The sequence below is a fragment of the Coregonus clupeaformis genome, chromosome 14 (assembly GCF_020615455.1).
Source record: "Coregonus clupeaformis isolate EN_2021a chromosome 14, ASM2061545v1, whole genome shotgun sequence".
Taxonomy (NCBI): Eukaryota; Metazoa; Chordata; class Actinopteri; order Salmoniformes; family Salmonidae; genus Coregonus; species Coregonus clupeaformis.
Window position 1 is genome coordinate 37227243 of NC_059205.1, and position 131050 is coordinate 37358292.

At 45.2% G+C, this 131050-nt stretch overlaps 1 protein-coding gene across 1 annotated transcript; it reads right to left on the reverse strand.

Moving 5' to 3' along the window:
* Positions 1–3327: 3327 nt before the first annotated feature.
* On the reverse strand, positions 3328–121287 carry LOC121580942 (cadherin-18). Its single transcript, XM_041896161.2, has 12 exons — positions 120979–121287; positions 62309–62834; positions 45463–45757; positions 44895–45014; positions 31540–31707; positions 30858–31045; positions 30063–30316; positions 29728–29864; positions 20155–20276; positions 9927–10041; positions 7853–8122; positions 3328–5445 (listed from the first exon to the last, which is right to left on the reverse strand). The coding sequence occupies exons 2-12, from the start codon at positions 62540–62542 to the stop codon at positions 4928–4930; spliced, it is 2421 nt and encodes an 806-aa protein (XP_041752095.2). The 5' UTR covers positions 62543–62834; positions 120979–121287; the 3' UTR covers positions 3328–4927.
* Between the last annotated feature and the right edge of the window lie 9763 nt (positions 121288–131050).

Below are 131050 nucleotides of genomic sequence, written 5' to 3' on the forward strand. Positions count from 1 at the left end.
ACAGTGGGGAAAAAAAGTATTTAGTCAGCCACCAATTGTGCATGTTCTCCCACTTAAAAAGATGAGAGAGGCCTGTAATTTTCATCATAGGTACACGTCAACTATGACAGACAAATTTAGAAAAAAAATCCAGAAAATCACATAGTAGGATTTTTTATGAATTTATTTGCAAATTATGGTGGAAAATAAGTATTTGGTCACCTACAAACAAGCAAGATTTCTGGCTCTCACAGACCTGTAACTTCTTCTTTAAGAGGCTCCTCTGTCCTCCACTCGTTACCTGTATTAATGGCACCTGTTTGAACTTGTTATCAGTATAAAAGACACCTGTCCACAACCTCAAACAGTCACACTCCAAACTCCACTATGGCCAAGACCAAAGAGCTGTCAAAGGACACCAGAAACAAAATTGTAGACCTGCACCAGGCTGGGAAGACTGAATCTGCAATAGGTAAGCAGCTTGGTTTGAAGAAATCAACTGTGGGAGCAATTATTAGGAAATGGAAGACATACAAGACCACTGATAATCTCCCTCGATCTGGGGCTCCACGCAAGATCTCACCCCGTGGGGTCAAAATGATCACAAGAACGGTGAGCAAAAATCCCAGAACCACACGGGGGGACCTAGTGAATGACCTGCAGAGAGCTGGGACCAAAGTAACAAAGCCTACCATCAGTAACACACTACGCCGCCAGGGACTCAAATCCTGCAGTGCTAGACGTGTCCCCCTGCTTAAGCCAGTACATGTCCAGGCCCGTCTGAAGTTTGCTAGAGTGCATTTGGATGATCCAGAAGAGGATTGGGAGAATGTCATATGGTCAGATAAAACCAAAATATAACTTTTTGGTAAAAACTCAACTCGTCGTGTTTGGAGGACAAAGAATGCTGAGTTGCATCCAAAGAACACCATACCTACTGTGAAGCATGGGGGTGGAAACATCATGCTTTGGGGCTGTTTTTCTGCAAAGGGACCAGGACGACTGATCCGTGTAAAGGAAAGAATGAATGGGGCCATGTATCGTGAGATTTTGAGTGAAAACCTCCTTCCATCAACAAGGGTATTGAAGATGAAACGTGGCTGGGTCTTTCAGCATGACAATGATCCCAAACACACCGCCCGGGCAACGAAGGAGTGGCTTCGTAAGAAGCATTTCAAGGTCCTGGAGTGGCCTAGCCAGTCTCCAGATCTCAACCCCATAGAAAATCTTTGGAGGGAGTTGAAAGTCTGTGTTGCCCAGCGACAGCCCCAAAACATCACTGCTCTAGAGGAGATCTGCATGGAGGAATGGGTCAAAATACCAGCAACAGTGTGTGAAAACCTTGTGAAGACTTACAGAAAACGTTTGACCTGTGTCATTGCCAACAAAGGGTATATAACAAAGTATTGAGAAACTTTTGTTATTGACCAAATACTTATTTTCCACCATAATTTGCAAATAAATTCATAAAAAATCCTACAATGTGATTTTCTGGAATTTTTTTTCTCATTTTGTCTGTCATAGTTGACGTGTACCTATGATGAAAATTACAGGCCTCTCTCATCTTTTTAAGTGGGAGAACTTGCACAATTGGTGGCTGACTAAATACTTTTTTCCCCCACTGTACGTATTTCCCTCATTAAACTGAAAATCAATTTACAACATTTTGACATGCGTTTTTCTGGATTTCTTTGTTGTTATTCTGTCTCTCACTGTTCAAATAAACCTACCATTAAAAATATAGACTGATCATGTTTTTGTCAGTGGGCAAACGTACAAAATCAGCAGGGGATCAAATATTTTTTTCCCTCACTGTATATGGGTATGGTACAGTGCGCAGCAGAGGGCTGGTGTGGGTGCTCAATACCTGGGGTGATGCGAGAGTGCCCTGCCGGCCGCCTCCTGACTCAAAAGACCGCTGACGACAACGTGTGGTGGAATGTCCCTTCGTGCCATCCGATTGGCACTGTCGCTGTCGTCTTCTGTTCTCTCAGTGCGCGGTACCACCCAGCTCCATGAGCTCTGGATCCGCATTGGTTGGGGGCGGGAATGGGCAGACCTCCTCCAGGACGTCCACTGGTTGCCAGCAGGTTATCCAGACGAATGGCCATGTCCACCAGTTCGGTAAAAGACAAACTGGTGTCACGGCAGGCTAGCTCCCGTCGGACGTTCTCCTGTAGATGGCACCAGAACTGGTTGATCAGGGCCCGCTCGTTCCACCCGGATCCTGTTGCCAGAATCTGGAAATCTAGCGCGAACTCCTGTACTGTCCCCGTCCCCTGCCTCAAGTGGACCAGCTCTCACCTGCCTCTCGACCCTCGGGTGGGTGATCGAAAACCGCCCAAAATAGGCGGGCAAACTCCCTGTAGTCCTCCAACGCGGCTCCTCCTTCTCTCCAAACCGCGTTGGCTCACTCCAGGGCTTTCCCCTAGAGGCAGGAAATGAGGACGGACACCTGCTCTCGATCTGATGGTGCAGGACTGACACTGGAGCAGTACAGCTCCAGTTGGAGAAGGAATCCCTGACATAGAGCCGGCATCCCATCGAACGCCCGTGGTCGAGAAATCTGGATCCCTCCGGGTGCTGTGATGTAGGTGGCTGGATCCGGTTGGCGAGCTGGTCTCGACGGATCGGTTCCTCTTCTCTCCAGGCGTTGGACGACCTGAAGAACCCGATCCATCGCTTCCCCCAAGCTGACCAGCATAGTGGAATGTTCCTGGACCCTTGCCACGATTCCAGGCATGCGCTCCTCTCCTGCTGACTCCATAAAGGTGAGTGATTCTGTGATGAGGTGTGAATGACGGAGTCAGACGCAGGGGGTAAAACACCGAAATCCAGAGTTTATTCAGTGTACATGAATAAAGCGCAGCAAGCGTCAAAACGAAACTAGCACAAGGGAAAATTCCACCTTAGCTACATACAAGGAAAGCGTAGCTCAACCAAGCTACTCACTCTCACAATGAACAATCACTCACAAAGGACAAGGGGCAGAGGGAACACATATACACAGACTAATGAGGGAATGAGTACCAGGTGTGTGTGATTGACAAGACAAGACAAGACATCTGTAGCTCAATTGGTAGAGCATGGCGCTTGTAACGCCAGGGTAGTGGGTTCGATCCCCGGGACCACCCATACGTAAAAATTTATGCACACATGACTGTAAGACGCTTTGGATAAAAGCGTCTGTTAAATGGCATATTATATTATTATTATAAGACAAATGGAGTGATGATAAATGGATCAGTAGTGGCTAGTAAGCCGATGACGATGAACGCCGAAACCTGCCCGAGCAAGGAGGAGGGGCAGCATCGGCTGAATTCGTGACATTATGAGCAGGTGTCCACATACTTTTGTTCATGTAGTGTATATTCTTCAAGAATCAATGGGTACATATCTTTAATTTATAAGTCCAAAAATCGATGTAGCAACTCATGATAGCCCCTTTAATTCATGAGGAAGTACAGTATATAGCATCATCTAACACTGAGATACAGGAATCTATACCGTATTAGAATTTATTCCCTGGGATTCACCAGGATTTTCCTTTTATCAGCAGCTCTTTGTTGATCCGACAACTTTAAAGCAAAATTGTCATAACCGTTCACCTGGTGGGTTTCCTTTTTCCTTTATGGGTAAAAGGAACTGGACAAGTAATCACATTGGTGGAGGCCGCAGAGATGCTATTTACCCTCCATAGCCTTTAAACATCCTTCTCAGATAGAATGCAATTATATAGTAATGCATTATTCTTAATCTAACCACCATTACAACAACAGAATGATTATCTTTGTTGGGGTCACAGTTATTATCAAAGGAGTAAGTACACACAATGTTTGCAATGCAGCATATTGTGTAATATTGTAGGTAGTTGTGGAATGGTCTTATGGGCTGTTTAGCTGTATTATCATATTCAAAGAAGTGATAGTAGTGGGAGTCATGATACATTATCATTTCAATATGATATATAAGACATGGTGTGAGTAAATGGATAAGCTCTTACTTGATTATCATTATTCCTGTTTTATGTGTATTATAAGAAAATGAAACCATTATTAATATTGTATTGTAAAAATAGCCCAATAATTCAAATAAGAGTCCCCTCATCGCCTGTTATTATTAAAGACATTAAGGAACGGTTTATTGTTGCTTTATTGACGGAGCTGGCTCTCATGGGAATTGATCAAGACTGAGCAGGAAACAAGACCTTTTCACAGCTGATTTATAAATCCCTGGGAAGTAATAAAAAGCTGCACACCAAAGCATTTGGATCCAATTATCATTCGTAGAATGGTGTTGTTTCCCAATTAAAAGTTGCTCTGCTCCTCTGATGTAGTTTTGGGTAACTGTACACAAATGTATATTGGTTAACTAAAGAAAGAGTTGAAAGACCTTGGAAGGTTACAGTTGTACTCCAGACTGTGGGGTCAGCAATCATATTGAGAAGAACAGGGCCCGTATTCATAAAGCGTCTCATAGTAGGAGTGTTGATTTAAGATCAGTTTTGCCTTTTAGACCATAATGACCACGATAATATGGACAGAGGGGACATACCTGATCATATATCAGTACTCATACTCTGAGACACTTTATGAATACTGACACAGATACTTACCACAACGGTACTAAGTAGGCAACTCCTACAAAACTGGACACATTATACATCATGACACATGACTTGCATATAAATTCACCTATCTGGAATAATTGAACTTTATTTATCAATAAAAATATACACTAGGGAAAATAGTTACCTTTTTTTTATACCAACTTCATGATTTTGGGGGTTTGTTTTTCTCCAAAAATTGTAATACTTTCCTCCACTTCAGTTGTCAGAGCCCAGTGTAAAATGACAGTCAATTCCACAACGAAACGGAACAAGTTGTATAACTCAAATAGCTCTGTATTGTTAGGTTAACCTTTAATGGGATAGAAGAGGAGATACGTTTTAGGGGGCTATGGTCTGTTCTGTCTCAGAGAGTTCTGTCCCAAACAGTGTGTGACCCTCCGGCTCCCAGTCCTTCAGGTCACTGTAGCTGAGTTCAGGGGGCAGGACCTGGGCCAGCCCCAGAGAGCTGACCGACCCCGTGGGGGAGCCACGGCCCTCGTACGAGTACGTCTGGAGGGAGTCATAGGGCGGCCCGCTGGTGTCCCTGTCAGCTTCCACCACTTTCTGTCTAATGACATGGTGCATGTCCTCTGTATCCATCAGCACCAGGGACGGGCTCTGGGGCCCGCAGGCCACCAGCCACCCCTCTGTCCCCGGCCTTTCCTCCCGTCGCAGCCTCCTCCATTCCGCCCCGGCGGGGTTCCGCAGTGCTGCGATGTCAAACGCCTCTGTGTCCTCCTCGCCCCCGCCCTCGTCGTCGTAGGTGACCACGTTCTCCCGGACGTCCTCCTCAGAGATGATTAACGGCTCCTTCTTGCCCTTTTTGCTCCGCAGGATGACAAATAGCACCACGATGGCTACAGTACAGGCCAGAGGAGAGGGGACAAGACCACAGCGATTAATATGTCATTACAGGCTCAAAATGCACAGCCTATTCTCCAATGCATCGATTTAAAAGTAGAATTGTGGCCTTAGCTGCTGGAAAGAAATCAGACAGAGTTACTCCTCCAGCTGGTGTGAAGCCTTTCATTATTTCTACCCCATTGGCAAGAAGGTCACTCCCCCAACTCTGGAGTGTGGCTCTAAGTGGCTGACTTAACACACACACAGGCAAGAAGAGTCTCTCTCCCTCCCCATCTCTCTCTCTCCCTCCATCCCTCCCTCCCTCTCTCAATTCAATTTAAGGGCTTTATTGGCATGGGAAACATATGTTAACATTGCCAAAGCAAGTGAAGTAGATAGTAAACAAAAGTGAAATACAGTGAGGGTATACAGTGGATACAGTGAAGTATTTGATCCCCTGCTGATTTTGTACGTTTGCCCACTGACAAAGAAATGATCAGCCTATAATTTTAATGGTAGGTTTATTTGAACAGTGAGAGACAGAATAACAACAAACAAATCCAGAAAAACGCATGTCAAAAATGTTATACATTGATTTGCATTTTAATGAGGGAAATAAGTATTTGACCCCCTATCAATCAGAAAGATTTCTGGCTGCCAGGTGTCTTTTATACAGGTAACGAGCTGAGATTAGGAGCACACTCTTAAAGGGAGTGCTCCTAATCTCAGCTTGTTACCTGTATAAAAGAACACCTGTCCACAGAAGCAATCAATCAATCAGATTCCAAACTCTCCACGATGGCCAAGACCAAAGAGCTCTCCAAGGATGTCAGGGACAAGATTGTAGACCTACACAAGGCTGGAATGGGCTACAAGACCATCGCCAAGCAGCTTGGTGAGAAGGTGACAACAGTTGGGGCGATTATTCGCAAAAGGAAGAAACACAAAAGAACTGTCTATCTCCCTCGGCCTGGGGCTCCATGCAAGATCTCACCTCGTGGAGTTGCAATGATCATGAGAACGGTGAGGAATCAGCCCAGAACTACACAGGAGGATCTTGTCAATGATCTCAAGGCAGCTGGGACCATTGTCACCAAGAAAACAATTGGTAACACACTACGCTGTGAAGGACTGAAATCCTGCAGCGCCCGCAAGGTCCTCCTGCTCAAGAAAGCACATATACAGGGCCGTCTGAAGTTTGCCAATGAACATCTGAATGATTCAGAGGAGAACTGGGTGAAAGTGTTGTGGTCAGATGATACCAAAATCTTTGGCATTAAATTTTTTACATTTTAGTAGACTCTCTTATCCAGAGCGACTTACAGTTAGTGAGTGCATACATTATTTTTTTTATTTTTCATACTGGCCCCCCGTGGGAATCGAACCCACAACCCTGACGTTGCAAACACCATGCTCTACCAACTGAGCTACATCCCTGCCGGCCATTCCCTCCCCTACCCTGGGCCAATTGTGCGCCGCCCCATGGGTCTCCCGGTCACGGCCGGCTACGACGGGGCCTGGATTCAGACCAGGACCTCTAGTGGCAATAGACCACTACGCCACTGCATCAACTCAACTCGCCGTGTTTGGAGGAGGAGGAATGCTGCCTATGACCCCAAGAACACCATCCCCACTGTCAAACATGGAGGTGGAAATATTATGCTTTGGGGGTGCTTTTCTGCTAAGGGGACAGGACAACTTCACCGCATCAAAGGGACGATGGACGGGGCCATGTACCGTCAAATCTTGGGTGAGAACCTCCTTCCCTCAGCCAGGGCATTGAAAATGGGTCGTGGATGGGTATTCCAGCATGACAATGACCCAATACACACGGCCAAGGCAACAAAGGAGTGGCTCAAGAAGAAGCACATTAAGGTCCTGGAGTGGCCTAGCCAGTCTCCAGACCTTAATCCCATAGGAAATCTGTGGAGGGAGCTGAAGGTTCGAGTTGCCAAATGTCAGGCTCGAAACCTTAATGACTTGGAGAAGATCTGCAAAGAGGAGTGGGACAAAATCCCTCCTGAGATGTGTGCAAACCTGGTGGCCAACTACAAGAAACGTCTGACCTCTGTGATTGCCAACAAGGGTTTTGCCACCAAGTACTAAGTAATGTTTTGCAGAGGGGTCAAATACTTATTTCCCTCATTATAATGCAAATCAATTTACAACATTTTGGACATGCGTTTTTCTGGATTTCTTTGTTGTTATTCTGTCTCTCACTGTTCAAATAAACCTACCATTAAAATTATAGACTGATCATGTCTTTGTCAGTGGGCAAACGTACAAAATCAGCAGGGGATCAAATACTTTTTTCCCTCACTGTAAACAATAAAAATGAACAGTTCTCTCTCTCTCCCAACTTCTCTTCCCCACCATGCCACCTTCCTCCCTGCCCCCTCCACACCCTCTCTTGTCTCTTACCCAGCAGGATGATGATGCAGAGCAGAATGGCGACGAAGGCCCCGGTGCTCAGGCCTGCTGTGGAGAGGAAGGCCGGGACTCGGCAGGCCTTCACCCTGCTGCTGCTGCTGCTACCTCCTCCTCTCTGGCAGACACACACCCGGAGGCTCAGGGTGGAGGTGCTGCTCAGGACAGGCTCTCCTCCGTCCCTCACAACCACAGGGAGCTGGTAGAGATCCTGCTCCGATTGGCTGAACTGACGCCTCCGCGCCACGATGCTGGCAGTATTGTCTGGAGTGGAATGACAAGGTTTAAAATACACTGGATGTATAATTGTATTGACAAAAAGTCACTATAAGACTTGATACAGACATTACTCCAAAATGCAGTGTATTTTCATCATTTGATCTACTTTTCCAAAATATACCATCTAAAGGAACGTTGCCCTGACCTGATTTCCCCCTGAAATAACATAGGCAACCACAGAGAACAGAAGAGTAGTACAACAAATAACTTTCCCTGAAATATGAGGAGTGTTCGCCAACATTGCAGAGGAAGCCCATAGTTCCCCACTCATTCCCGCTGCTATCTCTTAGAAAAGACTGGGGTCAGATAGCGACTGCCTCTTCAGGCTTTATTAAAACTAGCCAACAGTATTCTATCCAGCCCAGCACCGCTGTTGCCATAGCTTTTCTCATTCAGGAGAGGCTCCAGCAGATTTTCATTTTCACGTCCCAGAGCGACGCTTTTGTATGCACAATCACGGCCCTCCTCTTCACAATACAGATTCATTTTCCCCCAGGAGCACAGAGCCATGATAAAGCATGTCACTTGGGATGGTAAGAGACAGGGGAAGAGGGGTGGGGGGAGGAGGAGGGGTCAACCCTTGCATCCTTCTTGATATCAACAAATGTTTTCCAACAGAGCGAGCCCATGGGAAGGTGCATAGGAGGAAGCATTAATTTACATAGGATTCCTATTGGCATGCAGGAGCGCTGGCCCACAAGCTTCAAGTCCAAATTCATCACTGTACCTCCTCGCCCACTTAGAGGAAACAAATAGACAAGAAAGACCCAATATATCTCTCATTCATCCTCCACTTGGGAGACAATAGAATATAAAGCCACCTCCCAGCTTCTTTCTTCCTCCAAATTATTCTGATTACAGCAGAGGAAATCAAAGATTATTATCTTTCTCTCTAACACATCCTAGAGAGTAAGCTGCTGTAGGTCTGTAAAATTCTACCGCATTCACAAGGCATTTCTGGCAATATCAATCATGACTATCAGTTGGTGAACGATAGGAAATCATCCAGATTGTACCACAGGACACTGATTATATATTAAATAATTAATATAAATTCAATCAAAACCTTTCAAAAGCAAAACATAATAACCACATCTACTAGATTCCACAGCCTGAGGGAGCTAGCGTATCCTACTTCCACCCAATCACTGCACTGATGCAGCAGTGTTCCTTTTAGCTCTATCTGAGGAGTACTACCTGGTCCTCCTGTATGTGTAAACATAGGCCTAATGCACATCAGTGGAAATGTGGTTTCACTGAAAAAGCGCCTGAGGGAAAACAGGGCCAGTTGGGGAGGGGATAAAAGCCAAGTGCTAGGCTACACCACCACCGAGAGCACAGAGCGCTGATCAAAAACTCAGTGGAAGCTCACTGCCTCTGTCTTGCATCGTACTGATTGCTGTCATCCGTCTTGGAAGTCTACCTTAATCTCGAGGTTCTCCCTGATCTGCCAAAGGAGCAATTGGGTTTTCAGACAAGGAAAAAAAAAAAAGAACATAACAGTGTTCTCTCTGAATTCAGCCAAGCAGCCTTAAGCTAAAATAAGGACAAGGAAAAAATATTGTGTTACCAAGGAAACACCCCTCCAAGGAAACATCCCTGCCCTTTTATTATACATTTGTCTCCAGGGAGGAGAAAGTGTAAACGGGGAAAACTGTTTGACAACAAACGCCACTAGATATATTTGTGTTAGTAATGCTGCTCCAGAGTATCTGCCACAAATATCTGTCCACACCCAGAATCCCTGGTGGCGGTTGAACAACATGTTGTGCAAATGTAGCCAGCCTACCTTCGTTATCCTTCAGGGTGAAGTTAGGATTGACTGGAAGGTCAATAGGCAGGGCAAACGAGAATCGTCCATTTGCAAAGTTGTCCATGTCTGATGGCCTCACTGTCTGGATCACCTGTCAAAGAAGACGGAGAGGAGTGAGGGGAAGAGAGGGAGAGGGAAATGGGGATGTATATATACAGTGGGGGAAAAAAGTATTTAGTCAGCCACCAATTGTGCAAGTTCTCCCACTTAAAAAGATCAGAGAGGCCTGTAATTTTCATCATAGGTACACGTCAAATATGACAGACAAAATGAGAAAAAAAATGCCAGATAATCACATTGTAGGATTTTTAATGAATTTATTTGCAGATTATGGTGGAAAATAAGTATTTGGTCAATAACAAAAGTTTCTCAATACTTTGTTATATACCCTTTGTTGGCAATGACACAGCTCAAACGTTTTCTGTAAGTCTTCACAAGGTTTTCACACACTGTTGCTGGTATTTTGGCCCATTACTCCATGCAGATCTCCTCTAGAGCAGTGTCGCTGGGCAACACAGACTTTCAACTCCCTCCAAAGATTTTCTATGGGGTTGAGATCTGGAGACTGGCTAGGCCACTCCAGGACCTTGAAATGCTTCTTACAAAGCCACTCCTTCGTTGCCCGGGCGGTGTGTTTGGGATCATTGTCATGCTGAAAGACCCAGCCACGTTTCATCTTCAATGCCCTTGCTTATGGAAGGAGGTTTTCACTCAAAATCTCACGATACATGGCCCCATTCATTCTTTCCTTTACACGGATCAGTCGTCCTGGTCCCTTTGCAGAAAAACAGCCCCAAAGCATGATGTTTCCACCCCCATGCTTCACAGTAGGTATGGTGTTCTTTGGATGCAACTCAGCATTCTCTGTCCTCCAAACACGACGAGTTGAGTTTTTACCAAAAAGTTATATTTTGGTTTCATCTGACCATATGACATTCTCCCAATCCTCTTCTGGATCATCCAAATGCACTCTAGCAAACTTCAGACGGGCCTGGACATGTACTGGCTTAAGCAGGGGGACACGTCTGGCACTACGTCTGGCGGCATAGTGTGTTACTGATGGTAGGCTTTGTTACTTTGGTCCCAGCTCTCTGCAGGTCATTCACTAGGTCCCCCCGTGTGGTTCTGGGATTTTTGCTCACCGTTCTTGTGATCATTTTGACCCCACAGGGTGAGATCTTGCGTGGAGCCCCAGATCGAGGGAGATTATCAGTGGTCTTGTATGTCTTCCATTTCCTAATAATTGCTCCCACAGTTGATTTCTTCAAACCAAGCTACTTACCTATTGCAGATTCAGTCTTCCCAGCCTGGTGCAGGTCTACAATTTTGTTTCTGGTGTCCTTTGACAGCTCTTTGGTCTTGGCCATAGTGGAGTTTGGAGTGTGACTGTTTGAGGTTGTGGACAGGTGTCTTTTATACTGATAACAAGTTCAAACAGGTGCCATTAATACAGGTAACGAGTGGAGGACAGAGGAGCCTCTTAAAGAAGAAGTTACAGGTCTGTGAGAGACAGAAATCTTGCTTGTTTGTAGGTGACCAAATACTTATTTTCCACCATAATTTGCAAATAAATTCATAAAAAATCCTACAATGTGATTTTCTGGATTTTTTCCCCTCAATTTGTCTGTCATAGTTGACGTGTACCTATGATGAAAATTACAGGCCTCTCTCATCTTTTTAAGTGGGAGAACTTGCACAATTGGTGGCTGACTAAATACTTTTTCCCCCCACTATATATATATATATATATATATATATACAGTGGGGAGAACAAGTATTTGATACACTGCCGATTTTGCAGGTTTTCCTACTTACAAAGCATGTAGAGGTCTGTAATTTTTATCATAGGTACACTTCAACTGTGAGAGACGGAATCAAAAAATTCAGAAAATCACATTGTATGATTTTTAAGTAATTAATTTGCATTTTATTGCATGACATAAGTATTTGATCACCTACCAACCAGTAAGAATTCCGGCTCTCACAGACCTGTTAGTTTTTCTTTAAGAAGCCCTCCTGTTCTCCACTCATTACCTGTATTAACTGCACCTGTTTGAACTCTGTATAAAAGTATAAAAGACACCTGTCCACACACTCAATCAAACAGACTCCAACCTCTCCACAATGGCTAAGACCAGAGAGCTGTGTAAGGACATCAGGGATAAAATTGTTGACCTGCACAAGGCTGGGATGGGCTACAGGACAATAGGCAAGCAGCTTGGTGAGAAGGCAACAACTGTTGGCGCAATTATTAGAAAATGGAAGAAGTTCAAGATGACGGCCAATCACCTTCGGTCTGGGGCTCCATGCAAGATCTCACCTCGTGGGGCATCAATGATCATGAGGAAGGTGAGGGATCAGCCCAGAACTACATGGCAGGACCTGGTCAATGACCTGAAGAGAGCAGGGACCACAGTCTCAAAGAAAACCATTAGTAACACACTACGCCGTCATGGATTAAAATCCTGCAGCGCACGCAAGGTCCCCCTGCTCAAGCCAGCGCATGTCCAGGCCCATCTGAAGTTTGCCAATGACCATCTGGATGATCCAGAGGAGGAATGGGAGAAGGTCATGTGGTCTGATGAGACAAAAATAGAGCTTTTTGGTCTAAACTCCACTCGCCGTGTTTGGAGGAAGAATAAGGATGAGTACAACCCCAAGAACACCATCCCAACCGTGAAGCATGGAGGTGGAAACATTTCTTTGGGGATGCTGTTCTGCAAAGGGGACAGGACGACTGCACCGTATTGAGGGGAGGATGGATGGGGCCATGTATCGCGAGATCTTGGCCAACAACCTCCTTCCCTCAGTAAGAGCAGTGAAGATGGGTCGTGGCTGGGTCTTCCAGCATGACAACGACCCGAAACACACAGCCAGGGCAACTAAGGAGTGGCTCCGTAAGAAGCATCTCAAGGTCCTAGAGTGGCCTAGCCAGTCTCCAGACCTGAACCCAATATAAAATCTTTGGAGGGAGCTGAAAGTCCGTATTGCCCAGCGACAGCCCCGAAACCTGAAGGATCTGTATGGAGGAGTGGGCCAAAATCCCTGCTGCAGTGTGTGCAAACCTGGTCAAGACCTTCAGGAAACGTATGATCTCTGTAATTGCAAACAAAGGTTTCTGTACCAAATATTAAGTTCTGATTTTCTGATGTATCAAATACTTATGTCATGCAATAAAATGAAAATGAATTACTTAAAAATCATACAATGTGATTTTCTGGATTTTTGTTTTATATTCCGTCTCTCACAGTTGAAGTGTACCTCTGATAAAAATGTAATACATTTAATATATATCACCACCCAAAAGGGCACTTGGCGAGTGGGAGGGCAAAGGAGCATGTGCTCGGCAGTGGCAGACTTCTATCTGTGCACGTCCTCATGGAATGGCCAACAAAGGGAGGGAGGGAAAACACATCTTCCGATAGTCAGATTGTCATTACTATGATACAAAACTATACTGTGCAATGACTTACTTGACTTATTCCTATTATATTTACCTGCTAGTGGAGCAGTACATAATGTACTGTATATATACAGTACCAGTCAAAAGTTCGGACAAACCTACACATTCAAGGGTTTTTCTTTATTTTTACTATTTTCTACATCGTAGAATAATAGTGAAGACATCAAAACTATGAATATAACACATATGGAATCATGTAGTAACCAGAAAAGTGTATATATTTTATATTTGAGGTTCTTCAAATAGCCACCCCTTGTCTTGATGACAGCTTTGCACACTCTTGGCATTCTCTCAACCAGCTTCACCTGGAATGCTTTTCCAACCGTCTTGAAGGAGTTCCCACATATGCTGAGCACTTGTTGGCTGCTTTAACTTCACTCTGCTGTCCGACTCAGAGGCAGTTGGTACACTACATGACCAAAAGTATGTGGACACCTGCTCGTCGAACTTCTCATTACAAAATCATGGGCATTTATATGGAGGTGGTCTCCCCTTTGCTGCTATAACAGCCTCCACTCTTCTGGGAAGGCTTTCTACTAGATGTTCGAACATTGCTGTGTGGACTTGCTTCCATTCAGACATAAGAGCATTAGTGAGGTCGGGCACTGATGTTGGATGATTAGGCCTGGCTCGTAGTCGGCGTTCCAATTCATCCCAAAGGTGTTCGATGGGGTTGAGGTTAGGGCTCTGTGCAGGCCAGTCAAGTTATTTTTATTATTATTATTTGTTTTATTATTATTTACACACATACACATACACATATACACATACATACACACACATACACACACATACACATATCCTTTTAAAAAGTATATTTCCCTTCATTACTTTCCAACCCCACCACCCCTTCCCCAACTGGAGTAAACTAGTGAACAACAACGCTTAGGCCTCTAATTCCAGCCCATACATACTATATACATTTTATGGACAATAATTCTATTTTGTTTGTTTTTACTCCTGAACTTCCTCTGATCATTTTCATGATGTCCATCTGGTTTGCTTCTATATGCCATATTTTTCTAACTGTGCTCTTTCACAAAAGCTCTCAACCTATAACCTATATACTTATTATGGACACAGTATGCTTTACATTAGTTATCTTGTTGTTATTAGTTGTTGATATTAGTCCCATCGTTCAGCTCCATTCAACACCTCCCATCTATCTCTTAACACCATCCATATTGGATTTCTATTTGCCATATATTTTTCAACTGTACTGTGATGTTTTACAAAAGTTCTGAACCTTTCTATTCTCATTGTTTCTACAGATCGTAAATTGAAAATAAACATTTTTGCTAAAAGTATTATTATATTATTGATCGATTGACTATGACTTTTCAGATCACCCAGTAGTGCTATCTGCAGGGTTAGCTCCAGGTAAATATTGCAATCCTTTAGCCATTCCTGGACCTGTGTCCAAAAACAAGCTACAAATGGACAGTACCAAAACAAATTATATAATGATTCTGTCTCTTCGCAGCAAAATCTGCAGAGCTGGGAAGATTGTATCCCCCATATAAATAACATTCTGTTGGTAGCAAGAATTTTATATAATAATTTAAATTGAAAAATTCTAAGTTTTTAATCCGGCGTCGTTTTGCGTATCAATTCATAAACACTATGCCATGGAATCGGTACGTCAAAAATCTCTTCCCAACTATTTTGCAATCTATATGGGACAGCTGTCAATCATTTGGTCCTTAAGTGAAACTGGTATACTTTTTTTATTTATCACCATTTTCTTTAACCAATTATACTCTTTAATGCAAGGTCGACAGACAAGTTCCTTACTTTTTCCCCCTTCCACTTTCCTTTTCCATTTTTGCGGTAATGCTGCAATTATTTGGTTGTCATTTTGGGTAGAGCAGACATTTCCATATGTTTTTGTTAGCTGCATGTGCGACATAACTCCACCAGTCCTACCGATAATATCATTTACGAAGATTATACATTTTTTAAACATTTTGTCAAACCAAAAGTATTTTATCAATTAGTATATTTGAGTTTAACCACAATATTTGTTGCATTATTTGTTCTGTCACTTCTGGAGGATTACATTGAAATTGCAACCAACTTTCTATGGCTTGTTTTAGAAATAGTGATATTTGGGAGATTATTTCCTTTTCAAATAACTTAAAGTGAGAGGTTGTAATCTGAATAAAGGGAAAAAGGCCATTCTTGAACATTGGGTGAGACAATCTTACTAATTTGCTAGAGAACCAGTTCGGATTTAAGTATAACTTTTGTATGCCTGAAGCTTTTAGTGATAGGTCTAATGCTTTCATATTTAATCATTTCTGTCCTCCGAATTCATATTCATTATATAAATAGGCCCGTTTAATTTTGTCTGGCTTGCCGTTCCAAATAAAATGGAATTTCTTTTTCTCATATAATTTAAAAAACTGTTTGCTAGGCGTAGGCAAGACCATAAGAAAATAGATAAACTGGTATAATACTAAAGAGTTAATCAGGGTGATTTTTCCACAAATTGACAGGTATTTACCTTTCCATGGTAGCAAGATCTTATCTATTTTTGCTAACTTTCTATTAAAATGTATTGGAGTGAGATCATGTATTTCATTTGGGATATGTATTCAGAGTATATCCACATGGTGATCTTAGGCTTGTGTGCGGCTGCTCGGCCATGGAAACTCATTTCATGAAGCTCCTGACAAACAATTATTGTGCTGACGTTGCTTCCAGAGGCTGTTTGGAACTTGGTAGTGAGTGTTGCAACCGAGGACAAACAATTTTTATGCACTTCAGCACTCGGCGGTCCAGTTCTGTGAGCTTGTGTGGCCTACCACTTCGCGGCTGAGCCGTTGTTGCTCCTAGACATTTCCACTTCACAATAACAGCACTTAACAGTTGCCGGGGCAGCTCTAGCAGGGCTGAAATTTGATGAACTGATTTGTTGGAAAGGTGGCATTCTATGATGGTGCCATGTTTAAAGTCATTGAGCTCTTCATTAAGGCCAATATACTGCTAATGTTTGTTTATGGAGATTGCATGGCTGTGTGCTCGATTTTATAAACCTGCTAGCAACCGGTATGGCTGAAATAGCTGAATCCACTAATTTGAAAGGGTGTCCACATACTTTTGTATAGATGTTATGTATGTTATGAATTGTACCCTTTTTTTCATTTTGAGCATCTGCCCCCTGAATGGTATGTGCACGGCCCTGGTGGTTACTCACCTGGCTACCTACACACTCCACTGTGCTATAGCATTGTCAGTCTATAAGAAACATTCAAATCAAATCAAATGTATTGGTCACATACACATGGTTAGCAGATATTATTGCGAGTGTAGCGAAATGCTTGTGCTTCTAGTTCCGACAGTGCAGTAATATCTAGCAAGTAATATCTAACAGTTCCAAAAACAAATATCTAATACACACAAATCTAAGTAAAGGCATGGAATATATAAATATATGGATGAGCAATGTCATTGTCAGAGCGGCATAGGCTAAGATGCAATAAATAGTATAGAATACAGTATATACATATGAGATGGGTAATGCAAGTTATGTAAACATTATTACAATAGTATATAATACAGTATATACATATGAGATGAGTAATGCAAGATATATAAACATTATTAAAGTGGCATTATTAAAGTGGCCAGTGATTTTCAAGTCTGTATGTAGGTAGCAGCCTCTAATGTGCTAGTGATGGCTGTTTAACTGTCTGATGGCCTTGAGATAGGAGCTGTTTTTCAGTCTCTCGGTCCCAGCTTTGATGCACCTGTACTGACCTCGCCTTCTGGATGATAGCGAGGTGAACAGGCAGTGGCTCGGGTGGTAGTTGTCCTTGATTATCTTTTTGGCCTTCCTGTGACATCGGGTTCTGTAGGTGTCCTGGAGGGCAGGTAGTTTGCCCCCGGTGATGCGTTGTGCAGACCGCACCACCCTCTGGAGAGCTCTGCGGTTGTGGGCGGTGCAGTTGCCATACCAGGCGGTGATACAGCCCGACAGGATTCTCTCAATTGTGCATCTGTAAAAGTTTGTGAGGGTTTTAGGTGACATGCCAAATTTCTTCAGCCTCCTGAGGTTGAAGAGATACTGTTGCGCTTTCTTCACCACACTGTCTGTGTGGGTGGACCATTTCAGTTTGTCAGTGAAATGGACGCACAGGAACTTAAAACTTTCCACCTTCTTCACTGCTGTCCCGTCGATGTGGATAGGGGGGGTACTCCCTCTGCTGTTTCCTGAAGTCCCACGATCATCTCCTTTGTTTTGTTTACGTTGAGTGAGAGGTTATTTTCCTGACACCACACTCCGAGAGCCCTCACCTCCTCCCTGTAGGCTGTCTCATCGTTGTTGGTAATCAAGCCTACTACTGTTGTGTCGTCTGCAAACTTGATGATTGAGTTGGAGGCGTGCATGGCTACGCAGTCATGGGTGAACAGGGAGTACAGGAGGGGGCTGAGCACACACCCTTGTGGGGCCCCAGTGTTGAGGATCAGTGAAGTGGAGATGTTGTTTCCTACCTTCACCTCCTGGGGGCGGCCCGTCAGGAAGTCCAGGACCCAATTGCACAGGGCGGGGTTGAAACCCAGGGCCTTAAGCTTAATGATGAGTTTTGAGGTCACTATGGGGTTGAATGCTGAGCTATAGTCAATGAACAGCATTCTAACATAGGTATTCCTCTTGTCCTGATGGGATAGGGCAGTGTGCAGTGTGATGTTGATTGCATCGTCTGTGGACCTATTGGGGCGGTAAGCAATTTGCGGTGGGTCAAGGGTGACAGGAAAGGTGGAGGTGATATGATCCTTGACTAGTCTCTCAAAGCATTTCATGATGACAGAAGTGAGTGCTACGGGGCGGTAGTCATTTAGTTCAGCTACCTTTGCATTCTTGGGTACAGGTACAATGGTGGCCATCTTGAAGCATGTGGGGACAGCATACTGGGATAGGTAGAGATTGAATATGTCCGTAAACACACCAGCCAGCTGGTCTGCGCATGCTGAGGACGCGGCTAGGAATGCCGTCTGGGCCGACAGCCTTGCGAGGGTTAACACTTTTAAATGTCTTACTCACGTCGGCCACGTAGAAGGAGATCCCACAGTTCTTGGTAGCTGGCCGCGTCGGTGGCACTGTGTTATCCTCAAAGTGGGCAAAGAACTGGTTTAGCTTGTCTGGCAGCAAGCCGTCGGTGTCCGCGACGTGGCTGGTTTTGCTATTGTAGTCCGTGATTGTCTGTAAACCCTGCCACATACGTCTCATGTCTGAGCCGTTGAATTGCGACTCCACTTTGTCTCAATATTGACATTTTGCCTGTTTGATTGCCTTGCGGAGGGAACGACCACTCTGTTTGTATTCTGCCATATTCCCTGTCACCTTGCCATGGTTAAATTCGGTGGTTCGTGCTTTCAGTTTTTCGCAAATGCTGCCATCAATCCACGGTTTCTGGTTAGGGTAGGTTTTAATAGTTACAGTGGGTACGACATCTTCTATACACTTCCTTATAAACCCGCTCACTGAATCAGCATATACGTATAGATTATTCTTAGAGGCTACCCGGAACATTTCCCAGTCTGCGTGATCAAAACAATCTTGAAGCGTGGATTCCGATTGGTCAGACCAGCGTTGAATAGTCCTTAGCGCGGGTGCTTCCTGTTTGAGTTTCTGCCTATAGGAAGGGAGGAGCAAAATGGAGTCGTGGTCAGATTTGCCGAAAGGAGGTCGGGGGAGGGCCTTGTATGCTTAGCAGAAATTAGTGTAGCAGTGATCCAGTGTTTTTCCAGCGCGAGTGCTACAGTCAATATGCTGATAGAATTTAGGTAGCCTTTCCTGAACTTTTGGTAGCATACAGTAATACACTAAGCTTTTGAAATACAGAATTAGCTGTCAAGAGGCAACGAATATGAATCATTTTGTGTGTCCCTAAAAAAAGTACAATTAGGTCTAAACTAAATTATTATTTATTTCCTTTCGATGAATATAACAGCATAATTTACCATACATCAAGCCAAATTTCCTGAAAGTTACTTTAAGTAACTGTAATTTGTTCAATGTTGGAAAAAGACCCACGACATCTTAGTATGCATAATCTGTTGCCTTCAGCCAACTAACTGATTATATGCTGCAGCCTATTTAGTAATCTTCATTCAAGGGGAAAAATATGAAGAGAGAATGCTATTACGATGTGAATCTGAGCAGTCGTGCTTTGCTGCACACGGGCCAAATTTGAATGAGAGATGATAAAAAAATTCTGCAATCCGGCTCTGTTGCGCTTAATGAAAATGTATGCACTCACTAACTGTAAGTCGCTCTGGATAAGAGCGTCTGCTAAAATGATTAAAATGTAAAAATGTAAATGTTAATGCAGCTCCAATCTGCTTGTGGAGACCTTGGTACATGCTGAATAATTTATGGGTTCAAGAGGCTGCAAAAGTCTGCAGGACCACAGATAAATCCATTCCTGATGTTGTCAAACACACAACAGAGGTAGAGAGGGTATGTGTGTGTGTACTGTGTGTGTGTGTGTGTGTGTGTGTGTGTGTGTGTGTGTGTGTGTGTGTGTGTGTGTGTGTGTGTGTGTGTGTGTGTGCGTGCATGTCTGTGGGAGAATGTGTGTGACTACATGCATTTGCATTCGTGATAAGAGGTTTTAAAAGACAACAGTTGAAGAAGGGAGAATATTAACTCATGGGAGAGAAGGTGGGAGAGAGAGTAAAGTGGAAAAGAGCTGGAAAGCGGGAGGGAGGTGTGTGAAAATGAAGGCTACTCACCTGTCCTGCCCTGGAGGTTTCACACACAATGATCTCATCATCTCTTGCTATGTAGGGAGCATTGTCATTTACATCCAACACCTGGATTGTTACAGGAACATGGCTGATGAGACTCGGATTGTCTGAAAATCACAAACAAACAAAAAAACTGAATTAAATAGAACACTTTTATATTGCATAGCTACTGCATGTATAAAACACTAAACACATGTTATAACCACCTATGTAAAAAAATATGAAAATCTAAAAAGCACGTCACAAGCCATAGCATGGGTTTTTCAAGACATCGTTATATACAGCGCCTTGCAAAAGTATTCATCCCACTTGGCGTTTTTTCCTATTTTGGGGGGTGAATAGTTATGCACACTCAAGTTTTTTGTTTTTTTGTCTTATTTCTTGTTTGTTTCACAAGAAAAAAAAAATGTATCTTCAAAGTGGTAGGCATGTTGTGTAAATCAAATGATACAAACCACCCAAAAATCAATTTTAATTCCAGGTTGTAAGGCAACAAAATAGGAAAAATGCCAAGGGGGGTGAATACTTTCGCAAGCCAGTGCATGCGGAAAGTATTCAGACCACTTGAGATTTTCGACATTTTGTTACCTTACAGCCATATTCTAAAATAGATAAAATTGTTTTTCCCCCCTCATCAATCTACACACAATACCCCTTAATGACAAAGCAAAAACAGGTTTGACATTTTTTTTTGCAAATATATTACAAATAGAAAACGTAAATTTGACATTTACATAAGTATTCAGACCGTTTACTCAGTACCTTTGGCAGCGATTACAGCCTTGAGTCTTCTTGGGTATGACGCTACAAACTTGGCACACCTGTATTTGGGGAGTTTCTCCCATTCTTCTCTGCAGATCCTCTCAAGCTTTGTCAGGTTGGATGGGGAGCGTCGCTGCACAGTTATTTTCAGGTCTCTACAGAGAGGTTCAATTGGATTCAAGTCTGGGCTTTGGCTGGGCCACTCAGGGACATTCAGAGACTTGTCCCGAAGCCACTCCTGCGTTGTCTTGGCTGTGTGCTTAGGGTCGTTGTCCTGTTGGAAGGTGAACCTTCACCCCAGTCTGAGTTCCTGAGCGCTCTGGAGCAGGTTTCCATCAAGGATCTCTCTGTACTTTGCTCCGTTCATCTTTCCCTCGATACTGACTAGTCTCCTAGGCCCTGCCACTTAAAAACATCCCCACAGCATGATGCTGCCACCCCCATGCTTCCACGTAGGGATGGTTTTTGCCAGGTGATGAGAGGTGCCTGGTTTCCTCCAGACGTGACACCTGGCATTCAGGCCAAAGAGTTCAACCTTGGTTTCATTAGACGAGAGAATCTTGTTTCTCATGGTCTGAGAGTCTTCAGGTGCCTTTTGGCAAAGTCCAAGCGGGCTGTCATGTGCCTTTTTACTGAGGAGTGGCTTCCGTCTGGCCGCTCTACCATATAGGCCTGATTGGTGGAGTGCTGCAGAGATTGTTGTCCTTCTGGAAGGTTCTCCCATCTCCACAGAGGAACTCTAGAGCTCTGTCAGAGTGACCATCGCGTTCTTGGTCACCTCCCTGACCAAGGCCCTTTTCCCCCAAGTTTGGCTGGGCAGCCTGCTCTAGGAAGAGTCTTGGTGGTTCCAAACTTCTTCCATTTAAGAATGAAGGATGCCACTGTGTTCTTGGGGACCTTCAATGCTGCAGACATTTTTTGGTATCCTTCCCCAGAACTGTGCCTCGACACAATCCTGTGTTGGAGCTCTATGGACAATTCCTTCGCCCTCATGGCTTGTTTGTTGCTCTGACATGCACTGTCAACTGTGGGACCTTATATAGACAGGTGTGTGCCTTTCCAAATCATGTCCAATCAATTGAATTTACCACAGGTGGACTCCAATCAAGTTGTAGAAGCATCTCAAGGATGATCAATGGAAACAGGATGCATCTGAGCTCAATTTCGAGTCTCATAGCAAATGGTCTGAATACTTATGTTAGTAAGGTATTTCCATAGTTTATTTTTAATAACTTTACAAAAAAATTGTGCGTAGATTGCTGAGGATTTTTATTTATTTAATACATTTTAGAAGAAGGCTGTAACGTAACAAAATGCTGAAATAGTCAAGGGGTCTGAATACTTTCCGAAGGCAGTGTATGTATTTCTGTCCAGTGTTCATGGCAGGCACTTTTAGCGCATGTGATGTACATCCTTCTTTTGTCAGAGCATCTCTCCATCAATTAAGGTCACATCCCCACTGAGCCTCCATCCATTTGTATATCTCGTGTTTATCTGTATTCTGAGGTTCACCATGTTGCCGGGCGGCACTTAAATAAACTGCACTCCCTTTCATCATTGGATAAGAACTGCCGGCTGCCGCTTCACATCCTACCACTTGTGGATTATAAATACACATCTAATCCAATACCACACGGATTTAAGGGATTCTTGAGGATCAAATAAAATCAAATGTTTTTTGTCACATGCGCCGTGAAATGCTTACTTACAAGCCATTAACCAACAATGCAGTTTTAGGAAAATAGAGTTAAGAAAATATTTACTAAATAAACTAAAGTAAAAGAAAAAAAGAAAAAAAAGGAACACAATAAAATAACAATAATGAGGCAATATAGAGGTTCTACCGGTACCGAGTCAATGTGTGGGGGTACAGGTTAGTCGAGGTAATTTGTACATGTAGTAGGGGTAAAGTGACTATGCATACATAATAAACAGCGAGTAGCATCGGTGTAAAAACAAAAGGGGGGAGGTAGGGGGGTCAATTCAAATAGTCCGGGTGGCCATGATGAATTGTTCAGCAGTCTTATGGCTTGGGGGTAGAAGCTGTTAAGGAGCCTTTTGGACCTAGACTTGGCGCTCCGGTAGCAGAGAGCTGTCTATGACTTTGGTGACTGGAGACTTTGACAATTTTTTGGGCCTTCCTCTGACACCGCCTGGTATATAGGTCCTGGATGGCAGGAAGCTTGGACCCAGTGATGTACTGGGCTGTATGCACTACCGTCTGTAGCGCCTTACAGTCGGATGCTGAGCAGTTGCCATACCAGGTGGTGATAGAACCGGTCAGGATGCTCTCAATGGTGCAGCTGTACAACTTTATTTTGTTGTTGTACTTTTTACCCCTTTTTCTCCACTTAACACGGAAGCCAGTCGCACCAATTTGTCGGAGGAAACACCATCCAACTGGCGACACGAGTCAGCGTGCATGCGCCCGTCCCACCACAAGGAGTTGCTAGAGCGCGATGGAAAAAGGACATCTCAGCCAGCCAAACCCTCTCCTAACCCAGACGATGCTGGGCCAATTGTGCGCCACCTCATGGGACTCCCGGTCGCGGCTGGCTGCGACAAAGCCCGGGTCTGTAGTGACACCTCTAGCACTGCGATACAGTGCCTTAGACCGCTTCGCCACTCAGGAGTCCCAGCTGTAGAACTTTTTGAGAATCTGGGGACCCATGTCAAATATTTTCTGAGGGGGAAAAGGCTTTGTCGTGTTCACTTCACAATTGTCTTGGTGTGTTTGGACCATGAAAGTTTGTTGGTGATGTTGACACCAAGGAACTTGAGACTCTCAACCCGCTCCACTACACACCCGTCGATGTGATTGGGGAAGTGTTCAGCCCTCCTTTTCCTGTAGTACACGATCATCTCCTTTGTCTTGCTCACGTTGAGGGAGAGGTTGTTGTCCTGGCACCACACTGCCAGGTCTCTGACCTCCTCCCTATAGGTTGTCTCATCATTGTCGGTGATCAGGCCTACCACCATTGTGTCGTCAGAAAACGTAATGATGGTGTTGGAGTCATGCTTGGCCACGCAGTCATGGGTGAACAGGGAGTACAGGAGGGGACTAAGCACGCACCCCTGAGGGACCACCATGTTGAGGATCAGCGTGGCAGATGTGTTGTTGCCTACCCTTACCACCTGGGGGTGGCCCGTCAGGAAGTCCAGGATCCAGTTGCAGAGGGAGGTGTTTAGTCCCAGGGTCCTTAGCTTAGTGATGAGCTTTGTGGTTACTGTGGTGTTGAATGCTGAGCTGTAGTCAATGAACAGCATTCTCACATAGGTGTTACTTTTGTCCAGGTGGGTAACGGCAGTGTGGAGTGCATTTGAGATTGCATCATCTGTTGATCTGTTGGGGCAGTGTGCGAATTGGAGTGGGTCTAGGTTTTCCGGGATGATGGTGTTGATGTGAGCCATGACCAGCCTTTTAAAGCATTTCATGCCTACCGACCTGAGTGCTACAGGGCGGTAGTCATTTAGGCAGGTTAGGTTCACTTTCTTGGGCACAGGGACTATGGTGGTCTGCTTGAAACATGTAGGTTTTACAGACTCGGCCAGTGATAGGTTAAAAATGTCAGTGAAGACACTTGCCAGTTGGTCCGTATAAGCTCTGGTAATCCGTCTGGCCACGCGGCCTTGTGAATGTTGACCTGTTTAAAGGTCTTGCTCACATCAGCTACGGAGAGCGTGATCACACTGTCGTCCAGAACAGCTGGTGCTCTTATGCATGCTTCAGTGTTGCTTGCCTTGAAGCGAGCATAAAAGGCATTTAGCCCATCTGGTATGCTCGCGTCACTGGGCAGCTCATGGCTGGGTTTCCCTTTGTAGTAGTTTGCAAGCACTGCCACATCCGACAAGCGTCAGAGCCGGTGTATTAGGATTCATTCTTAGTCCTGTATTGACGCTTTGCCCGTTTGATGGTTCGTCTGAGGGCATAGCGGGATATCTTATAAGCGTCCGGATTAGTGTCCCACTCCTTGAAAGCGGCAGCTCTAGCCTTTAGCTCGGTGTGGATGTTGCCTGTAATCCATGGCTTCTGGTTGGGATATGTACGTACAGTCACTGTGAGGATGACATCGTCAATGCACTTATTGATGAAGCTGTTGACTGAGGTGGTATCTCCTCAATGCCATTGAATGAATCCTGGAACATTTTCCAGTATGTGCTAGCAAAACAGTCCTGTAGCGTAGCATCCGTGTCATCTGACCACTTCCGTATTGACTAAATTGACTAAAATGTAAATGTATTGAGCGAGTCACTTGTAATTCCTGCTTTAGTTTTTGCTTGTAAGCAGGAATCAGGAGGATAGTATTATGGTCAGATTTGCCAAATGGAGGGTGAGGGAGAGCTTTGTACGCGTCTCCGTGTGAGGAGTAAAGGTGGTCTAGAGTTTTTTTTCCCTCTGGTAGCACATTTGACATGCTGGTAGAAATTTGGTAAAACTGATTTAAGTTTCCCTGCATTAAAGTCCCCGGTCACTAGGAGCGCCGCTTCTGGTTGAGCATTTTCTTGTTTGCTTTGGCCTTATACAGCTCGCTGAGTGCAGTCTTAGTGCCAGCGTCAGTTTGTGGTGGTAAATATACGGCTTTGAAAAATATAGATAAACTCTCTTGGTAGATAGTGTGGTCTACAGCTATCATGAGGTACTCTACCTCAGGCAAGCAATACCTCGAGACTTCCTTAATATTAGACATCGCGCACCAGCTGTTATTGACAAATAGACACACACCCCCGCACCTCGTCTTACTGGACGTAGCTGTTCTGTCCTGCCGACGCACGGAAAACCCAGCCAACTGTATATTATCTGTGTCGTCATTCAGCCACGACTCAGTGAAACTTAAGATATTACAGTTTTTAAGGTCCCATGGTCCGATAGTCTCGAACAGAGCTCATCCAATTTATTCTCCAGTGATTGCACGTTGGCTAATAGAACGGATGGTAGAGGTGGGTTACCCACTCGCTGACGAATTCTCACAAGGCACCCTGATCTCCGCCCCCTATTTTTCCTTATTTACTTCATGCGAATGATGGGGATTTGGGCATTGTCTGGGAGAAACATTATATCCTTCACGTCAGACTCATTAAAGAAAAATGATTAGTCCAGTTCGAGGTTAGTAATCGCTGTTCTGATATCCAGAAGCTCTTTTCGGTCATAAGAGACAGTAGCATCAACATTACGTACAAAATAGGTTACAAACAATGACATAAAAAAAAAGAAAAAAATAGCACAATTCGTTAGGAGCCCGTGAAACGGCAGCCATCCCCTCCGGCGCCAATCTTTTCAGGATCTAGCTAGTTTACCTTTGGTGCGGGTTTAGTCAGTACCTCTCACGGAGTTGAGACCGCATGGAGAGAAATCATGTTCCTATTTCACGCATCCATAAATTACAGCCACAACGACCACCAACAACTAGAGTCGTGACAGGAGAGGTGCTAACCCAAAGCTACAGCAGTAGGCAGAATGGAACAGAGACATGCTGTGTGGTTGCACAGTCGTTTGTCTCACTTAACATATAGCTAGCACACAGGACATTTCAAGAGACAGTTTGCTAATATACAGTGCCTTCAGAAACAATGTTCCCTCAAAATGTTTTGGGGCACTGAGCAGATTTCAGGTCTGCTGAGCACAAACTTGAACGTTGTGAAAATCCTGTGCAACTTCTAGCGCGTGTTTACTGTGAACACTGAGGCTGTACCTGCTTTAAGTTACAGTTTAACAGTGGTCATGTAGGCTACTGTGGCTATTTGATCATAATGTAGGGCTACCAGAGTGGCCTACCATAAAAAACTATGGAGAAAATGCATCCAATAACATTTTAACATAGAAATAGCTGTTCTATCATTCAGCTTACAGTAGAAGCCAATGTGTGGTATTCAATGTAGGCCTACATTCCATGAGCCTTAAAAAAACAAAAACATAGATGGCTTGACACCAACCTGTTTATCCACTTGTCCTTCAGACAAGGAGGTGACTGAAAATGTTGTTGTGTTTGATGCAAGAAACCACTTTACAAAATAAAATGCATTATTATTCCCATACCATTATTACAGAGAATCAGACAAATTATGCTACCCTCTGCCTATTGGCTATTTAGCTTATTCAAGCCTGTCTCAAAATAGAACACTGCCCCTTTAAGACAAAAAAAAGCTCTTTACCTGACTCGCTTTTCAAAAATATCTAGAAATGTACACATTTGCTGACTAGAAATAATCTATAACTGGGCTAATAAATCACTAACTAGCACAGGATATGAACAAAATGTGCACACGTGGCTACATGCAGCTCTCGCTTTGATCTCAAAACAACTGCATCTACTCATGACCGCTCATGCGGTAAACACAGTCCAGTTCAAAGTAAATGGCACAGATCCATATATGGCAATGGTCTATTTGCATATAGGCCTACTGCAGCTCTGATTGTTTATGCCGCACCGGTCTGTGTAAAGTACGGACTGAGTAGTGCATCTCAATGCAATAGAATCCTACTCTATGTGTTCTGCCTACAACAAAATATGTTGCATAGTTTGTTTTGTTTTGGTATGTTGCATTGAAAGTGGGTAATATTGCGTTGATTAGATCACAAAAGCCACAATAAAGGGAAACGTTGATAGTGTTAACAGGAAAACCTCTAGAACACTGGTCACCAACCTTTTTTGAGTCAAGATCACTTTGAGTCAGATTTCTTTTTTTACATTGCTTTAAAAAAGTAAGCCTATGCAACATTAACCACTTAAAAACAGTACTGTAGCAATGAGGTTTGTGCAGTAAGCTATATGCCCAATGCATTATCACTGCATGTTGGCTTTGCTTGAATTGCCCTGCCAATGAATGCATTGTTGTTTGGGCCATTTTTTCAAATAATTTTTCAAATAATACATCTCTTTGCTGTATTCGTTGACAGTCTCTCTGTAGTCATGGTTTTAAACGTTTTGAAATCTCACAATATCAACTTTGCTGTAGCTTTCTTTTATGCCTGCTACGTTACTGCAGACACGTTTTACAGAAATGTTTGCCGATCGACTAGGAATGCCTTGGAGATCGACTAGTCGGTGACCACTGCTCTAGAAAGTTGAGTGAAGTTCAATCCCCTGATTCTCTTTGTGGGCTGATATTTCTGCGGGGCAGTCCCGGGGCTAGTGCGTCCGAGCGCACGCCCGCAGTTTAGAGGGAACATTGTTCCAAAAGTATTCGCACCCCTTGACTTTTTCCACATTTTGTTGTGTTACAGCCTGAATTGAAAATGGATTACAATTCGATTTTATGTCACTATGGCCTACACACAATACCTAATAATGTCAAAGTGGAAATATGATTTTAAAAAAGTTTACAAGTTCATTAAAAATAAAAAGCTGAAATGTCTTGAGTCAATAAGTATTCAACCCCTTTGTTATGGCAAACCTAAATAAGTTCAGGAGTAAAAAATTGTTTAACAAGTCACATAATAAGTTGCATGGCCTCACTCCGTGAGCAATAATACTGTTTAACATGAGTTTTGAATGACTTCCTTATCTCTGTACCCCACATATACAATTATCTGTAAGGTCCCTCAGTCGAGCACTGAATTTCAAACACAGATTCAACCACAAAGACCAGGGAGGTTTTCCAATGCCTTGCATAGAAGGGCACCTATTGGTATATGGGTAAAAAAAAAAAAAGCAGACATTGTAATTTATATCCCTTTGAGCGTGGTGAAGTTATTAATTACACTTTGGATGGTGTATCAGTTTCTGGAGAAGAAGGAAACCGCTCAGGGATTTCACCATGAACCCCAATGGTGACTTTAAAACAGTTACAGATTTTAATGGCTGTCATAGGAGAAAACTGAAGATGGTTCAACAACATTGTAGTTACTCCACAATACTAACCTAAATGACAGAGTGAAAAGAAGGAAGCTTGTACAGAATAAACATATTTCAAAACATGCATCCTGTTTACAATAAGGCACTAAAGTAAAACTGCAAAGAAAGTGGCAATGAAATTAACTTTATGTCCTGAACACAAAGCGTTATGTTTGGGGTAAATCCAACACAACACATCACTGAGAAAAACTCACAGCTGTAATTGCTGCCACAGGTCATTTTAACATGTATTGACTCAGGGGTGTGAATACTTATGTACATTACATATTTCTGTATTTAATTTTTATACATTTGCAAACATGTCAAAAAAACATGTTTTCACTTTGTCATTATGGGTGTAGATGGGTGAGAGAAAAAATATATTTAATCCATTTTGATTTCAGGGTGTAACACAACAAAGTGTGGAATAAGTCAAGGGGTATGAATACTTTCTGAAGGCACTGTACTCTGCACTATATGTATAGTGTTTATGTAAGTCATGAATCCCTCATTAACAAACACCAGTCTCCAGAAAGGTGCGGACTGGTTTTCCCATTAATGATGGTGACTTAATATCATCAGCGCAGTGTCAGCTGACATTTATCAATGGCTAGTTCAGTCCATTAGCTGAACAACATTGTACAGAAAAGGGTAAAGGAAAGGGTAATTGCTTAGATAAGCATCAGTGGAAAAAGAGAGGGAAAATAAAAATTGATTGACCCGACCACCTTCAGCATCACACTATGATGTTACATGCAGCCCCGGCATCAATCCCAAAAGCCACTGCTGGCTGTTCATTTTAGTGAGCCATGTGTTTAATACTGATACATATTATTAAAGTGACATGATGTCTTCATGCAGGGTCGTGAGCATATTTTATCCTCCATTTTGAAAGCCATGATAAAGTTGTAATTATTTAAAATAAAATAATGGAAGATGATCTTCTGTGTATTATGGTACTTACCAACCTCTGATGCCATCACAGTGATGTTGTGCCAGGCCACATCCTCTCTGTCCAGACTCCGGGTGGTTTTGATCACCCCGTTATTCAAACCAATGGTGAAATACACCTGCTCCTCTTCACTGTGGTCTATAAAATACCTACATGTAGGAGAGGGAACAATTAAAATAGAATGAATTAAATAAAGTTATTTGAATTTGATTGAATTGAAAATCAAATGATGCTGTTGAATTTCTCGTTCAAAACATATTACTTTCAATGTGCAAAGGTAGAAGCTTTCATTCTTGTGATGGTGTTTTAGATGCCCACAAAATGTTCGCCCCATGCATGTAATTTACCTTACAGGGCTTTTGGTACTGTCAGGGTCCTGAGCCGTCACTGTGCCGACCTCTGTTCCCACGGGGGAGTTCTCGTATACATCCATGATGTAATAGTCTATGGAAAAGACAGGCGGCTCATCCACATCTCCGATGATGATCTGGAGGGTGGTGGTGTCTTTGAAGGCACCCAGGTGGGAGAAGCGTGGATCCAGGTGTGTGTTCACTCCCTCTATGTGAAGCGTGTGGACTTTCCTCTTCTCATAGTTCAAAGGCTGCGGAGGAAACCAGCAATCAATCCTCTTTTCAAAGCAGTGCTTTTTGTTTTACAGTCCTGTCTCTGCTAGTATTTGAGAAAGTATGTGGTAACGATGGGTACTTAATAATAGTATTTAACAATTGGTAACTACCTGGCATATTTATTAAGCAATTATTATGTAATTACCATATTATCTGTGGATTTCCTCAACTAACCTGTACCCCCGCACATTGACTCGGTACCGGTACCCCCTTTATATAGCCTCGTTATTGTTATTTTATTGTGTTACTTTTTATTAATTTTTTACTTTAGTTTATTACTTAACTGCATTGTTGGTTAAGGGCTTGTAAGTAAGCATTTCACAGTAAGGTCTACACCTGTTGTATTCGGCGCATGTGACAAATAAAAATAGATTTGAAAAAAAAATAGATTTTATATCGATCTTTAAAAAAGTGGACTATTACATGAACCATAACCATAGGTGTTGTTGTTGTTGTTGTTGTTGTTGTTGTTGTTGTTGTTATAGAATGAAGGTGAGCATCAGAACTGTACTGTACCAGTCTTAGTGATATGATGCCTTCCTTCTGGTCAGTGTCTGTAGTGATGGAGAACATGGCTGTCCCCTCTGCATTGGTTATGCTGTACCTCATCTCTGCATTAACGCCCAAATCTTTATCATTGGCTTTAATTTTACCCACAGCTTTTCCAATCTGAGCAGACTCTGGAACGTACAGCTGGTAGTTTTCTTTAATGGGATGAGCACATGAATAAGCAAGAAGTTATTATCTTGGCATGTATGATAAAGCATTTATGACTAGATGGAGGAATAATTAACCTACTGTTTATGCATACCAGCTAGCTGTAAATGTGAATAAATGGGTAAATTAATCACATTTCCTGCCTGCTTGCGATTCAACGATCATCTACACACCACATCATGTTTGTATCACTTATAGCCACTCCCACATTAGCGAAACATCTACTATAGGCTACAACTTTTGAAATTGTTTTTAAAATAACATTTGGCTGTGCATTACACATCAACAGAATAACAGATTATTTGATTCTATTTCTATCGTGCATTACTTACAGTACAAGCATCTTTGTGTTTTAAAATCCTATATAGCGTTCGATATAGCGCTATATAAATATTGTGTTTTATTACAGCAGAGAATCAATATATAAGGACAAACAGTGAGGTAGAAAAACAAACAAACAATAAGACGTATGTCTACATACTCTGGGGGAATTTGGGAGGATTGTCATTGACGTCTGTCAGTGTGACATTGACAGTGGTGGAGCCTGACAACCCACCCACCGAGCCGGCCATGTCTTTGGCTTGGACCACCACAGAGTAGCGCTCCCTGGCCTCTCTGTCCATGTTGGATAGGGCTGTCCTGATGACACCTGGGTAATGGCAAGACGAGAATGCTAATTTATATCACACAAATATCCATAAATAAACATTGTCTGTTAGAGTAGATCCTGTATGTATTGATAATAATAATAATAATAATAATAATAATAATAATAATAATAATAATAATAATAATTTGGTGGGTGCTTATTATATTTGTCCTATTTCACACATGTACACGTGTGTATGAATACGCATGTATGAATTGGAAATGTGTTTTTTGCATATCCCATCTCTCCCTGAGACACCCTCAGACAGTATTCTTCCTCAACAGCATCAATCCAATCTTGGATGGATAAGATGCCGGTCACTTTCATTCAGGTTGAAGGCAGGAAAAGACAGTCTGACTTGTTGTACAGGATAAGGAACATTGATTTCTTCAAAATGAGTATCACTTCATGTTAATAAATCATTTATAAAGAGTTTCAGCCAGAATTACAATCAGCTTTAATACAATGTTTGCCAAACCCCCCTAATGTCTTCATCCACATGTTTCACCCCTGTGCTGGTTCATTACCCCATTTGATATGCTAACACATAAGCAAGCTTGCCTTGCCCCTCTCTGAACTATCAGCATGCCACCCCCTCCTTCTCTCCTACCTCCTCTACTTTCAGCTAGACCCGCACCTAAACACCGTGCTCTGGCCAGAGGCGCTGCTATGGCGCATTACTCGCTTCACAGCATTACAAAGGAGAATGCCATCTGCCCTAATCTTACCCTGAAGACTGAACAAGGGCTAGAAGGAAAAGAGAACAGATTGACCATACTGTACATTGTGCACCTGTACAAGAGGAAGGCCAAGGGGAAAATAGCCAGAGCATAGCTCACTCAGTACTGAAAGCAAAGTGTCCTCGGTGGAACATTGGCTGGAACAACCACCGCTAAACGGAAGGACACAGGGTCTGACATGCCATAGTTAACTGTGCATGGTGTCACACGGTTGGGGGTTAACTAGTTATTCTGGAACACTCAGGCATTTGTCAGTTATTGGGATCACATGGATTACAGTAAGACGACTCGTCTCAAAGAAGGTTATTTCCCAAGATTTTTGAGATGTGATAACCTTAGGTGAAAATACGAGTCAACCCATCCCCCACACATTGAATCAATGAATGTGTGGATTAACCAGTCAGGACATATTGGTTCTGTGCCTTAAAGGTTTATTCGAGATTATTAGTACAGTATGTCTTGTTAACGAGTACAGTGACATTCAATAAACAGACAAACAGCAGGATACGTTTACTCAGAACATATAGTTGAAAAGAGAGAACATTTTAGAGCACCTGTGTGAAATGGCTTCACTCCAATGTATGAAGTGTCCTTATAACTTACTTGACAGTCCTACACATACTGTAGCGGTTACATCAGTCTGCTTTCTACCCTATGTATCCACACTTCAAAAGACCAAGGTTAGCCTACTTTTTTTCATGATATGTCAAGTACATACTTATAGACAAGCTCCCAGTAATGTATTGGGTAAACCACCAATGTTTCGGCATCACTGTGCCTTCTTCAGAGTAATGTCCTGAATGCTTGAACCAGGTTATGTAGACAGTAGTGAGGGGTGTGTCATAGTTATTAGGGTGATGAGAATGAAAAAATTTAACTGTTAAAAGACAATAGTTTACAGCATGTTGAATATATTAGGCTATTGTTATTATATTGCAACATAATTAGATATTGTACATAGTAATAGCATCAACATACATTATTATTTAATTTCATATACATGTTTTATTGTTTACAATTAATTGAATCTTTGTTACATGTAATCAGTTGGTTCAACCGTAATGCATAATAATTGTTGATGATGCTTATTATGCATTACGGTTTAATCAAAAGATGACATGTTACAAAGATAAAATGAAATGGAAACAATGTTGCAGTATGATAACAATAGCCTAATATATTCAACATGCTGTAAACTATTGTCTTTTAACAGTTAAATGTTTTCATTCTCATCACCCTAATAACTATGACACACCCCTCACTATTGTCATTGGTTGCACTAATTGCACTGTTTGTCTACATAACCTTGTTCAAGCATTAACCTCCTTTAGCTCAGTTGGTAGAGTATGGCGCTTGCAATGCCAGGGTTGTGGGTTCGATTCCCACGGGGGGCCAGTATGAAAAATGTATGCACTCACTAACAGTAAGTCGCTCTGGATAAGAGCGTCTGCTAAATGACAAAAATGTAAATTACATTACCCTGAAGAAGGCACAGTGATGCCGAAAAATTGGTGGTTTACCCAATAAATTACTGGGAGCTTGTATATAGAGTGTGCGACTCTTTATTTATTTTAATAGCATACCGTTTTCTCGCCGTTAGTCAGCACCTCTACCATGCTTTTTATCAGTATACTTATACAACCATGAAGGCACTGAAATACAGCCTCCCAAGGCCACAGTTAAATTACTGTATAATGTAACAAAAAATATATAAAAGGTTTTTAGAAAACCTTGCCAATGCTATGGTGTATCTTATGGGCAACAATTCACAAGGTTGCTTTCCTTTCAGAAACTAAAATACTCTGTCGCTGAATGCTCAACAAATGTCTTCCTGTCCTTTATTGAATTAATGAATGAATGGTGAGAAAATGAGAGAAAGAAAAACATGCTAACAGATAGCTCAACCTGCCAGAACAAATGAATACAGAGAAGTGTTCCGCCCCAGAGAATGTCATAGAGATTGCACCAAACACATTGTGGCCACAAACCACCTGCCTGGACAAGTAAGTTCAGCTGTCAACACACCAAAAGCACAATAATGCTTAAAAGCCTCTCAGTATTCAGCCGGTGGAAGAAGAAAAATATAGGCTGAACACGAATACACTGAATTTAGCCTGACCAAATTACAGAACACAGCAAATGGAGTATACTTCGGTCTTTCTCCGTTCTCATTCTGTCGAGGTTAAGGCATTACCATAGAACCAATTTGTTCAGCTTCCATTCTCATTACACGGGAACAATTAGTGCTAGGAATTGCCAGGGACCTCATGATACGATATTAACAATGCTTAGGTGCCAAATTATATGTATTGTGATTCTCACGATTCTATATGTATTGCGATTCGATACTAGGATTTGATATGCGATTCCATGGTCCAAACATATTGCTCACCATATGTCTGCTGCAGAGGGACAAGAGAGATGATTTTTGATCAGTCATGGGAATAAAATTGCTGAAAACAAATTGGCTCCCTATTTAAAAAGAAGATGGAGAACGAGCTTTGAAGGAAAAACACTGAAGTTTTGGTGAATGTACAGCCAACTAGCACAAAAATAATATTGCGATATTGTCAAAACGATATGATACGATATATCATAACAAATTATATTACGATATGGAAATGTATCTATTTTTTCCCCCCATCACTAGGAATAATGTAGTGCCACTGTGACAAGGGATAAAAGGCTGTTAGGGCCATGTTGTTGTGCCGTTTGCTTTCCAGTTGACCTTGGCATTCCCCAGTCATTTTCCCTCAGCTCTCAGGACCAGCCAGAGTGGGTGATGTGATGCCTTTGACTTTGCTCTTGACCCAGGGACTCTCCGAGGCACAGCCAAACTACTGTAGTACAAGTCCCTTCTCTGGATCATCTGAAGAGTAGACAATGCCTACTCTGCTCACTTAGCCAAAGCAATTCAGAGTTCAGGCAGGTTGTTCATTATACAGTAAGAACAATACCAATGATTGGCCAGTCTGCACTGTCTGCACAGCGCGTTATCGACCCATAGCATATCGGTTTTTCTGCCGGAATCACTGATTCACTGGACCTTTAACACCGGATCATCGTAGCTAGATAGCTGCAATGAAATGGACGTTGTTGTTGGTTAATCAGCCTTGAGCTAGCCGCGAGCCAGGCCCTTCTCCCGGCTATCTACCTCTCTGTCAACCGGACGGGACCTCCTAGTGTTGACACAGAGCCCCGCCGATCCAATACGACTGGTCTGCCGACAAAATCCTCTGATGTGATTACAACAGGTTTCCCGTTACGACGTCGACCATGAAGATCCATCTGCTAGCCCCGGCCAGCTAGCACACGCTAGCCATGGCCTCTTGCTCGCTAGTGCTATAGCAGCCCCCGAACTACCTCCGAACTCTCCTATTGCTGTTCACCGGACCTTATGATAACTCAGCTATACAGCTGATGCCTGCTGGACTGTTCCTTTATAAGGTACCGCATCCTGTTTATGTTTAGCCTCAGCCCAAACTTTGTCGCTATTACCAGCTGTTGTCTTAGCTCTCTCGAATAACACCTGTGATTGCTTTATGCCTCTCTCCCATGTCAATATGCCTTGCTTATTGCTGTTTCGGTTATTTCTTATTGTACTATTTCACTGTAGATCAGCCAGCCCAGCTCAACCTGCCATAGATAGCTCCTTTGTCCCACCCAATCGGTGCCTCCAGTGATGCTATCTCTTTCATCGTTACCCAACGCTTAGGTTTACCTCCACTGTACTCATATCCTTCCATATCCTTTTTTGTACATAATGCCCTGAATCTATTCTACAACGCCCGGAAACCTGCCCCTTTTTTTCTCTGTACCCAACGCACTAGAAGACCAGTACTTAAACCCTTTAGCCATATCCTTATTCTACTCCTCCTCTGTTCCTCTGGTGATTTAGAGGTTAACCCAGGCCCTGTAGCCCCCAGTATCACTCCTACTCCCCAGGCGTTGACTTCTGTAACCGTAAAAGCATTGGTTTCTTGCACGTTAACATCCGAAGCCTCCTCCCTAAGTTTTAGTTATTCACTGCGTTAGCACACTCCGCCAACCCTGATGTTCTAGCAGTGTCTGAATCCTGGCTTAGGAAGGCCACCAAAAATTCAGAAATGTCCATCCCCAACTACAACATTTTCTGTCTCGATAGAACTGCCAAAGGGGGTGGGGTTGCAATCTACTGTAGAGATAGCCTGCAGAGCTCTATCGTACTATCCAGGTCTGTGCCCAAACAGTTTGAGCTTCTACTTCTAAAAATCCACCTTTCCAGAAATAAGTCTCTCACTGTTGCCGCTTGCTACAGACCCCCCTCAGCCCTGAGCTGTGCCCTGGACACCATATGTGAACTGATTGCCCCCCATCTATCCTCAGAGTTCGTACTGCTTGGTGACCTAAACTGGGATATGCTTAACACCCCGGCCAACCTACAATCTAAACTAGATGCCCTCAATCTCACACAAATTATCAACGAACCTACCAGGTACAACCCTAAATCTGTAAACATGGGCACCCTCATAGATATCATCCTGACAAATGTACCCTCTAAATACACATCCACTGTCTTCAACCAGGATCTCAGCGATCACTGCCTTATTGCCTGCGTCCGTAATGGGTCCGCGGTCAAACGACCACCCCTCATCACTGTCAAACGCTCCCTAAAACACTTTAGCGAGCAGGCCTTTCTAATTGACCTGGCCCGGGTATCCTGGATGGATATTAACCTCATTCCGTCAGTAGAGGATGCCTGGATGTTCTTTAAAAGTGCTTTCCTCTCAATCTTAAATAAGCATGTCCCATTCAAAAAATTCAGAACTAAGAACAGATATAGCCCCTGGTTCTCCTCAGACTTGACTGCCCTTGACCAGCACAAAAACATCCTGTGGCGTACTGCATTAGCATCGAACAGCCCCCGCGATATGCAACTTTTCAGGGAAGTCAGGAACCAATATACACAATCAGTTAGGAAAGCAAAGGCTAGCTTTTTCAAACAGAAATTTGCATCATGTAGTACTAACTCCAAAAAGTTTTGGGACACTGTAAAGTCCATGGAAAATAAGAGCACCTCCTCCCAACTGCCCACTGCACTGAGGCTAGGAAACACTGTCACCACTGATAAATCTACAATAATCGAGAATTTCAACAAGCATTTTGCTACGGCTGGCCATGCTTTCCACCTGGCTACCACTACCCCGGCCACCAGCTCTGCACCCTCCGCTGCAACTTGCCCGTGCCCCCCCCGCTTCTCCTTCACACAAATTCAGAAAGCTGATGTTCTGAAAGAGCTGAAAAATCTGGACCCCTACAAATCAGCTGGGCTAGACAATCTGGACCCTTTCTTTCTAAAATTAGCCGCCGAAATTGTCGCAACCCCTATTTCTAGCCTGTTCAACCTCTCTTTCGTAACGTCTGAGATCCCCAGAGATTGGAAACCTGCCACGGTCATCCCCCTTTTCAAAGGGGGTGACACTCTAGATCCAAACTGTTACAGACCTATATCCATCCTGCCCTGCCTTTCAAAACTATTTGAAAGCCAAGTTAACAAACAGATCACCGACCATTTCGAATCCCACCGTATCTTCTCCGCTATGCAATCCGGTTTCCGAGCTGGTCATGGGTGCACCTCATCCACGCTCAAGGTCCTAAACAATATTATAACCGCGATCGATAAAAGACAGTACTGCGCAGCCGTCTTCATCGACCTGGCCAAGGCTTTCGACTCTGTCAACCACCGCATTCTTATTGGCAGACTAAATAGCCTTGGTTTCTCTAATGACTGTCTCGCCTGGTTCACCAACTACTTCTCAGATAGAGTTCAATGTTTCAAATCGGAGGGCCTGTTGTCTGGACCTCTGGCCGCCTCTATGGGGGTGCCACAGGGTTCAATTCTCGGGCTGACTCTATTCTCTGTGGATATCAATGATGTTGCTCTTGCTGCTGGTGAAGCTCAGATCCACCTCTATGCAGACGACACCATTTTGTATACATCTGGCCCTTCATTGGACACTGTGTTAACAAACCTCCAAACGAGTTTCAACGCCATACAACACTCCTTCCGTAGCCTCCAACTGCTCTTAAACACTAGTAAAACTAAATGCATGCTCTTCAACCGAACGCTGCTTGCACCTGCCCACCCGACTAGAATCACTACTCTCAGCGGGTCTGACCTAGAGTATGTGGACAACTACAAATACCTAGGTGTCTGGTTAGACTGTAAACTCTCCTTCCAGACTCACATTAAGCATCTCCAATCAAAAGTTAGATCTAGAATCGGCTTCCTATTTCGCAACAAAGCCTCCTTCACTCATGCTGCTAAACATGCCCTCGTAAAACTGACAATCCTACTGATCCTTGACTTCGGCGATGTCATTTACAAAATAGCCTCCAACACTCTACTCAGCAAATTGGATGTAGTCTATCACAGTGCCATCTGTTTTGTCACCAAAGCCCCATATACTACCCACCATTGTGACCTGTACGCTCTTGTTGGCTTGCCCTCACTACATATTCGTTGCCAAACCCACTGGCTCCAGGTCATCTATAAATCACTGCTAGGCAAATCCCCGTCTTACCTTAACTCACTGGTCACCATAGCAACACCCAACCGTAGTCTGTGCTCCAGCAGGTATATCTCACTGGTCATCCCCAAAGCCAACACCTCCTTTGGCCGCCATTCCTTCCAGTTCTCTGCTGCCAATGACTGGAACGAACTGCAAAAATCTCTGAAGCTGGAGACTCTTATCTCCCTCACTAACTTTAAGCGTCGGTTGTCAGAGCAGCTTACCGATCACTGCACCTGTACAAAGCCATTCTGAAATTAGCCCACCCAACTACCTCATCCCCATATTGTAATTTATTTTGCTAATTTGCACCCCAGTATCTCTATTTGAACATCATCTTTTGCACATCTATCATTCCAGTGTTAATACGAAATTGTAACTATTTTGCACTATGGCCTATTTATTGCCTTACCTCCATAACTTACTGCATTTGCACACACTGTATATATATATTTCTGTTTTTATTTTTGACTTTATGTTTTGTTTACCCCATATGTAACTCTGTGTTGTTGTTTTTATCGCACTGCTTTGCGTTATCTTGGTCAGGTTGCAGTTGTAAATGAGAACTTGTTCTCAACTGGCTTACCTGGTTAAATAAAGGTGAAATAAAAAAAATAAAAAATGACTGATGCAAAGCTGACATTTGCTCATGCGTATTCTAGTGTAATCTGACAAAATAACTTCATATTACATACAAACTGTCAGGTATTCGCCCATTGTTCCTTACAGCATCTTATGGAGATATTTCTTTAAAGATTAAAATAGCTCAGTGTTGCGCTATAATGCTTTGTCAGATGGCTAGCTTCATTGGAGGGGGTGGGTGGTGAATGAACTACATCATTTTAGAGAAGACTGACTGTGAGAATGTAAATATCAATGAAATCCAAAAGGACAGCAGGCACTTCCTTCAATTGATCAAAAGTGAAATGTTTTATAATCCCTGCTCACATTAAAATGTATGTACGTGTCAGCCTTTCAGTCAATGGAATGGACTGTATCGCCTAACTGCAAGAAAACAAACAAAAAACCTATCCTACTTAAACGGTAAATGGGAAACATGGTGTCCTCCTTACTGTCTATGTATCTCCTAACAGGAGTATATGGAGGAAACACCGGTATCTTACTGTAATTCTGTTAGTCAGATCAGGGATGGGTAATCAATGCCATTAAATGCAGGTCTTATTATGAAATATTCCTCTGGGTCCTTTATTTACTCCAGTCAATATTACCTGCCTTACTTTTGTTGTCTATTGGAAGATACAGGTAGACTGTTCACGCTGTTTAAGTATCATATCCTCTCAGGCCTTTTATTCAACCTCCTAATCAATGTCAGATTGATTATGCTAACAATGTAGCTTTTTACAGCTGTATCAGGGTTGATTATACAGTGGGGAAAAAAAGTATTTAGTCAGCCACCAATTGTGCAAGTTCTCCCACTTAAAAAGATGAGAGAGGCCTGTAATTTTCATCATAGGTACACGTCAACTATGACAGACAAATTGAGTTTTTTTTTCTCCAGAAAATCACATTTTAGGATTTTTTATGAATTTATTTGCAAATTATGGTGGAAAATAATTATTTGGTCACCTACAAACAAGCAAGATTTCTGGCTCTCACAGACCTGTAACTTCTTCTTTAAGAGGCTCCTCTGTCCTCCACTCGTTACCTGTATTAATGGCACCTGTTTGAACTTGTTATCAGTATAAAAGACACCTGTCCACAACCTCAAACAGTCACACTCCAAACTCCACTATGGCCAAGACCAAAGAGCTGTCAAAGGACACCAGAAACACAATTGTAGACCTGCACCAAGCTGGGAAGACTGAATCTGCAATAGGTAAGTAGCTTGGTTTGAAGAAATCAACTGTGGGAGCAATTATTAGGAAATGGAAGACATACAAGACCACTGATAATCTCCCTCGATCTGGGGCTCCACGCAAGATCTCACCCCGTGGGGTCAAAATGATCACAAGAACGGTGAGCAAAAATCCCAGAACCACACGGGGGGACCTAGTGAATGACCTGCAGAGAGCTGGGACCAAAGTAACAAAGCCTACCATCAGTAACACACTACGCCGCCAGGGATTCAAATCCTGCAGGGCCAGACGTGTCCCCCTGCTTAAGCCAGTACATGTCCAGGCCCGTCTGAAGTTTGCTAGAGTGCATTTGGATGATCCAGAAGAGGATTGGGAGAATGTCATATGGTCAGATGAAACCAAAATATAACTTTTTGGTAAAAACTCAACTCGTCGTGTTTGGAGGACAAAGAATGCTGAGTTGCATCCAAAGAACACCATACCTACTGTGAAGCATGGGGGTGGAAGCATCATGCTTTGGGGCTGTTTTTCTGCAAAGGGACCAGGACGACTGATCCGTGTAAAGGAAAGAATGAATGGGGCCATGTATCGTGAGATTTTGAGTGAAAACCTCCTTCCATCAGCAAGGGCATTGAAGATGAAACGTGGCTGGGTCTTTCAGCATGACAATGATCCCAACACACCGCCCGGGCAACGAAGGAGTGGCTTCGTAAGAAGCATTTCAAGGTCCTGGAGTGGCCTAGCCAGTCTCCAGATCTCAACCCCATAGAAAATCTTTGGAGGGAGTTGAAAGTCCGTGTTGCCCAGCGACAGCCCCAAAACATCACTGCTCTAGAGGAGATCTGCATGGAGGAATGGGCCAATATACCAGCAACAGTGTGTGAAAACCTTGTGAAGACTTACAGAAAACGTTTGACCTGTGTCATTGCCAACAAAGTGTATATAACAAAGTATTGAGACATTTTTGTTATTGACCAAATACTTATTTTCCACCATAATTTGCAAATATATTCATTAAAAATCCTACAATGTGATTTTCTGGACGTTTTTTTCTCATTGTGTCTGTCATAGTTGACGTGTACCTATGATGAAAATTACAGGCCTCTCTCATCTTTTTAAGTGGGAGAACTTGCACAATTGGTGGCTGACTAAATACTTTTTTACCCCACTGTACATAAAAAAGGATTCATATTTAATTTGCATGCTCACTATGTCCAAATATTGCTTTTCGTATGGGTTGTGATTAGCTATGTCTGAAGAAGAAGCATTTTTGTAAATGTTTGTGTGTGTGTCTAAGTGATGATCATTGGTCAGGAGCTGAACACCTCACTCCCTGATCACAGACAGGTGACTGTAGTGAAGAGGAAGCTCTGATTATGCTCTGACTGTGAGCTGAGTGACTGGGTCTCCTGGGCCAGCCTGCTGATGGGGCCCCAATGAGCTGCTGGAGAGAGGCAAGAACAGCTGGCACTGCCATGGCCCAGGATGCAATGCAGCTGGCATGGCCACAATCCAGCCTGGCTACTTCACAGCTATGCCTCAATCCATGCGTGTCAGTAGCACTTGAGCATATGTGAGCAGAACATGGCTAGAACTATCATCTTGAGTATTGACAGATGGTATATAATACAGATTCACTTTGCCTACTCAACACACATTAACAGACTGTTGAAGCAAAGACAACAACTTATGTCTATACCTTGTTCTCTTTAGGTATGCATATCACTGTAAAACACACGAATGCACTCACACATCTTATCCAGAGCATTACAGTAGTAAGTGCATACATTTTTCATACTGGCCCCCAATGGGAATCGAACACACAACCCTTTCATTACAAGCACCATGCTCTACCAACTGCGCCACACGGGACCCAGGATAAGGATGCACTGCACACAGACACACACCACAGGTCCTCTGTAGCTCAATTGGTAGAGCATGGCGCTTGTAACACCAGGGTAGTGGGTTCAATCCCCGGGACCACCCATACATGACTGTAAGTCGCTTTGGATAAAAGCGTCTGCAAAATGGCATATTATTATTATTTAAACATTTTGCAATTTCTAAACTAACTATTGTTATTACACAGTCTCAGGGATGGCTAACTCTGGAAATGTCTTTGGTCTCTACTGAGTTAGATAAATCAGCTTTTAGTTTTTTTACACCGTATTCGTGAAACAATCTTCAAAATGTTCTTCAATTTGATGTTTTGGTGCCTCCAGGGCAATTCAGAAAGCTGATTGAGGACCGTATTACTGATGAATGTGTTTGTTTGTATGACTGTTTTCTTTCTGATTGCATTTTGTGTTTGTATTTACATATGTGTATTTCTGTAATATCTGTAATTCAGGGCTCATCTGTAAAATAAACCTTGATCTCAGTATGATTACCTGATAAAATAATAAAATAATTACATGGACTGGAATCCTTTGAAAACCATCCTCACATAATATGTACACTATATATACAAAAGTATGTGGACACCCCTTCAAATTTGTGGATTCGGCTATTTCAGCCACACCCGTTGCTGACAGGTGTATAAAATTAAGAAAACAGCCATGCTATCTCCATAGACAAACATTGGCAGTAGAATGGCCTTACTGAAGAGCTCAGTGTCTTTCAACGTGGCACCGTCATAGGATGCCACCTTTCCAACAAGTCAGTTCATCAGATTTCTGCCCTGCTAGAGCTGTTGTGAAGTGGAAACGTCTAGGCGCAACAACGGCTCAGCCGCGAAGTGGTAGGCCACACAAGCTCACAGAACGGGACCGTCGAGTGCTGAAGCGCATAGCACGTAAAAATCGCCTGTCCTCAGTTGCAACACTCTTTATGGAGTTCCAAACTGCCTCTGGAAGCAACGTCAGCATAAAAACTGTTCGTCGGGAGCTTCATGAAATGGGTTTCCTTGGCCGAGCAGCCGCACGCAAGCCTAAGATCACCATGCGCAATGCCAAGCGTCGGCTGGAGTGGTGTAAAGCTCGCCGCCATTGGACTCTGGAGCAGTGTAAACGCGTTCTCCGGAGTGATGAATCACGCTTCACCATCTGGCAGTCCAACAGACTAATCTGTATTTGGCGGATGCCAGGAGAATGCTACATGCCCCAATGCATAGTACCAACTGTAAAGTTTGGTGGAGGAGGAATAATGGTCTGGGGCTGATTTTCATGGTTCGTTCTAGGCCCCTTAGTTCCAGTGAAGGGAAATATTAATGCTACAGCATACACTGACATTCTAGATTATTATGTGCTTCCAACTTTGTGGCAACAGTTTGTGGAAGGCCCTTTCCTGTTTCAGCATGACAATGCCCCCGTGCACAAAGCGAAGTCCATACAAAAATGGTTTGTTGAGATCGGTGTTGAAGAACTTGACTGGCCTGCCCAGAGCCCTGACCTCAACCCCATCAAACACCTTTGGGATGAATTGGGAATGCCAACTGCAAGCCAAGCCTAATCGCCCATCATCAGCACCCAACCTCATTAATGCTCTTGTGGCTTAATGGAAGTCCCCGCAGCAATGTGTCAATATCTAGTGGAAAGCCATCCCAGAAGAGTGGAGGCTGTTATAGCAGCAAAGGGGGGACCAACTCCATAATAATGCACATGATTATGGAATGAGATGTTCGACGAGCAGGTGTCCGCATACTTTTGGTCATTTCGTGTATTTTGTCATGGGTGGATGTTATTTTCAAAGTTCTTCAAGGCTTTTTTAGTCATCTTATGTCTTCAAAGCAAAGAACAAGATGTCTAAGAGCCTTTTTACAATGAGCGGGAGGGTGATTAAGACCGGGGAACACTATTGCCGTGTTTTTCCCTCGACTGTGTCATTTATTGAACCCATGTAAACCGCAGCCATCTCTAAAACTAGACCCAATTTGAGCTTATTGCCTCTGTAATCAGCTGTGTCATTAAACATCATCATGAGGTACTTTGGCCCTATTTCACAGCTTAACAGCCTGATTTCAACAATCAACATCTAATAAATCATATACTGTAGAACAAAGCTATTTTCACTTGGCAGAAGCAATTCACAGATGGAGCATTATATTGCAGTAAATGTTAAATAGGTGGCAGGCATCTCACCGGTTTTTGGATCTACAGAGAAGTAAGGCTGTCCCTGTAGTATGCTATACACAATCTTGGCACTGTTCCCATAGGTGGGGTCGTCTGCGTCTGTGGCTGTGAGCTGAAACACTGATGTGCCTGCACGGATGAAAGGTTATATCAGTACTGCATTGGCACAAAAAACCCATACATCTACAACCACACAAACTCACAGACAGTACAAGTACAATGTGCTATGATTTCTGTAGAAACTACAATTGCATACTGTAGCACAACTCACTGTATTGTCAGGGTTTTCTTATTGTAAATCTACATGGAAATACCACAGAGTGTTTCTGTATCGCATAAAGTGAGGCCGAAATCTGTTATCTCCCAATTAATCTAAACCCATGTATCAGGACTGTCAAAATCCATTTACAGAGTTGTGCATCAATGCCTGACTGCCTCTGGGATGCAGCAGGGATCTGTACCAATACTGATGACCCAGCTAATGATGTGACTGCTCTCACAGTCAGGGTACAAAGCCAGCTCCCTCCAGCCAGGTGCACCCAGCATATCAAAGTATGTTGTCAGTATTCTGCCTTACCAACATCGGCCATCTCGGGAACAGCAGCAGCAAATGGGCCATCTGGAAACTTGGGTGCGTTGTCGTTGACATCCTGGACCTTGATTATGAATTCGGACTCAGGCTCTACAGATCTATTGGTGTAACGATCGATGGCCTGGGCATGTAAGACATACTGGCCCTTCTTCTCCCGGTCCAGGCTCTTGCTGGCATGGATGTCCCCTGTGACCTCGTTGATGACGAATATAGTGCCAGCGCCCTCTCCTGTCAGCAAGTATCTGACGGAGCCGTCTCCTTTGTCTGAGTTGGAGTGCAGCTGGAAAGGAAATGAGAGAAACTTTACACACAGATGTAACAATACTCATGTGAACATAGAAAACTATACCCAGGGATTTCACCACCAGGGTTGAGCAGGGGTTGGAACCAGTTCAAGAAACAGAAACGGAACCTGGAACGAAAATGATCCATGCTGTTCCGGAACAGAACCGTTATTTTAAAAGCATGGGAACCATTTAATAACGTTATTTTATGTTCCAGATTTTTTTTTCTAGTCCCACAACAAAACGGAACAAAGCGTCTATGCAAAGCCCTCACCCTGTCACTCAAAAACGTGAAAATCTTTGCCTGTATGTGTTTAGGCTACCTGACGCTCCCCCTCCGAAGCATAGGCTACTGTGCTGATGTTATACGTTTGATTCAGAAGATAGAGAGATTTTTAATTAGCTAGAGAATAATGGTCAATGCTAGTTAAGGATAATATAGGCCTAGTTATCACATTTCATGTTGGAGTCATTAACGACAAAAAAGTAAGATGTGTTTTTAATTCTGGTGCCGCTCTGCACACACAAGCTTGATAGCTAGCTAGCTCAAAGGACATTCAAATTTCCACCATAGAAGCCGCTCCTCCTAGGTATAATTCGGTGGACCTAATTCAGATAATGCATGTCATAACAAGATGCCCAGCACTTCAAGTGTCCTCCTCAACCCTCTCTTTCAGTCGCATCTTGCACCATAGGCTACAGTTTTCTGTCCATCACGCATGTAATTAACTAGCTTGCCTGCTCTAGCCGCACTGATTGGTGAAGTAATTTAATAAGCTAAATGTAAAAAACTGTATAAAAGGTTTCGCATGTATAAAAGGAACAGAAAATAAATATATAAACAAATACTTTTTTGGGGTTCGAACTGGTTCAGAACTTTATTTTGCTGGTCGGAACAGTGCTGGTAGAGTGGTTCTGTTCAGAATGAAACGATTGGAAAATAATTTCAGTTCCAACCCCTGGGGTAGAGGTCGATCCTAGTTCAGTCAGTTCAGGAGAGGAACTAAAATTGCGCCTCACTAATGGAAGTGACTTAACCATAATTAAAAAATAGGTTTACCAGAGGGGTACCAGCTGTATAAATCTACAGAATGTTAGTGTACAAGTAGCCTGGTGTCACGGTTTCGGCCGAGGCTGCTCCTCCTCCTTGTTCGGGCAGGCTTCGGCGGTCGTCGTCCCCGGAGTACTAGCTATCACCGTTTGATGTTTTCGATGTCTGTTTGGTTTTGTCTGATTGTGTACACCTGTTTCCTGTTTGGTTGATTATGTCTCCTATAAGTTTCTCGTTTGGTTAGTCTTGTGTTGTGTGTTATTGTTCGCCTGTCATCAGGTCGGCTCGTTGTTTGTTTGTTGTTTTCCCTGTCGTCGCACTGTACTGTTTTCGTGCGCCTTGGAATACTAGCCTTTTGCGCATTGTTGCGCATCGTCCGTCTCTTGTTTGTTTTGAGGCCAGTGTTTTGTATATTTTTGGTCATGTTCAGTAAAGTATTTGGACTGAGCTTCTGTGTCTGCGTTTGACTCCTTCACCACATCTACATCAGCCGTTGTGACAGAATAACACACCACCATGGAGTCAGCAGAAGCAGCGGCGGCACCCAAGTCGCTGGAGGAACGGATCAGCCATCAAGACACCATGATCTGGCGACTTGAGGCCGCCATGAACGAGGTGGCGAACACTCTGCACCGTTTGGTCACCAGAGAGGTGCCCACACCTCCGCACACCTTACCATCAACATCGACCAGTCCTCCTCTTCCAGCACCGGAACTCAGCGGTATTCGGCTCTCGCTCCCGGGGGCATATGATGGTACCGCAGCCGGATGTCAGGGGTTCCTCCTGCAGGTGGGACTCTACCTGGCCACCATACACCCGGCGCCCTCGGGATACGAGAGCGTCTCCGCCCTCATCTCCTGTCTCACCGGCAAGGCGTTAGAGTGGGCTAACGCCGAATGGAGGGGAATAGACGCCGCCACCATCACCTACGCGGAGTTCTCCCGCCGCTTCAGGGCTGTGTTCGACCATCCACCAGAGGGGAAGGCGGCGGGGGAGCGTCTGTTCCACCTTCGACAGGAGAGGAGGAGCGCACAGGAGTTCGCCCTGGAGTTCCGGACTCTAGCAGCGGATGCAGGGTGGAATGAGCGGGCCCTCATCGACCACTACCGATGTAGTCTACGGGAGGACGTCCGTCGAGAGTTGGCCTGCAGGGATTCCCATCTTACCTTCGACCAGCTGGTGGACATGTCCATCCGGCTTGACACCCTGCTGGCTACCCGCGGACGCACCGAGTGGGGGTCGTCCATTCCACCCTCCAGCACCTCCGAGCCGAGCCCTATGGAGCTCGGAGGTGCTGGCGCTAGAGAGAGGAGGAGGAGGAGCCCGAGGGGGGCTGTTCCCTGCACCAACTGTGGCCGTGGAGGGCACACTGCGGCTCGGTGCTGGGGAGGGTCTCCTAGGGGAGAGGACGACAGACCACGCACTGGGGAGTCATTCCAGGTGAGTAGGCGTCCCACTTACCCAGAGCTCTCTGTTGTGCACGTCTGTTTACCTGTACATTTTCCACAGGTTGCACCTCATTCCCAGCATAAGGCGCTAGTAGATTCAGGCGCAGCTGGGAATTTTGTTGATCGACATTTTTGTTTAAAACTAGGAATTCCCCTTCTTCCAGTCGACGCCCCATTTCCTGTCCATGCTTTAGAGAGCCGTCCATTGGGATCGGGGTTGATTAGGGAGGTCACAGCGCCACTTAGGATGAGGACGCAGGGGGGTCATGAGGAAACTATTCAGCTATATCTGATTGACTCTCCTGCGTATCCGGTGGTGTTGGGGCTTCCCTGGTTGATTACCCATAATCCTTCTATTTCGTGGCAACAGAGGGCTCTTAAGGAGTGGTCTGCCCAGTGTGTGGGGCGATGTCTAGGTGTTTCCGTGGGGGCGACCTCGGTGGAGAGTCCAAACCAGGTGCCCGCACTGCACATTCCCCCCGAGTATGAGGATTTGGCAATCGTGTTCAGTAAATCGAGGGCGACGCAGTTGCCTCCTCATAGGCAGGGAGATTGTGCGATAGACCTCCAGGCAGGAGCAGCGCTTCCACTGAGCCATGTGTATCCTCTGTCTCAAGAGGAGAAGAGAGCTATGGAGACTTACATAGCCGAATCTCTGAGACAAGGATACATACGGCCATCCACTTCCCCTGCGTCCTCGAGCTTCTTTTTTGTGAAGAAGAAGGATGGAGGTTTGCGCCCGTGTATTGATTACCGTAGTCTCAATCAGATCACGGTGAAATACAGTTATCCACTCCCGCTGATTGCGACTATGACGGAGTCATTGCACGGGGCGTGTTTCTTCACAAAACTAGATCTCAGGAGCGCATACAACTTGGTGCGCATTAGAGGGGGCGATGAATGGAAGACAGCATTTAGTACCACCTCAGGTCATTACGAGTATCTCGTCATGCCATACGGGTTGATGAACGCTCCTTCAGTCTTCCAATCCTTCGTAGATGAGATCTTCAGGGACATGCAGGGGCAGGGTGTGGTCGTGTACATTGATGACATTCTTGTGTACTCTTCTACCCAAGCCGAGCATGTAGCCCTGGTGCGCCGAGTGTTGAGGAGGCTGTTGGAGCACGACCTGTATGTCAAGGCAGAGAAATGTCTGTTTTTCCAGGAGTCGATCTCCTTTTTGGGTTATCAGTTGTCTGCGTCAGGGGTGAAGATGGAGGTTGACCGAGTGTCAGCCGTGTGTAATTGGCAAACTCCAACCACTGTTAAAGAGGTGCAGCGGTTTTTGGGGTTTGCAAATTACTACCGGAGGTTTATCCGGGGTTTTGGACAGGTGGCAGCTCCCATAACGTCTCTGTTAAAGGGGGGTCAGGTGCGTTTGCAGTGGTCAGCCGAGGCGGACAGGGCTTTTGGGAGACTGAAGGACCTGTTTACTTCGGCTCCGGTGCTGGCGCATCCGGATCCCGCTTTACCATTTCAGGTAGAGGTTGACGCGTCAGAGGCCGGTATTGGGGTCGTACTTTCGCAACGGTCCGGCACGCCACCTAAACTCCGCCCCAGTGCTTTTACTCCAAAAAGCTCAGCCCGGCGGAGCGAAATTATGACGTAGGGGACAGGGAGCTGTTAGCCGTGGTACAGGCCCTAAAGGTGTGGAGGCATTGGCTTGAGGGGGCTCAACACCCTTTTCTCATTTTGACTGACCACCGTAACCTGGAGTACATCCGGGCAGCTAGGAGATTGAACCCTCGCCAGGCGCGGTGGAACATGTTTTTAGCCCGGTTCGTATTTAAGATCACGTACATCCCTGGGTCCCAAAACGGTAAGGCAGAAGCACTGTCTCGGCGGTATGACACGGAGGAGAGGTCCGTTGAGTCCACTCCCATACTGCCGGAGTCTTGTCTGGTGGCACCGGTAGTGTGGGAGGTCGATGCTGAAATCGAGCAGGCGTTGCGTACCGACCCTAGTCCTCCACAGTGCCCGTGGGTCGGACGTACGTTCCGCTCGAGGTTCGGGATCGACTGATATATTGGGCTCACACGTCACCCTCCTCTGGACATCCTGGTATTGGCCGGACTGTGCACTGCCTTAGCGCTAAGTACTGGTGGCCAACGTTAGCCATGGATGTGAGGGTTTATGTCTCCTCCTGCTCGGTGTGCGCCCAGTGTAAGGCGCCTAGACACCTGCCCAGGGGAAAGTTACAACCCCTGCCCGTTCCACAACGACCATGGTCTCACCTCTCGGTGGATTTCGTCACAGACCTTCCCCCCTCACAGGGGAATACTACTATACTGGTCGTTGTGGATCAGTTCTCTAAGGCCTGTCGTCTGCTCCCAATGCCGGGGCTTCCTACTGCCCTACAGACCGCCAAAGCACTATTCACCCACGTGTTCCGGCACTACGGGGTACCCGAGGATATAGTGTCTGACCGAGGTCCCCAGTTTACCTCCAGAGTCTGGAGGGCGTTTATGGAGCGTTTGGGGGTCTCGGTGAGCCTGACCTCGGGTTACCACCCGGAGAGTAATGGGCAGGTGGAAGGTGTGAACCAGGATGTGGGTAGGTTTCTTAGATCGTATTGCCAGGGCCGGCCGGAGGAGTGGGCGAGGTATGTCCCCTGGGCAGAGATGGCCCAGAACTCTCTCCGCCACTCCTCAACCAATCTAACCCCTTTCCAATGTTTGTTAGGTTACCAGCCGGTTCTGGCACCATGGCAGCAGAGCCAGATCGAGGCTCCTGCGGTGGATGAGTGGGTGCGGCGCTCGGAGGAGGCGTGGAACGCTGCACACGTCCACTTGCAGCGGGCCATCCGTCGTCAGAAAGCGAGCGCCGATCTCCACCGCAGTGAGGGGCCGGTGTACGCACCTGGTGATCGAGTCTGGCTCTCTACCAGAAACCTACCCCTCCGCCTGCCCTGCCGGAAACTGGGTCGGCGGTTTGTGGGGCCCTTTAAAGTTCTGAGAAGATTGAACGAGGTGTGTTACAGGTTACAACTGCCTATTGATTATAAGAATATTAACCCCTCGTTCCATGTGTCTCTTCTCAGGCCGGTGGTAGCTGGTCCACTCCAGGACGATGAGATAAGAGAGACTCCTCCGCCCCCACTGGACATCGAGGGGGCTCCGGCGTACACAGTTCGGTCCATCTTGGATTCGAGACGTCGGATGGGGGGTCTCCAATATCTCGTGGAGTGGGAGGGGTACGGTCCGGAGGAACGGTGCTGGGTGCCGAGGAGAGACATCCTAGACCCGTCTCTCCTGACGGAGTTCCACCGTGGACACCCTACACGCCCTGCTCCGCGTCCTCCTGGTCGTCCCCGAGGCCGGGGTCGGCACACGGCTGGAGCCGCGCGTCAAGGGGGGGGGGGTACTGTCACGGTTTCGGCCGAGGCTGCTCCTCCTCCTTGTTCGGGCAGGCTTCGGCGGTCGTCGTCCCCGGAGTACTAGCTATCACCGTTTGATGTTTTCGATGTCTGTTTGGTTTTGTCTGATTGTGTACACCTGTTTCCTGTTTGGTTGATTATGTCTCCTATAAGTTTCTCATTTGGTTAGTCTTGTGTTGTGTGTTATTGTTCGCCGGTCATCAGGTCGGCTAGTTGTTTGTTTGTTGTTTTCCCTGTCGTCGCACTGTACTGTTTTCGTGCGCCTTGGAATACTAGCCTTTTGCGCATTGTTGCGCATCGTCCGCCTCTTGTTTGTTTTGAGGCCAGTGTTTTGTATATTTTTGGTCGTGTTCAGTAAAGTATTTGGACTGAGCTTCTGTGTCTGCGTTTGACTCCTTCACCACATCTACATCAGCCGTTGTGACACCTGGGTACCCGACTGTTTCTGCATTCACTTATTAAATCAAAAGCAGACTGGCAGAAAAATATAGATAATTGTCACATAGCTGCATGACGCTATCACTACATACCATTTAAGTGTTCAGTGTTTCAAAAATAATCTGTTTGTAGTGTAGACATTAATAATTCATACAAATCATGAATGGGAAAGTCTCTGCTATACAACTGATAATTTATCAGTTACACTAGTAAACAAACCATGCATCATTGTTGTCTGACATATCACATGCAGCCAATGTTATGCAAAGAGAATCCACACTCCTCAAGTATTTGGAGCTAGGCTAAATCATTGGGGTATCATATGATACTGATCTATATAAAAATGCTGTGTCAACTCTGATGTAAAATGTTGAAAAGAAGAACAACAAGAAGAAGAGAAGAACAGTGTTTCTAGCTGCCTTGGCATTTTGAGACTAATGTATTCCCCTTCGTAGCCTAGCAGAACAAAGCCAATGCAATGTGTGAACACTTATTCATTCAAACAGGTAAATCCAGCTCTATCCAGATTAGTTGTGCTACACCGAGTTGCATCATTTCAAATTAAATCTGTTGTACCTTGTTGACGTGTTGTCTGAATATTTTGGGGTTGTGCCTGCGTGCCTGGCACATGGCTTTTTACAAACACTTAAACAAGTCAAGAGGGTGGAAGGTCATTTGAGAGAGGTGTAAAACACCCCCATTAGCTTTATAATTGATCAGATGGAATATCATAAATATAGCAACCAGAGTATGACTTCTCCATTCATATCAATACACCACTTCTTAAGAACATGGGCTGAATCCCAATAATCACTCCTTTCTCCCAAAGTGTGCACTTGTTAACTTCCCCTCATGCATTTGAAAAAAAGACTGGTCTATGGAAACTCCCTCTAGCCCATGCCTTCACCAATCCAATGCTTTTATATTTTGGGGAGTAGTGAACAAGTGCACACATCAGGAGGATGGAGAGATTATTGGGATGCACCCATAGCCTCCATGTTTCCAGACAGCAGTGGTGCTGACGCTGAGGGGGGTTCTGTAAGGAGGAAAGTGAATGATGGATAACAAACCATTAAAGAAAAACTGTGAATCCCTTGACAGCACCAACGTTGTTGGAGCTAGCTTGCATCATCTGTAGAACAACACAACTGGCCAGCAAGTCAGTTATCCTATTATGAATGCAAGTGTTTGCTCTTTGGCAGAATGTTATTTTCTCTACAGACACTGAGGGGAAATGTTCTGAATGAAGAATGAAGCCAGCAGCTGTTGGCAGTTACAGTCCTCAGTGTATGGTTTTTATTGCCTCCACCTTCAACCCTTCAGACGCACACGCACACGCACACACACACACACACACACACACACACACACACACACACACACACACACACACACACACACACAAACTGCTCTTAATTCTTGGCAGTGAGTGTAATCCCTTAACAGAGAGCAATTAGCTAAGACAGTGTTCACCTCCACACCTCCTCCCATGCCTGAAGAGCGTACATGCAGCAACCCTGTTTGCTACAGAATCACATGGAGAGTGTCCAAGATGTTACTGCTGCAGATTCACATGAAAGAAGACCAATATAGACCAATAGAGGACCAAATTTACAACATGTAGGTTAAGTAGTGGACATTATTGTTCACTTAGGACACCCCAAAACACAGTTTAATAGGCTACTACACAAGAATAAACGTTATTGCGTAGTACAGAGTAGGTGCAATATACAGTACATAAGAATCCAAGGCCGATGTTGTCACTCAGTGGAAGTTGGTGGAACTACTGTGATGACAACCTTGGCTTTCTCAGGAAGTTTGGGCTGGCGCAAGCATTTACACTGGCTCAGAATACTGCGCTTACTCACAGAACATGCTGCCTGCAGTGAGGGAGTAGCATTAATTTATCTTTCGCTATGGTGCCTTTATTCAGTAGCAGGGTAATGGGTGTACAGCTCATGACTGATGCTTACCCTAGGCCCTGCGTTATCAAAGAGATGAAAGGATAAAATAAGAGCCCTGTCTGTGAGCTGGTGGGGGGAAAACCCCAAAAAAGATAAATAGTGTGATGTCACGAGAGGCTGTGTCCTGGAGGGACGTTACATCCCCCTGAGGTGGCTGCAAACCCAGACAGCTATGGCTCCATCTGCTGGTATGGTCGGGAACTCCACCCCTCTATGGCCAATCTTCCCACGCAGCTGAAACAAATGAGGAGCTGATGAGCTGAAGGTTTGGGAAGGGAAGAGACACACTGAGGGAGTGTGTGGGGGGGGTGAAGAGACACAGTCTCCAACCTGGGCTCTCTGGAGGACAAGAGTGCTGCACGTCCACTTCCATGAGGAATATAAGGATTTGGAGATACTTACCTTTGGGAAATACTCACCTGTGGATATATGCACCTGTGGAAATACGTGTGGGACATTTGGAAGGACGTTTTGCTGGGTTGGCCACTAGCTGCAACGTGGAAGACAGTAAGACTGGGGAAAAGTTATTTGAGCGAGGGAGAGTTATGATTTTGGATGTGGAAGAGACATCCCTGAACTGTTAACCCTTAAGAGCCACCAGAGAACATAATTTTGTTATATTTTCGTTAATTTCCCAAGACCTATAATAAAATCCTTGTTTTGTTTGAACCTTGTCTCCTTGCACTACTTGAGCAATCCCGCTGAAAGCTGTGTAGCCTCTCGTGACGTCACAGATGGTGGAGAATACAGGCACGCTCAAGCGTTAATAGTGCATGTCAGAGGAGGATACCGAAGGTTTGATCACCCAGTTTTCCAAGTTGGCCGTAGGCTCCCCGCCGACTGAAATGGAGGACATATTGAAAGCCCTTGTTGCTGGCCAGCAAGCCCAGATGCAAGCAAACGTGGCTCTCTTGGAGGAGCAAAAGAAAGCCAACCTTCTGAAGGCAGAGGAATTGCAGTGGCAGAGACAGAGGGGTGTCCAAAATACCCGCCCAATAAAGGCAAGTGACTTTATATCTAAGATGGGAGCTACCGATGACATTGAGGCATACCTGCATGCATTTGAGGCCACGGCCACTAGGGAAGCCTGGCCCAAGCAACAGTGGGTTGGTCTGTTAGCCCCCTTTCTAACCGGGGAATCGCTGAATGCTGTCCGGGACCTGGGCCCTGACCAGGTTACTGACTATGATGCCCTGAAGTCTGAGATCCTCAGCAGATATGGACTCACAAAGTTTGGTATGGCCCAGCGCTTTCACAGCTGGACCTTCCAACCAGACCAACCTCCTCGGGCGCAGATGCATGAACTTGTCCGAATCGCAAGGAAATGGCTGGATCCGCAGAGGAATACAGCAGCGGCGGTGGTGGAGGCCGTTGTGGTGGATCGTTACCTCACGCGCCCCTGCCTTATGAGGCAAAACGGTTCATCAGTCAACAGGCCTTGACCACGGCTGATCTGACCGTGGAAGCTGTGGAAAAGTACCAGGCCACAGCGGAGATGCTGAATGCTTCCCGAAAAGACCCCAGGAGTGCGGCCCCACCACAAATGGGAAGAACCCGTCCAAAGGACCCCAAGGTCTCGAACCCAGCCACGTCAGGACTTATCCCGGCTCCAGGGGGAGCCAGAAACCAGGCGGGTCCAAGAAGAGTACACCAGGAGGGGGGAAACTCGACAGTGTTACCGGTGTGGGGGAGATGGGACATATCTCCTGGCAGTGTGGGAAACCAGCCGATGAACCTATGCCCACTGCGGAGTCCTCCAGCTCAGCACCCACACACCGTTTTGCCTCGCTCTTGGGAGTCGTAGATGGCGGCCCAGATCGACCCCCCACCTGCCCGGTAACTGTGAATCACCATGATGTGGAGGCCTTACTGGATTCTGGTAGCCGGGCCACCCTGGTGCGTAAGGATTTGGTGGGCCCAACGTGTCTGACCCCGGGGAAAGTCCTCCCAGTTTCCTGTGTCCATGGGGACACCAGAGAATACCCCATTACTGAACTTACAATGACCAGCACACGGGGAACCATACACACGACGGCGGGGGTGGTTGATTCCCTCCCCGTCCCTGTCCTAATTGGACGAGACTGCCCAGCCTTTTACCCACTCTGGAGAGAGTCTCAGGAGAGGATAACCCGAGTACCTCGGAAACGGAGAGGCAAGACTCATCCTGGGAAGGCTCCGGTGCAATCCTCCGAGTTACTCACTCCCGCCCGGGCTCTGATAGGGATGGCAGGTGCCCAGACCGACACAGAGACGGAGCTACAGAATCTGGACAAAGAACTGTCTGGTCTGAAGGGGACCGCTGAGAGGTATCGTTTGTTAAAGCAACAGTTAGACATGAAGACAGAAGAGTTAGATATCCTCCAGGTTAAACTCCAACAGAGCTCCTTCCCTAAGCAACAGGAGGAGCTGGAGAGGCTGCGCAGGACCATCGAGGAGTGTGAGGAGACCCTGCGCAGTAGTAAGGAGGTCCAGAAGAAGGCAGAGGAGAAGTACAAGGTGTTGGAGAACAAGATGAAGAATGCGGAGGCAGAGAGAGAGAAGGAACTGAAAGCTGCTCAACAGAAGCTAAACTCTGCTAAAACCAAGGCTGATGCGTTCAGTAAGAAACTCAAGGAGAGACAACAGGAGGCTGAGTCCCTGGTCCTAGAGTTGGAGGAGTTGAAGAGAGAGCAGTCTGGCAAGCACCACGGCAATGCGGACGCCCTCTCCCGGCGTGATGCCTTCTTCGCTGCCTTTACCCCGACGAGGACGTCGGTCCCGAGGAGGGGGATGTGTGATGTCACGAGAGGCTGTGTCCTGGAGGGACGTTACATCCCCCCTGAGGTGGCTGCAAACCCAGACAGCTATGGCTCCATCTGCTGGTATGGTCGGGAACTCCACCCCTCTATGGCCAATCTTCCCACGCAGCTGAAACAAATGAGGAGCTGATGAGCTGAAGGTTTGGGAAGGGAAGAGACACACTGAGGGGAGTGTGTGGGGGGTGAAGAGACACAGTCTCCAACCTGGGCTCTCTGGAGGACAAGAGTGCTGCACGTCCACTTCCATGAGGAATATAAGGATTTGGAGATACTTACCTTTGGGAAATACTCACCTGTGGATATATGCACCTGTGGAAATACGTGTGGGACATTTGGAAGGACGTTTTGCTGGGTTGGCCACTAGCTGCAACGTGGAAGACAGTAAGACTGGGGAAAAGTTATTTGAGCGAGGGAGAGTTATGATTTTGGATGTGGAAGAGACATCCCTGAACTGTTAACCCTTAAGAGCCACCAGAGAACATAATTTTGTTATATTTTCGTTAATTTCCCAAGACCTATAATAAAATCCTTGTTTTGTTTGAACCTTGTCTCCTTGCACTACTTGAGCAATCCCGCTGAAAGCTGTGTAGCCTCTCGTGACGTCACAATAGATAAATAAATATATGGAACTATCCACTTTGGTAATATATCACCAAGGGCCTGGTTGCAGAATGGATGCAGAGCATGAACTGATTTCATGATATGCACACAGGCTGTGTGTCTGCTGTCCACTTTTTCCATATGGTGCGTTTCTTGTCTCTCTTTGTGTAAGAATTAGTTATTGTGCTTGGTACGCCTTTACTTCATAGAATTTCATAAAAGGGAAAATGCTTTATCTACAGGGAGGAAGAATAGCCTCAGTTGCTATACTGCAAGATCCCACTGTAAAATTCCTCCACTACTTCATCCAGTAATAGACTCTCACCGGCATACTGTAAATACTTCCAGTCTTAGAAGCAGTTTTAGAAGCGTTTTTGGAGTAAGACGTGTGTATGCACATAGAGCCGATAGCCTAGTTTGCAAACAAAGACAGTGCATAGCCTACACATTTCTATTGTGGGATTTGATTGAATTCCAGCCTGAGGACACTAATATTCATAATGATGCCATTTAGATTGTACTTAAATAATGACACGAAACTGTCTTCCCATACACTGGCAGCTATCCACTCACTAAGTTCCCATAGAGCCAAGATAACTGGTAGAAGCTTGTACAGAGACTGATAAACTGACTATGATCCAAGAACCCGCTGACTGAATAAATCAGGACTCTACCCCCTCTGCTAACCACAAATTACATGAGGCACACTGATGGAAAGGTCAACTTTATGCTGCAGCAAGAGCTCACTGACAATAATTTTTTTATACCCAGTCTTGGTATTAGTGAGCCGGGGTGAAAGATTTTGTGTAATCTTTGTCTCTGAGGTCTGATAAGGGATATTTAATCATACTATCTAACTCTACACTCTTCGAAAAAAGGTGCTATCTAGAACCAATAAGGGTTATTCGGCTGTTCCCATAGGAGAACCCTTTTTGGTTCCAACACCCTCCTATACATGTCAATCCCGGTCACGTTCGTTAAGGAACGGGTCAGACCAAGGCGCAGCGTGAAATGCATACATGTTTATTAGAACCGAATAAACAACTACAAAACAACAAACGAAACGTGAAGTCCAAGGTACACAAACAACATACCTAACACGGAACAAGATCCCACAACCCACTAGTGCCAATAGGCTGCCTAAGTATGGTCCCCAATCAGAGACAACGAGCGACAGCTGCCTCTGATTGGGAACCACACCGGCCAACATAGATCTAGAAAACCTAGATCACAAACATAGAAAATCACACCCTCGCTCAACAAATAAGAGTCCCCAGAGTCAGGGCGTGACAGTACCCCCCCCCCCCCAAAGGTGCGGACTCCGACCGCACAACATAAACATAACAGGGTAGGGGCCGGGTGGGCATTCCGCCTCGGAGGCGGATCCGGCTCAGGGCGTGACGACCTCTCACTCTTCGCCTCCCTGTTGTGCCCCTGGTCTGGTCTAGACCTCGGCGCGTTGCTTCCCCTCTCCTTCCTCCCACTATACTCCAAGCCCTGTCTGGACCCTGGTGTAGGAGACCCCGAACCTGGAGAGGGACTGACGTCTGGGTCTGGCCTGGAGCCGCTGACCGGAGCTGGACCGGGCATCGGTGGAGCGGACTGCTCAGGCTCCGGACTGGAGCCGCTGACCAGAGCTGGACTAGGCACCGGTGGAGTGGACAGATCTGGCTCCGGAGTGGAGCCGCTGACCGGATCTGGACTTGACCCCGGTGGAGCGGACTGCTCTGGCTCCGGAGTGGAGCAGCTGACCGGAGCTGGATCAGGCACCGGTGGAGCGGACTGCTCTGGCTCCGGAGTGGAGCCGCTGACCGGAGCTGAACTGGGCACCGGTGGAGCGGACTGCTCTGGCTCCGGAGTAGAGCAGCTGACCGGTGCCGAACCAGGCACCGGTGGAACAGGCACGGGCCGTGCCGGACTGGACACACGCACCACTGGCTTGGTGCGAGGAGCAGGAACAGGCCGGACCGGGCTGGCGACGCGCACCACTGGCTTGGTGCGAGGGGCAGGAACAGGCTGGGCCGAGCTGGCGACGCGCACCACTGGCTTGGTGCGAGGGACAGGAACAGGCCGGACCGGGCTGGTGACGCGCACCACTGGCTTGGTGCGAGGGGCAGGAACAGGCCGGGCCGGGCCGGGCTGGCGACGGGCACCACTGGCTTGGTGCGAGGGACAGGAACAGGCCGGGCCGGGCTGGCGACGCACACCACTGGCTTGGTGCGAGGGGCAGGAACAGGCCGGGCCGGGCTGGTGACGCGCACCACTGGCTTGGTGCGAGGGACAGGAACAGGCCGAACCGGGCTGGCGACGTGCACCACTGTCTTGGTGCGAGGGGCAGGAACAGGCCGGGCCGGGCTGGTGACGCGCACCACTGGCTTGGTGCGAGGGACAGGAACAGGCCGGACCGGGCTGGCGACGCGCACCACTGGCTTGGTGCGAGGGGCAGGAACAGGCCGGGCCGGGCTGGCGACGCGCACCACTGGCTTGGTGCGAGGGGCAGGAACAGGCCGGACCGGACTGCAAAGGCGGACTGGAGGTCTGGAGCGGAGAGCTGGCACAACCCGTCCTGGCTGGCTACCCACTTTCGCACTACACGTGCGGGAGCGCTGGCACAGGACGCACTGGGCTGTGCACGCGTACTGGCGATACAGCTCGTAGAACCGGCGCAGGATATGCGGGACCGAGGAGGCGTACTGGAGAACAGGAGCGTTGAGCCGGCAGACCCCGTCCTGGCTGGATGCCCATCTTCGCACGCACGTGCGTGGTGCTAGCACAGGACGCACTGGGCTGTGCACGCGTACTGGCGATACAGTACGTAGCTCCGCATAACACGGAGCCTGCCCAGTCACACGCCTCCTCGCGTGAGTACGGGGAGTTGGCTCTGCTCTAACACTAGGCTCCGCCAACCACCCTTTTAGCCCCCCAAAAACATTTTCTTGGGGCTGTTTCTCGGGCTTCTTCCTCGGCCGGCGCCTTCTGCGTTGCCGCTGCTCCTCTCTATACCGCGCCTCCATTGTCTCATCCCAAGGACGGCGATCCATCCCGGCCTGAATCTCCTCCCATGTCCAGGAACCCTTTCCTTCCAGGATCTCCTCCCATGTCCAGGCTGTCTGCTCCTGGACACGCTGCTTGGTCCTCGTTTGGTGGGATCTTCTGTCACGTTCGTTAAGGAACGGGTCAGACCAAGGTGCAGCGTGATATGCATACATGTTTATTAGAACCGAATAAACAACTACAAAACAACAAACGAAACGTGAAGTCCAAGGTACACAAACAACATACCTAACACGGAACAAGATCCCACAACCCACTAGTGCCAATAGGCTGCCTAAGTATGGTCCCCAATCAGAGACAACAAGCGACAGCTGCCTCTGATTGGGAACCACACCGGCCAACATAGATCTAGAAAACCTAGATCACAAATATAGAAAATCACACCCTGGCTCAACAAATAAGAGTCCCCAGAGTCAGGGCGTGACAATCCCATTGATTGATAAGAGGTTGGGATGTCTGTGGACTGGGGCTGTAACCTTGTAATCTAAATCAGAGGAAAGGTTAGCATCAACAATCAGTGTGCAGTACATGTCTAGCCTATACAGAGAACAGCTAGTTATATATAGTAGCTGTGATGTAGGAGAAGGTTGTGTAGCTAATTAGTCACAGCAGAGCAGAGTTGAGATAATTCAGATACATGTGGCCATTTTTAATCCTTTCATCTGAAGCTGTGAAAAGTACAACACAGTTTTCTAGGGCAGGTCTGTCTGGGTCTGGGCTTCACTCTTTGCACTCTATCCTGGCTGAGCCTCTAAGGGGATAAAGGAGGCAGAGAAAATGTCTGTGGGAATTTGGAAAGGTGTAAACTATATTCTTTGGGTGGTGGACCATTCTTGATACACACAGGAAGCTGGTGAACGTGAAAAACCTAGCAGCGTGGTAGTTCTTGACAGAAATCGGTGCGCCTGACACTTACTACCATACCACATTCAAAGGCACTTCAATCTTTTGTCTTGCACATTTACCCTCTGAATGGCACACATACACAATCCATGTCTCAATTGTCTCAAGGCTTAAAAGTCCTTTGATAACCTGTCTCCTCCCCTTCATCTACACTGATTGAAGTGGATTTAACAAGTGACCTCAATAAGGGATCATAGCTTTCACCTTGATTCACCTGGTCAGTCTATGTCATGGAAAGGGCAGGTGTCCTTAATGTTTTGTATACTCAGTGTAGATCTGTGGTGCCCACTAGAATCAAGCTGATAAATGTAGGCTTATGTGCTGTTGAAAATGGCTACTTGATACTTTATTGCCTGCTGTTTTCCTCATGGTGAAATCAATACCAAGAGAGGTACCATCTTACTGGAAGAAGAAACCACAATTCAACTGTCACAGCATCTTTGAGAAGAGTGACTCACACTCTCAATCACCCCAACAAACAATTGATCAAATGTATCCTCCCAAAATGTCTTCTTCATTCAAATTCATACAGAAAATGATTTATTTAGATAACTTCTTTAGGTTGTATCGTCGTATAATAGGTTTACCCATTTCTATAATTTATCATAGGGAGTAGAAATGTATGTTTTTTGTTGTTGCTGAAAGTAAACAGAGTTTTAAGCTATAAGCTCAAATCTTTTCCAAAAGAAAGAAAAGTGCTCTAAACTTTCGTAAACGTACGTCTCAAATAACCTGGTACAAAATTGCTTTCAAATGACTTACTGTGCACCCCCAGGTGCAGTGGCAATCATCAACTTTGTATCATGCAAAAACACAGACAGACTGCAATATGTAGGCATACTGTTTTCCTCTCAGCATGAAAATACCTCACATCAAAATAATGCCATTAAAGGTGAACATGAATAGCATACATACCTTTCCAACATGCTGAGCTTCAGGTCCAATATGTTCCTCTAAAACGAAGAACTGGTTCCATATCCAGCCCCTCTTGGGCCGGTGGTGCACGTCTCTCTCTCCGTCTGGGTGTTTGGTTTGGTTACTGGGTGCTCTGACGTTTGGCCTGAGCTGGGATGTCCCATAGCTCCTCTGGACAAAGCACAGGCAGATCAGCAAAGGGCAGAGGCAGGCAGTGGTAGCAGGAATTCTCATGGTAGAGAACGTATGCTTCTCTAAGTCCTCCACTGTACCTTAGGCACACAGTGTACCCAGAGGCCACAACAATGTCTCAATAGTAAGACAGTACTAGGTGTAGATCAGACCAGTCCAGAGATTTCTCTTAAATTCCATGGTTTGTTTCAGTCTGTCCATTAGGGAGAAGAACCAAGGTCCATTTCCATGTCGGATGGAGGCGGAGGAGAGAGGCTGGTTGTTAATTTGCTCAGAGAATCCTCAGAAGATTTCACCAGTGGTCTGGTCTGAGCAGGTTGCCATGCTGTTTCCCCTTGAAAAGATAAGAAGAAACAATATTAAGAAAACAGGGATAATGAGTCATGTTTTTCTTTCTGTGAAATCCCCCGATGCAATTTGATGGAACGGCTACTCTGAAATTACACGTTGACTCATTTTTAGAAGCACAATGTTCTTTGCTGATGAAAACTGTCATTTTGACTTGATTTCTGAGAGGCAATTTCCACTGTGTCCATGAATTAAGTATTTCTGTCTGCTTCGGATGCAAACCGAGGATTCAAAACTACATTGCTGAGTCTGAGCTCAAAAGGCTAAGTTGTCTCTGACATACCTCACAACTGAAAGACATTCAATTTAACATGGTTTTATGAAAGCAGGAGAGCCATAACTGTATCTCCATAGGCCATAACAGCATTTTGGGGACATTTTGGGGAGTCTATCACAATGATAAGCTGATTTTGAGCATTTGATTCTCACAATATATTACCCTGTTACAGAACATTTGTCACCTGGTAAACACATGCATAACTGTGGTTCTATCTTCCAGTTTCTGTCAATATTGTACTTTTAATACTTTTGAATAATTCAGTTGTTTGGATATTCTGTGAGAAAACAATAAAAAAACCTTCAATCACTGTTTTTAAAAATGATATTGCCATGACATGTTAGAAGACATGTTATGCATCTGCTACTCAGCAAAGCAATGGAGGCTGGTGGGAGGAGCTATAGGAGGACGGGCTCATTGTAATGGCTGGAATGGAATCAATGGAACGGAATCAAACATGTGGTTTCCATATGTTTGATGTGGTTGATACCGTTCCATTAATTCCATTCCAGCCATTACAATGAGCCAGTCCTCCTATAACTCCCCCCACCAGCCTCCACTGCAGCAACGCATTTTGTGTTTTCCTTTCCTTTTGATAAGACCAATATCTCAATATACAATAAATATATTTATCATACAAAAGAACCGAAACTCTGAGTGATGTTTTAAATGTTTACTCAGCGAAGATGTACCAGCTGAATACATCCATTCAATACAGTGCAGTGTCCACTTTCACCCTTAGCTCTCGCCCCCTCCCTTCCACAAAGGTCCCAGAACTCCGGAGGTATGTCAAATGTTTATCTCTTCACAAAAAAAGGAGGAGAGAGTAGTGGCGTTGAGAGTGTCGAGCACAAAACTCTGAGTCACATGCAAAAAAATTATAACATTGAGATATTTGGTTACAGTAATCAAATTCAACATATCACAACAGCTTGAGTGTAGAGTTTCAATAAACCGGTAGACCATACTTGGCTAAGCAACCAGGTGACGAACTTAACCATTATAACAGTGTTGTTGACATGAGACTACAGATACAAGTAGCTTGTTAGCGGCTGGGGTGTACAACAGGGCCTTCTCTCTCGACCTTGGAGGAAACCCTCCCTAACTTAGACTCAATGGATTCTTACAAAGATTTAACTTGTTTCAGAAACCACCTGCAGGATGACCCCATATTCTATGATAACACCCCCCTTGGCAGTGTAACTTAAAATTACCTCTAAAAAACAAAACAAAAAAAAGACATCAGAATAACAAATATAATTAATTACCCATGCCGAATTAGAATGACAACCCTCGATCAAGTCATAAGGAACATCAAATAGACTAGATACAGGTTTCTCTCACACCCCTCATGTGCTGTTGTGTGAGTAATGCACCCGCCCCTCCCTTTGTGCTTTCTTCATAGTTCAGGGGCCGCGCTCTGTCGTCCCCCCCCCGCTCCCTCCTGGCACTCATTCTTCTGGCATCTCTTCATTTTCTTCTTCAGATAGCTTTACAGTTCATACTCACAATGCCACACATGTAACTGTGTAAGTGGGTGGCCCTTGATGATGTCCCAACCAGTATCTGGGGGATAGTCAGATTTTCCCAACCAGACAAGTCTCTCAACCATCCATTACTGTCCATTCTGTCTCCTCCATTTTTTTAAATTAGAGAGCAGCATGAGAGAAGCTTAGAAGTGATCTCTCTCCATGCTCACTCCACGTGCTCGGTCTCAGGACTCATGCCGCACTCCTGAGAGAAAAGGCAGTTGATATATGACTGAATGCTGTACAAAGGTTGCTGGCTCGGTCTCAGGTAGAAATGCTGAGGGACAGGGCTGCAGGGACGCCATTGCCACCATTACTTCAGTCGGTTATAGGGGGTGGGGCTCACACTGATTTCGGTCAAATTATCCCTTCAATGCATCTAGATACCATCCGGGGTCACTATCGCCATAACCTTGAGAGAAGACAGACCAGAACAACAGTTATGGGCATTTCTGATTCAAGAATTCAAGACAGACTATTCACTATATGACTAATTATTACATTTTCCAACATTCTTAATACAAATATTTTAAAAAATGTCAAAGAGAATACAAAAACACTTTTGAAACCATTTTGCAGGTTGGCTTATACTTCCCTATCATATTTGGCGATCTCACCGCAGAGTTACAGGGTCAGGGATTTAGAGGGCTAATCTCGACAATACAGCAGACCCAATTTTGGCGAGATTTATATTGAAGCAAAGACAGTAAACAAAACAAACAAAACAACAAGAGCAATACACTTCTTCACATAATTAGCATTTACATATTATATTAACATTTCACCCAGTGTCTCTGATCTTTTTAGTGAGAGTGATCAGGCCTCACCAGAAAATCAAAATTCAGTCACTAGATACTAGAAAATGTTATTTGTGTGTCCTTAAAAGTGCTAAAGTGCATCCTTTATCACCCGTGAAGAACCTACTAAAACCAAATAAAAAGACCACAAACAATAAATCAGACACGGTATTAACACTACTAACAAATATTCCTAATTATAAACTGGGTGGTTCGAGCCCTGAATGCTGATTGGCTGACAGCCGTGGTATATCTAAGCAATAAGGCCCGAGGAAGTGTGGTGTATGGCCAATATACCATGGCTAAGGACTGTTCTTATGCACGACACAACACAGAGTGCCTGGACACAGCCCTTAGCCATGGTATATTGGCCATATACCACAAACCCCCAAGGTGCCTTATTGCTATTATAAACTGGTTACCAACATAATTAGAACAGTAAAAATAGATGTTTTGTCATACCCGTGGAATACGGTCTGATATACCACAGCTGTCAGCCAATCAGCATTCAGGCCTCAAACCACCCAGTTTATAATAGACTGTATACCACGGGTATAACAAAACATTTATTTTTACTGCTCTAATTACGTTGGTAACCAATTTATAATAGCAATAAGGCACCTCGGGGGTTTGTGGTATATGGCCAATATACCATGGCTAATGTCTGTATCCAGGCACTCCGCGTTGCGTCGTGCATAATTGGCCATATACCACACCCCCTCGGGCCATATTGCTTAAGTAAAGATGGATGTGTTGTGTGTATGCAGTTGTGTGTGTGTGTGTGTGTGTGTGCTCTCCCAAGACAGCAGGCTTCAGGAATCATTTCTAAGGGAGGAATACAGAATCATTGTTAAACTCATCAGAATACTTGGTAGGGGACACCCCATCCTCTCCTAGAAAATAAAATAAACATTTTGTTAGTTTTCCCTATGCTAAATCTTAATCAGTCCTAAAAATGTAAAATCTTAATCAGTCCTAAAAATGCAATATTAAAAACATATCCTATTAAATTATTCATACCACTGTTCCAATTTTTCTACTCTCTTATAGCCTGTTTGAGTTCACAACACAAAGGGCACATCTTATCTTTATCCCAAACACCAGATGTGCTGGGGAGGGAGAGGAATGGTGAGCTCGGATTTAATATCAGTCCCAAAGCTCAATCCCTCTGTTCACTTAGGAGCATATCAAACAATAGAACGCAGATGCTGTCAATAATCGTATTTGTCATGTGACCTTATATTGAGAACCGTAGCTTCAAATTACTAAGATATTGTATTATTAGAGTGCTGGCTGAAAACATATTACTAGGAACTATACTGGCCAGGGGCGCAACTTCCACTGGGGACGGGGGACATGGGGGGACAGGGGGGACGGGGGGGTGGGACATGTCCAGTGTGCTTTAGGACCATGCGGATGCCTCTGAGCGGTCGAGTAGGCTGTTTGGAGTGTTTATCTGACTGGATAAAAAAAAAAAATCCTCCCCACTTCTAAAACCAAAGTTGCGCCCCTGATACTGGCAATACTCATTACACTTGACTCAAACTGATAGAATACCATGAATCCTTCCTTTTTACTCAGAACACACTTTCTTTATGTTACTTTCACTAGTCTACATATCTGTTTCCTTCAACTCAGACTCTTCCACTCTTCCCAAATGGAAAGCTCTCTCAATCACCATCACCCAGTACATTTCTCTTCCACTCCAACACTTGTTTTACTAGGTGAACAGAAAGGTTTTAATTACAGACAAAACATGACAACTTCTATTCACAGGGAGGCAAGTGTCCCCCCTTTACTTTCTCCTTATTGGAAGGCATCGTTTGTATTTTAGTCTACCCTAATGTTTTTACTGTATATACTGTATTTATTAACAATCTCCGTTGGATATTCACCATTTGCTTCACACTCATTAATGTCTATTATTTTGAGATTAATATGTTATGTACCAAAATTATAAAATACATCAGCCAGATACCAATGTTAACCAAATTAAAACATACTGTATTGATTGAACTACTCTTTGCCGCTTTCTGCATCGTTTCCTGTTTTGTTTTAGTCTCTTTTAACTCTTGGGCGAAGTGGGTGGGTTCTTTCATTGAGGACTGTTGTTTAAAATGTAACCATTTACATAATAGCAAATGGGCCCACTTTTGCTGCATATTTTAGACTCTGGAGCATTACATCCCACAATCACCAATTTTACCACGTCCTTTGCTGTCTCTGGAAACACAGGAAAATTACTGTGACAACCTTTATACACACTTTTAAACTACTCTTCTGCTTGTGCACACAATTGCTTCACTGTTTGTGCCCACTGGTCCGTGGATTGGGAGGCAGGAAGAGCCATATCACCACAAAGCGCTCTGTCCTTGCCTCCACTTATAAAATAAATAATAAAAAAACTACTTCTCAAAGGTTTAATGTATAGGTTCGATGAACTGAATGTATAGTCACCACATCTACATAATGTCTCTATTCTCATCATATTCATAAAATGGAACCAACATTTTTTACCCCCTTCTTCTAAAACTATTGTACTGTAATTTCAAATTGTGGGTTATATTGTGTTGTTTTTATAGTGTATCCTTTGATAATACTTTGATCGTCACTCACTAATTGTGTTTCTGGATTCATTAATTAATTTAGGAATATTTTGTATATGCACAATATTTTCTCCTCCGGTTAGATACAATTCCCACCCCAGAACCATACGCTGTTATGTTCTAAATACACAGGCTACTTCACCCACCCGTCCACAATGGCACATGCCAAAACCACCGCCTACATTTTTATGTGGGGGATCTACACTGAGTGTACAAAATATTAGGAACACTTGCTCTTTCCATGACATAGAATGACCAGGTGAATCTAGGTGAAAGCTATGATCCCTTATTGATGTCACATGTTAAATCCACTTCAATCAGTGTAGATGAAGGGGAGGAGACAGGTTAAAGAAGGACTTTTAAGCCTTGAGACATTTGAGACATGGATTGTGTATGTGTGCCATTCAGAGGGTGAATGGGCAAGACAAAAATGTATGATGCATCCACCTGTCACACACACCTGGGATTTTCCTAAATGGCCTTATTGAATTTGCTTAAACATTTGAAACTTCACTCTTTGCATATACTTTGATTCAGTAATCTCAAGACTCACAACAGGTTTGTAGTGGAATAATATTTGATATGTGTATATTATATTGTATATACCTCACATGCGACTATGCAATTTGCCCATTAAATGAATTATCTGACACCATAGCATAAATAGTAATATACATGAGACTATGTAAACCATGTGCAATCAAGTATTATGTGTTTAGCTGACTAAGATTGAAGAATGGTCATGAGAATGGAATTCTAAATACAAGTATATTGAATTACTGTAAAATGAACGGATTCACATTCAAGGCATAAAGCTTAAGTTACAAGGCCATATAGACATTAACAAAGCATTATTCTAGGCATATAGATCTTAAGGGTAGCCCTTCCCTGCAGTCAAATGACCTAGTGGCCTCATGGGTGGAATGTTATTAATATTTTTCATAATTTCATAATTAATCAATATTATTATTTTTTTAAATGCTGAAAATCTGGTGTTTCTATGTCAAACGGTTTTGTTATATTTCAGTCTTCTGTGATGTACACTGAACAAAAATATAAATGCAACATATAAAGTGTTGGTCCCATGTTTCATGAGCTGAAATAAAAGATCCCAGAAATTTTCGAAAAAGCTAATTTCTCTCAAATTTTGTGCAGAAATTTGTTTACATCCCTGTTAGTGAGCATTTCTCCTTTGCCAAGGTATTCCATCCACCTGACAGGTGTTGCATATCAAGAAGTTGATTAAACACCATGATCATTACACAGGTGCACCTTGTGCCGGGGACAATAAAAGGCCACTCTAAAATATGCAGTTTTGTCACACAACACAATGCCACAGATGTCTCAAGTTTTGAGGAAGCATGCAATTGGCAGGCTCACTGCAGGAATGTCCATCAGAGCTGTTGCCAGAGAATGTAATGTTCCTTTCTCAACCATAACCCGCCTCCGATGTTGTTTTAGAGAATTTGGCAGAACGTCCAACCGGCCTCAAAACTGCAGACCATGTGTATGGCGCCGTGTGTGCGAGCGGTATGCTGACATCAACGTTGTGAACAGAGTGCCCAATGGTGGCATTGGGGTTATGGTATGGGCAGGCATAAGCTACGAACAACGAACACAATTGCATTTTATCGATGGCAATTTGAATGCACAGAGATACCATGACGAGATCCTGAGGCCCATTGTCGTGCCATTCATCCACCGCCATCACCTCATGTTTCAGCATAATAATGACATTCCACAGGCCACAATCAACAGCCTGATCAACTCTATGCGAAGGAGATGTGTTGCACTGCATGAGGCAAATGGTGGTCACACCAGATACTAATATTTTTTTAAGGTATCTGTGACCAAATCTGTATTTCCAGTCATGTGAAATCCATAGATTAGGGCATAATGAATGAATTTCAATTGACTGATTTCCTTATATGAACTGTAACTCAGTGAAATCTTAGAAATTGTTGCTTGTTGTGTTTATATTTTTGTTCAGTACATATAAAGTATAATATTGGGATTCAAACTCAAAATGTAATACATTCCAACTCTATATCTGACACGGTACAGGTGTCGTATTTTTTCTAAGCCTATAACCATGTGTGTGAAGTGTATACTTTTGTTTCAAAGTAGATTTGTTTAAGTCTACCAAATAACACTCTGTGTGACCCTGAGTTAGCCCACTGCAGTAAAATGTTAACTTACAAGACAAAGAATGAACAAAGAAATGCCTACTAGGCCAGAGGCCTAGAAGCCTGGGAAATTAGAATTGATCATACAACCTTCCTCCATGGACTGGAAACAGGATAAGAGAAATTCCATTTATAGCATCTAAAGGTGTAACCTTTCAACCCAAAACCAACCACCAATGACCAATCAAATAATACCAATTTTACAGAGTAACCTGACCATCAAGGCCCAATCCCCACAGGGTGACACAGCATCTAAGAGCTTGTGTGGGGAATGAGACCAATGTAAATTAGACAGAACTCTTGAGAGGACCATAAAAACTCTTTGCATAGAGTAATTTAGAGTTCACCCTGTACAGATACAAGTCACCACAGAGATCATATATCCATATAGATAGCATCGGAGTTATCCTCAGTGAGCAAGTTTCAGATAGATACCAAACATGGACGCTATAACATTATTCGATCACACATTCAATAGTCAGTCCTCTGAATACTATAACAGAGAGATACATTTGGCCCCTCAGAGGGGGAAGGGCTGACTAGTCCTTGGGCATTGTCCTTTGTGCTTTCCTTGTGTTCCTGGAACATTTGCCATGCAGCCCCAGGTGACAGAGAGCACGTAAATTAGGGCCGAGCCTACAGCTGGTAAGAATTGGTAAGAAACAGAATCGGTAAGAAACAGAATGGGTAAGAAATAGAATGGGTAAGAAACAGAATGGGTAAGAAACAAGCTTACCTTTTTTTTGGCCAGCCTCTTCTACTACCGATTTTCCGTCCTAACCAATTTTGTTCCTTAAGTGTGAAATCAAGTTTGTGACATCAATTGATAAGACCAATATCTCAATATGCAATAAACATATTTATCATACAAAAGAATACCAGCTGAATGCATACATTCAATACAGTGCAGTGTCCACTTATCCCTTAGCTCTCACCCCTCCCTTCCACAAAGATGTACTTCAGTACTGTTCCATCACACAGGATTTCTCCGTGCTCCTCCATGCATATCTCAGGACTTCTTATCAGTCAGGAGAGGCTTTGAGTTATTGGAAGTACACATTCTTATTCCTACAGTCCACTGCAGTCCATACACAAAGAGCTTAAACCTAACACTACTTTCAATCTCTAAGGATTATTAAAACAATATTTTCATACTAAGAGGATATAATGATATAAAACAGTAAAGATATAAAATGGTAATATAAAACAGTAATTTACAATCTATAACTTTCCTTAGGATTTGATTGGTAACTCAACTGTGTTATTTTCTGATGCATTTCCAAAAACCTTAAAAATAAATCAGTCCACCTGTCAGCAGAGTACCAGCCACCCAACAATAAACAATTTGCAAGTGATAAATGTTTGATGCAAGGCTTCATAGAGGCTTCTCTGAGAATGCTTTTGTTACTGTATATCTTCCTTGCTTCGCTGTCTGCAATGTAATAAGCCAAATTAACTTTGAGATGTCAAAGAAAAATAAAAACAGATTGAGAAGCAAAGTTAATTGTGACCATCCTTTGAAATGATTTATGGCTTAATTCTAGTTATTTATTTACCTCTAGTGGGCTTGTATAGCCTACAATATAATGAGTTGAGGAAAGATTATCCTTTGATGGGAACAATAAACCATTTGGATAAGGCACGTTTGCTTGACTTCAGACCCGGGTTCAAATACTATTTAGGGCAGGGATGTCAAACGTCCGGCCCACGGGCCGGATCAGGCCCGCAAACGGGTTTAATCCGGCCCGCGAGATGATTTTGAAAAAAATAAAAAATAAAATAATAATAATAATAATTGTAAAGTATAAAAATGCGCTGCAATTTTTCTATAAAATAAACTGCTGTTCCAATTGCGTCCACTGGATGGCGCAATAGCAATTATGTTAAGCAAGCAAACTGTTTATACCGGGGCAGAGCAAGTAGGTCAAGCACGTGCAGCCAATGAGCTACTTCGTTTTACCCGCGATATTTATTACGGCTTCTACTTTTAACATTATGTGCTTTGGCACCCTCATTGCCCCAATATGTCTCTGTCAAAAAAGAGAAAAGTGGACGCAGAGTGCAGAGTGTTCCAAGAAAAATTGTCATCCTATTTATTCACGGAATTGAATGGGAAAGCTGTATGTTTGGTGTGTTCAGAGCATGTTGCAGTGCTGAAAGAATATAACCTTCGTCGCCACTATGTGAGTCTTCATGCCGACAAATATGACAACTTTCAAGGACAGCGGAGATGAGAGAAGGTGAATGAACTGTTGGCGGGTCTGAAGAAACAGCAGTCTGTGTTTACTCACAGCCGAGACATCAGTGACGCTGCAGTGAAAGCTAGCTACCTCATTGCTAATGAAATCGCAGTGGCTTCAAAACCATTTAGTGAGGGTGAATTTGTAAAAACATGCATGATGAAGGCAGCGGAGATTGTGTGCCCTGAAAAGCGGCAGGCTTTTGCAAATATCAGCCTGACAAGAAACACAGTTGCAGACAGGATTTCCGATCTTTCAGTGGATTTGGACAGCCAGTTGAAGCAAAAAGTAAAGTCATTTATTGCGTTTTCGGTTGCAATTGATGAAAGCACGGACATTACAGATGTTGCACAACTGGCCATTTTCATCCGCGGAGTTGATGACACATTGACCGTCACCGAGGAGTTCGTGGAGTTGGTGCCGATGACAGATACAACGACAGCAGCTGATATTTTTACCGCACTCGTCGGCGCGCTGGACAGGGTCGGAGTGGACTGGTCCCGCGCTGTCAGCCTGGCTACAGATGGTGCGCCCTCAATGATCGGGAAAAAAGCAGGCGTTGTGACAAAGTTCAGAGAGAATGTGCAATCTGCAAATGGAGGACGTGATTTTTTGACTTTTCACTGTATTTTGCACCAGGAGGCTTTGTGTTGCAAGTCATTAAAGATGGATAACGTCATGAAGGTGGTCATCCAAACTGTTAATTTCATCCGATCCAGAAGCCTGAATCACCGTCAGTTTGACAGCCTTCTCAGAGAGAAAGACCACATCTATGGCCTGCCATACCACACTGAGGTAAGATGGTTAAGCCGAGGTGCTGTGCTGAGGCGTTTCTTAAATTTACGAGAAGAAATTGAACAGTTCATGGAAGAAAAGGGCAAACCAGTGTTAGAATTTCATTCCGCAGAATGGATGCAGGACCTTGCATTTATGGTGGATGTTACAGAGCACCTGAACAACAAAGTTGTCACGCAGTATTATGACGGCATACATTCTTTCAAGTTGAAGCTGTCATTGTGGGAGACGCAACTTGCCGGTGGTGATGCAGCTCACTTCCCCTGTCTGAAAAATGTGTGCGCGACCCAACATGTGGCAGACATGAAGCGGTTCAAAGATAAAATAACGGGACTGTTACGGGAGTTTGAGCAACGCTTTCAGATTTATGTTTATATGTTTTTATGTTGATGTGCTATTGTTTTTAATTGATTTTATTTTATTTGTATATTTAACCTATTCTTGACTCTGTGGTTCTTGCACTTGTTTGAGGAACAGGATTTCATTATTTTTATCTACATTTCTGCCTGAGAAATGACACCCTGATATAGTTCTGTGATCTGTGAAAAAGTTATGTTAATCACTGAGGCATTGTGTGTTTGTTTGTGTGTTCTTTTTTTTTAGAATTTTCAAATAAACTTGACGTGTTTTATGATTAATAGTGATGTTGTGCTTGTACTATTTTGGACACACTGTCCTCAGGCTCCAGCTTTATGTTGTATGTTGATCGTATTAAAACAAAGAAAACAATCTGAAGTTGTTGTTTTTAAGTTATATATACCATGATTTTTCCGGTCCGGCCCACTTGGGAATAGATTTTCCTCCATGTGGCCCCTGAGCTAAAATGAGTTTGACACCCCTGATTTAGGGTATTTCAATTACTTTCAAAGACATTCCAAAGTAAGTATTTTGATATTTTTCTTTGAGAATACTAACCCATTCATAGACGCTAACTACCTTTAGCGCCTATTGACGATAGTATCTTCTGGCCAGTGGAGTTTTGTTAAGAGTCCTGACGCTCGTTCGGAATGTTAAAACGCATCACTTGCGGTATGGTTTTGGAAACATAATGAACGTGTCTTTCATATCAATTAGAAATCATTTTCAAATGGTTAAATTACTACACACCTTTATAGGGTTAGGGTTAGTGTTCCCACACGGCCATATCTCCATGTTACAGTGCTTGTTTACAGAAGACAGATGAAATAAATAAGCGGCCACCTTTGCTAATTAGTTATCTACAGTGGCTTGCGAAAGTATTCACCCCCCTTGGCATTTTTCCTATTTTACAACCTGGAATTAAAATGGATTTTTGGGGGGTTTGTATCAATTGATTTACACAACATGCCTACCACTTTGAAGATGCAAAATATTTTTTATTGTGAAACAAACAAGAAATATGACAAAAAAACTGAAAACTTAAGCGTGCATAACTATTCAACCCCCTAAAGTCCATAATTTGTAGAGACACCTTTTGAAGCAATTACAGCTGCAAGTCTCTTGGGGTATGTCTCTATAAGCTTGGCACATCATTTCAAGGCAAAACTGCTCCAGCTCCTTCAAGTTGGATGGGTTCCGCTGGTGTACAGCAATCTTTAAGTAATTGGATTGTGGTCTGGGCTTTGACTAGGCCATTCCAAGATTAGGTCATTCCATTTAAATGTTTCTCCTTAAACCACTTGAGTGTTGTTTAGCAGTATGCTTAGGGTCATTGTCCTGATGGAAGGTGAACCTCCGTCCCAGTCTCAAATCTCTGGAAGACTGAAACAGGTTTCCCTCAAGAATTTCCCTGTATTTAGCGCCATCCATCAATTCTGACCAGTTTCCCAGTCCCTGCCGATGAAAAACATCCCCACAGCATGATGCTGCCACCACCATGCTTCACTGTGGGGATGGTGTTCTCGGGGTGATGAGAGGTGTTGGGTTTGCCCCAGCCATAGTGTTTTCCTTAATGGCCAAAAAGCTCAATTTTAGTCTCATCTGACCAGAGTACCTTCTTCCATATGTTTGGGGAGTCTCCCACATGCCTTTTGGTGAACACCAAACGTGTTTGCTTATTTTTTTCTTTAAGCAATGGCTTTTTTCTGGCCACTCTTCTGTAAGGCCCAGCTCTGTGGAGTGTACAGCTTAAAGTGGTCCTATGGACAGATACTCCTATCTCCGCTGTGGAGCTTTGCAGCTCCTTCAGGGTTATCTTTGGTCTCTTGGTTGCCTCTCTGATTAATGCCTTCCTTGCCTGGTCCGTGAGTTTTGGTGGGCGGTCCTCTCTTGGCAGGTTTGTTGTGGTGCCATATTCTTTCAATTTTTTTATAATGGATTTAATGGTGCTCCGTGGGATGTTCAAAGTTTCTGATATTTTTTATAACCCAACCCTGATCTGTACTTCTCCACAACTTTGTCCCTGATCTGTTTGGAGAGCTCCTTTGTCTTCATGGTGCCGCTTGCTTGGTGGTGCCCCTTGCTTAGTGGTGTTGCTGACTCTGGGGCCTTTTAGAACAGGTGTATATATACTGAGATCATGTGACACTTAGATTGCACATAGGTGGACTTTATTTAACTAATTATGTGACTTCTGAAGGTAATTGGTAGCACCAGATCTTATTTAGGGGCTTCATAGCAAGAGGGATGAATACATATGCACACACCACTTTTCCATTATTAATTTTTTAGAATTTTTTGAAACAAGTAATTTTTTTCATTTCACTTCACCAATTTTGACTATTTTGTGTATGTCCATTACATGAAATCCAAATAAATATCAATTTAAATTACAGGTTGTAATGCAACAAAATAGGAAAAACGCCAAGGGGGATGAATACTTTTGCAAGGCACTGTAACGTGATCCAAACACATGTGTGTAAGTATGACTGGGGAGTTACAGTAAGTGTGTCTTTTTTATGTGAAAGATTCTATAAAATTTAAGAGGCATATCAGCATATGTTTCGAAAGCCTTTTAGCAAGCAATGATTATTGATGTTTATAAACGTTAAAACAAAGTGTCAGAATTGTAATTCACACGCAGCCAACCGTGGACGAAGGGATTTTGAGTAGTTTAATATTGGAATGTATTCGGAAATAAACTTGGACAGTATTTAAATATTAAAATACAGTATTTAAATATTAAAATACTACATGCATTTGAACCCAGATCTGAATTTGGAAATAAGTATTTGAAAATAGTTTTGGATATTTATAGGACGTTTTTGAAAATACTTTAAATTAGTTCAAATAGAAGTAGCTGATTTGGCCAAATTATTAGAAAATACTCAAATACACAGAAAATAAGTATTTAAATAACAAACAATTAAATACAAATGTATTTGAACCCAGGTCTGCTTGACTTAAGTGTTTGTATGTTTTTCTACAATACCACCCACCCACCATACATCCAGTATACTATTGTAGATACAAATGAGGATTTCTCTGTGATGGGAAGTGAAGAGTGAAAAGCAGGCATAGGTGCACTGCTATACAGTGGGGAAAAAAGTATTTAGTCAGCCACCAATTGTGCAAGTTCTCCCACTTAAAAAGATGAGAGAGGCCTGTAATTTTCATCATAGGTACACGTCAACTATGACAGACAAAATGAGGAAGAAAAATCTAGAAAATCACATTGTAGGATTTTTAATGAATTTATTTGCAAATTATGGTGGAAAATAAGTATTTGGTCAATAACAAAAGTTTCTGTAATGACGCTCCAGGAGAGTGAGGATCCATTTGCAGTTTTATTACAATCTGGGTCGTACAAACAGGGTCAATCGCCAGCAGACACAACAGTAGGGATAAGGCAACTCGTAATCCAGGTACAGGCATAAGGTCAGGGCAGGCAGCAAGCTTACAAAAATCAGTCCAGTAAAGAATATAGTCCAGGGCAGGCAGCAAAGAATCAAGGAGGGAAAAACAGTCCAGAGTAAATCCACGGGCAGACAGACACAGGCGAAAACGCTCAGAAATGATCACCAGGGTAAACAAGACTTCGCAAAGAGAGAGAGTTTGAGAGCACCTAAATAGTCTACTGATGGGAGTCAGGTGCAACGGTAATCAGAGCCAGGTATGTGGGAAATGTAGTTCAGGGGTTTAATACTCAGGAGAGGGTTCCCTCTGGTGGTGAGCAGGAGGAACAGCGGGAGTCTCGTTTGTGACAGAGCCCCCCTGCGAGCGGCTCCTGACGCGAAGAGGCGAACGACGCCGGGGGTCTTCCTCGAGGTCGGGGGCCGGTTTCTCCGGGTGCGTCCTATGGAACTCAGTCATGAGTGCGGGGTCGAGTATGTCCTCTGTATTAACCCAGGATCGCTCTTCCGGTCCGTACCCCTCCCAATCCACCAGATATTGGAGGAGCCTGCCCCGGCGTCTGGAATCGAGTAGATCTCGAACCTGATATGCTTCCTCGCCGTCCACCAAGATGGGTGGGGGGCCCTGATCACTGGTCTGCTCCTCCTCCTCCGCTCTCGGACCACCAGCGGGTTTGAGAAGTGATACATGAAAAGTGGGAGAGATACGATAATTAGAGGGTAATGCCAAACGGAAGGAAACTGGTGTAATCTGTTTAACAATTTGGAAGGGACCTACATACCTGGGACTGAGTTTCTTGCAAGGAAGTCTGAGGCGTAGGTCTCGAGTGGATAGCCAGACCCATTGACCTGGAGTATATTCGGGATTGGGGCGACGGTGACGATTGGCCTGCAACTTCTGTTTCCTGACAGCACGTAGCAAGTGGGTGTGAGCCTGACTCCAGATGTCCTCGCTTCTCTGGAGCCAGTCGTTGACAGAGGGTACCTCGGTGGGTTCCCCTGACCATGGAAATAGGGGAGGTTGGAAGCCCATGACACATTGGAATGGAGTTAGACCGGTGGAGGGTTTCTGGAGTGAGTTCTGTGCATACTCCGCCCACATGAGGAATCGACTCCAGTCTGCTTGGTTCTGATGACAGTAGGCTCTGAGAAACCGGGTGATCTCCTGATTGAGGCGTTCTGTCTGACCATTAGATTGTGGGTGATATCCTGAAGTGAGGCTAATGTTGATGTTGAGTTGTTGGAAGAATGCTGACCATACTCTGGATGTGAATTGGGGCCCCCGGTCCGACACGATGTCCTCAGGCAGGCCATAGAAGCGAAACACAAGGTTGCACATGAGTTCGGCTGTTTCCAATGCTGTGGGCAGTTTGGGAAGTGGAATCAACCGGCAGGCCTTGGAGAAGCGATCTATGACAGTGAGTATTGTGGTGTTCCCATTGGACTTGGGAAGATCGGTAATAAAGTCTATGGCAAGATGGGACCATGGTCGGTGGGGAACTGGCAGTGGTTGCAGTAGGCCCGATGGTAGTTGTCTGAGATGTTTGCTTGTGTTACAGGTGGTGCATTCGTTAATGAATTTTATTGTGTCTGCCCGCAAGGTTGGCCACCAAAAGCTGTTCTGAAGCAGGTGAACAGTGGCAGCGATTCCAGGATGACCGGAGCTGAGTACGGAGTGAACTTGCTGTAGCACTTTCTGACAGAGATCCTGAGGTACAAAAGTTTTGTTAGGGGGGCATTCGGGAGGAGGGGTTTTTTGTGAATTGGCCTGGGTGAGCTCTGTCATGATGTCCCACTGAATAGGGGCCACGATTAATGACTCAGGAAGCAGGGTTTCCTTGGATTCAGTGGGAACTACACCGTCGTGTTGGCGTGATAATGCGTCTGCTTTGGTGTTCTTTGAACCGGGACGATAGGTAACGGTGAAGTCAAATCGTGTAAAGAAGAGAGCCCACCTCGCTTGTCTGGGATTCAGTCTCTTGGCAGATCGCAAGTATTCCAGATTCTTGTGGTCAGTTAGAATCACAAACGGGTGTTTAGCTCCCTCCAGCCAATGACGCCACTCCTCCATAGCTGCTTTCATGGCCAACAGTTCTCGGTTTCCGACGTCATAGTTCTGTTCGGCTGGACTAAGTTTGCGGGAGTAATAGGCGCACGGATAGAGCTTAAGTGGGGATCCGTGCCGCTGTGAGAGGATGGCTCCAATGCCCGTATTAGAAGTGTCCACCTCAACTGTAAACGGGATTTCAGGATTAGGGTGGTGGAGGATGGGGGCAGATGTGAAACGTGACTTGAGTTCTGCGAAAGCCTCCTGTGCTGTAGTTGACCAGGTGAGGTGTGGTGCATTTCTCTTAGTCATAGAGGTTAAGGGAGAGGCTACCGAGCTGAAATTCCTGATGAAGCGTCGGTAGAAGTTCGCAAATCCCAAGAAGCGTTGTAACTCCTTTAAGGTTACTGGCAGTGGCCAGTCTAGAACGGCCTTGACCTTCTTCTCGTCCATGGCGACTCCCTCCTGGTTGATGATGTAGCCCAAGAAAGACGTGGAAGTCTGGTGAAATTCGCACTTCTCTGCTTTGGCGTATAATTGGTGATCAATGAGTCGTTGTAATACTGTTCTCACGTGTTGCACGTGTTCCTCATAGGTGTTGGAATAGACGAGAATGTCATCGATGTAAACAATTACCCAACGATTAAGCATGTCCCGAAAGACGTCATTGATAAACGACTGAAATATGGACGGACTATTGGACAGCCCGAAAGGCATCACCAAATACTCATAGTGCCCAGTGCTGGTAGAGAAGGCTGTCTTCCATTCATCACCGTCCCGGATGCGAATGAGATTGTAGGCGCTGCGGAGGTCCAGTTTGGAGAAGTACTTGGCTTGCGGAGTTGTTCTAGGGCAGCTGGTACCAGCGGTAAAGGATATCGAAACTTGACGGTGATGTCGTTGAGACCCCGGTAGTCGATACAAGGGCGTAGGCCACCGTCTTTTTTTAACAAAGAAGAAGCCAGAGGCTGCAGGTGATGTCGACATTCTAATGAACCCCTTCGAAAGTTCCTCCTCGATGTAGTTGTTCATGGCTTCTGATTCGGGTTGTGATAGGGGGAAGATTCGGCCCTTAGGTGGTGTTGTGCCTGGTAATAGTTCGATGGAACAGTCGCTTGATCGGTGGGGGGAGTTCCATCGCCTTGGTCTTGCTAAAAGCTTTGATGAGGTCAGAGTATTCAATGGGAAGAGTGGGGAAAAGGACCGGCTCGTCCTTTAGCGTGACGGTCTGAATGGAGAGTGAAGGGCTGCCAGTTAAGCAGTTGGAGTGACATGACGGGTCCCATTTGATGATACGACCCTCCCTCCATGAGATGAGGGGATTATGTTGACGTAGCCAGGGGAGTCCAAGAATAACCGGGTTATGAGGTGATGAGATGACGTAGAAACGAATTACCTCAGTGTGAAGGGTACCGGTCTGTAGTTGAAGGTCCACGGTGGTGTGCAGGACCCTCCCATCGCCGAGAGGCCGTCCATCTAGCGCCTCCACTGCCAATTGAGAGTTACAGGAGATTAATGGGAGTTGTTGTTGTTGGGCAAACTCGTGAGACATAAAGTTCCCGGCTGCTCCTGAGTCTAATAGAGCTGATGTGGATATATGATTGCCCTCTAGAGATAATACTATAGGTACTTTGATGCAAGAACTGGAATGATGTGCTTGAACACAAGGACTCACCGAAGAGGGATTACGAGGAGGTGGTCTTGTGGGGCAAAACGCCCTCAGATGGCCCGGTTGACCACAATAGAGGCAGAGATGTTGACGTATGCGGCGTTCTCGTTCTTCCGAGTCAGGTGAGTATATCCGAGCTGCATGGGTTCAGTTTGAGACAGAGTGACCGGGTATTGTGTGCTGGTGGGTACCGTTCTGAGTGGACGACGTGAACGAATCAGATTGTCAATCTGAATGGTTAGTTCGATGAATTGATTCAGCGATTTCCCTTCATCTCGGCAGGCCAGTTCGGATTGCAACTCCAAGCTGAGTCCCTTGCGAAAGAGCAGTTTAAGTGTGCTCTCCACCCAGTCGGTTTGAGCTGCTAGAGTGCGAAATGTCAAAGCATATTCTGCTGCGGTATTCCTGCCCTGGCTCAACGCAAGTAGTCGGTCAGCAGCTCTCATACCTCCCTCCGGGTGTTCAAATATTTCCCGGAAGCGTTGAAGAAAGGTACCAAACGATGGAAAAGCAGTGCCATCCTCTCTCCAAACCGCCGTCACCCACTCTAACGCCTTGTCAGCGAGGAGTGAGCATACCAAGGAAATCTTGCTGGCATCGGTGACATACATAGCTGGTTGTTGATCAATGAATAATGAACATTGCAGTAGAAATCCCTTACTTTTAGTTGGGTTGCCGTCGAACTTATCAGGGAGAGCCAGACGTGGGTTAACTGTGAGTGACGGTGGTGGAGAAGCGCCCACACTCGCGTTCGGTGGAGGAGGGGCTGGGTTCGTTAGCGACACCGGCAACCTCTGTAGCGTCCTGACGAGTTCCTCTGTTACTGTAGTTAAATGGGTTAGCTGCTGTTGATGAATGGCGAGTTGGTGAGCTTGAGTGGAGATCTCCGTGGACATCTGAACCAGAGCTGCTGGATCGTGTGTTGGCGAAGTCTTCTGTAATGACGCTCCAGGAGAGTGAGGATCCATTTGCAGTTTTATTACAATCTGGGTCGTACAAACAGGGTCAATCGCCAGCAGACACAACAGTATGGATAAGGCAACTCGTAATCCAGGTACAGGCATAAGGTCAGGGCAGGCAGCAAGCTTACAAAAATCAGTCCAGTAAAGAATATAGTCCAGGGCAGGCAGCAAAGAATCAAGGAGGGAAAAACAGTCCAGAGTAAATCCACGGGCAGACAGACACAGGCGAAAACGCTCAGAAATGATCACCAGGGTAAACAAGACTTCGCAAAGAGAGAGAGTTTGAGAGCACCTAAATAGTCTACTGATGGGAGTCAGGTGCAACGGTAATCAGAGCCAGGTATGTGGGAAATGTAGTTCAGGGGTTTAATACTCAGGAGAGGGTTCCCTCTGGTGGTGAGCAGGAGGAACAGCGGGAGTCTCGTTTGTGACAGTTTCTCAATACTTTGTTATATACCCTTTGTTGGCAATGACACAGGTCAAACGTTTTCTGTAAGTCTTCAGGTTTTCACACACTGTTGCTGGTATTTTGGCCCATTCCTCCATGCAGATCTTCTCTAGAGCAGTGATGTTGTGTTTTCTCTAGCAGGAGGTAAGCTTGGCTTCTTAGATGGTGTTGTGTAAAGCTTAAACCATGTATTTAGATTGTAGGTAGGTATTGTAGTTAGGTATTATAGGTAGTTTACTCAGGTAGTTATTGTAGGTTATTGTAGGTAATTATTGTAGGTAAGGACTGTATTCGGCGGACCCCGGCGAAGCACGAGGCTAGCTTACCCACTACTTGGACCAACAAAGCTAGCTAGCTAGCTAGCGGGTAGCTACTGGTAACTTTTAGCAACAGTGGTTAATTGTTTCCAATGTTATTTCACGCTTAAGAGTACCTGTGATTGAGCCAGCTAGCCGTCACCATTCAGCTGTTTTTCTAACCTCATTATCATTAACGTTAGGTGGTTGGTAGCTGCTGTACTTAATTACGGCTACTGATTGCAGTCTGCCAGTTTGGCTTTATACATAGCTTGGGCTTTGTCGAGTAAGGCTTAAACTATGTATTTAGATTGTAGTTAGGTATTATAGGTAGGCATCGTGGGCTGTATATTATTAAGTAGTATAGGTAGGCATCGTGGGCTGTTGTGGGTAGCTGTTGTGTAGTTATTGTAGGTTACTTTTGTATTCGGCGGTGCCGGTGTAGCACGAAGCTAGCTAGCTAACTCACCTCCTGGATTAGCTGGCGAGTAGCTATTAGCAACGGTAGCAACTAAAAACAATATCCTTTTAGCCAGCTACATTCGTTCGCAGCGACGCCGTTTTTTCAAACAAAGTCAACACAGCAGCCATTGCTAGCCAGCCAACACTACCAGCTGGCTGTACTGTGGTAGTTAAATACAATATCTTTGTGCTAGCTACCCAACGTTTAATCATTGCTGCGTTATGAAAGGTAAGCTTGGCTTCTTATATGGTGTTGAGTTAAGCTTAAACCATGTATTTAGATTGTAGGTAGGTATTGTAGTTTGGTATTATAGGTAGCTTACTCAGGTAGTTATTGAAGGTTATTGTAGGTAATTATTGTAGGTAAGTATTGTATTCGGCAGACCCCGCGAAGCACGAGGCTAGCTTACCCACTACTTGGACCAACAAAGCTAGCTAGCTAGCTAGCGGGTAGCTACTGGTAACTTTTTGCAACTGTGGTTAATTGTTTCCAATGTTATTTCATGCTTAAGAGTACCTGTGATTGAGCCAGCTAGCTGCTACCATTCAGCTGTTTTTCTAACCTCATCCGAGGCATTAACGTTAGGTGGTTGGTAGCTGCTGTACTTAATTACAGCTACTGATAACAGTCTGCTGTAGTTTACAACAATTCTAATTTCTAAAGTGGAAGTTGGGAGAGTTTTACTCGGGTGGGTCAGTGAAACAATTATAGTTTCTGAGGTGGAAGTTGGGAGAGTTATATATATATATTTTTTTTTTTTTTTGGTGAGGGAGGCCTGCTCTCTCCTTTCCCAGATGTTTAGTTCATTTCATTCCGATCTCCTCTGCATTATTGTAGCCATCTGCTGCAGCCTGTCAACTATGCCTCTGCCTATCCCTGTTCTCTCCTCTCCGCACAGGCTACACAAACGCCTCACACCGCGTGCCTGCTGCCTCTCTAACCTGGTGGTCCCTGCACGCACCACACACCTGGAGTTCCAGGTCTCAGGCAGCCTCTGGAACTGCCGTTCTGCCGCCAACAAGGCTGACTTCATCCCAGCCTATGCTACCCTCCAGTCCCTCGACTTCCTGGCGCTGACGGAAACATGGATTACCACTGAAAACACTGCTACTCCTACTGCTCTCTCCTCGTCTGACCATGTGTTCTCGCATACCCCGAGAGCATCTGGTCAGAGGGGTGGTGGCACAGGAATCCTCATCTCTCCCAAGTGGTCATTCTCAATTTTTCCCCCTAACCCATCTGTCTATCTCCTCATTTGAATTCCACGCTGTCACAGTCACTAGCCCATTTAAGCTTAATATCCTTGTCATCTATCGCCCTCCAGGTTCCCTTGGAGAGTTCATCAATGAGCTTGACGCCTTGATAAGTTCCTTTCCTGAGGATGGCTCACCCTTCACAGTTTTGGGGGATTTCAACCTCCCTACGTCTACATTTGACTCATTTCTCTCTGCCTCCTTCTTTCCACTCCTCTCCTCTTTTGACCTCACCCTCTCACCATCCCCCCACTCACAAGGCAGGCAATACGCTTGACTTCATCTTTACTAGATGTTGCTCTTCTACTAATCTCACTGCAACTCCCCTCCATGTCTCCGACCACTACTTTGTATCCTTTTCTCTCTCGCTCTCCTCCAACACTACTCACTCTGCCCCTACACAGATGGTAACGCGCCGCCGCAACCTTCGCTCTCTCTCCCCCACTACTCTCTCCTCTTCCATCCTATCATCTCTTCCCTCTGCTCAATCCTTCTCCCTCCAATCTCCTGATTCTGCCTCCTCAACCCTCCTCTCCTCCCTTTCTGCATCCTTTGACTCCCTGTGTCCCCTATCCTCCCGGCCGGCTCGGTCCTCCCCCTCCAGCTCCGTGGCTTGATGACTCATTGCGAGCTCACAGAACAGAGCTCCGGGCAGCTGAGCGGAAATGGAAGAAAACTAAACTCCCTGCCGACCTGGCATCTTTTCACACCCTCCTCTCTACATTTTCTTCATCTGTTTCTGCTGCTAAGGCCACTTTCTACCACTCTAAATTCCAAGCATCTGCCTCTAACCCTAGGAAGCTCTTTGCCACATTCTCCTCACTGCTGAATCACCCCCCCCTCCTCCCTCTCTGTGGATGACTTTGTCAACCACTTTGAAAAGAAGGTTGACGACATCCGATCCTCGTTTGTTAAGTCTAATGACACTGCTGGTCCTGCTCACACTGCCCTACCCTATGCTTTGACTTCTTTCTCCCCTCTCTCTCCAGATAAAATCTTGCGACTAGTGACTGCAGGCCGCCCAACAACCTGCCCGCTTGACCCCATCCCCTCCTCTCTTCTCCAGACCATCTCCGGTGACCTTCTCCCCTACCTCACCTCGCTGATCAACTCATCCTTGACCGCTGGCCATGTCCCTTCCGTCTTCAAGAGAGCGAGAGTTGCACCCCTTCTCAAAAAACCAACACTCGATCCCACTGATGTCAACAACTACAGACCAGTATCCCTTCTTTCTTTTCTTTCCAAAACTATTGAGCGTGCCGTCTTTAGCCAACTCTCTTGCTATCTCTCTCAGAATGACCTTCTTGATCCAAACCAGTCAGGTTTCAGGACTGGTCATTCAACTGAGACTGCTCTTCTCTGTGTCACGGAGGCTCTCCGCACTGCTAAAGCTAACTCTCTCTCCTCTGCTCTTGTCCTTCTAGACCTGTCTGCTGCCTTTGATACAGTGAACCATCAGATCCTCCTCTCCACCCTCTCCGAGCTGGGCATCTCCGGCGCGGCTCACTCCTGGATTGCGTCCTACCTGACCGGTCGCTCCTACCAAGTGGCGTGGCGAGAAGCTGTCTCCGCACCACGTGCTCTCACCACTGGTGTCCCCCAGGGCTCAGTTCTAGGCCCTCTCCTTTTCTCCCTATACACCAAGTCACTTGGCTCTGTCATATCCTCACATGGCCTCTCCTATCATTGCTACGCTGACGATACACAACTAATCTTCTCCTTTCCCCCTTCTGATAACCAGGTGGCGAATCGCATCTCTGCATGTCTGGCCGACATATCAGTATGGATGACGGATCACCACCTCAAGCTGAACCCTGGCAAGACGGAGCTGCTCTTCCTCCCGGGGAAGGACTGCCCGTTCCATGATCTCGCCATCACGGTTGACAACTCCGTTGTGTCCTCCTTCCAGAGTGCGAAGAGCCTTGGCGTGACCCTGGACAACACCCTGTCGTTCTCCGCTAACATCAAGGCGGTGACCCGATCCTGCAGGTTCATGCTCTACAACATTCGGAGAGTACGACCCTGCCTTACACAGGAAGCGGCACAGGTCCTAATCCAGGCACTTGTCATCTCCCGTCTGGATTACTGCAACTCGCTGTTGGCTGGGCTCCCTGCCTGTGCCATTAAACCCCTACAACTCATCCAGAATGCCGCAGCCCGTCTGGTGTTCAACCTTCCCAAGTTCTCTCACGTCACCCCCTCCTCCGCACACTCCACTGGCTTCCAGTTGAAGCTCGCATCCGTTACAAGACCATGGTGCTTGCCTATGGAGCAGTGAGGGGAACGGCACCGCCGTACCTTCAGGCTCTGATCAGTCCCTACACCCAAACGAGGGCATTGCGTTCATCCACCTCTGGCCTGCTGGCTCCCCTTCCTCTGCGGAAGCATAGTTCCCGCTCAGCCCAGTCAAAACTGTTCGCTGCTCTGGCACCCCAATGGTGGAACAAGCTCCCTCACGACGCCAGGACAGCGGAGTCACTCACCACCTTCCGGAGACATTTGAAACCCCACCTCTTTAAGGAACACCTGGGATAGGATAAAGTAATCCTTCAACCCCCCAAAAAAAAAAAAAAAAAAAGTATAATTGTAAAGTGGCTATAGGGTGAATGCACCAATTTGTAGTCGCTCTGGATAAGAGCGTCTGCTAAATGACGTAAATGTGCCCTTGAGCAAGGCACTTAACCCTAATTGCTCCTGTAAGTCGCTCTGGATAAGAGCGTCTGCTAAATGACTAAAATGTAAATGTAATGTAAAATGTATGTTTTGGGGCTGTCGCTGGGCAACACAGACTTTCAACTCCCTCCAAAGATTTTCTATGGGGTTGAGATCTGGAGACTGGCTAGGCCACTCCAGGACCTTGAAATGCTTCTTACGAAGCCACTCCTTCGTTGCCCGGGCGGTGTGTTTGGGATCATTGTCATGCTGAAAGACCCAGCCACGTTTTATCTTCAATGCCCTTGCTGATGGAAGGAGGTTTTCACTCAAAATCTCACGATACATGGCCCCATTCATTCTTTCCTTTACACGGATCAGTCGTCCTGGTCCCTTTGCAGAAAAACATCCCCAAAGCATGATGTTTCCACCCCCATGCTTCACAATAGGTATGGTGTTCTTTAATGCAAATCAAAATTCTTTGTCCTCCAAACACGACGAGTTGAGTTTTTACCAAAAAGTTCTATTTTGGTTTCATCTGACCATATGACATTCTCCCAATCCTCTTCTAGATCATCCAAATGCACTCTAGCAAACTTCAGACGGGCCTGGACATGTACTGGCTTAAGCAGGGGGACACGTCTGTCACTGCAGGATTTGAGTCCCTGGCGGCGTAGTGTGTTACTGATGGTAGGCTTTGTTACTTTGGTCCCATCTCTCTGCAGGTCATTCACTAGGTCCCCCCGTGTGGTTCTGGGATTTTTGCTCACCGTTCTTGTGATCATTTTGACCCCACGGGGTGAGATCTTGTGTGGAGCCCCAGATCGAGGGAGATTATCAGTGGTCTTGTATGTCTTCCATTTCCTAATAATTGCTCCCACAGTTGATTTCTTCAAACCAAGCTGCTTAGCTATTGCAGATTCAGTCTTCCCAGCCTGGTGCGGGTCTACAATTGTGTTTGTGGTGTCCTTTGACAGCTCTTTGGTCTTGGCCATAGTGGAGTTTGGAGTGTGACTGTTTGAGGTTGTGGACAGGTGTCTTTTATACTGATAACAAGTTCAAACAGGTGCCATTAATACAGGTAACGAGTGGAGGACAGAGGAGCCTCTTAAAGAAGAAGTTACAGGTCTGTGAGAGCCAGAAATCTTGCTTGTTTGTAGGTGACCAAATACTTATTTCCCACCATAATTTGCAAATAAATTCATAAAAAATCCTACAATTTGATTTTCTGGATTTTTTTTCCTCAATTTGTCTGTCATAGTTGACGTGTACCTATGTTGAAAATTACAGGCCTCTCTCATCTTTTTAAGTGGGAGAACTTGCACAATTGGTGGCTGACTAAATACTTTTTTCCCCACTGTATAACATCCCTAGCCTTCACAAATGCATGATCCCATTCCCAATAGACATACCAGCAGCAATCCATGTCTATGAAATGTCCATGTTATGAAGGATTGCTGTCCTCATTTTAATTGACTAGCTCTAAACAAGTACTTACTGCAATTATAATAATGAAATTAGACAGTTCTGCCACTCATGCCTTATCTTTACATTAGGTTCAATTTGAAGCGTAATTTATCCAGTGAGCATGAAAAGAGCACTAGTGGGTCAGTGATAGTGTCTTTCCATCAGTGGAGGCTCTTCAAAGGAGGAAGGGGAGTACCATCCTCCTCAGTGAATTTCATAAAAATAGTGAAACATTAAAAAAGTTATCCTTTTTAGATAAAACTATACTAAATATATTCACGTAACCAAATAATTGATTAATACACACTGTTTTGCAATTAAGGTCTATAGTAGCCTCAACAGCACCATGGTGTAGACATCCTCCTCTGGGTACATTGACTTCAATACAAAACCTAGGAGGCTCATGGTTCTCACCCCCTTCCATAGACTTACACAGTAATTATGACAAAATCCGGAGGACGTCCTCCAACCTATCAGAGCTCTTGCAGCATGAACTGACATGTTGTCCACCCAATCAAAGGATCAGAGAATGAATATTGTACTGAAAGCATAAGCTACAGCTAGCTAGCACTGCAGTGCATAACATGTGGTGAGTAGTTGACTCAAAGAGAGAGAAAGACAATAGTTTAACAGTTTTTGTAAAGTTTTTTTCATTAATAAGCAAGAGCAAAAGAGAGAGCGAGCGATAGCTATATTTTCACTTTCACTTTCACTTAGCTAGAGAATTAAGCTAGCTAGTTTAGCCTACTCCAACACCCGGCTCAAACAGCAAGGTATGCTATATTAGCTAGCTGGATATGGCTATCCATCACTGGAACTCTTCCAAGTAAAGGTAAGCTTTTGTTTTTATAAATGTATTGCCACCGGAGCCCACCGGTGTAACTTCTAAACTGCTTGCTGACTCTACACTGTACTGCATGATTGTAGCGGGTTTACTAACTCGTTAGTTCTAGCAGCTATGTTGACTATCACGTTAGCTAATATGGTGACAACTATGTAGGCTGTGTGTAGTGGTTATCGGTTATGATATGAAGGTTTGCCTTGGAAATATATTTTCGCCTTGTCACAGACAGCTGATGTGTTGTGCACTGAAGTCCACAAGCGAAGGGAAAAGGTGAGAAGACGAGAGCGCGTAGATGCGAGAAGGAATTATACAAGCAAAGTGATCATGCTATTTGTATGTGGCTGCTATGAAAGTTAACTGTGTTTGTGTGTGATCAGGGGTGTATTCACTTTTCAGCCCATTCTGTTACAGGAGAGGGTTGCAGTTCCGGAGCGACCCACTAGGTGACATCCTCCGACAGCCATAGGCACCTCCTCACTCACAGTCGGGACTAATTATCTGCCTATTGGTGTCACATGTGTCTATCTGATTCACCTGTGTATTTATGCCCTCACTTCCCTGTGTTCCCTTGCTCAGTTTTCTCTGCTAGTTCCTTAATCCTTAATCCTTAGTCTCCTGAGTGGCGCAGTGGTCTAAGGCACTGCATCGCAGTGCTAACTGTGCCACTAGAGATCCTGGTTCGAATCCAGGCTCTGTCGCAGCCGGCCGCGACCGGGAGACTCATGGGCGGCGCACAATTGGCCCAGCGTCGTCCAGGGTAGGGGAGGGAATGGCCGGCAGGGATGTAGCTCAGTTGATAGAGCATGGCGTTTGCAACGCCAGGGTTGTGGGTTCGATTCCCACGGGGGGCCAGTATAAAAAAAAATATATGTATTCACTAACTGTAAGTCGCTCTGGATAAGAGCGTCTGCTAAATGACTAAAATGTAAAAATGTTAATGTCAAGTAGTACGTATCAGTGTCGGATCACGTGATGGAGTTACAGGTACTCGAGAAGTGTTCTCCCTATGTCATTGTGCTTTTCCAGTCAGAGTTAGTATTTCGTATTGTTTGTTGTCAGCTTGTTTTCTGGAGATCTATGTGCTCCTCATTTGTTTTCGTGTATAGTCTGTTGTTTTGTATCCTGGCTTTTGGACCACCAGTAAAGATCCTTGTTTCACCATCCTTGCCTACTGCCTACTATCTATCCTGCACCGCACCTGGGTCAGACCTCACACCAACCCTTACACCATTCTGTTGAAACAAGTTTCTTAAACGGAAGCAAACGGGAATGAAACAGGGATAAACATACCTGAATTTGTCCAATAGAAACACTTGTTTGCAACTGTTGGACTAATGATTACACCCTAGATCAGCTAGATTGAATGTGTCACTGTCTGTCACCTTGATTACTCAAAATGTTCTCTCGATCTGTGCACCTACGCTGTTAACTTTCATTCATAGGCTAGGTTGTAGCAACCTCATGATGGGTATAGGGAACATTAGGGTATCATGTAATAGCCTATACCCATCTATGTTACATTGAGCTGGTTGAATGGAATATGAATCATAGTCATCCAATATGTTGTAATAGAAATAAGGCCATGCTCATTAAAAAAATGATCATCCTCCCTCATCTTAAATGGCACCGACCGCCATTGCTTTCCATGTTACTTGGATGTACTACACCAAGCACGTAAATCACAGTATCTGTGTATTGCAAATATTGCATTCATAAATGATGTAGATACAGCTTTTAATTTTCTAATCATTAACTACAGAAAACAATTCATTTCAACTTGTCACACCATAAGGTTGATGTACATATCAATCAATAATTCTCCATGTGTGCGGCTTCATGCATCAAGAGTTAGCATCATTATGGGCACGGTATCACCAGAACTGCTCCACAATCTCTTCTTACGTGATTATTTATGTCTATCAACATCCACAATCATAGATCATAGCTCTTCTGACATCAAGGTAGCATTTGCTCTATGAAATTATAGCCATGGGAAATGATTGCTATAAGCTGTAGATTCACGTAGGATATTCACTCTATCGCTACATCCCTCAACATGGTTTAATTAAGAATGACAGCTGAAATGCATGTAGCTTCAAATAACAGTCAGTGATATATAGTGGATATTGCTCTGTAGGTTCTCTCTCTACAAATATGAAATATGAAACTTATACCCTGAAAACACTCACATCTGTGTTGTACAGTATAGCTAAACATGCTTCCAGGCTATCGGTGTATAAATCAAATATCCAATGTTTCCAAGGTTAATTTATTGTTCTTGTATGCAATTCAAGGTAAGGATGTTGCAACTATTGGTTCTGGGTAGTTGAGGACCACACAACAAACTAGCAATTTTATTTAATGTTGCTAATTATGATGCTAATTGGAGATAAATACTTTGTGGACCTTGAGACTACATCTGAGGCCGTGACTTACATTATGACAAGTTGGGTACTGTAGCTTATACCTATGCATATGCCTCCCCTTCTCCCCTGCACTAAGTTTAGGAATCATGTTGCTAAAACTTGTTTTAAATAATTAGCCATGCTGTGCAGTTTAGCCAAGCTGTAGCCTGTATCTAGCTAAATTGCTTGCTGGCTAAATCAGCTATTAGCCTGAAACCTCTGAAAATTGTGCTGTTAGCATGAAACGTGATCTTACCCTAGAATATACATATGCCAAGCCAGCACAATACAGTTAGATGTTTGCTAGAGAAATACAATTACTGTTCACTGCACTACAGTATCTACGTATTTTGAGAAGGCTGGCCTTACACTTCACTATCAAGTCACTAGCTAACACAGCTTTGGGCATGTCCCTCAACACTAGGCTACTGGGGGATACATCAGCTAGCTAGGCTTAAACCTCACATACATGAACTCAACGTGCTACTTCTATGCTACCAAGCTTGGACCCTTGCATTGTTGTAAGTCCAGGAGTAGGCTAGATGAGACTTCTCAACTCCACAATATGTACATCACATCTCAATGGAGTTGAGTGGCGATAAGTTTCCTGTCCGCCGTTGAATTTCAAAATCTTGATGAGGCCCTCGAGCAAAATAGTTTGCCCACCCCTGCTGTAAGTGCAGCTTTATTTACATTTTAGTCATTTATGTTATGAAGTCTATACTATAGGTCTTTTCGACACCAAGGTCTGTCATGTTCTGTTCATTTGGCCATTTGCTAACAAATCTGCTAACAAGACACAATTTCTAAAATGCTACATCCTGCTTGGTGTTTGAAGTTTGGTAACAATGACATTTAAGTAGACAATGCATTAGCTATCTTTACTGACAAAACATAGACTATATATACAACAGTATGTGGACATTCCTTCAAATTAGTGGATTAAGCTATTCCAGCCACACCCGTTGCTGACAGAAACGCCATGCAATCTCCATAAACAAACATTGGCAGTAGAATGGTCTTACTGAAGAGCTCACTGACTTTCAACATGGCACTCTCATAGGATGCCACCTTTCCAACAAGTCAGTTCATCACATTTCTGCCTTGCTAGAGCTGCCCATGTCAACTGTAAGTGCTGTTATTGTGAAGTGGAAACGTCTAGGAGCAACAACTGCTCAGCGTTGGTAGGCCACACAAGCTTACAGAACGGGACCGCCGAGTGCTAAAGCGCATAGCGCTTAAAAATCGTCAGTCCTCGGTTGCAACACTCACTACCTAGTTCCAAACTGCGTCTGGAAGCAACTTTTGGTCATGTAGTGTAGCTAATTATAGTGGGAGTAAAACATTATGGGACCACTACGGGATTAGCCCAGACATATTTTTCATAAGACTCAACTCCTAGTGTTTGAAATCTACAAAACCTAGCAGGAGGTTTTTGCTCCCCACAAAGAATCTCATGTGACTTGGCTTCCGGTATCCCCTTCCCTCTGTGAAGACTGGAGGGAGAGGAAAGGAAGGAAGAACACCCCTTGTTTTAGTAAGGCTCAGGAGATGATGATGAGAATGATTGCTCATTACAGGATTAGCAGAGTCCAGAGAATGACTCAAGGGAGGGATTGACGTGGGTCTGGCACATTGACATGAAGCATTAGTGAAGAGGTATCTAGCAAGCAGAGACGGGCTGTCCCAGTGAGTCTTAATCCTTCCCCCTCTAGATTAACTGGAACTCAGGAGAATTGCTTTGGCCTTTCAAATGGAGGGATTTATGCATACATTTAGCATGGATCTCTCTAATCATAAAGTAATGAGCAGCAGCTGACAAATGCACTTAATTACATTTTAGAATAGCATTCTATACAAATCAGCACTTGCAGAAATTACCACTCTTCCTCTACATATTAGGTAGACATTTTTTGCAGAACCACAACATATTTTCCAGTTCTTTAGCCAGCTACACCTAGTGAGGCAGTAACATACAGTAGCTAATTGCTAGACTGCAGTGAATTGATCATGGAGCAGTGAAATTGTTTCCACAGGATTTCACTCTCCTGTTTAGTTCCATCTTAGAGCTGGAGCTGTGAGTGGCTATGAGAGGTCCAATGGTAATTTGATAGATAACTTGGTGATAATAAAAAGGACACCACTGCCCATTAAAGCTCAAACAATTAAACCATTAAACATGTGGCGGCAGGGCTCTCGCTTTCGCACTCCCCTGGCCGTATAGACAGGCTCTAAAGCAGTGTGAATAAAACATAAATTAACTTGCACTTATTCACAGCAGCATTGCTCACCACAGGCAAAAGCAGCTTCAGAGGATCCAACAGCAGAGGCAGCAGCAGTAGCAGCACAAACAGTAGCATATGTGAAGGCTATGTGACAACAGAGAGAGAGAGAGATGGATTGAAAGTTCTGAACCATTTGCCCAATTTGCCCTTAACAGACTCTCCCTCTAAACACACACACACACACACACACACACACACACACACACACACACACACACACACACACACACACACACACACACACACACACACACACACATACACAGGCAGGGAGACACACACAGATGCTCTCTCTCTCTCTCTCTCTCTCTCTCTCTCTCTCTCTCTCTCTCTCTCTCTCTCTCGCTATCACACATGCACATGTCAGATGTTGCTCGCCGTTATATTTCCCCAAAATTGGATACCAGCCCTTTTTGTGTGTATTTAATTTGTATTTGAGAGTTTGCAGTGACTTTTCATTTGGAAATAGTTTGCCTTTTTTCTTAGCATGACTTACCTTGGTTTGATGTGTTTCTCTTCCTTGTTTTCTTAATTGATTTGTTATAGACCTCCCCCTCTGCTCAGAATGACTCCCTGCTCATGCATGTTTTCCTTTCCCCTCTCTGTCGCCTGCACTGGACTGGACCATGGTCTGGGTACCACAGACGGTTGATGACAATGGACGATGAGGAACAACTGCCAAATGGCTACCGATGAACAAATAAACGTACCAACGGCAGATGAGCATCTGACGTATGGTTGGAGTGAATGCGTGTGTGAATGGTGTGAACCAGATATTGTTTTATTTAACACTTAACCTGTATAATCTTGTCTGTATGGCGGGCTGGGATCTCAAAGAAACCTGTTTCTGACACTTGACGGCAGGATCCCAGCACCCCACACATATATACACATTACACACGTGCACACTCACACACTTTTACACTCATAATTTGCTGCTGCTACGCTGTTCTTTATTTTACTCTTATTATTTATCCTGATTCCTAGTATCTTTACCATGCCTTCATGTACATATCTACCTCAAACACCTCGTACCTCTGCACATTGATCTGGTACTGGTACTCCCTGTATATAGCTCCATTCTTGTGTATTTAATTTTATTCCTCTTGTATTACTATTTAATTTTTTTACTCTGCATTGTTGGGAAGGGCTCGTAAGCAAGCATAAAGTCTACACCAGTTGTATTCGCCACATGTGACGAATATAATTTGATTTAGAATTTGATTTGATTTAGATTTCTAGACTGCCCGGTAGCAGTATTTTATGCCTAAGCAAAAGTAATTGTAGGCCTATTTGAGGTGTTCGGGACGACCACCATTTTAGTGGGGGGAAATGTTGGAGGTGCCAACCAGCTATTTGTGAATTTTGTTAAGATCAACCTTTTTCTTGTGATATTCTTAGTTTGAGTTGCAGTGGCAATACCCAAACAGACCCGTACTGAGCCATGACTACAATGCCACCTACCAGGAAAATTGGACTGTTTTGTGATTGTATTATCTGTTGGACTTTGTCTTGTAAATGTTTTGGGTGGTTCTGTGTTGTGTTGCCTGCAATATAATGTGAATGTCCAGTCAGTACCTTTCTAGGTAAGTTGTTTAAACGCACGTCTCACCAGAATGCCTCAAGATAACTGACGCACTGTTTTACGACATCCCAAAACACTATCGTGCCTGGATAATGGCGCCGGAGGGGATTGCTGCCGTTTTACGAGCTCCTAACTAACTGTGCTATTTTGTGTGTTTTTTCGCATTGTTTGTAACTTATTTTGTACATAATGTTGCTGCTACCGTCTCTTATGACCGAAAAGAGCTACCGGATAGCAGAACAGCGATTGCTCACCTCGAACTGGACAAATACTTTTTCTTTAATGAGTCCGACGCGAATAATATACTGCTTCTCCGAGACCAGGCCCAAATCCCTGTCATTCGCGTGAAGAAAACACGGAAAACATTTTTCGTAGCCATCTATTTACCACCACAAACCGATGCTGGCACTAAGACCACACTCAACGAGCTGTATAAGGCCAGAAGCAAAGAAGAAAATGCTCATCCAGAAGTGGCACTCCTAGTGGCCGGGGACTTTAATGCAGGCAAACTTAAATCAGTTTACCTAATTTCTACAAGCATGTCAAGTGCAACCAGAGGAAAAAAAACTCTAGACCACCTTTACTCCACAGACAGACACGCATACAAAGCTCTCCCTCGCCTTCCATTTGGCAAATCTGACCATAACTCTATCCTCCTGATTCCTGCTCCTGATTCCTGCTTATAAGCAAAAACTAAAGCAGGAAGCACCAGTGACTCGGTTAATAAAAAAGTGGTCAGATGACAATAGCATCCAATAGCATTGAGGAGTATACCACCTCAGTCACCGGCTTCTTCAATAAGTACATTGACATCATCGTCCCCACAGTGACCGTATGGGCATATCTCAACCAGAAGCCATGGATTACAGGCAACATCCTCACCGAGTTAGAGCTGCCGCTTTCAAGGAGCGGGACACTAATCCGGACGTTTATAAGAAATCCCGCTATGCCCTCAGACGAGCCATCAAACAGGCAAAGCGTCAACACAGGACTAAGATTGAATCCTACTACACCGGCTCTGATGCTCGTCGGATGTGGAAGGGCTTGCAAACTATTACGGACTACAAAGGGAAACCCAGCCGCGAGCTGCCCAGGGACGCGAGCCTACCAGACAAACTAAATGCCTTGTATGCTCGCTTCGAGGCAAGCTACACTGAAACATGCATGAGAGCACCAGCTGTTCTGGACAACTGTGTGATCACGCCCTCCGTAGCTAACGTGAGCAAGACCTGTAAACAGGTCAACATTCACAAGGCCGCGGGGCCAAACGGATTACCAGGACGTGTACTCAGAGCATGCGCGGACCAACTGGCAAGTGTCTTCACTGACATTTTCAACCTCTCCCTCACCGAGTCTGTTATACCTACATGTGTCAAGCAGACTACCATAGTCTCTGTGCCCAAGAAAGCGAATATAACCTGCCTAAATGACTACGCCCCGTAGCACTCACGTCGGTAGGCATGAAGTGCTTTGAAAAGCTGATCATGGCTCACATCAACACATATTTATGTTTTATTGTATTTTTTAGTCATTTTTAGCAGACGTTCTTATCCAGAGCGACTTACAGTTTTTGTGAGTGCATACATTTTTCATACTGGCTCCCCGTGGGAATCGAACCCACAACCCTGGCGTTGCAAGCGCCATGCTATACCAACCATCATCCCAGAAACCTTAGACCCACTCCAATTCGCATGCCGCCCCAACAGATCCACAGATGATGCAATCTGAATCGCACTCCACACTGCCCTTTCCCACCTGGACAAAAGCAACACCTATGTGAGAATGCTGTTCATTGACTACAGCTCAGTGTTCATCACCATAGTGCCCACAAAGCTCATCACTAAGCTAAGGACCCTGGGACTAAACACCTCCCTCTACAACTGGATCCTGGTCTTCCTGACGGGCCGCCCCCAGGTGGTAAGGGTAGGCAACAACACATCTGCCACGCTGATCCTCAACATGGGGGCCCTCAGGGGTACGTGCTTAGTCCCCTCCTCTACTCCCTGTTCACCCATGACTGCGTGGCCAAGCACGACTCCAACTACATCATTAAATTTGCTGACGACACAACTGTGGTAGGCCTGATCACCGACAATGATGAGACAACCTATAGGGAGGAGGTCAGAGACCTGGCAGTGTGGTGCCAGGACAACAACCTCTCCCTCAACGTGAGCAAGACAAAGGAGATGATCGTGGACTACAGGAAAAGGAGGGCTGAACACGCCCCCATTCACATCGACAGGGCTGTAGTGGAGCGGGTCGAGAGTTTCAAGTTCCTTGGTGTCCACATCACCAACAAACTATCATGGTCCAAACACACCAAGATGGTCATGAAGAGGGCACAACAACACCTTTTCCCCCTCAGGAGACTGAAAAGATTTGGCATGGGTTCCCAGATCCTCAAAAAGTTCTGCAGCTGCACCATTGAGAGCATCCTGACTGGTTGCATCATCGCCTGGTATGGCAACTGCTCGGCCTCCGACAATAAGGCGCTACAGAGGGTAGTGCATATGGCCCAGTGCATATGCCCCCCCTCCCCTCCTTTGTTTTTACACTGCTGCTACTCGCTGTTTATTATCTATGCATAGTCACTTTACCCCTACCTACATGTACAAATTACCTCGACTAACCTGTAACCCCACACATTGACTCGGTACCGGTACCCCCTGTATATAGCCTCGGTATTGTTATTTTATTGTGTTATTTTAATTTTATTTTTTACTTTAGTTTATTTGAACTGCATTGTTGGTTAAGGGCTTGTAAGTAAGCATTTCACGGTAAGGTCTACACCTGTTGTATTCGGTGCATATGACAAATACAATTTCATTTCCCCCTTTAACTTTAACACATTTTCCTTTTAACACCTTCTACAAATTAGTGTAACCAAAACGAAACAACAGTTTTTCAGAATAGCAATAAACAAAAACAATGTTACAGTAAAGCTTTTGAAAGAACACTAAAGCAACGCAACATTTCACATGTACATTTTCTTTTTATCACCACTGACCTGTAGTGTCTCTTTTCAATGTCTCTTGGATTCTATTGCTGTTCTTTACAGGTCCAGTCTGACAACTGGTTTGCTACCCCTACCAGACCTGTTAAGTAACAATCCTTAACCAGCAATCTGTGTGCTGTCACTTGAGGTAGGTGAAACAGTCTCTTGTTGACCATTGTCTGGCAGTACACTATTTTCTCTTCTTTCAGGAGAGGCAGTCGTAATGCCTTTAGTTGGGGTAGGCACTGCCTGGAGGTGGAGACGGTTAAGTCGTAGTGTTCCTTCTTTCTGCATCTTGATGACATAAGACCTGGGTGTGGTGCTTTCACCTGTTACCACTGCAGGTGTCGTCCACTCCTTTTGGTGATCGAGCTTTGTAAGCACGTTCTCCCGGCAGTAGCAACTGTAATGGTCTCGCCTGTGACATTGGTTGTAGTAGAAGGCTTATTTCCTCTTTTCTGCTGTATCCTTTAGCCTGATGTGTTTTTTGTTGGGCCACTTAGGTTGCAGGTTTCTCTCCAAGGTTGGGAGTGTCATTCTGATTTTTCTAACCATGGGCTCGCTCCTGTTGTTGTTCATGGGGTTGACCTGTAGCACATGAGAGCAACCAGCAGGTCTTTCTGTATCAGAATCCTCTTTACGATCTGTACTGCCCTTTCTGCGTGACCGTTACCCTGAGGGTTGTGCGGGCTGGAGGTAATGTCCTTAAAGTCAAGCTGCTTTGCCATTTCTTGGAACTTGGAACTAGAGAATTGGGGCCCATTTTCACTAACGACCTCATCTGCAATATCATACCTTGCAAAGGTTCCTTTCAGCTTCAGGGCGACCTATGTGCTTGTGGTTGTAGGCATTTGTGACTCATTTTGCTGTGCCTTTCTAAGCTCACAACAAGACTGACATGACAGGACCTTTTTCTTTATCTCTGATGAGATCCCCAGCCACCATACTGAGGCATTGGCCCTCAAAGGACTTATTGACAGTGTCTGCCACGACCAAGGTTTTGCCTGCCGTGTACTCCGCTTTGGGTTTGAACCTCATAAGCCTCATGAGTAGTCGGTTTATCAAAGCTAAAGTTTTGCGGTGGGTCAAACTTCGCCATAGTCCACTTTCTTAGTAGGATGTGAGCCGGTCATCCCACTTCTGACACCATGTAATATAACGTGAATGTCCAGTCAGAGGAGTACCTTTCTAGGTAAGTTGTTTTAATGCACGCCTCACCAGAATGCCTCAAGATAACTGACGCACAGCCTCACGTACTGCTTTACGACATCCCATAACACTGTCGTGCATACTATGACATTGCCCAGAAGTCTTTTTATATAGTGTGATGTCACGAGAGGCTGTGTCCTGGAGGGACGTTACATCCCCCTGAGGTGGCTGCAAACCCAGACAGCTATGGCTCCATCTGCTGGTATGGTCGGGAACTCCACCCCTCTATGGCCAATCTTCCCACGCAGCTGAAACAAATGAGGAGCTGATGAGCTGAAGGTTTGGGAAGGGAAGAGACACAGTCTCCAACCTGGGCTCTCTGGAGGACAAGAGTGCTGCACGTCCACTTCCATGAGGAATATAAGGATTTGGAGATACTTACCTTTGGGAAATACTCACCTTTGGATATATGCACCTGTGGAAATACGTGTGGGACATTTGGAAGGACGTTTTGCTGGGTTGGCCACTAGCTGCAACGTGGAATACAGTAAGACTGGGGAAAAGTTATTTGAGCGAGGGAGAGTTATGATTTTGGATGTGGAAGAGACATCCCTGAACTGTTAACCCTTAAAGAGCCACAAGAGAACAGAATTGTGTTATACTTTCGTTAGTTTCCCAAGACCTTTAATAAAATCCTTGTTTTGATTGAACCTGGTCTCCTTGCACTACTTGAGCAATCCCGCTGAAAGCTGTGTAGCCTCTCGTGACATCACAGATGGTGGAGAATACAGGCACGCTCAAGCGTTAATAGTGCATGTCAGAGGAGGATACCGAAGGTTTGATCACCCAGTTTTCCAAGTTGGCCGTAGGCTCCCCGCCGACTGAAATGGAGGACATATTGAAAGCCCTTGTTGCTGGCCAGCAAGCCCAGATGCAAGCAAACGTGGCTCTCTTGGAGGAGCAAAAGAAAGCCAACCTTCTGAAGGCAGAGGAATTGCAGTTGCAGAGACAGAGGGTGGTCCAAAATACCCGCCCAATAAAGGCAAGTGACTTTATATCTAAGATGGGAGCTACCGATGACATTGAGGCATACCTGCATGCATTTGAGGCCACGGCCACTAGGGAAGCCTGGCCCAAGCAACAGTGGGTTGGTCTGTTAGCCCCCTTTCTAACCGGGGAAGCGCTGAATGCTGTCCGGGACCTGGGCCCTGACCAGGTTACTGACTATGATGCCCTGAAGTCTGAGATCCTCAGCAGATATGGACTCACAAAGTTTGGTATGGCCCAGCGCTTTCACAGTTGGACCTTCCAACCAGACCAACCTCCTCGGGCGCAGATGCATGAACTTGTCCGAATCGCAAGGAAATGGCTGGATCCCGCAGAGGAATACAGCAGCGGCGGTGGTGGAGGCCGTTGTGGTGGATCGTTACCTACGCGCCCTGCCTTATGAGGCAAACGGTTCATCAGTCAACAGGCCTTGACCACGGCTGATCTGACCGTGGAAGCTGTGGAAAAGTACCAGGCCACAGCGGAGATGCTGAATGCTTCCCGAAAAGACCCCAGGAGTGCGGCCCCACCACAAATGGGGAAAACCCGTCCAAAGGACCCCAAGGTCTCGAACCCCGCCGGCGGTCAGGACTTATCCCGGCTCCAGGGGGAGCCAGAAACCAGGCGGGTCCAAGAAGAGTACACCAGGATGGGGAACCTCGACAGTGTTACCGGTGTGGGGAGATGGGACATATCTCCTGGCAGTGTGGGAAACCAGCCGATGAACCTATGCCCACTGCGGAGTCCTCCAGCTCAGCACCCACACATCGGTTTGCCTCGCTCTTGGGAGTCGTAGATGGCGGCCCAGATCGACCCCCCACCTGCCCGGTAACTGTGAATCACCATGATGTGGAGGCCTTACTGGGTTCTGGTAGCCGGGCCACCCTGGTGCGTAAGGATTTGGTGGGCCCAACGTGTCTGACCCCCGGGGAAAGTCCTCCCAGTTTCCTGTGTCCATGGGGACACCAGAGAATACCCCATTACTGAACTTACAATGACCAGCACACGGGGAACCATACACACGACGGCGGGGGTGGTTGATTCCTCCCCGTCCCTGTCCTAATTGGACGAGACTGCCCAGCCTTTACCCACTCTGGAGAGAGTCTCAGGAGAGGATAACCCGAGTACTCGGAAACGGAGAGGCAAGACTCATCCTGGGAAGGCTCCGGTGCAATCCTCCGAGTTACCCACTCCCGCCCGGGCTCTGATAGGGATGGCAGGTGCCCAGACCGACACCGAGACTGGTCCGGATACGGGAGAAGAGAACGCAGCCCAGGAAAGTGCTCCGTTCTCCAGTGAAGAAGACGTCCCAGGCACCCAAGAGCTTCCCCCTCTCACGAGGCCAGTATGGTACGGCTCAATTACAAGATCCTACTCTTGCAAATGCCTTAAGAAATGTGCAGGTATTAGAAGGTGTAGTGTTAGGTGATAAGACAACCCCCTACTTACCCCCATTTCGCAGTAAACCGGGGTTAGTATATCAGATAGTCAAGAAAAATGAGGAAGTGCATGAACAGCTCCTCGTGCCACAGCCCTATCGGGCCACAGTACTCAACCTAGCCCACACACACCCGCTAGGGGCCCACTTGGGGTAGAGAAGACTAAGGAAAGAATCATGCAACGTTTCTTTTGGCCAGGAGTACACAAAGAGATAGAGAACTACGCCGTAGTTGCCCTGAGTGTCAGCAGGTTGCGCCAAAGCCCACATATAGAAACCCGCTCATTCCCTTGCCCATTATCGAAACTCCTTTTGAGAGGAATTGGATTAGACATAGTCGGGCCCTTACCGAAAAGTGCCAGGGGACATCAATACATTCTGGTCATTCTGGACTATGCGTCCCGGTACCCGGAGGCCATTCCGCTGAGGAAGGCTACATCCAGACAAATCGCCAAGGAGCTGTTCCGTCTCTCAACTAGTCTGGGAATCCCAAAAGAGATATTGACGGACCAAGGGACTCCATTCATGTCCAGGGTGATGAAAGAACTCTGTGCTTTACTGAAAATCAAACAGCTGAGAACCTCGGTCTACCACCCCCAGACAGATGGCCTAGTCGAACGTTTTAACAAAACACTAAAATCCATGCTGCGGAAAGCGGTAGGGGGAAGATGGGCGCAACTGGGATCAGCTGTTACCATACATATTATTTGCGGTGAGAGAGGTACCTCAGTCTTCTACTGGTTTTTCACCCTTTGAGCTCTTGCTTTCCTACAGACCCAGAGGACTGCTCGACATCGCCAAGGAGGCCTGGGAGGAGCAGCCATGCCAACAGCGGACACTGATCGACCATGTAGGGGCTATGAGGGAGAGAATGAAGGCCATCTATCCCATGATGCGGGAACACCTGGAGGCCAGTCAGCGGCAACAGCAAGCCTCCTACAACAGATCTGCTCAACCCAGGGAGTTTAGGCCGGGGACAGAGTGCTGGTCCTGGTGCCAACCGTTGAGTGCAAATTCCTGGCAACCTGGCAAGGACCATATGAGGTCATTGAACGCATGGGAGAAGTAAACTACAAGGTGAGGCAACCAGATAAAAGGAAAACTGAGCAGATTTATCATGTTAACCTTTTAAAGAAGTGGCACGCCAGAGAGGCGCTGTTCAGCTCTCTACCCCCCACAGAGACCCAGGAACCGGCGCGAGAAGAGGTTCAGCTGGGTCCAAATCTGTCCCCACATCAACGACAGATGGCCCTGGAACTCGTGGAGCAGAACCAGGATGTCTTCTCCTCCCTTCCCGGTCACACAGAGGTGGTCCAACATGAGATCCGCACCATGCCTGGCCGAACGGTAAACCAGCGCCCGCACCGCGTGCCAGAGGCTCGTAAAAGTGGTTATACAGAAGGAGGTAAGGAAGATGCGGGAGTTGGGAGTAATCGAAGAGTCCCACAGTGCCTGGGCAAGTCCCATCGTACTAGTTCCCAAGCCAGACGGTTCAGTACGATTTTGTAATGACTATCGAAAGTTGAATGAAGTGTCTGAATTTGATGCATACCCAATGCCTCGTGTCGATGATTTAATAGACTCCTTGGGGCATGCTCGTTTCCTAACCACTCTTGATCTCACAAAAGGCTACTGGCAGGTGCCCTTGACCCCGGCGTCTAAGGAGAAGACAGCCTTTGCCACCCCGGGAGTGGCTCTACCAGTATACCCGACTTCCGTTTGGTCTCCACGGGGCACCTGCCACGTTCCAACGCCTGATGGATCGAGTCCTTGCGCCCACAAGAGGCACGCAGCGGCTTATTTGGATGATGTTGTTATACAAAGTCAGGATTGGGCCAGCCACCTACCCCGGGTACAAGCGGTGCTGGATTCGCTCAGGGAAGCAGGGCTCACGGCAAACCCGAAGAAGTGCAAGGTGGCCTTCAGTGAGACAAACTACCTGGGGTACACCATTGGGCGGGGGTTGGTCAAACCACAGGAAGCCAAACTGCGGGCCATACAGGACTGGCCGCAGCCCATCAACAAGAAGCAAGTAAGGTCATTTTTGGGCCTCGCTGGCTACTATAGACGCTTTATTGCAGATTTTGCTACCATAGCTGCACCATTGACAGAGCTGACGACCAAACGCCACTCACGAATGGTGAAGTGGAACCCTGCGTGCGGAGGCGGCTTTCCTCAACCTGAAGCGAGCACTCTGCTCCAGTCCGATCCTGGTGGCACCAGACTTCAAGAAGGAATTCATTGTCCAAGCGGATGCTTCGGGAGGTGGGTCTGGGTGCTGTCCTCACCCAGGCACATGACGGTGAAGAACATCCCATTCTCTACCTAAGCAGAAAGTTACTTCCAAGAGAGAAGAACTATTCAACGGTGGAGAAAGAATGTCTGGCTGTAGTCTGGGCCCTGGAGTCCCCTTCGGTTCTATCTCCTGGGCCGACGTTTCATGGTGGTATCTGATCACGCCCCTCTGCAGTGGATGGCCAAGAACAAGGAATCAAACAGTAGAGTAACCAGATGGTTTTTGAGCTTGCAACCGTTTAACTTTTCTGTTGTCCACAGGGCTGGCAAGCACCACGGCAATGCGGACGCCCTCTCCCGGCGTGATGCCTTCTTCGCTGCCTTTACCCCGACGAGGACGTCGGTCCCGAGGAGGGGGATGTGTGATGTCACGAGAGGCTGTGTCCTGGAGGGACGTTACATCCCCCTGAGGTGGCTGCAAACCCAGACAGCTATGGCTCCATCTGCTGGTATGGTCGGGAACTCCACCCCTCTATGGCCAATCTTCCCACGCAGCTGAAACAAATGAGGAGCTGATGAGCTGAAGGTTTGGGAAGGGAAGAGACACAGTCTCCAACCTGGGCTCTCTGGAGGACAAGAGTGCTGCACGTCCACTTCCATGAGGAATATAAGGATTTGGAGATACTTACCTTTGGGAAATACTCACCTTTGGATATATGCACCTGTGGAAATACGTGTGGGACATTTGGAAGGACGTTTTGCTGGGTTGGCCACTAGCTGCAACGTGGAATACAGTAAGACTGGGGAAAAGTTATTTGAGCGAGGGAGAGTTATGATTTTGGATGTGGAAGAGACATCCCTGAACTGTTAACCCCTAAAGAGCCACAAGAGAACAGAATTGTGTTATACTTTCGTTAGTTTCCCAAGACCTTTAATAAAATCCTTGTTTTGATTGAACCTGGTCTCCTTGCACTACTTGAGCAATCCCGCTGAAAGCTGTGTAGCCTCTCGTGACATCACAATAGAATCATTTCGTTTCAACAAAAACCTTGTCTGTGTGGTGGCCTGGGACATTTAAAACCTGTTTGACACATGCACATACAGTCACCTCAGCATTTTCCTTAAATGTTTTAGTCTCTCGCACACAATCTCTTTTTGCTCTCTCTCTCTCTTTCTACACAAGCTGCATAAGGGACTTGGCTAAGGTGTAACAAACTCAAAGCAGAGGGCTGAATTCGCTTTAAGTCGAGTGTCTCTCCTAAAGGAATCCTAATAAATAATATAAGACTGACGAGAGTGAGGGGAGGGAAGAGTGATGTGCAGCAAAGATCATGAAGCCCCTCCAGACCACAGGACATGTTTACTGACAGCGACTGTGTCGGCACATTAAAAAATAAAGGGTAGGGAGGATTGCGCCTACTATTGTGGAAGCAAGCAGATACATTTGTGTGATAAAACAAAGGGTTTATGGGTGGAAAGAGGTTTACATGCCAGAGCCCCAAAGTCATCAAACCTTCAGTTGACTCTCATGCCATCCGTCACCGATCCCAATCATCATTGATTTTGACAAACCAATCGGTCAATCTGTGCGGCCCTCTGACATTCAAAATCCTGATGAGGCCCTTGAGCCAAAAAGTTTGCCCACCCCTGCTGTAAGTGCAGCTTTATCTTTTGAAGTTTATACTGTAGGTCTTCAAGACCAATGTCTGTCATGTTCTGTTCATCTGGCCATTTGCTAACAAATCTAACAATTGCAATCAAGAAACACTTTCTAAAATGCTACATCCTGCTTGGTGTTTGGAGTTTGGCAATAATGACATTTTGAGATTTCGGTAGACAATGCATTTGCTATCTTCACTGACATCACATAGCTGGTTATAGTGGGAGTAAAACATTATGGGACCACCATGGATCAACCACAATGGTCAAATGGGATTAACCCAGAAATGTATTTCATAAGACTCAACTCCTAGTGTTTGAGATCTACAAAACCTAGCAGGAGGTTTTTGCTCCCCACAAAGAATCTCATGTGACTTGGCTTCCGGTATCCCCTTCCCTCTGTGAAGACTGGAGGGAGAGGAAAGGAAGGAAGAACACCCCTTGTTTTAGTAAGGCTCAGGAGATGATGATGAGAATGATTGCTCATGGGAGGGATTGACGTGGGTCTGGCACATTGACATCTCCACTGCATGAAGCATTAGTGAAGAAGTACTGTATCTAGCAAGCAGAGACGGCCTGTCCCAGTGAGTCTTAATCTTCTCCCCTCTACATTAACTGGAACTCAGGAGAATTGCTTTGGCCTTTCAATGGAGGGAATTATACATACATTTAGCATGGATCTCTCTAATCATAAAGTAATGAACAGCAGCTGACAAATACACTTCATTACATTTGAGAATAGCAGCTAACATACACCCTTATGTATTCTATACAAATCAGCACTTGCAGAAACTGCAATTCTTCCTCTACACATTAGGTGGATATTTTTTTGCACAACCACCATATATTTTCCAGTTCTTTAGCCAGCTACAACTTGTGAGGCACTAACATAGCCAATTGCTAGACTGCAGTGAATTGATCATGGATCAGTGAAATTGTTTCCACAGGGTTCCACTCTCCTGTTTAGTTCCATCTTAGAGCTGGAGCTGTGAGTGGCTATGAGAGGTCCAATGGTAATTTGATAGATACATACATTGGTGATAATAAAAAGAACACCACTTCCCATTAAAGCTCAAACAATAAAACCATTAAACATGTGGCAGCAGGGCTCTCGCTTTTGCACTCACCTGGCCGTATAGACAGGCTCTAAAGCAGCGTGAATAAAACATAAATTAACTTGCACTTATTCACAGCAGCAGTGCTCACCACAGGCAAAAGCAGCTTCAGAGGATCCAACAGCAGAGGCAGCAGGAGTAGAAGCACAAACAGTAGCAGATGTGAAGGCAATGACAACAGAGAGAGATGGATTGAAAGTGCTGAACAATTTGCCCTTACCTTTCCTCTCCTAACAGATTATAAGGTGTGTGAACAGTGAACTGTGATCAGATTCTCCCTCTTCATTTTTCTTCCCACCCCATCTGTCTACTGCTGCTCCCAATCCACCTCAGTAGAGTCATCTCCCCAATCCGCCAGGTTGCTGCCTCACTTGCCTGCTGCAGCTCTGGAGTGGGCTTCTGATTGGCTGACTAAACACACTCTGTCTCTCTCTCTTTCTCTCTCTCTCTACATCTGCTGCATCAGGGACTAAGGTGTAACAAGCTGAAAGCAGACGGTTGAATTTGCTTTAAGGTGAGTGTCGCACCTAAAGGAATCCTAATGAATAATATAAGACTGAGGAGAGTGAGGGGGAGGGAGGGAAGAGTGATGTGCAGCAAAGATCGGGAAGCCCCTCCAGACCATAGGACATTTATAACTGAGATGAAAGCGAATGTGTCGGCACATAGAAAAATAAAGTGGAGGGAGGGAGGGAGGGTTGCGCATAGTATTGTGGAAGAAAGCAAAGAGATGAGAATGTGATAAAACCAAGGGCTTATGGGAGGCAAACTAGGTTTACATACCAGAGCCCCAAAGTCATCAAACCTTCACAGTTGACTCCCATGCCATCCATCATCTATGCCCGGTATCCACCCACATAGTCGAAGGATAGGGAGGTGATTTATCATTTCTGCCTCATTTATTTATTTACCTCTGCCAACATTATGAGTGGCCCTGTTGGTGGGCCCCAGGTTGAGTTATGTAGGGGAGACCGGGGTTGGTTGTCACACTGTTTACTCTTGTGTGTATTTCTCAGCACCAGTATAACTTACAAGACTCTTTCCAATATTAGGAGAAAGAGCAAGGTCCTGGGTTGGAATGGGGAACCTTTCAATCCTCAGGAGTTATAAGCATCAAATACAATCTGTCCACCTGTGACAACCATCCCCATCGCGGGGTTGGATGTCACACAGTATGTTGTTGGTTGTCACAATGTTTGTTAGTAACTTATTCCTTTTGTAACAGGAAATGAAGGAATATAGTATATAGAGTTTTAGAAATAGCTTTTATTTGATGGAATGATATTCCTGACAAAATTTAGCATTTTATGCCATGAGAATAAATGTACACTACCAGACAAAAGTTTGGACACACCTACTCATTCAAGGGTTTTTCTTTATTTTTTACAATTTTTTACATTGTAGAATAATAGTGAAGACATCAAAACCATGAAATATGTGTTATTTCATAGTTTTGATGTCTTCACTATTATTCTACAATGTAAAAAATAGTAAAAAAAGAAAAAAAAAGAAAACTTGAATGAGTAGGTGTGTCCAAACTTTTGACTGGTACTGTATGTGCATGTGTGTGTGTTTGAACATGCATGTGTGTGTGTGTAGGTGTCTGACAGAAAGACTATATGTGTAAGAGAGAGGCAACAAAGGGAGTTTTTTAAAGCACAAGCGCAAAAGAGCTTAGGATTCATTATAATAAAGTTGATAGTGACGGCCAATCCCACATTCCATGTGACATCCATGGAATGTGGGATTGACCTAGGAACTCAGAAATAGGTTTTATATACATTGTAGCTCTCCCGTTCTTCTCTTCAACAAACATCATTGTTCATGGATACTCCCATAATTCAAACATTTACAAAGAAAATACAGAGATTTTTATTTTTACTTTCACCTATGAAAAACATACATTGAGTGTACAAACTCAATGTTAGAAAGGTGTCCTTAATGCTTTGTTCACTCAGTGTAAATTCCCCTCACCTCATTGTCATGCTAGAAAAGATTTTATCGACAATGACGATGCTTTACAATATAACTGCAACATATAATTGAATGAGAGTGTTATAGTATTGGGAGGCCCTTTAAAAGCATGTTCTATGTATGGGGATACTGTATAAATGGCGCCGGAGAAGATGGCTGCCGTTTAACAGCCCTCTAATCAATTGTACTATTATGTGTGTTTTTCTGCATTATTTGTAACTTATTTTGTACATAATGTTTCTGCCATCGTCTCTTATAACCAAAAAGAGCTTCTGGATATCAGGACAGCGATTACTCACCTCGTATTGGACCAAGATTTTTTTTTCAACGAGGCGGCCGCGAAGGATATCCTACAGACACCCGACACGGCCCAAATCCCCGTCATTCGCATGAGAAAGAGACGGAGATATCGTGGACGTAGGTCGGGGTGCCTTGTAAGGATCCGACGGCGAGCGAGTGAACTGCCTCTCCCATCAATCCTATTAGCCAATCTTCAATCATTTGAGAATAAATTGGATGACCTAAGATTACGGTTATCCTACCAATGGGACATTAAAAACTGTAATATCTTATATTTCACCGAGTCGTGGCTAAACGACGACATGGAAAACATACAGTTAGCGGGCTATACGCTACATCGGCAGGATAGAACGGCTGACTCCGGTAAGACAAGGGGTGGCGGTCTGTGTATATTTGTAAACAACAGCTGGTGCACAAAATCAAATACTAAGGAAGTCTCAAGGTTTTGCGCGCCTGAGGCAGAGTATCTTATGATAAGCTGTAGACCACACTATTTACCAAGAGAGTTTTCATCTATATTTTTCATAGCTGTCTATTTACCACCACAAACCAATGCTGGCATTAAAATTGCACTGAATGAGCTGTATAAGGCCATAAGTGAACAGGAAAACGCTCATCCAGAGGCAGCGCTCCTAGTGGCCGGGGACTTTAATGCAGGGAAACTTAAATCCGTTCTACCTAATTTCTACCAGCATGTTAAATGTGCAACCAGAGGAAAAAAAACTCTAGACCACCTTTACTCCACACACAGAGACGCATACAAAGCTCTCCCTCGCCCTCCATTTGGCAAATCTGACCATATCTCTATCCTCCTGATTCCTGCTTATAAGAAAAAACTAAAGCAGGAAGCACCAGTGACTCAGTTAATAAAAAAGTGGTCAGATGACGCAGATGCTAAGCTACAAGACTGTTTTGCTAGCACAGACTGGAACATGTTCAGGGATTCTTCCGATAGCATTGAGGAGTACACTACATCAGTCACTGGCTTCATCAATAAGTGCATCGATGATGTCGTCCCCACAGTGACTGTACGTACATACCCCAACCAGAAGCCATGGATTACAGGAAACATCCGCACTGAGCTAAAGGGTAGAGCTGCCGCTTTCAAGGAGTGGGACTCTAACCCGGACGCTTATAAGAAATCCTGCTATGCCCTCCGATGAACCATCAAACAGGCAAAGAGTCAATACAGGACTAAGATTGAATCGTACTACACCGGCTCTGACGCTCGTCGGATGTGGCAGGGCTTGAAAACTATTACAGACTACAAAGGGAAGCACAGCCACGAGCTGCCCAGTGACACAAGACTTCCAGACGAGCTAAACCACTTCTATGCTCGCTTCGAGGCAAGCAACACTGAAGCATGCATGAGAGCACCAGCTGTTCCGGATGACTATGTGATCACGCTCTCCGTAGCCGATGTGAGTAAGACTTTTAAGCAGTTCAACATTCACAAGGCCGCAGGCCAGACGGATTACCAGGACGTGTACTCCGATCATGTGCTGACCAACTGGCAAGTGTCTTCACTGACATTTTCAACATGTCCCTGACTGAGTCTGTAATACCAACATGTTTCAAGCAGACCACCATAGTCCCCGTGCCCAAGGACACTAAGATAACCTGCCTAAATGACTACCGACCCGTAGCAATGACGTCTGTAGCCATGAAGTGCTTTGAAAGGCTGGTCATGGCTCACATCAACACCATTATCCCAGAAACCCTAGACCCACTCCAATTTGCATACCGCCCCAACAGATCCACAGATGATGCAATCTCTATTGCACTCCACACTGCCCTTTCCCACCTGGACAAGAGGAACACCTACGTGAGAATGCTGTTCATTGACTACAGCTCAGCATTCAACACCATAGTGCCCTCAAAGCTCATCACTAAGCTAAGGATCCTGGGACTAAACACCTCTCTCTGCAACTGGATCCTGGACTTCCTGACGGGCCGCCCCCCAGGTGGTAAGGGTAGGTAACAACACATCTGCCACACTGATCCTCAACACGGGGGCCCCTCAGGGGTGCATGCTCAGTCCCCTCCTGTACTCCCTGTTCACCCATGACTGCATGGCCAGGCACGACTCCAACACCATCATTAAGTTTGCCGATGACACAACAGTGGTAGGCCTGATCACCGACAACGATGAGACAGCCTATAGAGAGGAGGTCAGAGACCTGGCCGTGTGGTGCCAGGATAACAACCTCTCTCTCTACGTGACCAAGACAAAGGAGATGATTGTGGTCTACAGGAAAAAAAAGAGGACTGAGCATGCCCTCATTTTCAACGACGGGGCTGTAGTGGAACAGGTTGAGAGCTTCAAGTTCCTTGGTGTCCACATCACCAACAAACTATCATGGTCCAAACACACCAATACAGTCGTGAAGAGGGCACGACAAAGCCTATTCCCCCTCAGGAGACTGAAAAGATTCGGCATGGTTCCTCAGATCCTCAAAAAATTATACAGCTGCACCATCGAGAGCATCCTGACTGGTTGCATCACCGCCTGGTATGGCAACTGTTCGGCCTCCAACCGCAAGGCACTACAGAGGGTAGTGCGTACGGCCCAGTACATCACTGGGGCCAAGCTTCCTGCCATCCAGGACCTCTATACCAGGCGGTGTCAGAGGAAGGCCCTCAAAATTGTCAAAGACTCCAGCCAACCTAGTCATAGACTGTTCTCTCTGCTCCCGCATGGCAAGCGGTAACGGAGTGCCAAGTCTAGGTCCAAAAGACTTCTCAACAGCTTCTACCCCCAAGCCATAAGACACCTGAACAGCTAATCATGGCTACCCGGACTATTTGCACTGCCCCCCCACCCCCACCCCATCCCCACCCCATATTTTTACACTGCTGCTACTCTGTTAATTATTTATGCATAGTCACTTTAACTCTACCCACATGTACATATTACTTCAACTACCTCAACCAGCAGGTGCCCCCGCACATTGACTCTGCACCGGTACCCCCCTGTATATATATAGCCTCCCTACTGTTATTTTATTTTACTTCTGCTCTTTTTTGTTGTTGTTTTATTTTACTTTTTTATTAAAAATAAATGCACTGTTGGTTAAGGGCTGTAAGTAAGCATTTCACTGTAATGTCTGCACCTGTTGTATTCGGCGCATGTGGCCAATACAATTTTATTTTATTTTATTTTATTTGTATGGCATATACATCAGCATATCACATAGCATGATCGCTCATCAAATAAATCAATATTCATTGCAAACTGGTTTAGCCAAGCCTTTGAGACAGTAATTATTTTCAAATGAGTGGACCTGACAAGGTCCCATTATCCAATATCTTAATTCAGCATCAGTGTTACATGGTGTCAGGGAGTATTTTGCCTAAGAGGAAGACATCAATTACATTAACTGACTTAAATAGGTAGGACCAATCACAATTTCAAATAATTTGAATTTGACGAGACAAGTTACAGAAATGATGAAAAGAGAGAGTGAATATCTTCAAAGTGGAACATTGGAACTATACAATGTGATATTTGCACTGTATGGCCCAAAGTTTTTCCTGGTCTCATAGTAAGCAAAAAAAAACTGCTGGCCTTGGTTATTATACGCAATGCGCCTGTGTATCCATACCATGGTTCATGTCTTATTTGTCTAAGCTTTGACAAGGGCTTTAGTAATTGAAATGAATGCATTACAATGGGTTTAGTGATGAAAGCTTTCCCTCATGCTCATTTTCCATCCAGAAATGTGCTTTCTTTCCAGGCAGCTAGGCAGCTGGCAATTTAGAAGATGGGGGCATGCACATGGTGTAGCCTTCTCTTATCTTTTGAAATTGTGAATAAATGTCACATTGAAATTCCACAGTTGGGCATTAGTCAAAGATGACGAATGGGCACTGATACTGGTAATTTATTTTCATGGCTGTGGTAGTGGTGGTGTGTGACTGAGATTGCAAAAGGGGTGGCATTAATCTGGGTGAGGCAGTCACTTTAGTGGGCCAGAACTGCTGCAAGGTCAACATCATGGGATGCTCAAGCAGGCAGGGGTTGAAGAAAGCACAAGCTGGGGTCTGATATAGGGTGCAACAAGAAAAAAATGAGGTGATATGAAATCATATGTACTGTATTTAGTTTATAGTATAGCACTAATAACCGTTATTTGAATGGCAACGTTGAGCAGGGCAGTACATTAATTATTAAATCTTGGAACTCTATTTGATTCTCTACAAAGTTTATAGGAGGGCAACTAATTTTCCTCATCCTGTGTTAAGACACTAAAACATCTCTGGATAAACATTTACTACAGTTTCTTAGAACATAATCTATCTGACGGGTCATTGTAATGTTAGAATTGTTCTAAACCTTCCAATTTACCCTTCCCGTGAGGTAGGTTGTCGTCTGAGATAATTTCTCTCTCGCTCTATTTCAAGCTAAACTAAGAAACGGCATCAGGCATTTGATGGAGACTTCTTTTAAAGTTTCTTTCTTCTCCTCCACTGACTCGGAGCACTTGAATGTGCCGCGTACATCACATAGAGTTCCAATCATAATTTCCCCCTCTTTCTTCTTCACTCAACTTCATATGCTTTGTACTTCTCTTTGCACATAAAAGTCTGCTCGCTCTAGGTTTCTCCTCAGGAGCTAGCTACCCACCCTTCCGAATCCTCCAAACTGCTCTCAACATTTGGGGACTGTTATACTATTTCCAATTTCCTGTCACCCTACATTCCCTCATCCTCTGACACTGGGGTGTCAGATAAGTTAGAAATGGAGGAATGGAGCCTTACATAGACTTGACAGTCTTCTAGCTCATCAGCTTGTTATTTCTGTGGCCAAATCTTCATCGCTGTCTGGGATCACCGGTATAGGTCCATCAAATATTCTTGTGGACATTCTCAGTGACAGGGCGCCTTTCTGAGTAAGTGATAAGAGTGGCTAAAGAGCAGATAACTGGCAAGCGGCATCAGCATCAATCTCTTGTTATTCTGACTGGGTGCTTGGGAAGCTGTGGGTGTAGTTGTGCTGAAGCAAGGGAGTCTTTTTTCTTTTTCTTGTTGCTCTATTCTCAATGTGTTCTCACAGAATGACCTGATGTCTGTTTGGTTTTGTTAGAGTTTGTTTTGGAGTTTGATGGGTGGCTGTGTTAGTTTTGTTAGACCTGTCTAAAAACATGAGTGCTAATCCACAGCATTCTAGTAAAAATCATTCTACTAGATGTGTCAAGATGTGCCATAGGGAGATAAGCCATAGTTTTGGGACTATGTGAATGGAATATAATCATGTATACCTCTATACACCTGCATTTTCATGCTAGTAACCGACACACAAACCGAAATGAATCTTTCCTTGAGTTTTGTCTCTTGAAACATCCTAGTCGCATATGACGCACTATGCATTTAAGGCGCATATGACACAGTATTTATTATTAGACCACACCACTGTTGGTTTATCCTTGGGAATGGGAAATGTGTGTTACATAAACACCATTTTGGATTGTTGCTGAAATGACCAGATCGATTTGGGATTATCTTTTGTGTAAATGTTACCTCTGCAAATTCTTACTTTTGCTGAGCACTCTACTGGTAGGCCATGATTGCCTGGAATACTCTGGAGTGCATGCCTTAATATAGGAATGCCAGTGGAGCTGCCAAAACTGGACAGAAACAGGGCAGCTAGAGTAACAGGTCATATACCAACTACAGCAGTACAATAAATAATATAGAGTACAAAATTGCATATATGGGTATCTGTCAATATCAAGATGGTCTTCCAATTTTGCCAACATATCCCATAACAGCACATAATAGTTATCCACTGTATGGCAGACCTCTCATGTTATGACTGATAAGTCTGACAATTATCCACACGTCATGATGTTAACATTATGAAAGTGTCTAGCAATTATCCCCAATGCAATTACCTTTGGTCATTAGGATTTGGGACTTGAGTACACTGCCAGTCTGAGCCTCATCACACATAGTCATTACTCAACTGCAGATCCTGATGACAAAGTACTATAAAGATGGATGTCTGCATATCAACATACTGTAATATTGAGATGTCCACATTTGTGTTTGTGCCTTAGACTACCCTCTCCTGAAGGACAGCTTCTGAACTACTTTGTGAGCTTAATGACAGTGGAACTATCCCCATTATACACATATTTAAAACAGCTGCTGTTCTTTAAAGGGATACTTGGCAATGAAGCCCTTTATCTACTTCCCCATAGTCAGCTAATGTTGTGGATACCATTTTTATTTATCTGTGTCCAGTATGAAGAGAGTTAGAGGTAGTTTCTAGCAGTTACCCATAGACTTCCAGTCATTGCGCTAACGCTAGTTATCATTGGCTCGCAAAGCTACCGCTAACTTCCTTCATACTGGACACGGAGACATGAATATGGCATCCACTAGTTCATCTGACTCTGGGGAAGAAGCTAAAGGGCCTTGTCGCCAAAATCCCAAAGTAACCCTTCAACAAAAAGACAGCTGATAGATGGGTTCTGGATAGAAGATGGGACTCTTTAGTGGGAGGCAGCTGATAAAAGGTAAGATTGAACCACACCTGCCAGTCGGTGGACAACTTCATTAACAGTCAGTTAGGTCAGGCCAGAGAACCATCACTCGAGGCTGGTTTGAGTAGGTGTTGGACTGTTATATAATGTCTCTGTCCCAAATGGCACCCTATTCCCAATAAAGTGCACTACTTTCTGTCAGGGCCAAAAGGGCTCTGGTCAAAAGTAGTGCACTATGTAGGGAACAGGGTGCCATTTGGGACGCAGATTTTAAACATTCAACCTACACTTTCACCTGTATCAGGACAGATTTTGAACATTACAGATGGTGTAATATCCCTGCTCGTCCTCTGCATTATTATATATTCTCCACATGTGATTTGAGATCCTGTTGTCTGAGGTATACCAAGAGATACTGGATATAATGACGAGATGCTTGTGTCTCCGCCCTAACAATGAGATTTGTTGTCCACAGAGAGGAACGGCGGGCTGTCAAACTGGTGGATACATCTCTTGTTTGAATATTCGATAAGGGGTGTTGACTTCAAGCGCCTGTATTCAATGGAGAGTGAGATGCTAGTCTCACAGTTGCCGGGATGTCACGTACATCACACTTACAGTACCATTCAAAAGACACACCTACTCATTCAAGGGTTTTTCTTTAATTGTACTATTTTCTACACTGTATAATAATAGTGAAGACATCAAAACTATGAAATAACAAAAAAAGTGTTAAACAAATCAAAATATATGTTATATTTCAGCTTCAAACAGCCACCTTTTGCCTTGATGACAGCTTTGAAACACTCTTGGAATTCTCTCAACCAGCTTCACCTGGAATTATTTTACAACAGTCTTGAAGAAGTTTCCACATATGCTGAGCACTTGCTGGCTGCTTTTCCTTCACTCTGCCGTCGACTCATCCCAAACCATTTCGATTGGGTTGAGGTTGAGTTATTGTGGAGGCCAGGTCATCTGATGCAGCACTCCATCACTCTCCTTCTTGGTCAAATAGCCCTTGCACAGCCTAAACAAATGATAGTCCCACTAAGCCCAAACCAGATGGGATGGCGTATCGCTGCAGAATGCTGTGGTAGCCATGCTGGTTAAGTGTGCCTTGAATTCTAAATAAATCACAGACGGTGTCACCAGCAAAGCACCCCCACACCATAACACCTCCTCCTCCATGCTTTACGATGGGAACTACATATGCGGAGAGATCATCCGTTCACCCACACTGCGTCTCACAAAGACACGGCGGTTGGAACCAAAAATCTCCAATTTGGACTCCAGACCAAAGGACACATGTCCATGGTCTAACACAAGCCTACCAGACGAGCTAAACCACTTCTATGCTCGCTTCGAGGCAAGCAACACTGAAGCATGCATGAGAGCACCAGCTGTTCCGGACGACTATGTGATCACGCTCTCCGTAGCCGATGTGAGTAAGACTTTTAAGCAAGTCAACATTCACAAGGCCGCTGGGCCAGACGGATTACCAGGGCGTGTACTCCGAGCATGTGCTGACCAACTGGCAAGTGTCTTCACTGACATTTTCAACATGTCCCTGACCGAGTCTGTAATACCAACATGTTTCAAGCAGACCACCATAGTCCCCGTGCCCAAGAACTCTAAGATAACCTGCCTAAATGACTACCGACCCGTGGCACTGACGTCTGTAGCCATGAAGTGCTTTGAAAGACTGGTCATGGCTCACATCAACAGCATAATCCCAGAAACCCTAGACCCACTCCAATTTGCATACCGCCCCAACAGATCCACAGATGATGCAATCTCTATCGCACTCCACACTGCCCTTTCCCACCTGGACAAGAGGAACACCTACGTGAGAATGCTATTCATTGACTACAGCTCAGCATTCAACACCATAGTGCCCTCTAAGCTCATCACTAAGCTAAGGATCCTGGGACTAAACACCTCCCTCTGCAACTGGATCCTGGACTTCCTGACGGGCCGCCCCCAGGTGGTAAGGGTAGGTAACAACACATCTGCCACACTGATCCTCAACACGGGGGCCCCTCAGGGGTGCGTGCTCAGTCCCCCTCCTGTACTCTCTGTTCACCCATGACTGCATGGCCAGGCACGACTCCAACACCATCATTAAGTTTGCCGACGACACAACAGTGGTAGGCCTGATCACCGACAACGATGAGACAGCCTATAGGGAGGAGGTCAGAGATCTGGCCGTGTGGTGCCAGGACAACAACCTCTCCCTCAACGTGACCAAGACAAAGGGAGATGATTGTGGACTACAGGAAAAAAAGAGGACTGAGCACGCCCCCCATTCTCATCGACGGGCTGTAGTGGAACAGGTTGAGAGCTTCAAGTTCCTTGGTGTCCACATCACCAACGAACTATCATGGTCCAAGCACACCAAGACAGTCGTGAAGAGGGCACGACAAAGCCTATTCCCCCTCAGGAGACTAAAAAGATTTGGCATGGGTCCTCAGATCCTCAAAAATTCTACAGCTGCACCATCGAGAGCATCCTGACTGGTTGCATCACCGCCTGGTATGGCAACTGCTTGGCCTCTGACCGCAAGGCACTACAGAGGGTAGTGCGTACGGCCCAGTACATCACTGGGGCAAAGCTCCCTGCCATCCAAGACCTCTATACCAGGCGGTGTCAGAGGAAGGCCCTCAAAATTGTCAAAGACTCCAGCCACCCTAGTCATAGACTGTTCTCTCTGCTACCGCACGGCAAGCGGTACCGGAGTGCCAAGTCTAGGTCCAAAAGACTTCTCAACAGCTTCTACCCACAAGCCATAAGACTCCTGAACAGCTAATCATGGCTACCCGGACTATTTGCACTGCCCCCCCACCCCATCCTTTTTACGCTGCTGCTACTCTGTTAAGTATTTATGCATAGTCACTTTAACTCTACCCACATGTACATATTACCTCAACTACCTCAACTAGCCGGTGCCCCCGCACATTGACTCTGCACCGTTACCCCCCTGTATATATAGCCTCCCTACTGTCACTTTATTTTACTTCTGCTCTTTGTTTTTCTCAACACTTTTTTTTTTTTGTTGTTGTCTTATTCTTACTTTTTTTGTTTAAAATAAACGCACTGTTGGTTAAGGGCTGTAAGTAAGCATTTCACTGTAATGTCTGCACTTGTTGTATTCGGCGCATGTGACCAATAAAATTTGATTTGATTTGATTTGATTTGATGTCCATTGCTCATGTTTCTTGCCCAAGCAGGTCTCTTCTTCTTATTGGTGTCCTTTCGTAGTGGTTTCTTTGCAGCAATTCGACCATGAAGGCCTGATTCACACAGTCTCCTCTGAACAGTTGATGTTGAGATGTGTCTGTGACTTGAACTCTGTGAAGCATTTATTTGGGCTGCAATTTCTGAGGCTGGTAACTCTAATGAACTTATCCATTGCAGCAGAGGTAACTATGGGTCTTCCATTCCTGTGGCGGTCATCATCATGGTTTGAGCTACTGCACTTGAAGAAAAGTTCAAAGTTCATAAAATTTTCCGTATTGACTGACCTTAAAGTAATGATGGACTGTTGTTTCTCTTTGCTTATTTGAGCTGTTCTTGCCATAATATGGACTTGGTCTTTTACCAAATAGGACTATCTTGTGTATACCCCCACTACCTTGTCACAACACAACTGATTGGCTCAAACGCATTAAGAAGGAAAGAAATTCCACAAATTAACTTTTAAGAAGGCACAGCTGTTAATTTAAATGCATTCCAGGTGACTACCTCATGACGCAGGTTGAGAGAATGCCAAGAGTGTGCAAAGCTGTCATCAAGGCAAAGGGTGGCTATTTGAAGAATCTAAAATCTAAAATATATTTTGATTTGTTTAACACTTTTTTGGTTACTACATGATTCCATGTGTTATTTCATAATGTTGATGTCTTCACTATTATTCTACAATTTAAAAATAAAGAAAAACCCTTGAATGAGTAGGTGTGTCCAAACCTTTGACTGGTAGTGTATATCAGCACACCCGTAACAACCTAATCATTACGAAACGTCTATTAGATCAAATAAGCCTCACGTATCAAATTTTTTTTGGGATTGACATTTTTTATCTTGACTAAATTCAACACTCTCTCATTGCCCCCCATATAAAAACTTCTGACTTGCTTAATAATGAATTATCTGCTTAACGTGGACAGATTTTGGGCAGATTAAAAACCCTTCCTCTCTGGGTATACTGCCTAATGCGGTGTGAAAAGCGATTCACAAGCCAGCTGCAGCTGTCAGTGCTAGTGCATCCACTCTAAGAACATCAACAGACAGAGGAGCACTCCATACCTGTTTGGAATAGAGGTAATTGATGCCCCAATGAGTCATACCTGGCTGCACCATTAACACTTAGGATACACTTTATTCTGAGGCATAGTATTTCCAGGATATTACTGAGAAACTAGGTAAGCATCATTAAATGTTGCCTATTTCAGAGGGTTAGTGCCTTAATGTACTTAAGTAATGTAAGCAATTACTAGCTGTCACAGTAGGAATATTCACCAATTATTTAGTGTTTTCACGCTGTGAATGATGGTGCGCACATGCATACAATATAATGAAATACACAAACGTGTAGTACACTACCCTGCCAATACACACAAATGCCTGGTCGCACGCATGTGCACACACACACACACACACACACACACAAACACACACCTATCGACAGCCTCAGAACCCTGAAGTTATCCAGCCATTCAAACTGAAACTGAATTATGTGAGCTATCTGCCCTTTACCCTCTGATGTTTATTTTTCGATGTGCTATTCACTAGTCTGTCAGTTCATGGACTTGTAAATGGCTGTTTTCACTTCAATTGTATCATCACTAAAGACCCTCATTGTGCACATATTGTACACAGCATTTCAAAAAACTTTTTACTGCATCTGCTGAATTTCTCTCTTACATGTTATTGTCGGTCTGTCTTCTCCACTGTATCCTCTGTACATCCCATGCCTATCCGGTGTATGTGACAATAAAACATATTATAAGACAACACAACTAAAGCCATACCTTATGAGTGAAAATTCCCTCAGCCGGAAATAGCTCTCTTGACAGTCACACACAAAACATTCTTTAAAAAGTAACTGAAAACAACATTTTCTATCAACTAGAAAATCTCAGAAGTGTTCCACCCTACCTGTTTCACTTTCAATGATATCTCATGGCTCCATTTCAAAGGCGCGTGGCTCAGGTAAAGAAACCACATGCAGAGAGAGGAATGCAATGCACATGCTGCATTCCGGATGCTACAAAGAATGAACAAATCCAGAGCTCCAGTCACCCAAGAGACCTAGGGATGTGCCTTGTCCTCATTTGAGCACCGCCACAAACAGCTCCAAGGAAAAAATGTCCATTACAAGGAAATGTTTAAATGTTTAAATATACAGAGGAAAAGCAGGGGAAAAGGAAGAGTATGACAGCACAAGACTCTGGCAGTCTGCTCTCTCTCCCTCTTGCTCTCGGTTCCCCTCTCCCTCTCTTTCTTTCTTGTCCCCCCTCGCTCCTCTCTCTTGCTCTATTTTTCTCTCTCTCTGTCCCTCTCTCTAACCCCCCCCACACACACACACACACACACACACACACACACACGCACGCATGCACGCACACACACACACACAGACAGACTCTGCTGTGCTCTTGCACTCCCACTACTGTTGTGTAATCAATTGGGTCTGACGGAAAATACTGTTTTTTTTATCGCTTCAGTGCAATTTTCACAAGTATGTGGTACATTTTCACCGAAAAGGCAGTTGACTAAGTACAACACAAAAAACATACAGTCATCTAGAAATACTGTACATGTTTCACATTGCAATTCATGTTCATATGAAGTAATTGCCTTTCAAAATGAAATGCTCACATTACTTTGATATGATTCTCTTCTCTTTTGTTAAAATACATTTTACTATTACTTAATCCGACTGCTCTTAATTGATGATCACTTAAACGTTTTGTAAACCTGTAGATTTTACATGTAAGCTTGTTTGTCTACTAAAGATTTGGAGAACTACACAGAACAAAAATATAAACTCAACATGTAAAGTTTTGGTCCCATGTTTCCAATTTTCCATAGCACAAAAAGCTTATTTCTCTCAGATTTTGTAACGATCCCGGCTGTCTGAGTCGGGTCCTGGCTGGTGACTAGTGTTCCTGTTCGTAATCTCCAGTTTCCCGAGGGTTCGGGAACGCTCCGGGGAGCGCTCTTGTTTTCCGCACCTGCATCCCATCAGCAATCTGCACACCTGGTCCTGATCATCACCCTTCTTAGGCTCTGGCCTAACATCCAGTTCCTGCCGGATCGTTAGCTATGAACAGTATGTTTGTCAGCGTATCAGCCTCTGAGCCATTAGTGTTAGTTTTGTTGTTTTGCACCTTGTGACTTGCTGTGTACTGACCTCCGTTTTTGTTCTGTCTGCAGTCTCTCACCCGGAACCTTCACCCAACCTCTGCCTGATGGTCGGCGGCTGCCGAGCCAGTACCGGACCAACCACTGCACCCTCAACAACCCATCCACGCCACCCGCTCTGTTCCCTGGATTATTCAGCCTCACTCGGAATCGATTAAATAAACACTCACCTTTCTCTCAACGTACCTTGTCCTGGTCTGCTTCTGGGTTCGGGCTTAGTAAACCGTGACAGAACGATCCGGCCAGTAATGAACCCAGCGGACCTGGACTCTGTTCGCCATGCTATTACCCAGCAGGAGAAGATGTTGGGCCATCATAGCACGGTACTACAGGAGATCGCGTTGTCAGTTCGGAACCTTTCTACCGGTCTGACGGAGGTCCAGAACCAACGCAAGTGTCCGGTGGAGGATCCACTACCGGTTTCACCCATCTCGCCTGCCGCTTCTGAAGCTGTGTCCATCCGTGAGCCAAAGGTTCCGACGCCGGATAAATATGAGGGGGAGCTGGGAAGATGCCGTTCCTTCCTTATGCAGTGTGGATTAGTGTTCGATCTACAGCCCTACTCTTATGCCACAGACAAGGCTAGGATAGCCTTTGTGATTGAGTTGCTGCGTGGTCGAGCGCTGGAGTGGGCTTCAGCCGTTTGGGAACGACAGGATCCCTGCATGGCTTCATACCAGGGGTTCACGGCCGAGATGAGGGAAGCTCTTCGACCATTCCGTCCGAGGGAGGGACGCAGCTAGGCGCCTGTTTTCGCTTCGCCAAGGAACTCGCAGCGTGGCCGACTTCGTGATCGAGTTCAAGACGTTGGCTGTGGAGAGTGGGTGGAACGAGGAGTCTCTGCAAGCGGCCTTTTACCAGGGTCTGTCGGAGCAGCTCAAGGATGAGTTGATCTCCTATCCGGAGCCTAGTGACCTGGACAGCTTGGTAGCCTTGTCTATTCGGGTGGATAATCGAGTCCGGGAGCGAAGGAGGGAGAAGCAATGGGGTCCGGTCCAATCGATCAGCTTCTCAGTTCCCAGTCGGGTCGGGTGGGGACCAGAACACGTCGATCATTCTCCACCACAATGGATTAGTGGAGAGGTCCTCTCTCCCGATTCTGAACCCATGCAAGTGGGGCGGCACGGGTTAACCAAGGAGGAGCGTCAACATAGACGTAAGACCAACTGCTGCCTCTACTGTGGTAGCTCGGGACATTACATCTCCACTTGTTCCCGGCGGTCGTCAAACTGCCCGGCTCGCTAAAGTTGGGAGGACTTTTAGCGAGCCAGTTTCAACCTCTCAGTACCTCTGTCAGACCCCGTTTCCCGGCTACCCTTGTGAACAGGAATCAGAGCTTAGCGCTTAACGCCTTTATCGATTCAGGTGCCGATGGAAGCTTTCTTGATGCCGAAGTTGGTGGAACAGCTGGGGCTTTCCAAGGAGCAATTGCCGGAAGCCATTGAAGCGACCACTCTGAACGGCAGTAGTCTGGCACGTATCACGATGAGGACTGAACCGGTTAAGATGCGGTTGTCGGGGAATCATTCTGAGATGATTTCATTCTTCATTCTGCCGTCTTCCCATGTTCCTCTGGTCCTTGGATACCCCTGGCTGAAGGAACACAATCCCACGTTCGATTGGGTGACGGGCAAGGTAACGAGTTGGAGCCTTGATTGTCATGCTAACTGTCTCAAGACTGCCTGCCCCCATTCGGTTCCCAGTCAGGTGATTGAGGCTAAACCCCAGATTTGTCCCTGGTTCCCGAGACATATCACGATTTGGGGAAGTTTTCAGTAAGCAGAAGGCTCTGTCACTCCCTCCCCACCGACCATATGATTGTGCCATCAACCTGGTCCCTGGAGCTGTCTACCCCAAGGGAAGGTTATACAGTATCTCCCGACCTGAACGTGAGGCGTTGGAGACCTACATCAAGGAGTCCCTAGCTGCTGGTCTCGTTCGTCCTCGTCATCACCCCTGGGGGCAGGATTCTTCTTTGTGGGTAAGAAGGATGGTTCGCTTCGACCGTGTATTGATTATCGGGGGGTTGAATGACATCACGGTCAAGAACAAGTATCCCCTGCCCTTGATGAGTTCTGCCTTCGACTCCTTACAGGGTGCTACGGTGTTCACCAAGCTAGACCTACGCAATGCGTATCACCTGGTCCGGATCAGAGAGGGGGACGAGTGGTTGACGGGTTTCAATACACCGATGGGTCACTTCGAGTATCAGGTGATGCCGTTTGGACTGACCAATGCTCCAGCGGTATTCCAGAGTATGGTGAACGACGTCCTGAGAGATATGATCGGTCTCTTTGTGTTTGTTTACCTGGATGACATTCTGATCTTCTCGAAGGAACCTTCCGACCACGTCCAGCATGTCCGGCAGGTTCTGCAGCGATTGTTGGAGAATCGCCTGTTCGTGAAGGCCGAGAAGTGCGAGTTTCACGCCCACACGACATCCTTTCTCGGGTACATCATCTCCAGGGGAGAGATTAGGATGGACCAGGAGAAGGTTAGAGCGGTTCTGGAATGGGCCCAGCCCGGTACGAGATTGCAGCTCCAGAGATTTTTGGGGTTTGCGAATTTCTACCGCAGATTCATCCGGGATTACAGCCGTGTGGCCGCTCCGTTAACTGCCTTGACTTCCAGTATCAGGACCTTCAAGTGGAATCCGGAGGCGGATCGAGCGTTTCTGGATTTGAAGAGGCGATTCACCAACGCACCGATTCTCTCTCAACCGGACACGGCCCGTCAGTTCGTCGTTGAAGTGGACGCGTCTGATGTGGGAGTTGGCGCCATCCTGTCGCAGCGATGCTCCACGGACAGTAAACTCCATCCCTGCGCCTACTACTCGTCGCCTTTCGCCTGCGGAGAGGAATTACGATGTGGGTAACCGGGAGCTTCTCGCGGTGAAACTTGCCTTGGAGGAGTGGCGCCACTGGTTGGAGGGGGCGGAGCAACCGTTTATTGTCTGGACTGACCACAAGAATCTTGCTTACGTGCAATCGGCTAAACGTCTCAACTCCCCGTCCAGGCCAGGTGGGCGTTGTTTTTCGGACGATTCAAGTTTGCCCTGACGTTCCGACCTGGATCTAAGAACGGCAAGGCGGACGCCTTGTCCCGGATGTTCTCCAAGACGGAGGAGAGTGGGTCCAAGACCGAGACAATCCTCCCCCGGAACTGCGTCGTGGGAGCAGTTATGTGGAAGATTGAGGAGGAGGTGCTGGCGGCCCCTTCGGACTCAGCCCGGTCCCGGTAACGGTCCACCCGGTCGGTTGTTTGTGCCTGAGTCGGTTCGTCCTGCTGTCCTCAAATGGTCCCACGCCAGCAAGATGGCTTGTCACCCTGGCGTGGCTCGGACAATGGCGTTTCTTCGCAGACGTTTTTGGTGGCCTGCCATGGCCGAGGATACTCGGGGTTTTGTTGCTGCCTGTCCAGTGTGTGTGCAGAATAAGAGTACCAATCGGCCCAGCTCTGGACTACTTCACCCCCTTCCTATTCCCCGCGACCATGGTCGCATCTGGCCCTGGACTTCGTCACTGGGTTGCCCGCTTCTGAGGGGAACACGGTCGTTCTGACTACTCGTGGACAGATTCAGCAAGTTCGCCCACTTTGTGCCTATTGCCAAGCTTCCCTCTGCCTCGGAGACGTCCGAGATCCTGGTTAGGGAGGTTTTCAGGGTCCACGGTTTGCCCAGTGATATCGTTTCCGACCGTGGCCCTCAGTTTACCTCTGCTGTCTGGAAGTCCTTCTGTTTGGCCATTGGAGCTACAGTCAGTCTCACATCTGGTTTTCACCCCCAATCCAATGGTCAGGCGGAGAGAGCCAACCAGAAGATGGAATCCACGCTACGCTGTCTGGTCTCTTCCAACCCCACCTCCTGGGTCTCTCAGTTGCCTTGGGTTGAGTATGCCCACAATACTCTTCCTACATCTGCCACTGGGATGTCTCCCTTCCAGTGCCTGTATGGCTACCAACCTCCCCTGTTTCCTTCTCAGGAGAAGGAGCTCTCAGTGCCTTCTGTTCAGGCCCATATTCGCTGTTGCCACCGGACCTGGCATCGGGCCAGAAAGGCACTCCTTAGAGTTTCGGACCGGTATCAGCTCCAGGCGAATCGTCGCCGGATCCCCGCTCCCACCTATACCATCGGAGATAGGGTTTGGTTGGCCACACGGGATCTTCCGTTACGGACTGAGTCTAGGAAGTTGTTACCGAAGTTTATTGGTCCGTTTGTGGTGGAGAAGGTGATCAATCCAGTGGCAGTTCGACTCAAACTACCGAGGACGCTCAGAGTCCATCCCACCTTTCATGTCTCCTGCCTCAAGCCTGTCTTCCTCAGTCCTCTGTTGCCTCCTCCGCCTCCTCCTCCTCCTCCTCGGATGATCGGAGGTGGTCCTGCCTACACGGTGCGTCGCATCATGGATTCCAGACGGCGGGGCCGGGGTTTCCAGTATCTCGTGGACTGGGAGGGGTATGGCCCTGAAGAGAGGAGTTGGATTCCGCGGCGACAGGTCCTAGATGCGGACCTCATCAGTGACTTCTACCGCCTCCATCCTGGCGCTCCGGGGAGTCCGCCCGGTGGCGTTCGTCGGAGGGGGGGTACTGTAACGATCCCGGCTGTCTGAGTCGGGTCCTGGCTGGTGACTAGTGTTCCTGTTCGTAATCTCCAGTTTCCCGAGGGTTCGGGAACGCTCCCGGGGAGCGCTCTTGTTTTCCGCACCTGCATCCCATCAGCAATCTGCACACCTGGTCCTGATCATCACCCTTCTTAGGCTCTGGCCTAACATCCAGTTCCTGCCGGATCGTTAGCTATGAACAGTATGTTTGTCAGCGTATCAGCCTCTGAGCCATTAGTGTTAGTTTTGTTGTTTTGCACCTTGTGACTTGCTGTGTACTGACCTCCGTTTTTGTTCTGTCTGCAGTCTCTCACCCGGAACCTTCACCCAACCTCTGCCTGATGGTCGGCGGCTGCCGAGCCAGTACCGGACCAACCACTGCACCCTCAACAACCCATCCACGCCACCCGCTCTGTTCCCTGGATTATTCAGCCTCACTCGGAATCGATTAAATAAACACTCACCTTTCTCTCAACGTACCTTGTCCTGGTCTGCTTCTGGGTTCGGGCTTAGTAAACCGTGACAGATTTGGCACACAAATTTGTTTTTCTAGCCTGTTAGTGAACATTTCTCCTTTGCCAAGATAATCCATTAAACAGCATGATCATTACACAGGTGCACCTTGTGCTGGGGACAATAAAAGGCCACTCTAAATGTGCAGTTTTGTCACACAACACAATGCCACAGATGTCTCAAGTTTTGAGGTAGTGTGCAATTGGCATGCTGACTGCAGGAATGTCCACCAGAGCTGGTGCCAGAAAATGTAATGTTCATTTCTCTACCATAAGCCACCTCCAATGTCATTTTAGAGAAGTTGGCAGTACGTCCAACCGGTCTCACAACCGTAGACCATGTGTAACCACACCAGCCCAGGACCTCCACATCCGGCATCCTCACCTGCGGGATGGTCTGACACCAGCCACCCGGACAGCTGATTAAACTGTGGGTTTGCACAACTGAAGAATTTCTGCACAAACTGTCAGAAACCGTCTCAGGGAAACTCATCTGCGTGCTCGTCATCCTCACCAGGGTCTTGACCTGAATGCAATTCAGCGTCATAACCGACTTCAGTGGGCAAATGCTCAACTTTGATGGCCACTGGCATGCTAGAGAAGTGTGCTCTTCACAGATGAATCCCGGTTTCAATTGTACCGGGCAGATGGCAGACAGCATGTATGGCGTTGTGGGTGAGCGGTTTGCAGGTGTCAACATTGTGAACAGAGTGTCCCATGATGGCGGTGGGGTTATTTTATGGGCAGGCTTAAGCTACGGACAATGAACACAATAGCATTTTATCAATGGCAATTTAAATGCACAGAGATACTGTACCATGACGAGATCCTGAGGACCATTGTCGTGCCATTCATCCACCGCCATCACCTCATGTTTCAGCATGAGAATGCACGCCCCATGTCGCAAGGATCTGTACACAATTCCTGGAAGCTGATAATGTCCCAGTTCTTCAATGGCTTGCATAATCACCAGTCACCCATTGAGAATGTTTGGGATGCTCTGGATCGAAGTGTATGACATGATGTTCCAGTTCCCGCAACTTCGCACAGCCATTGAAGAGGAGTGGGACAACCTTCCACAGGCCACAATCAACAGCCTGATCAATTCTATGCGAAGGAAATGTGTCACTCTGCATGAGGCAAATGGTGGTCACACCAGATATTGACTGGTTTTCTGATCCACGCCCCTACCTTTCTTTTAAGGTATATCTGACCAATCATGTGAAATCCATAGATTAGGCCCTAATTTATTTATTTCAATAGACTGATTTTCTTATATGAACTGTAACTCAGTAAAATCTTTAAAATTGTTGCATGTTGCGTTTATATTTTTGTTCAGTGTACATAATGAAAATATATGCCTGTAAAGTAAAAACATAAAAAGTATGATTTATATACTTGAATGTACTACTATGATGATTACTATTATGATTTTACTTCACAGTAAGTAAAAAAAAACGGATAATGACAAGATCAGATATGTATTGTATGTAACAAATCAAATCAGTTCATACTGCTTTGCAAAAATGTCATTGGCCATACAGTACTGTAATACCGTAATATATGCAGTTTACATAGCAGACACTTTTATCCAAAATGGCGAACAGTCCACACATTTTGGTATGTGACCCCAGTGGGAATTGAACCCACAACTCTGGTGTTGCTTGTGGCATGCTCTTATGAACTGAACCACATACAGGTCCACTACAATCCATATGTACAACACTGTAAAATACAACACACGATTACAATACAGGTGGAAGATGTATGATTGCCATCCGCATGTGCTTACCACCCTCCTTCAGGCCATGGATGACGCATGCAATTATTTCAATCCAGACCTACTGTATGTCAGGCATGGCTTCGACATACCAAAACGTTTTTCTCCAGGTGCATGAACAATGAAGATATTTACTCCGATTCTGATGAGAACCTATGGCCAAATGCTCAAGACAGGCTTGATGCAAACTAGTGCCTGCTAAATATTATGTTTCTTTAATTTCCTTAGTTTCATTACACTGTGAAAGATGATAATACCTTTGATCACACATGGGATAGACATTATGGAAATTTGAAGTTCACTCATTTTTAATGGGTAGTGCAAGTGTATTGCCTAATGTGAAAACAGTGTAATGTACTGTAAGTTACAGTACTGTATTCAAAGGGCAATTTTGAAACATGTTTTGCTATTGGATTAGCTGGTTATTAAAATAACTAAAATGAGAAGACACAGTATCATTATGTTGTGTTTTGGTGATTAAACCAATGTAGTATTAAACCAATGTAGTTATTATATTTCACATTAAACTTATATTTTGGATCAATGGTTGTGTGGTGAAATATGTCTACAAACAAAATGAATGCACAATTAAAGGTTTTGGATGTAAGACTGGCTGCGTTACAAGTGTTTCCAGTTTGTACTAAGAGTTTTTTTAAATTCACCACATACTTGTGAAAATAGTCCCAAAGCGAATAAAAAAAACTGTAATAGGACTCGATTTAACAAGACAATCAATATAAGGCTGCTGCTACTGTACTGATTGGATTACATTACACCAATTAGACATTTGGCAGAGTGACACACACACTGTATTCCCCATCTCCCCCCCCCCAAAAAAAAACTGCAGCATGTATAACATTGAGACCGCTCAAATTTATGCATATGAGCATCTAGAAAAATCAATTTACAATGCAAAGGGTGGGAAGGGGACTGACTGGCACCTTCATTAGGGAATACGGTAGTCTTCCTTGGGGAAAATAGTCTTGAAATCCTTCACCGTTTGATACAAAACAGAATGTAACTCCCCACTATGTGCCTTCAGGTCACGTAGAAATGTAGATAAGTATAATAATAAGCCCATGCAAACATTGATGCGTCTCACGCTCTTCATAATTGTTTACCCATGAACAAGCTAAAGGTGGTTGAAAACAGCAGGAGTAAAACACATTACTATCCTCTACAGGGTCGGTGTCCCTAAACCGGGACGGTTGCTGCTCAATATGCGATATGTGACTAGAATGGCGTTGTAAACAACAGCCAACTTTCCGGGACATAGACATGTCTTATATGGGCAGAAATCTGAAATGATTTTTAATCCAACTGCAGTGTCCAATTTACAGTAGCTATTACAGCTAAAACATACCATGCTATTGTTTGAGGATAGTGCACAACAACAAAACACTTTTGTCACGGCAACTGGTTTGATACATTCACCTCCGAAGGTAAATAATGTTCTTACATTCAGTAATCTTGCTCTGATTTGTCATCCCGAGGGTCCCAGAGATAAAATGTGGCATAGTTTTGTTAGATAAAATCCATTTTTATATTCATATTAAAATGTATAAATTGACCAATTTGGAACATTTTGGAAAACTCCTGGCAGACTTGATACAAAATATTGTGTAGCGATGTAGTCCTTCACTGGATCAGTCTGAAACGTTGCACACACAATGCTCCCATCTTGTGGACAAAATCTAAATTACACCTAGATTCCTACATCACTCTCTGGCCTTTCAAAGCTGATGCAACAAAAAACTGAAAAGGCATGTTTATTTGTTTGTATTATCTTTTACCAGATCTAATGTGTTATATTCTCCTAAATTAATTTCACATTTCCACAAACTTCAAAGTGTTTCCTTTCAAATGATACCAAGAATATGCATGTCCTCGCGTCAGGTCCTGAGCTACAGGCA

Bases quoted from the DNA above. Each gene is read 5' to 3' on its own strand.
- LOC121580942 (XM_041896161.2), bottom strand. From the start codon at position 62,542: ATGAGAATTCCTGCTACCACTGCCTGCCTCTGCCCTTTGCTGATCTGC. The intron at 45,758-62,308 runs GTATGTATGCTA...TTTCCTTTCCAG, and splicing joins AAGCTCAGCATGTTGGAAAG to CTGCACTCCAACTCAGACAA. The intron at 29,865-30,062 runs GTAAATTACATG...TCCTACATGTAG, and splicing joins AGTACCAAAAGCCCTGTAAG to GTATTTTATAGACCACAGTG.